Source organism: Barbatula barbatula (genome assembly GCF_947034865.1).
Source record: "Barbatula barbatula genome assembly, chromosome: 13".
Taxonomy (NCBI): Eukaryota; Metazoa; Chordata; class Actinopteri; order Cypriniformes; family Nemacheilidae; genus Barbatula; species Barbatula barbatula.
This window is the reverse complement of record NC_136776.1, coordinates 13,811,460-13,955,638: the sequence shown is the minus strand read 5'-3', so window position 1 is coordinate 13,955,638 and position 144,179 is coordinate 13,811,460. Positions and strand designations below refer to the sequence as shown.

At 39.3% G+C, this 144,179-nt stretch overlaps 4 protein-coding genes and 2 long non-coding RNA genes across 7 annotated transcripts; 5 read left to right on the top strand and 1 right to left on the bottom strand.

The window, feature by feature from the left end:
- Positions 1 to 49,264: 49,264 nt before the first annotated feature.
- Positions 49,265 to 85,411, top strand: LOC306902754. 2 transcript variants are annotated; one of them, XR_013787472.1, is made up of 7 exons: positions 49,265 to 49,317; positions 49,423 to 49,538; positions 82,038 to 82,182; positions 82,300 to 82,635; positions 82,745 to 82,837; positions 83,611 to 83,717; positions 83,889 to 84,680. It is a non-coding gene; the product is annotated as an uncharacterized lncRNA (long non-coding RNA). The 2 variants fall into 2 exon arrangements; XR_013787471.1 differs by lacking the exon at positions 82,038 to 82,182 and having other exon boundaries at positions 82,591 to 82,635; positions 83,889 to 85,411.
- On the bottom strand, positions 51,561 to 59,328 carry LOC306902753 (matrix remodeling-associated protein 8-like). Its single transcript, XM_079471587.1, has 5 exons — positions 59,176 to 59,328; positions 56,730 to 56,779; positions 54,984 to 55,310; positions 54,077 to 54,403; positions 51,561 to 53,085 (listed from the first exon to the last, which is right to left on the bottom strand). Exons 1-5 carry the CDS (start codon positions 59,265 to 59,267, stop codon positions 52,874 to 52,876), a joined length of 1,008 nt encoding a protein of 335 aa, XP_079327713.1. The 5' UTR covers positions 59,268 to 59,328; the 3' UTR covers positions 51,561 to 52,873.
- Positions 85,412 to 94,128: 8,717 nt separating the features above from the next.
- On the top strand, positions 94,129 to 96,620 carry LOC306902400. Its single transcript, XR_013787441.1, has 5 exons — positions 94,129 to 94,221; positions 94,318 to 94,653; positions 94,763 to 94,855; positions 95,637 to 95,767; positions 95,962 to 96,620. It is a non-coding gene; the product is annotated as an uncharacterized lncRNA (long non-coding RNA).
- A 13,402-nt stretch (positions 96,621 to 110,022) lies between these two features.
- LOC306902905 (ladderlectin-like) lies at positions 110,023 to 112,627 on the top strand. The gene is made up of 6 exons (XM_079471812.1): positions 110,023 to 110,107; positions 110,189 to 110,256; positions 110,488 to 110,573; positions 110,668 to 110,790; positions 112,118 to 112,229; positions 112,466 to 112,627. The coding sequence occupies exons 2-6, from the start codon at positions 110,196 to 110,198 to the stop codon at positions 112,531 to 112,533; spliced, it is 450 nt and encodes a 149-aa protein (XP_079327938.1). The 5' UTR covers positions 110,023 to 110,107; positions 110,189 to 110,195; the 3' UTR covers positions 112,534 to 112,627.
- Positions 112,628 to 114,895: 2,268 nt separating this feature from the next.
- LOC306903102 (uncharacterized protein) lies at positions 114,896 to 116,469 on the top strand. Its single transcript, XM_079472051.1, has 5 exons — positions 114,896 to 114,931; positions 115,038 to 115,355; positions 115,453 to 115,599; positions 115,692 to 115,811; positions 115,942 to 116,469. The coding sequence occupies exons 1-5, from the start codon at positions 114,907 to 114,909 to the stop codon at positions 115,971 to 115,973; spliced, it is 642 nt and encodes a 213-aa protein (XP_079328177.1). The 5' UTR covers positions 114,896 to 114,906; the 3' UTR covers positions 115,974 to 116,469.
- A 6,980-nt stretch (positions 116,470 to 123,449) lies between these two features.
- Positions 123,450 to 127,319, top strand: LOC306903214 (chemerin-like receptor 1). Its single transcript, XM_079472218.1, has 5 exons — positions 123,450 to 123,534; positions 124,211 to 126,122; positions 126,244 to 126,375; positions 126,518 to 126,645; positions 126,744 to 127,319. The coding sequence occupies exons 1-2, from the start codon at positions 123,531 to 123,533 to the stop codon at positions 125,140 to 125,142; spliced, it is 936 nt and encodes a 311-aa protein (XP_079328344.1). The 5' UTR covers positions 123,450 to 123,530; the 3' UTR covers positions 125,143 to 126,122; positions 126,244 to 126,375; positions 126,518 to 126,645; positions 126,744 to 127,319.
- The last annotated feature ends 16,860 nt before the right edge of the window (positions 127,320 to 144,179 follow it).

Genomic DNA, 144,179 nt, shown 5'->3' with positions numbered 1-144,179 from the left:
CCAATCCTGCATTACTATTGATTATTATGTTTTCCTATTGATAACAGTCGGTGCTAAAACAAAACAAACTGGTATAGCAAAGGCCACAGATTTTATTATGAATACATTAAGCTAGTAAAAAACACATTTATGCAATATTCACTGTACCATATATTCACACGTTAAACACTTAAAGAACAGGTTTACGAAACAATGATCTTTGGTGTCACTGTTTGGTGCCTGTACAAATCTAAAGGTTTCTTTAAAAAAGCAGGTCTGAACATTAAGGCAGATACAAATATAAACAAATAATTACAAAATAAACCAACCGACTGATTTACTGGTTGTAAACCAACCGACTGAAAAAACAGAAAATACACACGTTCAGATCTGTGATTAAGAGACTATTACATTGAAAATAAGTCATGTAAAAAGTTATGGAACCACTGCAAGTTTCAGCAGTCTTTTTTCAAGCATTTAAGTAGAAAACAAAATACATTAATAACAACAGCAGCGTTATTTCCTGTTGTACCAGTGGGTTAGCTTGGAAGAATGATCCTGCATCAGTTTTATAAAACCTAAACGGCACATTTGCATGAAGCAAATTTAAAAATGTTTAAATAAAATAAAGGAAAAAAATAAAGGAAGTTAAAATATATATATTTTTATGTTGTATGTAACATACTATTAGTATTGAAATGAATCACAAACAAAATGTAATCTCTCATGCGAACATGCCCCTTCCAACATCATTTACAATTACAAGTTTCGTACATGTTGTGACATGATGTTTACATGATGTCAGAAAGACCTGACACATTGTTTAAGGTACATTATAAAATGCATTCTTGCATGTTTCAGTGCAACACATCTGCCTGTAGTTTTAAAGTTACTGCGTTATTGCATGTTTCAGTGCAACACATCTGCCTGTAGTTTTAAAGTTACTTCATTATTGCCCGATCTTATAAGATCAGTAGTAAGTTGGGGCAGAAGAGGGATAACAGAAAAATTGCTGATGTTTGACTTCCACCAGATCAGGTGCAGGAGCAACAACCATCATCAGAACTTAGTGGCATCCCCGTCACTGCTACTATGTTTATAAAGCTGTATAGTTTTAGATCTCATCCATAGTGTGAACAGACTCTAATCGTGATGATTTTGATTAACAGGTTCAAGCTCTACAGCAGAAGTGCTAGATGACTTCTGTGATCTAGATGGTTTACAATATTTTTTGATTAAAAACACAATGAGAGGAATACCTAACAACACAATCACAGCTGGGATAATCACAGTAATTATAACAGGCACTATGTTTGTTTCTTCTGATTTATTTCCTCCTCCTGCATCTTTTGCTTCCGTTGATTCTGCAACAAAAAAAGTGTAGAAAAACATCACTGGTGTGTGATAAAAGCAACTAAAACTACATCAGTGACCTTAAAACATTCAGAGAATCATTTACTGTATTTAGAACTTTTAGATAATTTAGATAAGTATTATTTTGCTTCATCACATTTTAAACTTTATTTAGTGTTGCTGTCTTTAACAGAAAACAGTTACAGTGTGTTACGGTCTGTAGTGATAATAATATTTGTACTGTCGGGTCATTAGAAAAGGGGCCAAATAACAAGTCCTGGCCACAAAATGTCTTTACAGCTCAGAGCAATTGTGCTCTTCTGTTGTTTACAACAGATAAAGAAAAATGTAGCATTCAATTATTTAATTTGTTAAAAATGTGCTATAAAGTTAAGGGCTGGTGCCACCAGTGCCATTCATCTCAAATGTAAATCTAGAGCCCTGTTTAATCCCAAGTGTGGAAATCAAAATTCACAATGAATTGTAATATCGAATTGCAATAGTGAAATAATTGTAATTCTCAATTATCTCAATATATACTGAATCGGGCCCACAAGTATCAAGATAGTATTGAAAAGGGAGATAAGCGTATCATAGTTTGTACTCACCATTAATAAGCAGCTGGACATTCACATGTTCTCCTGAATGTACGATGTAACATTCATATTCTCCGGCATCAGTGTGTTCAAGATTGTTGAGTTGGAGGGAGAAGTTTCCTTTTACAAACTCATCAGGAAAACATTTTGTTTTGTTCCTGAAGTTTGGTTCCTGAAGCTCCACTGAACATTTACCTTTAAGTATATCATAGACATGCATGCTGGCATTGTATCTCCAATGAACATTAATGTCTTGACGTTTGTACTCTTTTATATTTGAAGCACATGGCAAGGAAACAGAACTTCCAATAACACCGTCAACTCTGAACCGTGAATACACTGAAATGAGAGAAAACATTCAATGCAACACAGTCTAGCTTTTCTGCACATGGCATAGATTTATCTTTCAGCATTGGTTTGTGTATAATGCCATGTTTTCAATAGGTTATATTAAAGCATGTGCTATTGTTATGCCTGGCATTTACAATGACCATCAAAAACTGAAACTTTCGGAAACACTGCAGACCCTGTTTGCATACACCAAATGAGGTGAATTATGCAAGTGTTTAAATTCCTCCCGTGTGTCACTGTGCTTCTAATAACTCCAGACAGATTTGTTCCATCATACATCATTACAAAACACACCAAAATTGTTTTGGGGGAAAAACTTAACTCCAAATATCAGGAGTTTTCGACTATGTGGACCACAGAACATTTTATGTCGGTGCCAGATTACACATACTCAGCCTGATTTTGGCAGGATTTGTATGTTGTAATGTATCGTAGAGTAATTTATAAATGTCAAGGACCGTCAGGACGCAAGATTAAATCGTTTTGTCCCATATAGTTTGTCATATTATACAACAACTGAAATTGCGTTTACGATGCTGACCGACGTCCTGACAGAAAGACTGACATGTTGAATTATTTTTCCTTTTTTTGCACGACAAAACAATAATTCAATAAGTATCATTATCTGACACAGTGACTTTGTAACAGACAAAACATTCTGTTACCTGGAGTGGGCCTTACCACCATAGAATTGTCTATTGTCTAACTGTTCTTGTGTTACTTTGTAAACAGATAGGTCTGTGCAACACGCACATGAAGTTAAATACACCTCATAAGCCACAAATGTAACATTACGATAGACAGCACTGTGCGCATTTCTTCCTGCTTTCTTTAATACAGTCGCATCATGATAACATGTAAAAAAGTGCACTCAGGTTACCTACCATTAATAAGCAGCTGGACTTTCATATGTTCTCCTGAATGTCCGATGTAACATTCATAATCTCCGGCATCAGTGTGTTCAAGATTGTTGAGTTGGAGGGAGAAGTTTCCCTTCAAAAACTCATCAGGAAAAATGTCGGCTTTGTTCTTGTACTTTGGTTCCTGATGCTCCACTGAACATTTACCATTAAGTATAGTAAACACGTTCATGTTGGCATTGTATCTCCAAAGCACATTGATGTCTTGAAGGTTGTGCTGATGTCCATTTGAAACACATGGCAAGATAACAGAACCTCCAATATCCCCCTTAACTGTCACCTGTGAATATACTGAAATGAGAGAAACATTAGTTCAAACACATTCTGCCATTGCTGCATATGACATGAATTTATGAGCATTAGTTTGTGTTTAATAACTTTTATAAGTCTGTTTCCCTGTTTCGAAACAAGGATCCTATGGTTTTATTGTCCATTCTCCTGGAAGAGCACACCCATGAATGAACCAGAGAGCGAGCAGAAGAGCACGACCATTAGCGTGTTTCCTTCCTGGAGAAGCTGTGATACCGCGTGTAATAGTGTATTGTAGTTGTTTTAGCTAATAGAGCTAATAATGGCACATCGGAGGTGTGTTTTTGGATGTGAAGAGAAAAAAGCCTTGTTCAGGATTTCTAAAGGCCTCTTTAGAAAGGCATGGAGTTGTTTACACTTTCAAAGGATGATAATGTAAAGCAGTGGTTCCCAAACCTGATCCGAGGGGACCCACTGCTCTAAGCTGAAATGTAGTTGTGGTAATGGACGTTTCGTTTCCCACATGCAGTCTTTATGGAAAGACCAATCACAACAGACTGGGGTGGCAGGCCAATCAAAGCACAGTGGTAAGCGTGTTGGTGGGGACTCCAATACAATATCAACACACTTAGAAATGCCTTTTCACCCGCTCTTTAACTGTTACATTGGACTCGAAATTGTGGCTGAAGAAAGTTATTTACCAGCACACGCTTGTGCCGTCGAACTGTTGTTATCTCAAACTTGTGCCATTGACCAGAATATTTCATTCACACACATTTTAAAGCAATATATTAATGTAACATTGTTCTCGTAGTCGTGTTATATGGCTCTATATCAGCATGGCAGTGATTGTCTCCTGTACTCGGCCTGCGGCCTCGTGCCTCTAGTCCAGCGGTCGGGAACCTATGGCTCGCGAGCCATATATGGCTCTTCCGGTGACGGCATATGGCTCCCAGACAATTTTGACTTGAAAAATAAATCAGTTTGGAACTGATTTTACAATACTTGTGATATTTCTTAATAATGCTGTGTAATTTTAAAGTAAACAGAAATTAGTTTTGAAAATAAATTTCGCGGGTCACGGGTCGGGGAACCAATGGCTCGCGAGCATCTCCGGGCCATTGTAAAGGTTTGCATTTGTGGACAGAGCAGGATCTGCGGTATGTCAAATATGCAATGATAAAATTGCATCGATGAAACGGTCAAATATAAAGCGGCACTTTGATACGCACCATGCTCCAGCGGGGGACAGCAGGAAAAGGGCATGCGAGGAGCTACAGCGGAGAGTGCAGACGAGTCAGCAGCAACTACGCGTGTGGACCAGGCAAGGTGACGGGAATTCCGCTAGCTTTGCGGGTGCGTTGGCAATAGTAAGGAATGGAAAGCCATTCACAGATGGCGAGTATGCCAAAACATTCATGCTTGATGTGGCCAATGAACTGTTTGATGACTTCCCGTCAGCAAGAACTGTGCACGATCGTAGCATCATGATGGCAAATCAAGTCGAGGAAACACAAATTAAGGACATAAACGCCGGGACATACTTTTCTATCGCGTTAGATGAGTCAACAGACGTTAGCCATCTATCTCAGTGCAGTATAATTGCCCGGTATGCTGCAGGTGACACTGCGTGAGGAAAGCTTAGCTGTTTTGCCAATGAAAGGGACAACAAGAGGAGAGGATTTATTCACGACTTTCATGGAGTTTATTAAAGAAAAAAAACTACAGATGGATAAACTTATTTCTGTATGTACTGATGGTGCACCCTGTATGTTGAGGAAGAACAACGGATTTGTAGCGCTTCTCCGTGAACATGAAAAGAGAGCCATCCTAAGTTTTCATTGCATCCTGCACCAGGAGGCGCTTTGCGCTCAGACGTGTGGCCAGGAGCTTGGTGAGGTGATGTCGCTGGTCATTCGAGTGGTCAATTTTATTGTTTCCCGCGCTTTAAATGATCGCCAGTTTAAAGCTCTGCTAGAAGAAGTTGGCAATCATTATCCCGGTCTGCTTTTACACAGCAACGTGCGTTGGTTGTCAAGGGAGAAGGTGCTCAGCCGTTTTGCAGCTTGCCTGAGTGATATCCGGACTTTTCTAGAAATGAAAGGCGTCAAGCATCCTGAGCTAGACAACACTGACTGGCTTCTGCAGTTTCACTATCTCGTGGACATAACTGGCCATCTGAACCAGCTCAATGTGAAAATGCAAGGTATTGGAAATACAATCTCATCCCTTCAACAAGCAGTGTTTGCATTTGAAAGCAAGCTGGAAGTCTTTCTCAGGGACATTGAAACAGGTCGTCTTCTGCACTTTGAAAGACTGCAACAATTTAGAGATGCATGCTTAGCAACTGACTCCACTCAACATCTGGATCTCCAGCAGCTAGCTGGCTTTACATCCAATCTCCTGCAGTCACTCAAAGCACGTTTTGGAGAATTTCGTGCCCGCACTGGTCTCTTCAAGTTCATCACTCATCCACATGAGTGTGCAGTGAACAAAATCGACCTGACATGCATCCCCGGGGTCTCGATCAGAGACTTTGAGCTGGAATTATTGACCATTAAATGTTTTCTCAAGAATTGCTACGGTTTAATTTCAGTCAATAAAAGTAGTATTCAACAAAAACGCACTAGTGTAAACAGTTTCAGCTGATTCTCACCTTTATCAGTGATCCAGATGTTGACCAGCAGCAGTGCATAGATGTAGCGGCAGCTGCAGAAACAGAAAAACAGAGTCAGGGCTCTAGACTAACATTTGAGATGGGTGGCAATGTTGCTACCAAGTTATACAGTTGGTATCACCAGTTAGTCGTGGGGTGAGGCAAGAGAAAGGAAGCACTGAGACTACATCCAAACTTGTTTAATACTTAATAAATTGATCACACATTATTGTTTATACATGAACTGAAATTACTGTATGCTTTGCCGAGCTCTAAACATATTGTCTGGACTTGTATTTTGGTCACTTCAGAGTAGAGCTGCAACTAACGATTATTTTAATAATCGATTAATCGATGAATCGGATAAAAAATAAAAAACCATTCATTTTCAACCCTTTATTGAAACATAGAACTGTGCAAAACATATTTCGAAAGTGCACAAACAGATTGCTCCTTGAACATCCCTAAGTAAAAGAAAAAATGGACTAACACAAAAAACATACACACATCACATGTATACTTTATATCTGCTGAAATTAAATATATAGGCTTTTTTTAAATTGCACAAAATGTTTTTTGGCACCAAAGCTGTCTGAGGAGCAATAAATAATATAAAACAAATAAAGAAAAATACAAATAAAAAAACTTAACAGTTACAGGATTTGTTTGAATCTACTACACTCAGACAAACACACTCACAAATGCTCTCTCTCACTCCCTTTGTTCAGACACTTTGCATTGCAATGCAAAAATGTTAGCATGTCCACATGCTCCTGGCTCAGGCTGGCTCTTTTCTTGGAGGCTATGTTTCCTGCTGAAGAAAACAGCCGATCAGATGGTGTTGAGGTGGCAGGGATGCATAGGTAAGACTTCGCTAGCCTGGCCAACATGGGATATCTGTCATTGTTAGCCTTCCACCACAGTAATGGGTGTTCTTCCTTGGCAAGGCTTTTTTCTCCAAAGTATGTAAGGACTTCTTTCCTCACTTGGGTGTGGACATCATCCTCAGCTTGGCCTGCTCCATCCTCTTCTTCATCAGAACCAAGGAGTGAGTCAAGTAGAGTGGCTAGAGGTTTTGATCCAGTAGCTGTAGTATCGGTGGAGGTAACACTGCAACTGCCATGCTGCTGCACATCCATCTTCCTTCTCTCTTCAAGTACCAATGTTTGCACTTTAGTTTGAACATGTATGACTTCATCAGGTGAAAGAAACTTGTTCAGTTTCCTAAACCTTGGGTCAAGGACCATCGCAAGAATCACTGTGTTTGGTCCTCTATCTGAGAAAGCAGTCTCCCTTTTCCATCTCTCCTGCAACTGCTGCACCGCAGTAAGCTGGAAAGCCCGCAGCGGGGCTGACTTGTAGACAGCACTCTGGGAGGACTTCAACAGCCCCTTCACAAGTGGAGGTATTGTAGATATTGTTGCATATTTCTGTCCACTCATGAACACAGTGACACATTCAAAAGGCTTGAGGACTGTTGAAAGCTCTTCCAGTAGGCTCCACTGGTCTGATTTCAGATCCAGGTACCTTTTGCCCCTCTGTGTGACAGAGCCGTCAGACACTGTTGCTGTTACAGGCCACCTTTGCTCAAGCAGTCGGCTTATCATGTAGAATGTGCTATTCCACCTGGTGCTTACGTCTTGAACAAGGCTGTGCTCAGGTGTGTTCATTTTTAGTTGTTTCTCTCTGAGCTTACTGCTGGCTAGCTCACTTTTCTTAAAATGTTCCACCAGACATCTTGCAGCCCCGACAGCTTTTTTTAATGCTTGGATGCTTCAACGCAGCATTGATCACAAGTTGCAAAGTATGGCCAGTGCAACACACAGAGGACCACCCATGCTTCTCCTCCAGGATATTTGCTGCAGCCACAATGTTAGCACCATTGTCATGGACTATGGCAATGATTTTGCTAGGAGGAATTTCAAATCTGGCCACTACCTGCTCCAACCACTCTGCAATGTTAGATGCAGTATGTCTGTCCTGCAGTGGAATGGTGGTGAGGCAGATTGACTGCATGTCCCAGTCATCTGTGATGTAGTGGCATGTAACGCCAAGGTAGGCTTCAGTTGCTACACTTGTCCAAACATCAGTGGTGAGAGTAAGTTTGCTGTTGTTGGTGTTTATTGCAGTCTTCACTTCCTTGAATGTTTTTTTCATATTTTCTCTCCATGAGCTTTGTGAAGTGGGTCCTGGAGGGCAAAGTGTAACCAGGGTTTAAGTTGTGGATCATTTTAGTGAAGCCATCATCTTCAACCATCGACAGAGGCCTCATGTCAGTGACAAGCATGTTGAGGATACTATCCGTCAAGACAGCAGCTTGCTGTGGTGAACATGATGTATTTCCCATCAAGAAGCCTCTCATGGTTTGCTGTGTTTTTCTGGAATCAAAAAGATAGTATTAGTGTGTGTAATAGCACAAATTACTTTAACTTTAATACATACTTGTTGTTTTAGCTACTAGTTGTGTAAAGGCAAGTAACACCAAGAGCAATTACAGACAAGACACACACACACACATATATATCATCAGAAGAATACATTTTTAAATATAAATAAAAAAATCTACAATTTAAAATATTACAAATTACAATTAATCGTTTTATATTTCGATATATCTCAGTATTGCTGTTTTTACTGTCATTTAGATCAAATAAATGTAGCCTTGCTGAGAATTTATATAGGACAACAGATTAAAATATTAATGGGCAAAAAGAGGCAAGGGAATAAAAACGTGTCTTTTGTCTTGCTAACTATATAACGTTACCACCCCTGCTTTAGCCTACTACTGTTATTAATGAGCTAATGCTAACTTGTCATGCTTATTAAGCTGGATAACGAGTAAACACCAGCACCAGAAGAGCTACTGGAGGGACGTTACATTCATTTTACTGAACAAAAGTAGTAATTTGTAGTGACTTACCCTGCTGTTGAACTCCCTTCCTCATCAAGGACTCCAGCATGTTTTCTTTTAAGGTGCTGTATCATCACCGCGGTGCTCCCGTGCCAGGCCATGTCGCTTTTGCAAAATTTGCAATTAACACACTTTCTGGATTTATTCAGGGTGAACTATTCCCATACCTTGGATGATTTAGGTCTTATTTTTTTATCTGCCTCAGCCATGTTTTAGAACAATGTGCTCTGCTGCGCTGCGCGCTCAACTTTTTTTTTTCTCCGCTCTGCTGCGCCGCGCGATCAACTTTTTTATACTCAAACATTTGGCGTAATAGTCGCGCGACACAACGAATCGATAATTAAATTCGTTGCCAACATTTTCAATAATCGAATTTTATCGATTCGTTGTTGCAGCCCTACTTCAGAGCATTTTAAACATATTTTGATGAAATCGTCCCATGACTTTTGTTTGCTACAAGACCTAAGGAAATTTTCTACTGAACTTGGCACAAATAAATGTAATGAAGCAAAGCGGTTTCGATTATTTGTTTATGAGCAGCTTGTCCGGGAAGCACTGCTCTGTGATCAGTAGAGAGTACTACCCTAACTGAAATCATGTATCATTCTGTGTCATGCATTCTGACTTCTTTACACTGTTAAACGTGCTGGCTTCTCATGCTCAACATGGTCATATTGTTAAAACAATGAGTTGGACGTATCATGTAGTATTTCTGTGCTTGATACACTCCCCCAGCACTCCAACTGGTTTCTGAAAGGTTTTTATAAGTCTGGATGATCCCTGTTTCGTAACATGTTTCTCTGATTCTGACAGTCTGGACAACTTTTTTCTACCTCTTCAATCGCTGCATCTAATTTTCCAGCAGAAATAGCCCTGTGCAATTTCTTTCATTCTCCCGATTCCTGAGTGGCTGGAATGCAGTTCCTTCAGCAAGGGCTTTCTCAGCGGTGGGGGTATAATGACGCGATAACCCCGATTGTACAGTGATGGGTTTACGATGTTCTATGCATTATAAGTTTATATTTACTGTTGTTTTACTGTCAAAATATATTAATATGAGTATGTTTATGCTGTGCTTGCTTTGAATCTTGAAAACTAGTTTGCAGGAGTGTGAAACAAGAGCTGTGAGGAATGCAGGAGCTGAGTTTCAGATAACGAGTGTGTGTGTGTGCGAAAGAATGTTCCTGTCGTAAATCACATTCTCCGGCAAGGCCCGGCTGTTTTCAAATTATGTGTTGCAGAGAGACCAACAGTTTGCAGGGAATGGTGTCAGATTAACATGTCCCGAGGTGATTGGTTCCAGAGGAATGAACGTCCGCCCCAAGGAAGGGGAGAAGCCTGAACAGAGATTCGACATCACATATATTATAAATATCTGTTACCCGGAAGTGTGTTTAGTTGTTAACTCATATGTTGAGAAGCAACCCCAGCTGGAAAGAAGCTTTTATATCTGATAATAAATTTTACTTAAACTTTTTGGGAAAAATTGTCTCTTCAATTCCTAAAATTTTTGAACATGCAGGACTGAAGTGAAAAGTCCGTCAAATGGTGACCGCCGACGTGATTTGAGGAAAAAGATAAGTTTTGGCACTAAATTCCGGCGGACCCTGCGGGGGAGGGGAAAGATCTCGAGACAGATTCAGGTTCAACACAATAGCCGGCTAAAAAATAAGAAAGGTAAGCAGAAACCTGTTAATCCGAATTCTGCTATTGGATATAATAATTTCTGTGTTGAATTTGATGAACATCTCGATGAATAAAAGAGTAAAATTGAAATAGTAAAGTAAGGAAAATCAGATTTAAAAGATTCTTTATAGGTTAAAGTCCTTTGGTTTTAAGAGAAAAAAACATAAATTTAATACAGGTTAAAGTCCTGTTTTATAGGTTAAAGTCCTTTGGTTTTAAGAGAAAAAAACATACATTTTATACAGGTTAAAGTCCTGTTTTATGGGTTAAAGTCCCGTGGAATTTAATACAGATTAAAGTTCTGTTTTAAAGGTTAAAGTCCTTTGGTTTCAGAGAAAAACCATAAATTTGTTGTTTTGGTGTGAATGTGATGCGATTTAATTGAATAGGCTGTGTGTATGAGTATAATTGAAGTTTGGGTAGGGAGACAATCGTAAAGAAACTAGTAGGGAAATTCTATTGAAAGTATATATATATATATATATATATATATATATATATATAAGTAAATAAATATAATAGAATGGCAGAGTTTCAAAAGGAGTGTGATGAATATGAGTGTCCATCCGTATTAGCGCAGTGGCAGAATATTGCTGATATGATGATAGCGCAGGCTGAGCCCAAAGAGAGAAAACAAAGACACAAAGAAGCTCAGGAATGTTGGGTAGCGTTGTGTGATGATTACGCATGGGCTAAGGAGGCCGAAAAACTTAAAGTGCCCTAGGCCCCGAAAGTAAGAAATATGGAGAAAAAGGCTCATTGTAGGTTAGTCAGACATAAAAGTGATGAAAAAACAATTAAATGGTAAAATACAAGCAGACATAAGAATAAAGAGTGTGAGTTGGAAAAACTGTTCAGAAAATGGACTCGCATTGCCCTCGTGGCAACAGCTTTATCACCCATTAGACATGAGAGCAGGAAGGAAGTGAAGGCGGCAGAGGCGGATGAAAGAAAGGAAGTGAAAGACGGAAACAGTGAGCCCAAGTCATCAGCACTGCCCCTGAACAGTACCGCCCATTGTATCCAACCCTCACTCAGCCCCCACCAAACACTTCACCAAAATCGACTCTCAGCAAACAACAGGTTATGGTTGAGTAAATTAACGGCCTTTAGTCATGGTACCGCTCTGGCTTTGGGTGACATAAGGTGTCTGTTGGGTCAGATTTTGACAGCCTCTCAGATGGGGAGTTTTGAACTCAAAGCCCAAACCTTTAGAGCGCCAAATGACACACCTTTATCGAAAGTAAGCACAATGGTGGGCAGGGCACTCGGTTGATTGTACCTATTGCCACCCACCGTATACCAAAACATAAAGTTTTGCATAAAACCAGGTGAGACAGGTGCAGCATATTATTTCAGGTGCGCGGCTGAGTGGGAACAGATGGTGGAAGAAAATAGTTTAAACAACCCAATTACACGAGACATATTCAGAGCAGCAGTCATGGCAGGTGACCCTAATGGTGTTAAACAAATAATGGAAAATAACCCTGACATTCCAATTGCTAGTAACGAAGTATGAGAAAGGCATTTAGTCCACCACACAGATAGGGCTGTAGAGAAAGCAGGAAAAGATGAAGAACAATTAGAAAATATAAAAACAGAGTAACAGAGTTGCTAAAATTTCAGTTAGAACAAGCAAAGAATGAGTGAGGGACCAAAAAAAGAGTAAGCAGATGCCACAACAATCCCATCAGCCAGATGAGAACTGACAAGAAAGTGGGGGTCATCTCGTTCTCTGGGGGGGGTAGAAAACTGGCCTAAGACAAAACCACTTAAAGTGGAAGTGGCTAATCAATGCTTATCACACTCGTTTCTTTTTCTCCAGCAATGCTCCCATTCCTCTTTTGGGGAGAGATTTATTAATAAAATTAGGGGCTAGCATTCTGTGCTCAGCAGAAGGGGTTATAGTTACATTTCCAGATGGTACAACCACTAACTGTTCCCTATCAGGTAATATGACAGACAGCCAGTGGATGCTGACCACGTGTGGTGAGGAGGAGGCAGCTGATCTTTACTGGGTAAAATTAGATGATGACACACAGTGGGGCACAGCAATGGAACTGTATAATAAATACCGTTCATGGATTTCAAATCTAGATATCTATTTACCCCAATAGACCGATTGCATTGTACATTGTTTTATGACAGGAATGACATAACCACTTATGAAGAAATGTTTCAGGAAGTGGAGGGGGACAGATGGGTGTTGGAGGGAGCCGGAATTTTTGTAAGTAAAGAAGGAGTGATGGCTCCAGTGAAGCTGACAGAAGAGCAGTTGAAATGGTATGAGATGGCAGACACAGCAGCACCTCACATATCGTTAGCCTTACACCCAAGCCATGAAGCCAGGGAGCTAGGTAAGATTACAAAAACACTGTTGGCCACCCAGGATTGGGAACCCACAGAGAAGACAGATGTTAAATATTCACCTAAACACAAAGCCTATTGGATAGAAGGTGCCACACGAGACACTGGAGCTCTAGAGCATGTGCAGGTTTCTAGATTCCATGGCAGGGAGCTGTCAGATAGTGTGGGAGCACCAGATGTCATAAAAATTTTACCTGAGGATCTTTGGTCTCAGGGCCCAACAGATGTAGGTTTTTGTAACATGTCTCGAGTTTACTTTCAGTTAAACACACCTGACCCCATCTGGATTCCACAATACTGTAACAAACCTGAGGCGGACGAGGGTGTGGCCGCAACAGTAAAAGGACTCCTAGAGAGGGGTGTTATTACACCATACAAATCTAGGTGGAACACACCTATTTTTCCGGTGCCGAAACCAGGCACGAATAAGTACAAGTTGGTACATGATTTGAGAGCAATCAGTGCTGTTGTGGCTACACCATCGTTAACAGTGCCTAATCCGTATACTGCACTCTCTGTGATAACACCTGAGCACAATTGGTTTACATGTATTGATTTGGCTAACGCATTTTTCTGTATCCCTTTAGCAGAGGAATGCAAGGCGTGTGTGGCTTTCACGTAGAAAGGTTGTCAATATTCTTACAACAGATTACCCCAGGGGTTTGTTTTAACACTAGGACATTTTTAACCCTGTAATAAAGCAACAATTACAGGACTGTAGTTTGCCTGGAGACTGTGTGCTGATCATGTATGTTGATGACCTCATTTTGGCAGCCAAAACAGAGCAAGGATGCCTGGAGGGGAGCGAAGCTGTGTTCAGACAATTACACAAAAGTGGCTTCAAGGTAAGCAAGGAAAAGCTGCAATTTTGCAGACCTTGTGTTACATTTCTAGGTCGCATGATCACCCCAGAGGGCTCCACGCTAACTGTAGCCCATAGACGAGGAATTATGAGTCATCCAAAGCCAACCACGGTTAAGGAAATGTTGTCATTCATAGGCCTAACAGGGTATAGTAGACATTATATTCCAATGTATGTTTCATTAACAGCCCCTTTGAGAGATCTTGTAAAACAACAGGGTATGAAGAATTTGAGAGCAGACATTGAGTGGACACAGGAAGCTGAACGGACGTTCATTGACCTGAAACAACAAATGGCACATGCAGCTAATCTCAGCAGTGCCGATTACAGATCACCATTTCACTTGGACGTCTCTGAGACAGGGTCCAGTGCACATGGGGTACTTTATCAAAAAGACCAGGGGGGCAGAAAAGTGTTGATGTATGTTAGCATGTTGTTGGACAGTGTAGAACAAAGACAGCCACCATGCAACAGATTTGTCACAGGACTGGCAAAGATAGTGAAGAAAACGTCTCACATTGTCATGGGCCACCACCTAATTGATTTAACCACGCATTCAATAGCATCTTTTGTTAATTCTGAATCATTCACAATTTCCCCTTTGCGCCAGCGACGCATTGCAGCAATTTTGCTTGCCGACCATATCATATACACACATGAGGGCATTAACATGGCAGATTTGGTGGAGGAGGGAGAACCACACGACTGTGCACCGATCACATAGAGGGCGTCAGTGGTCAAACCAGGTTTGTTCGCAAAACCACTGACTGGCCCTGAGGCAGTCATGACTTTGTTCACTGACGGGTGCTGTTTCAGGGCTGAAGACGGAAGTTTGAAAGCGGCTTATGCAGTGGTAGAGCAGGTAGGACATGCGATGATTACAAGGGATGCAGCAAGGTTAGATGGGAAGCAGTCAGCACAGAGGGCAGAAATGGTAGCAGTGATCAAAGCCTTGCGATATGCTGGAGGACACCGTGTAAACATCTATAATGACTCTGTTTATGTTGTTACAGCTGTAAATGTTGAAATGCCCTTAAGGCGACGATGTGGCTTTATCACATCCTATGGTCGATCAATTACGCATTCGCATGCAGCCAGAGACCTTTTAGAGGCTCTGATGATCCCTAGGGAGGTGGCAGTAATTAAATGCACTGGCCACTCTAAGACGGAAGGTCATTTGACTGAAGGTAAAAATGCTGAAGATCTGGCAGCGAAAGCAGATGAACCTTAATTTAAAAATTGGCTAAAATCTGTGCACAGACAAAACTTAATTGGCTATCAGCTGTCACTTTCGCACTAATGTCTATCAACTCATCTGTTAATAGAATCACTGGTTTAACTAATTTTGAATTGAATATAGGTCGCCAGTTTCCAGCACCCAAGACAGCGCTGACGGAGGAACCTGGACGCCCATTGTCTCAAACTGTATATTTTGACAAACTAACTGATCTGATTAAAACCTTTTCCCATCAGGTCAATCATGTTAAAGCTGAACCGTTCACCCAAGTCAAAGCAGACTGGGTGAGGATTAGAACATTCCGAAGGAAATGGAATGAACCACGCTGGTCACAGCCCTACCGAGTGACAGCACGTAACTCACATTGTGTTCAACTCAAGGGAAAAGGAGGCATCTGGTTTCACTTAACCTCTTGTGTGACTTTTGCACCCCCTTGTAGGAATCTTGCTGAAACACGGGTGGACCTGAGGAGTCAGGTCCAAGAGAGGGAAAGTGCGGGTGGAGAACCAGAGGCTGAAGAAGCCACAGGTGAAATCACAACACCACCAGTACAACAACAATTGCAAATCGTTCACAAGACAGGTGACGTGTTCACAAGTCCATACACAGATATGGTACGGAAAAGGTGATTGCACAGAACAGGCAACCAGGTGAATGTGCTGTGACCAAAGAGAAGGACGGTAGAATCATTTTCCACCAAATAACTAAAGAATGTTATAACGAGAGGCCAACCTATGACAATTTCACCAAAAGCATAAGATGGATGAGAGATTGGTGTGTGGAAAATAAAGTAAAGGGTATTTCAACACCCCGGCTGGGGTGTGGTCTGGACAAATTGGATTTTGAGAAAGTGCAACGGATTTTGTGTGAAATATTCACGGATGTGGAAATACGTATTACCATTTATTCTTTATCATCAATATATATTGTTCTTATTGTGATTTTTCATTTTTTTTTTTTTTTCATATTTATTACTTTTCATATTTACTATTTTTCATATTTTCATATTCATATTGCTATTGTGATTTTCATATTGTCATATTCATTAACGTATAACCATTTATTCCTTACAATTAGGTACATTTTGTGTGATTTTAACCATATATTTTTCCTTAATCGCATATTCTCATTAAGTATACTGTGTGTTTAACCATTTTAATTTTCAAGAGTGGGTTTATTGTTCCTTTGAAGTACTAGAGAGGGTAACGAGATGAAGCTGTGAGAAAACTGTAAGCTGTTGGGGATCCTATTAATAATTTCAGGAGTTATAGTAGGAATAATTTTTAGCCTAACTGAGGGTCAGGAAAGCAACAACACCATATTGAAACCGAGACACAAAAGAGCCATAGCCGATACGAGGTTACCATGTGAACAACTCGTAATTAACTATGTTTGGGGTAAGACCACATCATTTACTTTCGACCTATGCGCTGTCATAAATTGTGGGGGAAAAAATAGCTCATGGAGGGGGTACAACGTATATGTATGTATGGACGGGAATATGGACAGTGTTTGTAAGGCGTACCAGTCTAGGCGAACCCATAGGGGTGAATGGTGTCCGGCATGGAATAAGGTAATAGCATATACCGGTGGTTGGACACCGGAAAAACCCAGCCTTTGGACCCGTACCTTGGCAAAATTTGATTTCAAAATGCAAAGAGATTACAGTGCAAGCCAAAATCCACTCACCCTTTCAATATCCACCAGAACGGGATCAGCCAATTATACAGGGGAATTTTTCCTTATAATGGGGGTGCACATGCAAGGAACAGGTAGAAAAGCAGTAATAAAATTTGTTGTGGACAGTTACCTGAGAAGGCAAAGGGAGTGTGTGCTTTGGTAAGACTGGGAGCCCCAATAACTCTGATGGGGGACAGAGCAGTCAGAACGGAAACCATGAATTCAGCAACATTGACAAGAAGACGTAGGAGACACATCATTAAAAAGGATTAATTATGTGCATTATAATGTGATGAGATTAGCAAATATGACAAGGGATGCCGTAGATGGTTTAGCGGAGCAACTAGCACCAACTTTACTGATGGCCATCCAGAACCGTATGGCTCTGGACATGCTGTTGGCAGAGAAGGGAGGAGTATGTGTTATGTTTGGTGATCTTTGTTGTACTTACATCCCTAATAATACGGCCCCAGACGGATCAGTGACTAGGGCATTGGAAGGATTGAAAACTTTGTCTATCGAAATGAAGGGACATTCAGGAGTAAATAATCCTATTGGAGATTGGCTAGACAAGACATTGGGAAAATGGAAAGCAATAGTAATGTCTATTGTGATGTCTATAGGGGTATTCATAGCAATTTTGATTACGTGTGGTTGTTGTTGCATTCCTTGCCTTAGATCGCTGTGTAATCGTCTAGTAATTGCAGCTATTGAGAGACCGGAGAGTCCTAAACCATTTAATATGCCATTGTTATCTAGCTATGATAACGACACGGAGGACCAAGAATTGTGACCTCTTTCGAGGTCAAGAGAGGGATTGATGGGTTTACGATGTTCTATTCATTTTATTTTTTACTGGCGATTTATATTTCGTTTACATTTTATAAGTTTATATTTACTGTTGTTTTACTGTCAAAGTATATTAATATGAGTATGTTTATGATGTGCTTGCTTTGAATCTTGAAAACTAGTTTGCAGGAGTGTGAAACAAGAGCTGTGAGGAATGCAGGAGCTGAGTTTCAGATAACGAGTGTGTGTGTGTGTGTGTGTGTGTGTGTGTGTGTGTGTGTGTGTGTGTGTGTGTGTGTGTGTGTGTGTGTGTGTGTGTGTGTGTGTGTGTGTGTGTGTGTGTGTGTGTGTGTGTGTGTGTGTGTGTGTGTGTGTGTGTGTGTGTGTGTGTGTGTGTGTGTGTGTGTGTGTGTGTGTGTGTGTGTGTGTGTGTGTGTGTGTGTGTGTGTGTGTGTGTGTGTGTGTGTGTGTGTGTGTGTGTGTGTGTGTGTGTGTGTGTGTGTGTGTGTGTGTGTGTGTGTGTGTGTGTGTGTGTGTGTGTGTGTGTGTGTGTGTGTGTGTGTGTGTGTGTGTGTGTGTGTGTGTGTGTGTGTGTGTGTGTGTGTGTGTGTGTGTGTGTGTGTGTGTGTGTGTGTGTGTGTGTGTGTGTGTGTGTGTGTGTGTGTGTGTGTGTGTGTGTGTGTGTGTGTGTGTGTGTGTGTGTGTGTGTGTGTGTGTGTGTGTGTGTGTGTGTGTGTGTGTGTGTGTGTGTGTGTGTGTGTGTGTGTGTGTGTGTGCGCGAAAGAATGTTCCTGTCGTAAATCACATTCTCCGGCAAGGCCCGGCTGTTTTCAAATTATGTGTTGCAGAGAGACCAACAGTTTGCGGGGAATGGAGTCAGGTTAACATGTCCCGAGGTGATTGGTTCCAGAGGAATGAACGTCCGCCCCAAGGAAGGGGAGGAGCCTGAACAGAGATTCGACGTCACATATATTATAAATATCTGTTACCCGGAAGTGTGTTTAGTTGTTAACTCATATGTTGAGAAGCAACCCCAGCTGGAAAGAAGCTTTTACATCTGATAATACATTTTACTTAAACTTTTTGGGAAAAATAGTCTCTTTAATTCCTTAAATCTTTGAACATGCAGGACTGAAGTGAAAAGTCTGTCAACAGTCAGCTCATTTTGTAGAATCAGGTTTGTGTTTGTCAAACATCTTTCCTCTCTTAGCCTGAGAAATCAAGACCATCACTTCTGACAGGACTGGGTCAGTTTGTGTTAATCGTTTGACTTGCGCAGCAGTAACAGGTGCACTCGGTACTTCTTTAAACTAAAAGATCTCCCCTTCTGGAGGTGAGTCTGGCAGAGGCAGTCTGGAAAGTCCATCTTCTCCGTTACAGTGCTTCTCAAATCTCTTGCATTTGATGCCGTACTGATGCGCTGACAGTCCATCGCTGTAATGTGGCATTAAGGTTTCTGAGAGGATCTTCATCTTCTTTCCCAATGATCAGCGGGTCATCAAGTTGGCACTGTCCTCCATTTAAAGAGCTACTCAAGATCTGGTCCATGGCCCGCTGAAACAGAGCTGTTGCCGATGTTATGCTGAAAGGAAGCCTCTGATATCTGTAAAGGCCCTTGTGCATCACAATGGTAAGCAGTTCCTGGGAGACAAAATTAACAAGCATTTGGAGGATAGCTTGACATAACTCTATTTTACTGAATCTTTGCCCGCCTGCTAAACCAGCAAAAAGATCGTCAATTAGCCACAAATGGTCCTGTCCCACAGTCAGAACGGGGTTGATGGTGACACTCGCTTTCTTTAACAGTCCTGCTTTTTCCAGACGAAAAAGATCAGTTTCCACCTTTAGCTTGATCGGGAATGGAACAGGGCAGGCCTTTAAGCATTAAGGTTTACTATCTGCCTTCATGGCCAGCGTTACAGTAATGTCTTCTTGCTGTCTGGAGGCAAAGCATACATTTTAATTGCAAGAGTGAGCCCTTCACTCGTACGCAATGTCGGTCCTTCAGCATTAGCATTAAATGCGGCTCTTATGGCGCAGTCTCCTTGGGGTTTGAACATGTAAATATGTGTTGTATGCAGCGCCGAATATGGGCGGGGAACAGGATATGAGGAATTTAGCGCTTCCTTTATTTTTGCCATAAAAAGTGGATGAGGGTCACACCATGAGGATAGAAAGGTCACGCCCTGGCAAATCCATCTAGTCACACATATTCACGCAATACAAATTTGCAGGTCAGAGTTCACCAAACCTGAACTTTGGAATACAGCGGAATGCAAAACTTTGCTGCAGAAGAACTGGGAAAAGATAAAGTTGTCTTTTACAGAGCATCTTTAGGGCGTGTGTGTCTGCAAACAATGAATTAGGAAAGAGGATGGTGATGCTTGACCCATAGAGGGATTTAAAAGCAAACAATAAGACCTTAAAATCAAATCTGTAATTTTACTACAAATAAAACCAATAAAAACACGGTTTCTCAGGGTTCCATTTCCTTTAACATTAGCAACACGGGTAAGCATAGAAATACCCTTACAAATAAGCATGTAGTTCATTTCTTATAAGAAACAATATTTGTTAGCCCAGCAGGCTGATATCGATTACAAAATTAACATTAGTGACTCAACCAAGTAAACAACACAGTAAGTTAACCCTTTATACGCATACTATCACCATATTAGCCCTTGAATGCTACGTTAGTTAGCTAACAAGCATGCTATACATTTCACAAAAAAATTTGCCTTACCTAATGATCATGGTGCGAAATATTATGAATCCAGGAAAAAACACGGCCCAAGGAAGTTTACTTTTATGTTTATTTACAGAAAGCGTTGTTCGGAGATTTGCTATGCGTTTGATGGGAAGTGAAAGGCTACCCCCACTGGGCATGCACACATTAACACCGGATCATTTTTGTCACGTTGCAAACAGCTGATTAATATTTTTGTATTATTGTAAGGTTTGGGGTAGGTGTAGCGTTAGCTAATGCAATTTATTTAATTATATGGCGAGGTTTTGCACCACTTCCGGCTGTAGCTGTATCCCTTCTAGCAACAACTGGTTAGTTTCAGTTTCTACGGAAGTTGTCACGTGAATGATGTTATGACTGCTGCGTCTGAAATCGCATCATGTGACAGTACGTACTGAATTTGAAAAAGTACCTAACTTTCGGCCTTTAAAACCGTACATTCTTAGTATGAATAGGGGAAGTAAGTATGAATACTTTTCGGACATACTGCGTTCGTCTTTATGTTCATGTGACGTATGCTCTTTAATAAGATGTATTAACAACAACGTACACTTTGATAAAAACACAATTTAGTCACAAGAATTACATTTATTAACTAATGTTTCAATAATGTATGACTAAATATTTATTTGATTTACTTTGAAATTGTATCATTGCTCAGCTCCTGTGGCATCATGGGATAGATAAATGTCCATCCCATTCGCACTCATGAATCTCGTGAACTCTACGGGTATTTATCTTCTACCAAATACCCCCACTTCCGGTTTTGGCCACTAGAGAGCGCGTAGACGCGACAGGGAGTAAGTCTGTCCAATATCTTAAAAACGCCAAAGTGCAATGCCCTTAACGCACACTAAACTCACAATAAATTGAAAGGTTGCACGTTTTATTGGTTATGTATTTTGTAAACTGCTTTTTATCACATGCTTAGAAACACCAGATTAATTAACGTTACATGTTTGCACTTGCTTACTGTGTCCCAACGGGTAAGAATTACTACATGTTCACTTGGGATCTTCACACCCAGTAGAACACTTGGGCCAAAAACAGGAAATACGTCATGAAAGTAGTAAAGTGGCCAAGTGCAAAGAACTACTATAGAGGTTATTCATTGACGTCACATTACGACGTGAACATGTCGGTAACACGCCCTGGGACACGTTCCCCTGGGTAGCAAAACACCCAGCAAAATGGCTGAGGAGACTAGGAAAATAAAGAAACTGGGACTTAAACACACAATTATTTGCTGAACTTATGAGCAGCTGGACTCATGGGTGATCCATATGACTTATTTACGGCTTACGAAGAAATCAGGTGTTCCAGGACACTAAAATGTTGCACGGAATTGCATTTCCTGATATTGTACAGTCATTTTGCTAAGTGTTTTACCACCCACGGAGCGCGCTGCGCAGGGGGTTCAATTACAACACTTCCATACCCTCTATATAGCATGGAAGTAGGCGATTTCAGATGCAGTGCTCTCTCTGTTTATTTGGCAACTTCAGAGCTTTATATACTTTCAGGCCATTCTCTCTTTAACTTTATCTCTCTATTTAATAAACACTGGGAACTGGGAATATCCATGGTGGAACAATGCCCTAAACTGTGTTTGTCCAATACTCAACCTTGTTTGGACCGTACTATATGTATTTATTGTCACGGCGAAGAGAACACAAATCCAATAGCAAGTGTAACACAGTTTATTATAATACAGTGAGCAAAGGCAAGACAATGAATGGATGTTGACAAGGTGAGTAGATTCCAGATGCAGAGATCCAATGGTAAACTGAACCAGTCCAACCAACATCCAAACGGCAACTTGGTACTCAAGAATCCCAGACAACTCCTCGATAGATCTGGCAAGAAACTAGAGTGATGATAACCCTGAGTTAAAAACGATCTGACACTGAGCATGGGGATTTGCAGGGCAGAAATAGCCAACAGGTGCCCTAAGCTAATCAGCACCCTGGTTGCTAGGGCAACGCTAACTAGCAACGGACTTGAGACAAACAAGTCAAGTCAAGTCAGCTTTATTTATATAGCGCTTTTTACAATTTTCATTGTTACAAAGCAGCTGTACAAGAAAATATTGACTATAAGTAAAACATAAAAGGTTATGGAAGTCAAAACACAGGTCAAATATCAGACACACAATAATTCCTATATGCAGTGTTAATTAAATAAATAAGACTATCAAATTCTATCAAAAACATAAAAGCTTATGGAAGTCAAAACACAGGTCAAATATCAGACACACAATCAATTCCTATATGCAGTGTTAATTAAATAAGACTATCAAATTCTAGCAGCCCCCCCGGCCAGGCAAACAGTGCAAAACAGTATGCAAACGGTGGCGAGGAACCCAAAACTCCATTGGAGGAGAAAAAAAAACCTCAGATGGAAACCAGGCCTAACCAGGGGATTCCAGTTCCCCTCTGGCAAAAACTGCTGCCTCTGCACAAGCTCGAAAGTGCTTGCACAATAAGGCAAAATAAAAAAAGTTAGATTTAAAATTATCATTACAAAACTTCAGTCGCTATTAGAATATAAAGCCAAGATTCTTAGCTGAAGATGAGGGTTTTATGGAAGATCCATCAATAGTTAAGCAGTATTCTTGGTTGTTACGTAGGCCGGTTTTCGGTCCGATAAGTAACACTTATCCGAGTTCAGTAATAAAACATTGCTACTCATCCACTTTTTTATATCGACTATGCATTCCACTATTCGATGGAATTGCTGTGTTTCATGAGACTTTGAGGAAATATAAAGTTGCGTATCATCATCATAACAGTGAATCTTACTCCGTGTCGCTTTATTATATCTCCTACCTAGAGGTAGCATGTATAATGCGAAGAGCATAGGCCCTTAGACTGAGCCCTGTGGTACACCGCACTGGACTTGCGATTTGCGTGATACCTCATTGTTTATTGCTACATATTGAAAACGGTCGCATAAATAAGATCTAAGCCATTTCAAAGCTATTTCCTTAATACCGACATAATTTTCGAGTCTATGTAGGAGCATGCTGTGGTCAATGGTGTCGAATGCAGCACTAAGATCTAGCAGTACCAATAAGGAGATACAACCTTGGTCGGAGGCCATAAGCAGATCATTTGTAACTCTAATCAGAACAATCCATGAACAGTGACAGTACCCCTTCTCCTAGGAGGGCGCTTCCCGGGGAATTTACCTGTTGATTATAATCACCAATAAGTGAATGATCCAATGTCTCGGGCAGGATCCCAACTTCTGTCCTCAGGACCGTAACCTTCCCAGCCCACCAAGTATTGAAATCCATGTCTTCTCTGCCTAGAGTCCAGAAAATGTTTTACCGAATAATTATTTATGACATTTATTTTCGACCTGTTTAAAATGTGTCCTCCATAAAATTTCTCATCTAACCTTAAATACTTAAAATGTGTTTCATGTTTTGATAATACAAGACACCTCTCGTTTGCTGAACGCAGTGCTCTTGATGGGGTGTAAGAGTGTAGAAGGATGTGAAATTATGCCGGTGCAGATCAAGTGATAGTCCTGTAGGCAAGCATCAGTGACTTGAATCTTATACAGGCTTTAACCGGTATCCAGTGGAGAGAGATGAAAAGGGGTGTCACATGAGCCCTTTAGGGCTGTTGGAAGACGAGGCGTGCTGCTGCATTTTGAACCAGCTGAAGTGGGCTGATAGCTTTTGCAAGAAGACCAGCAAGGAGAGCATTGCAGTAGTCCAACCTTGAGATTACCAGGGCCTGGACAAGGAATGTTGAATAAGGCATATCGGCAGTGACTCGCGTAAATGGAGCGTTAGTAAGGGAAGCCAAACAATCCAAAAGTGGGACGAGACAGCGGGGTATTATAGAGCTCGTGCCGCACTGACATGTCATCTGCGCGATTCAATTTCCTAGCGCCCAACCAATGGGCAGCGCAGCGCCAACCAATCCGCTGCGCCGACCAATTAAAACATATACAATTTCATTTGGCGCCACTCATTCACATTTTACCCATAAACCTCTGCTATTATTAACGTAAATATTTGAGGTAAAATGGCTACGGGCAAAATGTACTATAATAAATTAAATTACCTGAACATGTAAACTGTCCGATATAATTACCAGTAGGTTGGCGTGCTCCTCAAGACTATGATATTGGAAGTCATTGAAGTTTCTGCTTTGTACAGGTCTTTCCGTAGCCTCTATAGTATAGAGTCTATACATATGTGCAGTTCTTCAAAGTATCGATGCACAACACTACCGTTTACTTCTACATGTGATAATAATAAAAAAAGATTATGCATTTCATCCTGATTTCCTTTGTCTTCTGTAGGGAAAAACTGATAGACTTCAGCAACAGAACCAATGTAAATGTTTTTAAGGAATGAGGGGTTTCTTTATTGTACATTTGAGTGGACAGTTTGCGCTGTTTAAATTGGTCGGCGCATCTCGGTGCATTGAATCGCGCAGATGACATGTCAGTGCGGCGCGAGCGCTAATACCCCGCTGTCTCATCCCACTTTTGGATTGTTTGGCTTCCCATAGTTCGAGTGATTCGCGCGAGTTGAACAATCTGAACTTTGGCGAAAATAGGGACTGCTCTAGTAGGGACGTGATTATGACATAGCGAGCGGAGGCTGAAATCTGAAACAACAATGAAGGACTGCGCCTCTAAAGGATCTGATGGACCCAGACACGGCTCCGAACGAGTCTACGTCGTTCTTCAGCCTTCCATAGCACATAATGCGCAGCTACCCTCTCAACAAAATCCATGTCCGCCATTTCGCAATTAGACGGGAGCCTCCTGACAGAAGCCCCTTCCATGACTCGAATTTCACACGCAAATGAAGCGAGTAAACGCAAAATGCTCAAGCGTCCAACTACACTGGAATAGCGCGATTTACTGCGTTTGGTGTGAACACTCTATAAGACACTGACTGCATCTTACACAAGAAACGGAGGGGGAGGGGTGGAGCCTGTTAAGAGATCATTGGGCCAGCACAGTGTCAGTATGGAAAATGAACCATTGGGCCGATATTCCTGCTTTATGGGCCGGTCGTTGGCCGATTAAAAAAAATCATATAATATTATATCGGCCCCCAAGTGCGTCTGCCCACCGTGCATTTGCTTGGTATGCCAGATTACCAGTCCAGCCCTGTCTGGGTGTCGTCAGCATAACAGTGATACGAGAAGCCGTGTGCCCGTATGTTGGGTCCCAAGGATGTCATGTAGATGGAAAAAAGCAGCGGTCAAAGCACCGATCCCTGAGGGACCCCGGTGATCATGTGGTGAGTAGTGGACAGCGAGCCCCTCCATGACACCTTGAAGGATTTGCCGGAGAGGTAGGATTAAAACCAGTGGAGAGTGGAGCTTGAGATTCCTAAAGATGAATCTGTTTATTATTTTGTACTTCTGAGCCTCTCTAGCTTGCCTTTGGACTGGGCATCCTCTATGTACCACTATGATCAAGGTATCTTTAATGACTGTTATACATCCTCCACCATTTTGCGTAGGATTTGCGTCAGAAGTGGCGTACGGATGAAACATAGGACGTGCGTACTTACAGAAATATTCAGATTTATAAAACCGTGTGCACGCACATCCAACGCAGTTTTCCCCTAATAAATCACAATCAATTCTAAATGTAGCGCAGCTTTTGCGGCTTCATGTCACGCCCATAGTTGCCCATAAATAGTCAGTGAAACACCCAGAAGTTAATATTCATCGATTGCGAAATCATGGCAAACACAGAGAGGACATAAATAAACGTAACTTCACTCAAAAGTTATCGTTGCCGATGTGGAAAAGAGGAGAAAAGTGATAAACATTATTGTATGTATTTCAGTTCTATGACAAATACACAAAATATGTGTAATAAAATGCTTTTATTTTCTAAAGTCTGTTTTTGAAAGTGTTTTACTCTGACCCTGAGGGGCCCATGCAGGAACCTGCAGACAATTGTTCTTGATTCCAACAGGTCTCAACAAATAGAGAAAATCTTTTCTCCATCATGTGGTATTCAATTGTTATTCTAAAGCAACTCTAGTGTCATCGCCTGAATTTGGCAAACCCAATTTAAACCGACCCGATAACCACATACAGTGGTATGAATATTTTTTGTGGCATTTCACAGGAAACCTTCCAAAATTGCAAAGTTGCAAAACTTGGTTTTCAGTTTGCTGGTGGTGTACACAAACATGCTACTTGTGTTTTTGACCACCTCCCTTTTGGCGCATTGCCATATCTCAGCCTCTGATTCGCCTATTTGGACGATTAATATTTATCTCATGTGAAGACACAGGGTAATGTTTTAAATTAAGAAGTTTTTCCTCCTTGCCAAAATCCTCCATCAGTCTGCCCAAACGACTCTCAGAGATACTCTTAGGCTCTGTCCCAAATTGCGCAATTCATGTGGACTTGGGGTCTCGTGGACTTAAATTGCGCATGTCCGGCAAGTCTACGAGTCCATAGGGTGTCCCATTTGTCTTTTTAGCACCCAGAGGTGTGCTTGCGAGCGCCGCCCTTGTGCCCACGACTGGTTGTTGCTAGAAGGGATACAGCTACGGCCTGATGTGGTGCAAAATGTTGCCATATAATTACAATAAATTTCATTAGCTAACTCATTCTCTCTTTTTGGCTACAAAATGTTTATTCATCTCTGTCAATAAATATATGCTTCAGATTCTCTGTGTTGTTTTGAAGTCTTTGATTATTTATGTAATTTACTTCAGTATATAAAATATCGGATTGTGATATAAAGTGATTGTGATATACAGTGCTGAATTGTATTAATCGTTATACTGTGATTCATACATATTTGAATAATTGATAATTGCTTAAATTAAATAAAAAAGATTTTAACAACGTGTCTGTTTGTCTACGTGATTCATCACGTCCCAGAAGCGATATTGGTACGTTGCTGTGACGAATATGGTACGTTCCAAGTATGTCTTCAGGAGGAAATCACAACATCCCAGCAACATACAATGTAACATCATCACAACGAATATGGGAATCTTAAAATTACGTTACTGGTTCCACAGTTTCAAATGATTCTCTCTGAGGTAAATAACAGCATAATGTCTGCTAAGAAAATCCCAACCGAGGATACCTGGCAGTGTAGCATTGCTGATCACCTGAACATCATGAGTTAACACTTCCTCACCAAGCCTTATGGTGAGGAAGTGAAAAAAAATAGCAAAATCTGTGACGGGTGATAATCTTCTCTTGATATGTTGTCTAAGAGAAATTATTTCTGAATGGGCTTTTTACTAACAGAGGGAATTTACATTCTTAATGTTTCGCTGATCAACGATATTTCTGAGCCTTTGTCTAGACAAGCTTGTACAGGAATGTTCTCTATAACATGAATGACATGAGTTAGCAGTTCAGCTTGTTTTGGCTCACTCATAGACATAGACTGAAACTGACATGATGATCACCAGAAAAGGCAAGGCGGTCACTAGAAGATCGTTGGCCATATTTCTTGTTGGAGAACCCTCCTGGTGGTGATCCTGATGATCATAGCATGCTCTAAGCGATGACCTCGATGATCAGATGTTGAGCTGTCATATCGATCACGGTAATGTGAAGTCGAACTGACATGTTGAGCACCACACTTTGAAGGCAGGCAATATTAATGGTGTAAAGATGGGCTGCTTTGACGATCTCTCTGATAGGGAGGTGGACTGACGTGATGTTCTCGCTGACGTGAAGATGGGTTGACGTGGTAATCTCAATTATGTGAAGATGGGCTGCTGTGACGATCACCATAACCCCCAATGTCTGTCACTTGTTAGTTGGAGAAATGAGGCTCATCTCTTTGATGTGGGGATGATGGATATCTCCTCGGAGATGAGAGTGGAGAGTAACAATCTTCAGATTGACTCACCACTACACCCTTCGCGGCGCATTGAAAAATGCGCAATTTTAGTTGAATGCCACTGCCGCTAAACTTCCAGAAACTCTTGAACATGAAATCCGCTGCCACCAGTCTGTTACCCTTATTTTCTATAACAAAAATACAACACGGGTTACACCGAGTAGATTTACGTTCTTTAGTTTAATTTTTGGAAGCATCGGCATCAGGCACATACTCGCTGCTTCTCTCTCTCTCTCTCTTTCCCAAGAACACTCGCACAAACTAGCTTTTTAACTAAAACATATTTAAATAGAGTTCAACATACATTTCCTTTTTTAATGAAATAGAAAATAAACTAAGAATCAAATAAAATTGTAATTAACTAAATTCAGGTTACATACATTTTGGTACGATTCACAAGATACAGAATTATACAAATTGGTCACCAGTCACTTGATGTTAAATGTTTATTACTTTACAATCAGAAAAACAGTCACATGACAAACAGTGGATACAAAAGGAAAACAATATTTTTGACATAATCAGTTATTTTAATAATGGTGTATTCTGTGTAAGAAAGGAGAGGATAATGTGGTCAGAGCAAAACAGACTTTGACTTCCTCTTTAAGAGGACAGTGTCTTACTGTGAGAGCTCTGCAGTGCAGTTCGTCTTAACTGCTGTGCGAAGTCAACAACATGAGGATTATTCACATTCAGATTTGTGAGTTTATTACTTATTATGAATATCGCTATAGATATATTTTTATACACTTAAACCCATGTTATTTGTACTTCTAACAGAATTCTATTATAAGGTTTTTATTATATTATCTTACAGATGTGTTCATGTGGTGTCAAGCTGCAGAGACTTTAGATCAACTGACTTGTTTGGGACAAAATGTGACTATAAACTGTGATCTGGATTCCAAAGAGGTTTATTGGATTTTATTGAAACAATCAGATTCTCCTTCAGTGATACTGCAGTCATTCTCAAACCCACCAATGGCTTTTCATTTAAATAAAACAGCGAAAATACTACAATACAAATATTTAATACAATATAAACATCGTCTGGTTATATATAATGTCACTTATGATGACTTAGGAGTTTATTACTGTATGAATTCAGATACACCTCCAAAACTCAGTAACAGCACACGACTGCACATCATGGGTAAGTAATATTTAATTTGTTTGATACAGTTTGATATTGTGCTTAACTTGAGCAGACTGCAGTAACACACTACGCACTTTTAAACAACTCAGGTTGAATAATCTCTCAGATTTTACAGAGATAAAGGAAAACTGGACACATTGGAAGACTTTCATCCTCATATCTGGTCTGTTAAATGCTGTTCTGATCATAACAGTTGTGGGTGAGTAGTGTGATGTTATTTGTTAAATATTAAAGCTGTTCTCTAGATAGATGAGGTTGTTGTAATTACGTAAAAAACACTTTTGTTCAGACTTTCTGCTATTTGACATCATGCAGTGTATCTTTATATAATTGCATTTATTTCAATAAATATTTATTATTAAAGAAATGCCAATCCATAACCTTTATTATATAAATGGCTGTGACAAAATATTCAGTTTTTTAAAGATTTTAAATAAATACATATTCTGTATATCTTTATACCTCAGAAATGACTGTTTTTACTTTTGTCACTACTATCGGTATTAATTCGTATTTTCTGTTAAGCTCCTTGGCAGCAATGTAAAAGAAAAGCACCATTGAAACAAATCTGTACAAAAAATATACTTATTATGCTACTGTTGTCTATAGTCTCATATAAGAGTCTATATAGATGTGTTATACTTTCAAATAATGTTATTAGTCAAGGGAATTATTTATTTGCTAAAAACACCTGAACTAGAGACCAGTTACAGCACTTCAAATAATAATACATATATAAATGCAGTTTTTCTAATACATTCATACATAAAATAAAATAAAGTGTATGAATGTTGTAGCCTGTGGACACGTGGACAGTGCTCCACATGGTAGTGCAACAGGTCTTCAGACGACCCAAGTTTGAGTCCACTGTGTTATTTCTAGGACTAATAAAAGTCTTTGTTATTGAAAATGGATGTTGGACAAAATCTGGAAAAAGCTCAAGACAATATTATAGCGCTGACCTACAGCAGACCCAAGTCACAGTACAGGTAAAACCTTTAATATCGTTATTAAAATTCATAACATAAAATAATGGAGAATTTCTGCTAAAAGTTTTGCTCCAGTGTGAGTAAAGCATTGGTTGGTTATGAAATGTCCATTTGGCTTGAAGGACAACTGCAGTTTAAATATTAATACTGTTTCTACTGTTGATATTTCAGTATGCAGCGGTGGACTTTTCCAAAATGCATAAAAATGTCCGTCCCAGACACGACAACAGCACCTATGCTGCTTTAAAGCTGCTAAGCCCAAAAGCACAGGAATAAAAATGACATCGTATTCATTTACAGTACAAAATTATTAACTGCTACAGAACTGTATAACATTGTCAACTTATCTTTAACTTTTTTTGGAATAAAAACATTGTGATTTTGAATTATTACAAAAGAATTTGACCTTTTTGTTGTTGACAAACTTAACTGATGTATGAAGTAAATGATCAATGATAAATATGTCTTGTTAACTGTACGATGCTTTTATTTGCCATTCTGGATTTTGCAACAACGAACCGTAAACTGCTCATATTTTGCCTTTAATAAACTTTAATAAACTATAAGAAACTATTGTTTAGATCATATTTGTTTGTTTTAAAGCCGTTTGAATATTGTCTTTGCCTGTCAAACTATATACACACGGATGCTGCTTTTGCCTTAACTAAGTTGCACAAGCATGTAAACATTGTTCAAAGACTTTTATCGTTTATTGCTTGGATAAAAGCGTCTGCTAAATGACTAAATGTCAATGTTTCAAATAAAGATATGTAAAGTTAATTTGAAAATGATGGTGGGCAGTAACAAGTAGTTTTATCTGGATACAAAATACAGAATTTTTTGTGGATGATATTGTTTTAGATTTTGTTTTGATATAGTAAGTGCTTTCATTGTTTGATTACTAAGAGGTTGCCCCATAATAAAAACAGTATAAAAGTTAAGCTCACTGGAAAATTTACAGTTAGGAGTCAAGTGAATCTGGAACAGGTGTGTTTTCTTTTGATTCTTGTTATTAAATCTTATTATTATGGCATGAGGCTGATCACTACAGATTGAAACTGGTAGAGAAGTAAAAAAGTGTTTTGGGAGCGCTGGGTTCAAAACATTGTTAAAATATCTCTTCTTCACTGTGTCATAATGAGGTCAAATATTTAACCGTAAGCCTAACCTAAAGAGGACAATTTATTAAAGACATATTTAACATATGGGTCATGGAGGAGTTTGGTCTGAGCCAACTTGTCTTTCTGTGCTTGATGTGGTTTATCGTTTTGAAGAAATGGCGAATTTGTGTGTGACTGGGTCATTTTTTTGCGAGGACAGTCTGGTGTTAACCAAGGCCACAAAAGGAGAGTCACACAGTAGATTGACATTGCAAACTTACTCTCACAATGCTTATACATGTGTCTACTTATTTGCTATTTTATTATGCAGAAATGGACTTCGAAAAGCTGCATAAAGGCTAAAGCATCTGTGCTGCTCTAAAGCTTCTTTTATTATTAGTGTATTTGTGTAATGTATACTGTAAATACAGTTGATCATGGCTGTATAAATTGAAAATGACACTCCAATATGTGTCATCATTGCAAAATTATAATGCAATTTAATTCTGACGGGAGCTTCTCCTGTTGCTGGTAGAGTCGCTTATTCAGTGAACGATCCAGTGCATCGTATTTGAGGAAAGGAAGAAATGACTTCTCTAGTCGTATGGGTTGGTGGACAGGTTGGATGTGCTGCATTGCTATTTTGTCGATGAGGGGGCTAAAGCTGTAAGAAATTGAGCAGTATATATGAATTGTAAGTCATGCTTACTGTAGCTTTCTCTGATGAGACTAAAATATTCTTATGAAACAGTTGAAAGCTTTGCAGTATACAGTTTCATCCCTAATCTTTTTCAGTTTTTGAAAATATACTTTTAATAGCCTTCCAAGTCATACTGAAGGGTAGCTATTGGTTAATATGTATTTGTGTTCCTGGAACATTACATAAGACTTTTGTTTTGCAGAAGTTTTACACTCTTAAATAAAATCAGCTGTACATGTCAACATGATTGGAAAAGCGTTTATGTGAAAGAACGAAACTTTAAAGTATAAGAAATAAATTATGTGGACACTCTGTGCTTTAACTTAAACTTAAACCAGAAAATAATTCCGGTTTGGTCACTTGGCACCCAATTACTTGTAAATCTCACCTTTGACTAGACGGGAGGTTAAACTGTGAATCGAGTGCGATGTGTTTCTCATACATGTAAACCTTAGTTTGTTTATGTGGTCTAAACCTCGGATGGAAATAGGGTGGCATTGCACTTTGCAATGATGCTTATTGTGTCTGTGCACATTTTCCCTTGTGTGTAGATTTAACCATACAGTCTACACACTTAACTAAAGAAACCCTTTAATCTGAACACTGTAAATAAAATCACAAGACCCTCATGGACATACAGTACAGCCGCATAACATGATAAGCCCATTTACATGTGCATGCTCTGTTATTTCCACCATTCAAAGCTTTTTCCACATCCATCAAGGGTTTCCTCGGCAAAGTACATTTTAAGAATTACCTTCACAAAGAAATATTGTTAATCATAATTTATTTCTAGACTGAAGTACAGATGTTTGAAAATGTACTATCCACTTCTTTGCATAAAAAAAATCTGTGCTGTGTTTAGAAGAGATTGTAGATTATACATGTTTAAATCTAGACACAAGGGCACATGTGCACAAACACACAGAGCATCATTACAAAGAGCATCATTGCTAAAAGCAAACTGCAATACTGTACCACTCTGTTTCCATCTGAGGTTTAGACCACTGAAAGTGAAGATGAACAAACACTGCGAGACACTGCGAGGTCACTGAAAAAGCATTTATGTTGCTGAACCTTCTTGTTGACCTTATGGCTTGAATCTGCACCAATTGTGGGGCCCTAAGAAATTTGTTACATTTTTCCTAAATTCTGTTTTATTTTTTTCACAAATTCTTTTTTGTTCTAATTGTGCCGAATTCAGTTTTATTACACAAACGTAATATATTTTAGCCCACATGAACAAATACTCTGTACACTGCAGTATTTACTCATAGACTATTATAAAATACCTAGATACTACAGTGTTTTAAAAATTTACGAAAAAAGAACATAATGTACAATACAACTATGGTAATATAAACCAGTATCTTACATCTTTTATTTTATTTTTGACTGCATTCCATGCCACTTCGTGTTTATATATAAAATGAAATAACCATTTATGTTTTCAAAAATTATATCAAGTTTCATGAAGTTTATTGCGTTGGCATTTTGGTTAAATTACTTAAAAAAATGGTCACGTGATTCCCGGTAAGGGAACATAGATAGAATGGATGCACACTGGTTAATACATGTATTGTGGGAATATTTAGGGAACAAATGTTTCAGTGCCCTGACGGGACAAGGGAATTTATTTGACAGATTCCATGCCATTCCAGGTTACACAGCAAATTCCATTTTGATGCCTGCATTCCACAATTCCATACGCATCACAGAAAACATAGGGCCCTACAATTGACACCTGTCCCATCGGATCTTGACAGTCAGGGCTGCCACAAAAGCTAAGAGTATCTGGCAAACATCCAGCATCTAATAAATACTTCCCAATCTGTGCACCATGAAACAAATAGCTTCCACTTAATGGCATGAGTACGGTGTGTTGAAGGAGCCCTGGCGACAGAGTTTCTTACTCGTGCTGAACCTTGACAGAACTCCCTCTCAACCACAGTCTATATTCACCCAAGCAGGTGTCCTGCAGTAAGAACACTTTTTAGACTCAACAACTTGAAGGCCTGATGTTTCATCACTGAGAGTGCTGAGACTGTCATGACTCCGCTATCATGTCATGTTTATTCTTGGTCTTGCAGCGGAGTCATGGCATAGCCTTAGGTTTTGTGTGAGAAAGGCATGGCTTTGTTATGAAATGTAGACTTGCCATGTTCTTTCTCGTGTCTCGTCAGTGTTTCCCGCCATCTCGTTTCCTCGTTAACCTTCCCTGAGTGTTTCATTACCTACACCTGCCCCTTGTTAATTATCCTGTGTTTGTTGCCCTATAAAACATCCTCGTGTTCATTGTCCTGTGCTCGTTCATTGTTTTCGGTACCTTGTATTTTGTACTTTGTATGCCGTTCTTGTTACATCGTCCTAAATAGTCTTGTCTTGCCTGATACGTTTAAATATATTTAGTCTTTGTGAGTGTCCGTTCTAGTCTTAGTGTTTTACAGTAGAGTTCTTGTTGAGTGTTTAGTTTTCAGTTTATCGTTGTAGTTATTGTGTATTGTCTTGATACCCCCTCGTGGGTTTTTGTTTCCTGTTTTATTATTTATTAAAATCTCTGTTAACCCCGTCATCCCTGTTTTTCGCTGCCTGCAATTGGGTTCTCCTTCAGTTCCATGACAGAGACTGATAGTGCAAGGATGAAGTCTCTTCCAAAGGTGTAATATGGTCCTGCTCCTCTTCAAATAACGAACCTGAGGCCACTAGAAACAACAAATCATATATAATTATATTTCAAACAACTAAGAATTCTTGGATTCTTGGATCAGGATCCAGATTTCTCTACAAATGGCATTGTAACGAGCAAGGTGGGAGGAGAGCCGTGGGGGAACTGCTGAGGCCGGTGACGCAAGTGACAGGTGCACGTTGCACTGGTCTCGCATCTCTCATGGAACAGCTCCCGGGGGCATAAAAGGACGAGCGACAGGAGGGAACAACGAGAGAGGACCAGGCCTGGAGTTTATGTTGTGTTTTTGTATGGCCGGCAGTTGACCGTGAGGGAGCTGCTGGCATTTTACTTTCGTTTTATTGTTTGTTTATGTTATATTAAAAGTCTGTGTTACGTTCGCTGGTTCCCGCCTCCTTCCTTTTATTGAACCTGCTTACAGGCATATCATAACAATGCAGTTAAAATAGTGTGGAGTAGTTTATATTTAAAGGGATACTTCACGCAAAAGTAAAAATTCTGTCATCAATTACTCACCTTCGAGTTGTTCCAATCTGTATACATGTCTTTGTTCTGATAAATACAGAGAAAGACATTTGAAAGAATGCTAATAAACGTCTTGGTTACGTATGTAGACGTTGTGTCGAGACTGACAGAATGGGGTTTGACTTGAGAACCAGTCATCTCCGACGCTTTGAAAAGCCCAATAAACTTGGCGAATGGGGCGGCATGCCAGACTCTGCCCTGTACATACGGGAATAAAAGGGAAGATGGCGTTCCCATTCACCATTTTCTGTTGAGGAATTTGATAGGCACACTTGTTCGCTGGAGCGTGCCGGCGCAGCACTCGTTGCACGATGGACACAACGTCTCGTTCCCTCCATCAGGGAACCGAGGTTACATACGTAACCAAGACGTTCCCTTTCTGTTGGTCTCTCGACGTTGTGTCGAGACTGACAGAATGGGGTTACCCTGGAAAACGCCATGGTGCTGCGCCGCGTCACGATTTACAGCAGAACGAAACTGACCGGCCTGTGCGAGTCACAAAAGAAGGTTCTTGCGAATCATAACCATCCAGTAGTGTAGTAAGACATCAATTCGTATAAGAACACAAGATGTTCTTACTACCGGCCTTACAGGCGGTGGCCTTGCTACTCTGGAGGCGAGTAGGCCACCCGACACCATAAGGAGTACTGGGAACCGTGACGTGCTGGGGAGCCCTGCCACCGTCGGTCTCACTCAAGACCTGTTCCGCCACAGGTTCAGTGCCCTTATGGAAAAAAGCATGGACGCAGCCCAACCCGCAGCTCTGCAGATGTCTGCCAGAGAGGCGCTCTGAGCCCATAACCATAAGGAGGCTGCACCCCAGCGGAGTGAGCGTCACCACAGTGGGCAGGGGCCTGAGATCAGCAAGCCAAGGGATGGCTTCCACGAGCCAGTACGGCAGTCTCTGTTTGGCGACATCCCCCCGCTGTCCCCTGACACAGACAAAGAGCTGCTCAGAGCGAGAGCTCTGTGTTCGGTCCGAGTAGAGGTGCAGGGCACGTACTGGGCATGACAGGGAAAGGGTTGGGACCTCCTCCCAGGGGGAGCGCCTGCAGGCTCCAAACCACCTAGTCCGCGTTGGGGTGGTGCGGACTCTAAGCACGTGGCCAGGTTGGGGTCTAGCCCACGTGGGGCACCCCAACTCTAGGCACCCGCTGGTCACAGACAGTGCGTGATGATCCCCTACCCTCCTGATGGAGTGCAAACAGGAGAAGCGTCTTCATCTTTCGAGAAAGGCCAGGTTCTCCAGGGGCTCCAACGGGGCCTTACGCAGGCCCACCAGGACCATGTTAGGGTCCCAGGACGGTACAGAAAACTACAGGGGGGATTAGCCCCAGGTGTGCCCCTTAGGATTCTGCTGATTGGGTCGTGCTGCCCAGCACGACGCAGATCAAGGCACTCTGTGCTGCAGAAAGCGCAGCAGGGCGAGAAGAGGCGCCACTAATAGTGACAGTCGCCTAGTGGTAGTGCTCTTGCCTGAGGGACCATGCTCACGAGAGCGGGACACTGCCTGCCCGCTGCACACCCCAACCTGCGACTGCCGTACCACGGCACACCTCGACCTGATGCTGAAGTGTTTTATATGCATCAACCTGAACGGCATGATTGCTGGCAAGGGTGCTATATGCCCGAGGAGCCTCTGAGTGTTTCAGGGCGACCACTGACTGCTGCCTCACAAGGGCCAGGCAGCACAGCATGGGCTGGGAACACTCTCATGAGGCATGCAGTATGGTAGCAGAGTCTAGTCCCGTACCGGGAAAAGTGGTGCTTAGGCCACAGATCCCAAGAGTGCCAAGATAGGTCAGTCTTCAAGATAGTTAGCATACGCACGCCCAGCTCCCTGGAGGAGTGAGGGCAGCCTCCGTGATCTTCGTAAAGGCACAGGGAGGGAGGGCCAGACCGAGGGGGAGGAGGCTCTACTTTTAAGCTCGATCCTTAAGAGCAAAAACCGAGGAAACGGTCTGCTGAAGAATCGAGGCACGAAGTACGCGTCCTTTGGGTCGATAACCACAAACCAATCTCCAGGATGCGCCGCCACCTTGCTCAGGGGAAATGAGGTAGAGGTTGACACCCCAAAGACATCACGACCATAGGGATGGGCTCGATTGCCTCCTTCTCGAGAAGGGTGGCGACCTCGAGCCGAAGTATGGGTGCGATCTCACCTCTGAGGATAGAGAATGTCCTATGACGGATCATCCTCACTAGGCACCGTGACGTGCTGGGGAGCTGTGACCAAGCCCCGAGACATCGTGATGGAGGAACTAGCGGGGAGATCTGCTTCATTGCCCCGAGGCGGGAGGTTCTGTGGTGGCAGCACAGCTGTCCCACCAGGGTCAGGGCCCTGGGGGGGGGCAGCGGGTCTGCTGACTTACCCGCCTTAAGTCTTCGATGCCAAACAACCATCGTGTGGAGAGTGCGGAGGGCTGCGGAAGTGGCATGTCACAACGTGGAGAGGCGTATGGCCTCTGTCTGCTATTTCGTCAAAAGACTTGAAAGTCTTGGACGATGCCCAAGCAGCCCACGCTGTGTGATGGGTGCATCAGGAAAGCGGACTCTCTCGACACCTTCCGTCTGCGCAGAATTGAGCCAGGTGTCTCTCTTGGACTACAACCATAGTTGTATGGTTGTCTAACCACTCCAACATCTTAGCCTGGTGGCTTTGCAGGATGGCCATGGCATGAAGGGTGGAAGCAGCTGACCCACCGCAGTGAAAGCCCTCAACATCAGTGATGGTGAGGGGAAACATGCTTTGGAAGGGAGCCTTGGTTGGTGCCGAGGGAAAACTCCGCCCCGTACATACGGTGTACCAGGATTCCGGCCGTGAACTGTGGGGGAAGGCAGTGCAGTGCACTACCGCCCGCTGCTCACGGTGGTCCGGGCAAGCACGCCTGACATTTCCACGTCGGGCTCATCCTGGGTTAGACCGACTGTAGCCGAGAGCTGCAGGGAGTCCTCAGCATCTGATGTCAGGAAATCGCCACCCGATGTTGCAGCCGAAATCCTATCCACTGCACGCCGTAGCGTGGATCTGCTATGAGAATGTCAGGCGATGTCCAAAGGAGACAGGTTCGGTGAGCGTGACAGGGCCTGGGGCGGTCCACGGCAATAATGCGATGGAGTAACACCCACCGGGACTCCCATATCACCACCGCCTATGAACATGGCCAGCCGTGACCGCAAAACCGTTACCACGGCCACAAATTTAGCACGCTGAAGCATGTGAGGTAGTTATCGTGCCTGTCTGTCTCGAGGATGGTGCGGTTGCACCCAAGACTACAGCGACGAAACATGCCTGGCGACATGTGCAGGCTGCAGGAGAAATGCACTTTTATAAATATGCTCTTTTAGACACCTCCGACCAGCTACTGAAACACCCAGGGGAATCGCAAACGCCATGACGAGTTCCGCTGCTCTGAGTCGTAGATCCAGTAGGAAGAATCGAAGATCGCTCAGCATAAGCCTCGCAGGTTCCTAAGAACAAAATGGTGAATGAATGGGCATCTTCCCTTTTATACCCAAATGTACTGATTCTGACTCACTTCACTAGCCAGGCAGATATCTACTGCTCTCTGTAGTGTAAGATCTACAGCCTGCCTCTTATCTGGTCGTTTATAATGCCACAAACAATGCGGACCCTTATTAGTGACTCTGTGAGTTCTCTAAACTCACAATCCGTTGCCTAATTCTTTAAAACTATCACATAAGCATCAATGAACTCTGACTGGCCTTGTGCTCTAGTAAAGAATAGATGTCTCGGGTATGTCAGGTTTTTTCATGGTTTGCAATATCTGGCCAACAGTTCTTTTAACTTTTGTAGTCGTCAACATCATCATCAAATATAAACTTGTTGAATACCTTGATTGCATCTTCTCCTGCTACATGCAGAAATGTGGCACTCTTTATTTTGTTCGACTTTCTCAGAGATTCCGCTTGGTATTAGATACAGTATCCATCCTCTCTAGCTTTTGGCTAGGTTTCCTTCCAAACTCAGAGCTCCTGGATGTTTTAACTGTTCCATTTGGTTTGTTTGCTAATTCTGACACCATGTAATGTATTGATGACAGGAGACCGCATGTGGTTGAACTCAGATCTGTATTTACTTGTGTGTCTCAATATCAACAACATTGGAGTCACAGCGCCGCCTTGTGGTTACTCCAAAACAGTACATACATACATGACACATGGGAATTGTAGTCTAGGGTGATGTGTAACAGTCTGTGTGGTGTGAGAGTCAATATAATGAAAAGGCGACCTCTGGTGGCAATCGGACGGAAGGCGACAAGAATTGGTGAATTGGTGACAAGACCTGTCCCTGATAGCGCACGTACATCTGGTAGATATCTGCAAGACATCTAGCCGATGCTGTTTGCTTATCTGCCCTACATCTCTGAGACATCTGCTGTCAGATGTCATATAGACCTCTAGAATATGTCTGTAAGATGTGTATGATTTAGAATGGATGTTTCTCTTTTTCAAAGATGTCTGGCAGATGTTTTTACACAGGAGATGTTTTCCAGATCTCCAGATCTTTAGCAGACATCTTACAGATATAACTGTTATGAGTCACACAAAGAAAACTATTTTTCTTTGACTGACAGGTAAAGAAACCAATCACAAGAAAACTCTTTTTCTTTGTGTGTAATTGTGTTCCTTGTACCTAACATTTCATTGCTGTGGCTGAAAGGGTAGTCTCGCATATCGAGACCTTCATACTGAAGGTCTGGAACTTATCGCCGCTTTCTTTGGCCAAAGCCCGCCCAATAGGCCATTTGACTGACAGGTAAAGCAACCAATCACATTTCGTCTTGAGTCCCGTTAATATTTAGAGGCTTGAACAATCAACCCTGACTAGCATGAGTCGTGTATCTGATTTGGAGCGTTATGGCAGATGGTGGAACCTAAAACTTCACAGGGTTACAGAAGCGGCAAGGGAGAATGTTCGAGTGGAAGTGATTCGCATCTGCCAAGAAGATTTTTTCCAGGAAAAATAAAAGTTGCCAGATGTTACTGATGTAGCGCATCAGCTGGAGATAAAGCTAATGAACAAGTCAAGACCGCGGCCTGTTATTAATTGATTCGTCTTTCGAAGATACAAGGAATCAGTGTGGAAAGCTGCCAAGAACAACTCGTTCCTCAAAAATCATCACTTGTGTTTCATTGAAGATTTGTCGAAAGAGGACAGAAAATCAAGGAAAAAACTGTGGCCACTGATTAAGAAGTCACGAGAAGAAGGCAAGACGGCTTACTTTTGTTGAAGGCTCAGAAATTACATAATATCTCGGTACATTAAGATTTTGGAAGCACGCTGCGTGATTGACTTTTTTGGTATGCATTTTTTAAAGGGTAAGGTAAAAGAAACGCACTGTCACACATTAAATGTGAAGATATAATTTTGTTACCTTCATCTGATGTTATTAGGATGCTGATCTTGATGTAAATTGACATAGTTCTTTCTTCGTTGAAGGTTTTCTCTATATTTGCTATTATTCACTTGTTAATCTGTTCAATTTATTGTTTGTTTCTTTCAACCTAAGGAGGTTACGTTGTAATAATAAAAGTACTGTTTATTTTGCTAGACAATTGAGGGTTGATTTCTGTTATATAAACGAAGCTCATTCTGTTAAAGAAGATGCTACATTCTGGACCGCCCAATGGAGGATTCCTTTTGGTTCTCCCATGTAACCGATCACTCAGTTGGGGTAGTAACACTCAGGAACAAATTTTAAAGAGGTTTTGAAACTATTATTTTCTTATTTATATATTTGTATTAAATTGCATTTTAAATGTAATATGGCAATGGAATGTACTAAATGGGTTTAGTTTTCACAAATACTAATGTATGCAATTTCAGCAATAACAAATTAGTTGTTAATTTAAGAAACCTTTTTTCATGTCACATGAGGGACGGCACCGGCACGAGCATTAAAAAAATCCTTCTCCATTATCATTTCAGTGCACAGAGGTGGTGTTTTCTTCAGTCTGATGACAGATTCTTTGCTTTATCACCAAATCATAATTATTAAAAATAACAAACGTGCACGCACAAACGACACGGATGTGAATGGCCCCTATATCTGTGAACATTTTAAATGATTGACTTAAAGCTAAAATATATTTCACAAAAGTGTTTAATACAGTGTCCTCAGACAATGTACTGTACCACATATCTTGTTTTGTTAAGATGCCACACAAAATGTACAATACACTGTCTTTGTTAGATATGATGATGTTAAGCCACTCCCTTCTCTGTAGCTAAAAAATGTGATGTGGTTTTCAGAGTCAATTATTCCACTGGTTTTGGTCACCTGATCAACTGTCAATCACACGCCCAGGTAGTTTCATTTTGTTTTCCTAATGCAGTGTCACAATTGACTTTATGTACTGACCGAAAATATAAAAAAGTTGTTTAACGATCTATAATGTGTAATGTAATGTTTAAGAGATAAAAGGTATTTATAGGTTACACTTCTCAAAGAACTGGAATTGATCATATATGGCTTTAAACAATTATTCTTTTGGCCAACACATTCATCCAGAGCATGAAAATGAAATATCAGATTGCCATTATGGACTTGAATGAAACCTTTTATAAGACCACGACATTAGTCGTGAGTTGCCGTGTGCTACACCAGAGGGCACTCCCTTCTTGTCCACTAACATTATACCGTGAACACTTCATGGTTATTTTATACTCAGCCCATTTTAAACCCTGTTCTGTGGCTTTGGCCTCGTGCCTGTTTATTGGATCCTGATGTCCTGGTGCCTATTCTGTGGATTGCTTACCTTTGTTTTGTCTCTGTCTGGCTTATGATTCTGGATTTCCCCAATAAAGTTCTGTATGTGAGTCTTCAACTTGCGTGCTTTAGAGCAGTACTTGATGGCATCACCAAGTGTCTCTTGCAGTAAGGCCTGTTGGTTGTAAATATGAATAAATATTAATCTGCATTGGCCTTAATAGTTTACTCAACAAATGAAAATGTCCTGATATTCCAAACCTGTATATGTTTCTTTCTTCCACAGAACACAAAGAAAGAAATGATAACCAAACAGCAGACCACATTGACTTCTATTGTGGTAATGCCATTGTTTGGTTACCAACAATCTTCAAAATATGTTTTGTTTTCTAAAGCCATACACAGGTTTGCAATGACAATATACAGTAATCCACAATATACAGTAGTCAAAGCAAATCAAAATCTCTCTTAGTAGTGTAAAGTCAAAGTGATGTTTCCTGTCATTTTCCACTGAAGGGCAGAGAAATAAAAAAAACATATAGGAAAACAAATTGGTCAAGGAAACATCTTGGTTACGTATGTATCGAACTCATGGGAGGTATGTGGGTGATGCCGCAAGGTGGATGTCCACCTGGGGAAGGTCATGGGTTCCAGGAGGGGAACCAATTTATGACGGAATCTCAGATGGTATTACCCCAGCCGGAATTACCCCAGCCGAGGACGCCATGTGTCCCAGGAGCCACTGAAAAAGTTTCAGGGGGACCGCTGGTTGCCGCCTGAAGAGGTTCAGGCAGTTCAGCACTGACTGTGCGCGTTCTGAAGTGAGCCGCGCCGTCATGGAGACAGAGTCGAGTTCCATACAGAGAAAAAAGGAGCTCTGTGCGGGGGAGAGCTGGCTCTTTTCTCGGTTGACCCGTAACCCCAAACGGTCTAGGTGCCGGAGCACCATATCCCTGTGCATACACAACAGATCTCGCGAGTGAGCCAAGATAAGCCAGTCGTCGAAATAGTTGAGTACCCGCACACCTCTGAGGAGAGTGAGGGCGGCTTCCACGACCTTCGTAAAGGCCCGTGGGGACACGGACAGACTGAATGGGAGGACCCTGTACTGATATGCCCGTCCCTCGAAAGCGAACCGTAGGTACGGTCGGTGACGAGGGAGAATCTAGACATGAAAGTACGCATCCTTCAGGTCGATAGCCACGAACCAATCCTGACACCTGACGGATGTCAAGATGCGCCTCTGCGTGAGCATCCTCAACGGCAGCTTTGAAGGTGCTTGTTCAGGGTACGCAGATCTAGAATGGGGAGCAACCCTCCGCCTTTCTTGGGGACGATGATGTACGGGCTGTACAACCCGCTAGACATCTCGTCTGAGGGGACGGGCTCAATCGCTCCCTTCGCCAGAAGGGTGGCCACCTCCTCCCGTAGCACGGGAGCATCCCCGCCTCTAACTTAGGTGAAGAGGATGCCCCGAAACCAGGCACTTAAAGACTGCGACAGGGGCACTAGAGGAACGATCTGCTTCACCGACCCCGTGGAGGGTGGTTCGCTGGCTAGCGGTGCCGGCCCCACCTCGGGCGTGGCGGTGGCGCAGCTCAAGGCACCGTCGAGGTGAGAGTGCTGAGGGCTGCGCAATTTTATACTCGGCTTTGCGTGTCACCACGACGCAATGTCGAGTTGCCAAACAACGGTGTCGAGTTGCCAAACAACGGTTGTCCTGTGGAGAGTGAGTGCGGCTGAAAGAAAGACCCAGAGAGAGAGACTGCTCTTTTTATGAGGAAGTGGGCGCTAGGCCCCCGAAAGGGGCCCAGCAGATGTTGGGACGGGGCAGCGATGGAATGGCACAACGTCGAGAGACCGACGGAAAGGGAACCTTGGTGCAAACACAAAACAACATTTGGTGACAAAAATTGTTATGTAGTACAGCAGCACTAGAGTTAGGGCCTATATACAATTTGCAAACATGAATAGACATACAAACCAAACATAACTATAAACATTTAACAATTAACATTGAAATTGAAATTCAGCAAGCATTATAAAAGTGGTATTACAATATTGAAGTGGTATTGCAATAAAGAAGAGGCCATATAGGCGTTTTACTACTACAATAAACTTTTTTACTTGACAGTCATTTCCAAAAAACGTTAAGCAGTTGTTTGAAGGGAATGCAAAATAAATAACAAATGTTTTAAGGGAAAAAATGTATGTTTTTGACCTGCTTACAGAATCAATGATGGTCATGAGAAAGTAGTATGGTAACATAGACTACAATGTGGTCAGAGAAAACTTGACTTCCTCTGTTGGGTGTGAGTAAAGTATAAAAATAAGAAGCAGAGCTCATTTGTGTCTTAATAAAGAGAACACGGGGATCACACAGCTTCAAATCTGTGAGTATATCTTTAGATTTAAATCTATGTTTCCATTTGCTCAAATTATGCTTGTTTTTACCTTTACTGGTTGACATTTAACAATGAAATGTAAATTGAAATTATAACTTTTGGATTTCCATAGATCTCTTCATATGGTGTCAAGCTGCAGAGACTTTAGATCAACTGACAGATTTGGGACAAAATGTGACTATAAACTGTGATCTGGATGAAGGAGACATTTATTGGTTATTACTGAAAGTACCAGATCCTCCTGTGATGATATTACGCACTTTATTATCTGAATTTCTATTCTTCAACACAACATTCAGACGCAAATATTCAGTACAATCTAAAAACCATCTGTTTATAAATAACATCACTGTTAATGAATTAGGAGTTTATTACTGTATGAAGACAGATACGCCTCCTAAATTCAGCAGTGGCATCAGACTACAGATAAATTGTAAGTGCTCATGTTGGAATCAAGTCTATTTATATTCAGTCTTATAGATGATAATAGCTACATGATTGCAAATTGTAAAGTTTCTCATTATTTGCAGAGCCAACAGAAAGTCCAAATGAAGAGATCAGGAATAAACATCAGAATCATACAGAAGTAAAACATATTCAACAGAATCAGACGCTGTGGCAGACTCTTACACTTATATTGGGTCTGCTCAATGGTGTTTTGTTCATTGTGGTCTTGGTGAGTTATTTTTCATTAGTTATTAAACACTGTCTTTGAAATGGTCTTTGGTTTTATTTTTGTTTCTCTGAAGGACTATTAAAGGCTTTTATTTATGGGAATAAAACAATTGAAGGCTTTATAAAACTTCCCAACACTGATCTACAGCAGGTGACCTACAGATGCTTTTCTAATCCCAAACCAGTTAAAGGTATAAATATCTCAAATCACAAGATTTTCCTAAATGTTTCAGTTGTGATACAGTACAGTATCTAGGCATCATTTAGAATAAATCAACTGCCTTCATCATGCTTATACATGTATTCATTTGCTCTTTCAGTGTGCAGAAGTGAAATGTTCAAAGCTGCATAAAGTCCAACAGCAACTGTGCTGTTTCAAAGCTGCAAACATAATCTGAACAACTAACCTGACATACAGTATATTTAACAGCGTACATACATATATATGATGAATTATGTTACCTTCCCTGGGATGTTTTTGATTTAATTATGTTTTTATTTTTTTCAAATTATTTTGATAGCATATGATAGTCTCCGGATGTTGGCAACATAGTTGTTGTTCACAATTTAACATCCACTTTCTGAATTTCTATGAGCATATGTTTGGTATTTACAATATAGATTTGATTGGTCAAACTGTAATGAAGCGAGTATTTCCTCGCTTTACAAGCTATAGCTTGACCCAAAGGAGAGTAATAAACGCTTAGTAATGTCAGTCATACACTAAAAGTGTCTGTTTTAGTCAATAATCATGATAAAATTTTTTATGAATTATGCAAACCACTGTGGTTCTGGAACAAAAATAATAAAAGTGGTTGGTTTTTGTGTTTAAAATGAGTCAATTATCATGTATGTATTTATTTGAGTTAATTTGTTTTAAAAAAGTAGAGTTGTGTCAGTGTTGTTACACTCAACTAAATTGTTTAACCAAAACCAGAAATGTGTTCCAATGTTCACTCTGCAGCCAATGACTAACAGACTCTCACCTTTGACTAGACCTGTGGTTTAATCTTGAAACGCATGCAATGTTTTTCTCAGACCACTTCAATATTTACTTATCACACAAGAGTCTTTTTCCAAGAGTCTTGGACATAAGAAAATAACTCATATTAAACATATCCAATTATTGGCCTCAATAATAAATGTAACCTTTCTGATTATGGTCAAATGCAATTCAATAAATCCTTAACTGCCAGTGTGACATTACCTTTCAACCCAGAATGAACAGACTACAGTTATTTGATGAAGCATAAAACAAACATAATATTTTAATTATCCCCTGAACTGTTAGTTACTGTAAGGTAATTTATGTTGTTAAAAATGTAATGATAATAAAATATTCTCAGTATACATACGTCCAAACAGCTACAAAACTCCACCCACGTTTTATTATGTCAGGCACAATAAAGAGATGAAAAATAATCAGGCAGTTTTTTGCATTTATTTTGCATTTAAATCTTACATATATCATTCAATTTTAAAGGTATTTGTTTAACATTTTGATTCGGTTCTAAATTTTCTGTTGGTTGTTATTTGTTTAGACATCTGTGGAGTTTTAAAAACTGAAACAGGAAGTTCTTCTGAACCTACATTGCATCAGGGACATATGTAAATATTTTCATTGGAGCATTTGGAATTAGACACGCACACACAAGCACACATGTTTGCCTTACTGAGTGGGGACCGTATCACAGTTTGTTTAAGACTACATAGGGGTGGTATAGAGATTCAGTGTTGTGGGTGGACGAGGGACTGAAAGGGAATGAAAGTGCAGATAAATTAGCCAAAGAGGCATTACAAAACGAAATATCAGTTCCAGTACCGCTTGGATAAGGTGCACAGTAGTTAAGAAGAAAGGTATTGAAAGATGGCAGATATTGCGGGAGGAAGACAAGAAAGTAAGGGGATATTATAAAAAGTCTGTGAGCATTCAAAAATATAGAGAAATATGCGGGAAGAAATATTAATAACACAACTGAGAGTGGATCACACATGATACCACTGAAAAGCACCAAGTTTTTAACTTGGAAAAGATATAGTGAGAATTGTGATAAATGTCGGGTTAAAGAAAATGATATTACACTGTATAAGATGTGGAAGGACGGGTGTTTCAAGAAAGGGTTTAGCAGGCAGGGCGTGAGTGGGGTCTGATGGGGATAGAAGGGACAGAAGGAGAGGGAGGGGGGGATAACCAGGAAAGCATTATTGAAACTCTTTAATGATACAGGGCTTATGATGTTACACGTATTTATACTGTAGGTGGCGGTATGCTCCTAAAAGTGGTTTGCAATCCGCCACCAACTAAGAGAAGAAGAAGAAACAACGGAAGTCTCTGAGTCGCAGCAAAACGCATTTAAAACATCTTTTAAAACACTTTTCACAGCCGCCGAGTATTACACAGTGGCCTGATATATCATATGAGGATTTATTCAATTACTTCGTTTTTTCTCTTCGACGCGAAGCCATAAAAGCACAGACGTAGCGGTAACGTTACATGCACAGTGGGAAAGTCAGTCGACATTTGTAAAGGAAAAACCAGGAATTCGTGTTTTTAAAAGCAGATGTGAATCCCAGTTAAAGTGGAGCAAACGTTCCTGGATGCTACAAGTTATAACGGAAGAATTGAGATGGCTGGTTGCTTTTGTATCCATCACAACTTTCTAAAAACAACTCAAAACGTACTAACCAATAACTGTCTGTTTTCATACGTCTATTCAATAAAGACAATATTTCATGTGGTTCATTCTCTCATTGCTTCAGCTTGAATCCTCACAGTAACATGGCCTGGTAAACGTTACTGTTCAGCGTGTTGACAGAATGTTAACGTTTAAAGTGCTTTGGATGAAAGAGTTTGTCAAATGAATGAACTGAATGGCAGGACACGTCCTGTAACTGTTATTCATCTCTGCGATTTCATAACTGCTAAATACATATAAAATGCTAACAGCTACACTTTTACTTCTTCTTTTCCCACAGTTTTAGTTGCGCTAACGCTCACCTGCCTTAAACACAAACAGCTCATGGATGGCGGCTCTCATATTTACGCCCAAAATAAGGTGGACGATACAGATAAGATCACAAGAGACATTTCAGGGTGACCCTAAAAGGTTATTTTGCCGTCCCCATCGCCACCTAGCGGTCAGAACGCTATTGAAACTGTGGGCCCTATTTGTCTAAACTGAAATGAAACTAAACTGAGTCTTTCCCCCAAACAAGGCTTTCAAGACATAAATAACATACAGCTTTTAAGAAGAAATGCTGGTTGGCTATCCTTGTCTTTCGTTTTTTATAAAAAATCCAAATTTGTGTGAAATGCTAGCATTTACCATAAAGTCCTTTCTATTGTTCTATATTGGAACCTAATGTTTTGTATACTCAGTGTAATTTGTATAATGTAAATATGAGAGGAACTAAGTAAATAAATAAAAACCACACGAGGAAGCACTCAAATGGAAGTATTATAGGCCTACTCATCAGTCTGGTTTGATGAAACAATTAGACAAGCAAAATACATGCATGTGACTCAATGGATCACCTGATGACAAACACAGAATCAGCTGACATGTATGACATCACATAAAAATAAATAATGACATTTAATAATAACAACATCTAAGTCTGGGCGACGGGTTAAGTAGCCTGTCTGACCCCATATGAGTGACCTTTCTTTGTTATTAAACTAGCTTGCCTCATTTGTGATCATGTAACAGATCAACACAAACAAACATATAATCATCATGTCATTCATACAGAAAAGGCTTTTTATTTTAAATCTGTAGTGGAAGATCTGCACAGGAAATCTAACAGACCATCATCGTAAGAACGAAAGCAGGCATATTAAAAATACTTGAACTATCTACTGCCGCTGTGTAAAAACAACTCAAACAAAGCTTTGTAAAGCAAACATGTTTCATTAGAAATACCTATACACTGCTGTTTGAATAACACACACCTTCTCTATTCATGTATCGGTGACACTTTTATGCAAGGAGGCTCCTCCTTTTATAGGAAAATATTTATGGTTCCTGAACATATACCTGATCAGAGGCCAGCTGGAGACTGAACAGACTGGAATCTAGATTGTGACGAAGCCAAGGTAACTTTTTCCTTTTTTTATCTGACCAAGGAATATTTCTACACTGAGCTTTTGTCTTTACATTTTCTTTATATTGTCTTTACATTTTCACTTCATTCTTTTTAGGGGAAGGCCGCTACTGAAGGATTTACTTAAATGTTTTGGCAGTCCATTTTTTCTAAAGAATGAAGAGGAAGGCATTTTATTTTTGCGAGAAAAGCAAATTGGTCCTTTATTAAACGGTAAGAACTAAATCAATGTTCGTGTTTAAGTCTCCAGTTTCATATGATCAAATTCATATATATATATATATATATATATATATATATATATATATATATAAAGAACATCGTTTCAATGTTTTATTTTTTAAAAGTAGCTTCATAAGAAAATAAAGAAAATCATAAAAAGGTATAGTAAACCAGACATGTTTTAATTTTACACGCTGACCCTTAAACATAATATAAGTGAAATAATATAATAATATGATGTCACACCCAATTCTTGTCACAGTTGTTGGTGACACGAGCTATGTGACAAATATACCTGTATGTTTTTTAAATAACTAAAATAACTTCTAAATATTTTTTGAACACAATTGAAATGTGGATTTAAGATATTTTAATTCTAATTAAGGCCTTTTTACACAACAGAATCCAAGACTTTGAAGATCTGTTGATACTGATACTTTAACTTATGTTAAAGACGAATCAACCCATAACAAACTGATCAGCTGTTCAGGAAAACAAAAGTAAAACATTCAATGTGACACGAGAAGGCTTAGAACACTATCAAAATGTTGTCAAAACTGAGTATATTTATATAATATTCATAATATATCAACATAAAATGTTTAATTTATTGGATTGTTCTGTTTATTTTATTTTTTAAACAATTTGTGGTATACAGAAAAAGACCATTAACACACCAAATCAGAACACCTGTAGTTAGCTTTGACAAACCTGACATCCTCATTGCGGTTAAGTAATTAAAATAAAAAAATTAAGTAACCAAATGTAAGATATCGGAAAGAGTGCTCCAAAACATGAAAGCAAGATTAGAGGCTACAGATAAGCAAAACAAGGTATGGCAACATTGAGTTAGTCAAAACAAGAGACACGAGATAGCAGGTACAACAAAAAATGCGTCAGATTACATCATGAATGCCACTGCAGCCCATCTGCAAAAATGTTCAACGGTACGTCTGTACACGCATGCATAACTGATTGTCATGCGTATAACGCACTACCACATTTTCTAATCTCTATTCATTCAGACATAAATAGGAAATGGATTCACTTCTCCATACTTTAAAATCCTCGCCTAATTTTCTGGAATAAGTAGAAGAGTAAAGAGAAAACACGACTGCAAAAGAATATTGCAGGATGATATAGCTGACAGCAAGGATCATGAGAACTCCACGGACTTCAGGTCCATTGGTAGTCACTTACAAGCTTCAAGTCAATATGATTTTTCATTGTAGTTTTACTTTATCAACTCACGAGGGCCTAGGTGGCGTGCGGGTGCTATCAGAGACTTCTTATCTGGCTCTGTTGGTTTGAAACTGTTTATATCTGATACGCAACAATCTTCGATATGTGACATGAGGGCCAAACAGATTCATACATTGACACACAACCTATCAGATTATTCCGTGCAGAAAAGCAATGCCAAAGCACAACCACATAAGGCAAATAACTACAGTTGATTACATGTTCACTGCATTAAAAAAAACATCTGCAAACACAAATTGAGATGAAAATAATCTAAATAAAATGTGTCCTGAGATATGCAAGGTGAGTGAAACATGAGGCATAGTGTGAAAATATACAGAGGATGAGCAAACATGACAGGCACAAATATACATTGTGTCACACGGTAGTGAAGTTCCGTGTGCTAAGTAAGCTCATCCTGTGTGTCTTTCCACACTTTGGACACATAAGACACAAAGACAGCAAGTATGTTTGAGGGTAAAGACATGTTCTACTCTTCATTCCTTATATTTGCCAGCAGTGTCTAACACTTCTGTTACAAGGTATGTTGAACATTACACTTATTTAAAATGTACTACGCAAGGTACTGAATTAGTTAGTTTACCTTTTCCTTACTTAGGTTGTGCTTCAGCACTGCTTTTAACCAAAAAAGTTTGTAGATTGCATCTTAAAGAGAATGTGCCCTTGTTAACTTGTGACGTATTTGGCTAAATCCATTTTAAAGAAAAAATTAAAAACAAACCAGTTCATTATCAACGTTATTCTATAATCCCTATACAAATGTAAATGCATATTCAAACAAAAAAAATGTAAAAATGTTTTTGCTGATTTATTTTTATACCAATAATAATGACAATAGTACTTATAATAATAATATTCTGATCAAATGTATTACTTTCAAAAAATATATATTTTCTTTCCTTAACTTGCATTATTAGACTTTTTAATTTCAGAATAGAAAATAGAAAATAAATCAGAAAGACAAATTGCCAGGGTTGTTTGGGCCCCTGAATACAGAATAACATAAGAGGAACCAATCCTGCATTACTATCGATTATTATTTTTTCCTATTGACAACAGTCGGTGCTAAAACAAAACAAACTGCTATAGCAAAGGCAACAGATTTTATTATGAATAAGTTAAGCTAGTAAAAAACACATTTATGCAATATTCACTGTACCATACATTCACACAATAAACACTTAAAGAACAGGTTTACGAAATGATCTTTGGTGTCACTGTTTGGTGCCTGTACAAATCTAAAGGTTTCCTTAAAAAAGCAGGTCTGAACATTAAGGCAGACAAAAATATAAACAAATAATTACAAAATAAACCAACCGACTGATTTACTGGTTGTAAACCAACCGACTGAAAAAACTATTAAGAGACTATTACATTGAAAATAAATTATGTAAAAAGTTATGGAACCGTGGCAAGGTACGGCAGTCTTTTTTCAAGCATTTAAGTACAAAATAAAATACACACATAACAACGGCAGCGTTCTTTCCTGTTGTACCAGTGGGTTAGCTTGGAAGAATGACCCTGCATCAGCTTTACAAAACCTTAACGGTACATTTGCATAGAGCACATTTTGTAAAAGTTTAAACAAAAATAAAGGAAATAAAAAATTCAATTTTTTATGTTGTATGTAACAAACTATTAGTATTGAAATGAATCACCAACAAAATGTAATCTCTCATGCGAACATGCCCCTTCCAACATCATTTACAATTACAAATTTCGTACGTGTTGTGACATGATGTTTACATGATGTCAGAAAGACCTGACACACAGTGTTTAAGGTATATTATAAAAAGCATTCTTGCATATTTCAGTGCAACACATCTGCCTGTAGTTTTCAAGTAACAGAAATCCAGACGAAAAAGCTGCGTAATCGGCCGATCTTATAAGATCAGTAGTAAGTTGGGGCAGAAGAGGGATACCAGAAAAATTGCTAATGTTTGACTTCCACCAGATCAAGTGCTGGAGCAACAACCATCATCAGAACTTAGTGGCATCCCCGTCACTGCTACTATGTTATAAAGCTGTATAGTTTTAGATCTCATCCATAGTGTGAACAGACTCTAATCGTGATGATTTTGATTAACAGGTTCAAGCTCTACCTCAGAAGCAGCATCCGACTTCTGTGATCTAGATGATTTATAACATTTTATACACAAAATGACAACAATAACTAACACAATCCCAGCTAGGATAATCACAGTAATTGATACAGGCACTATGTTTGTTTCTTCTGATTTATTTCCTCCTCCTGCATCTTTTGCTTCCGTTGATTCTGCAACAAAAAAAGTGAATAAAAACATCACTGTTGTGTGATAAAAGCAACTAAAACTACATCAGTGACCTTAAAACATTCAGAGAATCATTTACTGTATTTAGATTTTAAAGAAGTCTTATTTTGCTTCCTCACATTTTAAACTTTATTTAGTGTTGCTGTCTTTAACAGAAAACAGTTACAGTGTGTTACGGTCTGTAGTGATCACCCATATGCCCTAATATTCCTTATATTCAGAGCAACAGCTTTTTTGTGTAATATACAGACATATTGTGTGCCTAAATCTATTTTCAAGTTGTGCCTTTAAAACTCAAAATGGCTCCAAGTTCCAGTGATCATTCCAACAGGCGAGTCAAACACTTTAACATGAGTGAATTTATAAACTACACAGCTTTTACACAGTAGTTGGTGTCTTTTGCTCTTGTAAAGGTGGTTCTGGATGTTTTTCTACATTTGCATTTCCCGATGAGGCAAAACTGATACCAATTTTTAAAGCGTCAATCTGCGATAATTTGGGGTAAAAATGATCTGAAATCAATTACTCAGTAAACCACAGATCAGTGTTCAAAATGATTGTCTTATCTATCCCTGATTTAAAATGGTAAGCTTATAATAATATTTGTACTGTCGGGTCTTTAGAAAAGGGGCCAAATAACAAGTCCTGGCCACAAAATCTCTTTACAGCTCAGAGCAATTGTGCTCTTCTGTTGTTTACAACAGATAAAGAAAAATGTAGCATTCAATTATTTAATTTGTTAAAAATGTGCTTTAAAGTTAAGAGCTGGTGCCACCAGTGCCATCCATCTCAAATGTAAATCTAGAGCCCTGTTTAATCCCAAGTGTGGAAATCAAAAATCATAATGAATTGTAATATCGAATCGCAATAGTTATATAATCGCAATTCTCAATTATCGCAATATATATTGAATCAACACACAACTATCAAGATAGTATTGAATTGGGAGATAAGCGTATCATAGTTTGTACTCACCATTAATAAGCAGCTGGACTTTCACATGTTCTCCTGAATGTATGATGTAACATTCATATTCTCCGGCATCAGTGTGTTCAAGTTTGTTGAGTTGGAGGGAGAAGTTTCCTTTGACAAACTCATCAGGAAAACATTTTGTTTTGTTCCTGAAGTTTGGTTCCTGATGCTCCACTGAACCTTTACCTTTAAGTATATCATAGACGTGCATGCTGGCATTGTATCTCCAATGAACATTAATGTCTTGACATTTGAACTCCTTTATATTTGAAGCACATGGCAAGGAAACAGAACTTCCAATAACACCGTCAACTCTGAACCGTGAATACACTGAAATGAGAGAAAACATTCAATGCAACACAGTCTAGCTTTTCTGCATATGGCAAACCTTTATCTTTCAGCATTAGTTTGTGTATAATGCCATGTTTACAATTGGTTGTATTAAAGCATGTGCTATAGTTATGCCTGGGATTTACAATGACCATCAAAAACAGAAACTTTCGGAAACACTGCAGACCCCATTTGCCTACACCAAATGAAGAGAATTATGCAAGTGTTTAAATTCATACCGCGCCTCTTATAACTCCAGTCTAATTTTTTCCATCATACATCATTTCAAAACAAACCAAAATGATTTTTTAGGAAAAATGTAACTCCAAATATCAGGATTTTTCCACTATGTGCAGCACAGAACATTTTATGCCGGTGCCAGATTACACATACTCAGCGTAAAAGTCTAGAGCCCTGTTTAATCCCAAGTGTTGAAAACAAAAATCATAATAAATTGTAATATCGAATCGCAATAGTTAAATAATCGCAATTCTTAATTATCGAAATATATACTGAATCGGCACACAAGTATCATGATAGTATTGAAATGGGAGATAAGTGTATCTTAGTCTGTACTCACTATTAATAAGCAGCTGGACTTTCACATGTTCTCCTGAATGTATGATGTAACATTCATATTCTCCGGCATCAGTGTGTTCAAGTTTGTTGAGTTGGAGGGAGAAGTTTCCTTTTACAAACTCATCAGGAAAAATGTCTGCTTTGTTCTTGTACTTTGGTTCCTGATGCTCCACTGAACCTTCACCATTAAGTATAGTAAACACGTTCATGCTGGCATTGTGTCTCCAGAGCACATTGATGTCTTGAAGGTTGTTCTGATGTCCATTTGAAGCACATGGCAAGAGAACAGAACCTCCAATATCCCCCTCAACTGTCACCTGTGAATATACTGAAATGAGAGAAACATTTAGTACAAACACATTCTGCCATTGCTGCATGTGACATGAATTTATCAGCATTAGTTTGTGTTTAATGCTACGTTTTGTAACTATGTAACTTTTGCTACCGTTATGCCTGCTATTCACACTACTTCAAAGTTTTCGTGACTCTATGTCATGACAGCAGTGGATGCAGTTTGTTTATCCCGGACAGCAACAGAGTTGCGAAAATGTGTTTGTTTGTGAACGTCATTTCGTAGACGATTGTTTCTTAAACAAGTACCAGTTTTACTCTGGATTTGCAAGTTGTTTGCAACTGAATAATGGAGCAGTGCCAACGAAAAAAGTTGCCTTTCTGGAGCCTGAAACACAGCCAGTAAGTAAAACTTTGTAAAATATCTGTGTTTTGTTTGCAATCCGTGCGTAAGTGCATTTAATGTAAACAGCAGGAACATTTGGGGTTATCCCCAGTTTGCCATTTCAGTGTTTTAAAGAAGAAAATATAAAGAGTCACTTTCTATGATATTTTAATTTATTTGAATTATGGCTTTTTGGAATTTTAGAAATGTATACTGGAACGACAAGGGATTTCATAGAGCTGTAATCTTTTACATGAGCTTTCACAAGCGATACATGACCAATGACAACAACCATCTGAAGTCGTTGTTGCTGTGGTTCTTGTGCTACTACAGGTTTGGGGTCCGATTCAGGATCATATAAGTATGGCTCGATCACGCTTTAAGCCATAGTTAACTACAAAACGTCTTTGTGCAGTATGTTCATCCATGCAACAGCTGGCAGACTGATACGCAAAGGCTGTACGTAATCTACTTTAGCTCCGCCCACAGGAGCTGGGCTTATTTAGGGGAATTTTTTTTTTCTATATTTTATAAAATATATATTTCGGTGTTCAGTGCCGCAAAACCAGGCATGGAGTTGTTTACACTTTCAAAGGATGATAATGGCAGCGTTTATATAAGTGTGTTGGTGGGGACTCCAATACAATATAAACACACTTACAAATGCATTTTCACCCGCTCTTTAACTGTTACGCTGGGCTGGAATTTGTGGCGGAAGAAAGTTGTTCCCCAATAGACACTTGTGCCGTCGAACTGTTTTTATCACAAACTTGTATCATTGACCTGAATATTTCTATTTCATTCACACACAATTTAAAGCAATATATTAATGTAAGATTGTTCTCATAAGCGTGTTTTATGGCTCTATATCAGCATGGCAATGATTGTCTTCTGTACTCGGCCTGCGGCCTCATGCCTCTAGTCTAATCGCAGACATGCTCATATAGAGCTACATTATTACATTATTGACCATTATATGTTTTCTCAAGAATTGCTACGGTTTAATATCAATCAATAAAAGTAGTATTAAACAAAAATGCACTAGTGTAAACAGTCTCAGCGGATTCTCACCTTTATCAGTGATCCAGATGTTTACCAGCAGTGCATAAATGTAGCAGCAGCTGCAGAAACAGAAAAACAGAGTCAGGGCTCTAGACTAACATTTGAGACGGGTGGCAATGGTGCTACCAAGTTATACAGTCGGTGTCACCAGTTAGTCGTGGGGTGAGGCAAGAAAAAGGAGTCACTGAAACTACATCCAAACTTGTTTAATACATAGTAATAATTATTGTTTATACATACACTGAAATATCTGCATGCTTTGTCGAGCTCCAGTCATATTGTCTGGGCTTGTTTTTTGGTCACTTTGGGCCTTTAAAACATATTTTGATTAAATCGTCTCATGACTTTTGTTTGTGACAATACCTAAGGATTTTCTATTGGCCTTGGCACAAATAAATGTAATGAAGGAAACATACAAATGAAATAATACTGGCCATGTGTTTCAGGTAGGTTAGGAACAGAAACGGAATTAAGAAATCAAATGTACTGTAAATGCACTTTATACACTACACTGTACAAATTACGTATAGATTAAAGCTTATTTAAGTTACAAAAGTTAATATGTCAGGAGCTGTGGGTGTTTTTTATCTTTATCCAGGGCAGCACAATTAATCGTGATACTCACATAATACCGTATAAATCTACCCGCCTTGTGCCATTATTATAATATCGGAGCGGTTTTGATTACGTGTTTATGAGCAGCTTGTCCGGGAAGCACGGCTCTGTGATCAGTAGAAAGTGCTACCCCATCTTAAATCACTATGAGTTTGAGTCGCCTAACGCGGAGGTATAGTGCTATGTCATGCTTTCTGACTTCTTTACACTGTACGTGCTGGCTTCTCATGCTCAACATGGTCATCTTATTAAAACAATGAGCTGGACGTATGTTGTAGCATTTCTGTGCTTGATTCACTCCCCCAGCACAACTGGTTTCTGAAAGTTTTTTATAAGTCTGGATCCCTGTTTCGTAACACGTTTATCTGATTCTGACAGTCTGGACAACTTTTTGCTACCTCTTCAATCTCACCAGAGATAGCTCTGTGCAATTTCTTTTATTCTCCCGATTCCAGAGTGGCTGGTATGCAGTTCCTTCAGCAAGGGCTTTCTCAGCGGTGGGGGTATAATGACGCCATAACCCTGATTGTACAGTCAGCTTATATTGTAGAATGAGATAAGGTGTATGTTTGTCAAATATCTTTCCTTTCTTACCCTGAGGAATCAAGACAATCACTTCTGACAGGACTGGGTCAGTTTGCGTTAAGTAACTTTAATCTAAAGGATCTCAGCTTGTGAACATTCTGGAGGTGAGTCTGGCAGAGGCAGCCTGGACAGTCCATCTTCTGCGTTACAGTGCTGCTCAAGTCTCTTGTATTTGACGCTGTACTGATGCGCTGACAGCAACAGAGCCCATCGCTGTAATATTACATTAAGCTTTCCCAGTGATGAGCAGGTCATCAAGATAGCACTGTAGTCCATTTAAAAAAATACTCAAGATCTGGTCCATGGCCCGCTTAAACAGAGCTGTAGCCAATGTATTGCCGAAAGGAAGCCTCTGATATCTGTAAAGGCCCTTATGCATCACAATGGTCAGCAGTTCCTTGGAAACTAAATCAACATGCATTTGGAGGATAGCTTGACGTAACTCTATTTTGCTGAATCTTTGCTCGCTTGCTAATCCAGCAAAAAGATCGTCAATTTGCGGCAAATGGTCCTGTTCCACAGTCAGAACTGGGTTGATGGTGACCTTAAAATCCCCACGAATTCTGACTGATCCATCTTCTTTCATGACAGGAACAATTGGTGTTGCCCATTCGCTAACACACTCACTTTCTTTAACAGTCCTGCTTCTTCCAGACGAAAAAGTTCCATTTCCACCTTTGGCATGATCGGTTAATTCTGCTCATTTAAGTTTAAATATACATGAATAAACAGTCAAGTGGCCTGATATTTTAACTAGTATATTATGGTAACCCACCGAGATCATGGGATAGTTCAGAGAAAGTAATACCAGCATAACATGCAAAAACAATGCACAGTAAACTGTTCTACATTCATTGACTGTGAATGTGCAGTTTTTCAATGCTCGAATGTCCATATATGTAAGCCACAACGGTGAATCTTGAACTGGGAACAGATAGAGGATGGTGATGCTTGTCCCATATAGGGATTTTAAAGCAAACAATAAGACCTTAAAATCAGTTCTGTAATTTTACTACAAATAAAACCAATAAAAACACGGTTTCTCAGAGCTCCAGATGTAGAATGTAGTTCATTTCTTATAAGAAACAATTATTGTTAGCCCAGCAGGCTAATATCGAAATAAACATTAGTGACTCAACCGAGTAAACAACGCTGTACGTGATGACCTTTGTATTGGTATTTAGCACCATATTAGCCCTTGAATGCTAAGTGAGCTAACAAGCACGCTTTACATTTGACAAAAAAATATCTTTACCTGATGATCGTGGTGCGAAATATTATGAATCCAGGAAAAATATTAGCACCGCCATAATGAAGTTTACTTTTATGTTTATTTACAGAAAGCATCGTTCGGGGATTTGGCGTGCTTTTGATGGGAAGGGACACAGTTACCGCCACTGGGCATGCGCACTTCAACACCGCAACATGCCCACATAATTTTTGTCACGCAGCAAACAGTTGATTATTATTTTTGTATTATTGTAAGGTTAGGTTTAGGGTAGGTGAAGGTGTAGCGTTATGTAATGCAATTGATTTGAATTATATAGCGAGGTTTTGCACCACTTCCGGCTGCAGCTGTAGCTCACTTCTAGCAACAACTGGTTACTTTCGGTTTCTACGGAAGTTCAAATGCATGATTGTCACGTGGATGATGTTATGACTGCTGCGTTTGAAATCATGTGACAGTACGTTCTGATTATTTAAAACAGTATGCTCTTAGTATGTCTGGGAGTAGTATGAATACATTACGGACTTACTGCGTTCGTTGTCATAAGAAAAACATTTATTAACTTAAGTTTTAACAATGGACTAAATATTTATTTGATTTACCTAAAAATGTGTTCGTTGCTCAGCTCCTGTGGCATCATGGGATAGATAAATATCCATCTCGTTCGCACTCACAAATCTCGTGAACTCTACCGCGGAATAAGTAGACCATCCGGGTATTTCTCACCTACTGTTTTTTGCATGGTTTCGGACATACTATTTATGACCAAGGCCGCGACAAAATACCCCCACTTGCGGTCTTGGCCACTAGAGAGCGCATGTACGCGACATGAAGTAAGTCTGTCCAATATCTTAAAAACGCCAAAGTCAGAGCCCTAAGAGCACACTAAATATCTTGAAAGGGTGTAGGTTTTATTGGTTATGTATTTGTAAAACTGCTTTTTATCACATGCTTCGAAGCACATTAATTAACCTTACATGTTTGCACTTGCTAATTGTGTCCCAACCAGTTAGAAATACTACATGTTCACTTGGGATCTTCACACCCACTAGAATACTTGGGCCAAAAACAGGAAATAGGTGTAGTGGAGCTACCGTCAAGCTACGGAAAAATGTAGTTAAGTTAGTTAGTGGCATTGCTACTTTAGCTACTCTCCAACACTGCAGGCGTCCGGTCCTGTTCAGCAGTCGGTGAGCCAGCCATCATTCCGGCCGATGATTTAACCGGCATCCCAGCCGGTGACTCAGCCGGTCCCTACCAGGTTTCCTGGGACTTTGCACTCCCGAGCGCCACCCCGGACTAAGACTGTCCCACCCTGTCCCAACCCATTTAAACTCCCCCCCCCCCATGGATTTATGTGTTCACCCACCATGTACTCCTTCTCTTTTTTAATGTTACCATCACTTTCCATTCCATTTCTTCATCCTTCTTCCCCAGGCTTGTCTTTACAGCCTTAGTTTTTTGGTTTGTGCCATTATCCTCCTAACCTAATGTAGAACTTCCAGAACTATTACTCCTGTCTTTCCTCTTCCTTGATACCTCCTGCAAGTACATACTATCACTATCATCATAAGCACTTTCTGTCAATTTCATCCACGGTACAGTTATTACTAATCCCGCCAACGTCAAAGACTTCCGCAGTACTTTCCCCCCCAAAATCCTCCATCAGTCTGCCCAAACAACTCTCAGAGATACTCTTAGGCCCTGTCCCAAATTGCGCTATTGAGGTGAACTTAATTTGCGCATGCCTGGCAAGTCAATGAGTCCATTGGGGGTCCCATTTGTCTTTTAGTGCTCGGAGGTGTGCTGGCGAGCGCCGCCCTTGTGCCCTTGACTGAAAGCAGGCATATGAAACATACTTGACTGTGTAAAAACAACTCAAACAATGCTTTGAAAAGCAAACATTTTCCATTAGAAATACATCTACGCTGCTGTTTGAATAACACACACCTTCTCTATTCAGGTATCGGTGACACTTTTGATACACTTTTATGCAAGAAGGCTCCTCCTTCTATGGGACACACCTGATCAGAAGCCAGTTAGAGACTAAATCTGGATTGTGACAAAACTTTTATTTTTATTTTTATCTGACCGAGGAATGTTTTTACACTAAGTTTCTGATTGTCTTTACATTTTCACATCATTCTTTTTTAGGGGAAGGCCACTACGGAAGTATTTACTAAAATGTTTTTGGCTGTCAAATTTTGTCTAAAGAATGAAGAGGAAGGTACACAGAACATTGTTTCAGTGTAAAATCTTTCAGACATGTTTTAATTGTACATGCTGTCCCTTAAAAATAATATAAGTTAAATAATAAAGTAAAACAAATAAAATTATATGATATCACACTTGATTCTTGTCACAGTTGTTGGTGACACAGTGAGCTGTGACAAATGTTTTTTCAAATAACTAAAATCACTTAAAAAATGTTTTTTGAAGACATTTGAAAAGTGGAGTTAAGATATTTTAATTCAAATTGAGGTCTTTTTACACAAAATAATTCAAGACTTTAAAGATCTGTTGATACTCTGTTTTATGTTAAAGATGAATCAACCCATAACAAACTGAACAGCTGTTCAGGTAAACAAAAGTAAAACATTCAACGTGACAGGAGAAGGTTTAGAACACTATCAAAAAGTTATAACTGAGTATATTTATATAATATTCATGTTATATAAACATAAAATGTTGAAATTTATTGGATTGTTTTGTTTATTTAATTTTTTAAACAATTTGTGTTATACAGAAAACGTCTCGGCTACATATGTTACCTCTGTTCCCTGATAGAGGGAACGAGACGTTGTGTCGAGCCGACAGATGGGGTTTGACTTGAGAACCTATCATCTTCTGACTATTTTGAAAAGGCCAATGAAATTGGCAGGGCGTCCCAGAGCTTTGGCAAAGATGAGAGGACCCTGCCCTCGGCCACCACAGAGGCCTTGTTTCTCTAATGGTGAGAAGCCGTCCAGTACCGTAGGGCAGCTGGGGAAGCGCTTTCGCAGGCATATGCCCTACCGGCCTCACGTGTTGGTACCATACATGACTCAGGCTGACACCGGATCTCTGCGAAGGTTATAGAACCTTGCAAAGATGTTGGACGTAGCCCTCTACAATTATCTGCCTGAGAGGCGCCCTGAGACAGTGCCCACGAGGAGGCCACACCCCAAGTGGAGTGTGCCATCACTGCCAGTGGGCACGGGCGGTCCCGTGACCGGTACGCTGTCGCAAAGGCGTCCACGATCCAGTGCGCCAATCTCGGTTTGGAGACGGCCCTCCCATTCTGTTGACCTCTGAAACAGACAAAGAGCTGCTCAGAGCTCCTGAAGCTCTGAGTGCCATCTAGGTAGAGGCGCAACGCACGTACCGGACACACACGGACGGGGTTGGGTCTTCCTCCCCAGTGGGGAGCACCTGTAAGTTCACCACCTGGTCCCGAAGAGGAGCATTTTCAGTATCCCCGGATTGCCTTAATTTCTGGCACAGTGACTCTCACTTGATCCTGAGACCCCGGCCTGGCAACGTGCCCAAAATTTAGGCGATCGGGGATACGGAAAATGCTTGCAGGTCCCCTGCCCTATGGATTCAACAGATGAGGAAGAGCAGCCTCTGCTAGGGGCTCGAAAGGGGCCTCTGAAGGCCACCAGGATCACATGAAGGTCCCAAGATGGAACGGGGCGCGGACGGTCGTATTCAGCCTTCTCGCGCCCCTCAGGAACCTAATGACCAGGTCATGCTGCCCTGGGGCTTGCCAGCAACTGGTTTGTGATGAGCGGCGATTGAAGCTACATAGACTTTCAGTGTGGACGGGGAGAGATTACTTACCTGTAGGAAGGACAGCACGTACCTGATCGAACATTTGCGTGTGTATTCTCCCCGAGAAGAACACCAGGACAAGAAGAGACTATTGGAGACTATGGCCAAACATCACAGATTTTATTATGAATAAATTAAGCTAGGAAAAAATAAATGTATGCAATATTCACTGTACCATACATTTACATGTTAAACACTTAAAGAACACGTTTGCCCAATGATCTTTGGTCTCACTGTTTGGTGCCTGTAAAAATCTAACTGTTTCCTTATAAAAGCAGGTCTGAACATTAAGGCAGACAAAAATATAAACAAATAATTACAAAATAAATCAACTGACTGATTTACTGGTTTAAAACCAACCTGTAGTGCCACACATCTGCCTGTGGTTTTCAAGTAACAGAAATTCTGATGAAATGTGATTAAAATGTGTGTTATTGGCCAGTCTTATTAGATCAGTAGTAAGTTGGCGTATCAGGGATACCAGAATAATTTATAATGTTTGACTTCCACCAAATCAAGTGCAGGAGCTACAACCATCATTAGAACTTAGTGGCATCCCCGTCACTGCTGTTATGTTTTTAAAGTTGTATCGTTTTAGATCTCATCCATAGTGTGAACAGACTCCTTATCTTGACGATTTTGATTAACAGGTTCAAGCTCTATAGCAGAAGCGGTATATGACTTCTGTGATCTAGATGATTTATAACATTTTATGAGAGAGATAGCTATTTTATACACAATGAGAGAGATAGCTAACACAATCACAGCTAGGATAAACACAGTAATTGATACAGGCACTATGTTTGTTTCTTCTAATTTATTTCCTCCTCCTGCATCTTTTGCTTCAGTTGATTCTGCAACAAAAAAGTGAATAAAAACATCACTGTAGTGTGATAAAAGCAACTAAAACTACATCAGTGACCTTAAAACATTCAGAGAATCATTTGTATTTAGATTTTAAAGAAGTCTTATTTTGCTTCATCACATTTTAAGCTTTATTTAGTGTTGCTGTCTTTAACAGAAAACAGTTACAGTGTGTTACGGTCTCATCGGGATCATCCCTATGCCCTAAAATTCCTTTCCAGGACTTTATTATCCAGTGCAACACCTATTTTGTGTAATATACAGACATATTGTGTGCCTAAATCTATTTTCAAGTTGTGCCTTTGAAAACTAAAATATCTCCAAGTTGAAGGAGTGAATTCATACACTACACAGCTAGTTACACACTATACACAATAGTTGGTGTCTTTTGCTCTTGTAAATGTGATTCTGGATAATCTGCTTATTTTTCTAAATTAGCATATCCCGATGAGGCAAAACTGAAATTATTTTTTAAAGCGGCAATCTGCAATTATTTAGGGTAAAATAATCCGAAATCAATTACTGAATAAACCACAGATCAGTGTTCAAAACTATTGTGTTATCCTACCTTGATTTATAACGGTAAGCTTATAATTATATTTGTACTGTCGGGTCATTAGAATAGGGGCCATTCAAACTCTTGGCCACAAAAGGTTTTAACAGCTCAGAGCAATTGTGCTCTTCTGTGGTTTACAACAGATAAAGACAAAAGCAGCATTCAATTATTTAATTTGTTAAAAATGTGCTATAAAGTTAAGGTCTGGTGCCACCAGAGTCTAGAGCCCTGTTAAATCCCAAGTGTGGAAAACAAAAATCATAATAAATTGTAATATCGAATCGCAATAGTTATATAATCGCAATTCTCAATTATCGCAATATATATTGAATCTGCACACAAGCATCCGGATAGTATTGAAATGGGAGATAAGTGTATCCTAGTTTTTACTCACCATTAATAAGCAGCTGGACTTTCATATGTTCTCCTGAATGTCCGATGTAACATTCATATTCTCCGGCATCAGTGTGTTCAAGTTTGTTGAGTTGGAGGGAGAAGTTTCCCTTCAAAAACTCATCAGGAAAAATGTCTGCTTTGTTCTTGTACTTTGGTTCCTGATACTCCACTGAACCCTTACCATTAAGTATAGTAAACACGTTCATGCTGGCATTGTGTCTCCAAAGCACATTGATGTCTTGAAGGTTGTTCTGATGTCCATTTGAAGCACATGGCAAGAGAACAGAGCCTCCAATATCCCCCTTAACTGTCACCTGTGAATATACTGAAATGAGAGAAACATTTAGTACAAACACATTCTGCCATTGCTGCATGTGACATGAATTTATCAGCATTAGTTTGTGTTCAATGCTAAGTTTACACGATGCATTTTCATTTTGAAATGCATAACTTTTGCTACTGTTATGCTTGCTATTCAGACTACTTCACATTCTAACATGCTATTAAATCCATTGTGGCTTCTTTATACTGTTAAACGTGCTGGGTGCTCAAGCTGTGCTCGATACAGTCCACCAGCACTACAACCTGTTTCAGAAAGGTTTTTAAAAGTCTGGATCCCTGTTTCCCTATGGTTTTATTGTGCATTCTCCTGGAAGAGCACACCCACAATTGAACCAGAGAGCGAGCAGAAGAGTATGAGCATTAGTGTGTTTCCTTCCTGAAGACGCCGTGAGCACCGTGTGTAAAAGTGTATTGTAAACAGACAGCAACAGAGATTCGAAAAATGTGTTTGATTGTGAACATCATTTCGAAGATGATTGTTTCTCAAACAAGTACCAGTTTTAAATTTGCATCTGAATGTTGGATTAGATTAGATTAGATTCAATTTTATTGTCATTACACATATACAGTGTAACGAAATGTAGTTTAGGTCTAACCAGAAGTGCAATTAGCAAGTTCAGGATATACAGTTAGAATAAACACAGAATACAATATGAGAGAATATAATATAGTGGGCATGGACTATAAAAATATTTTGCAGTAGGTATGTTCTATGAAAATGTGACAGTAGGTATGTACTATGAACAATATATACAGATGGCTATATACTATGAACATTAATGTACAGGTGGATATGAACAGATAATAATTTGGACTAAACAGTAGTGCAAGTGACTTCAGTGTACATAAATTATTGACATTAAAGTTGCAATGGAATAGGTGAGTTAATGCAGTTGTTGAAGTTACAGTGCAGTGGATGAGATAATGCAGTTATTAAAGTTACGGTGCAGTATATGAGTTAATAGGTTGCAGTCCAGAAGATGAGTTAATGTAGTTAATAAGATTACAGTGCAGTAGATTAGTTAATGCAGTTATTGAAGTTACAGTGCAATAGATGAGTAGATGCAGTTAATAGAGTTACAGTGCAGTAGATCAGTTAATGCAGTTATTGAGGTTACAGTGCAAAAGAAGAGTAGATGCAGTTTATAGAATTATAGTGCAGTAGATAAGTTAGTGCAGTTATGGAAGTGGTCCATTAATGCAAATGAGCATTCAAGTGAGCAGTATAGAGTGCAAATGATGCTGTGTGTGTGTAAACAGTCCGTTAGAGCAGATAACATGAAGTACTGGTGTGTACAGTTCAGTCATGCATGGCAGCCCTGTAGTGTAATGTAAACTATGTTATAGCAGCATTAAAGTTAAAGGTAAGAGAAGTAGTGGAATCAGTGGGAGGCAGAGTTCAATAATGAAACAGCTCTGGGAAAAAAGCTGTTTCTTAGTCAGATGGTTCTTGTCCGGAGGCACCGGAAGCGCCTACCAGAAGGCAGGAGAGTAAACAGTCTATGAGCGGGGTGAGAGGAGTCCTTGAGAATGCTGCGAGCTCGACGCAGACAGCGTTTCTTCTGGATGTCCTCAATGGGAGAAAGTGTAGTCCCTGTGATGCGCTGTGCTGTTGTCACCACCCGTTGCAGTGCCTTGTACCAGACTTTGACACAGTTGGTCAGGATGCTCATTATCGTGCAGCGATAGAAGTTCACCAGGATAGTTGAAGACAGTTGGTTCTTCTTCAGTGTCCTCAGAAAGAAGAGACGCTGATGAGCCTTCTTGACCAGGCATGAGGTGTTGGTGGTCCAGGACAGGTCCTCCGAAATATGAGTCCCCAGGAACTTAAAACTGGAAACACGTTCAACAGCCATCCCATTAATGTGGATGGGGTCATGTGTGCCTCCTTTCACCTTCCTGAAGTCCACGATGATCTCCTTTGTCTTGGAGGTGTTAAGGAAAAGGTTGTTGTCTGAGCACCATGTGGCCAGGTGCCGGACCTCCTCCCTGTATGCAGTCTCATCGTTGTTGCTGATGAGACCAATCACCGTTGTATCGTCTGCAAACTTGATGAAGGAGTTAGATCCGTTCACAGGCCTGCAGTCGAGTGTGAAAAGGGAGTAGAGAAAGGGGCTCAGTACGCAGCCCTGTGGTACGCCAGTGTTGAGGGTGTTGGTGGTGGAGCAGATGTGGCCTAACCTAACAAGCTGAGGCCTGTTCGTCAGGAAGTCCATAATCCAGTTGCAGGGAGGGTTGTTAATGCCTAGGTTTCCAAGTTTGACGATTAGCTTGGAAGGGATGACGGTATTGAAAGTGGAGCTGAAGTCTTAAATGTAGTTGTGGTAATGGATGTTTCGTTTCCCACATGATGCAGTCTATACGGAAAGACCAATCATAACAGGCTGGGATGGCAGGCCAATCGAACCACAGTGGTGCTTCAATCAAAACGTTTAGGGTATTTGATATTAAATGCATATTGTGAGAAAATGGCATATAAGAGTGTTGGTGGGGACTCCAATACAATATAAACACACTTAGAAATGCCTTTTCACCCGCTCTTTAACTGTTACGCTGGGCTGGAATTTGTGGCGGAAGAAAGTTGTTCCCCAATAGACACTTGTGCAGTCAAACTGTTTTTATCTCAAACTTTTGCCATTGACCTGAGTATTTCATACACAATTTAAAGCAATATATTAATGCAACATTGTTCTCGTAGTCGTGCTATATGGCTGAATATATCAACACGGCAGTGATTGTCTGCTGTACCCGGCCTGCGGCCTCGTGCCTCTAGTCTAATCACAGACATGCTCATATAGAGCTACATTACTACATTATTGACCATTATATGTTTTCTCAAGTATTGCTACTGTTTAATTTCAACCAATAAAAGTAGTATTAAACAAAAATCCACTAGTGTAAACAGCCTCAGCTGATTTTCACCTGTTTCAGTGATCCAGATGTTTACCAGCAATGCATAGATGTAGCAGCAGCTGCAGAAACAGAAAAACAGAGTCAGGGCTCTAGTTTAATCACAAATTAAAACAAATCATTATTGTTTGTACATTAACTGAAATAACTGTATGCTTTGTCGAGCTTTAAACAAATTGTCTGGGCTTGTTTTTTGGTCACTTCTGGGCCTTTTAAACATATTTTGATAAAATCGTCCCATGACTTTCGTTTGAGACAAGACCTAAGGATTTTTTCTACTGGCCTTGGCACAAATAAATGTAATAAAGCAAACATACAAATGAAATAATCAGGGCCATGTGTTGCAGGTAGGTTAGGAACAGAAACTGAATTAAGAAATCAAATGTACTGTAAATGCACTTTATACACTTCACTGTGCAAATTAAGTATAGATTACAGCTTATTTAAATTACAAAAGTTAATATGTCAGGAACTGTGGGTGTTTTTAGTCTTCATCCTAGGGCAGCACACTTAATCGTGATACTCACTTAAAACCGTATAAATCTACCCGTCTTGTGCCATTATTATAATATCGGAGCGGTTTCGATTATGTGTTTATGAGCAGCTTGTCCGGGAAGCACGGCTCTGTGATCAGTAGAAAGTGCTGAAAATCTGAAATCACTATGATTTTGAGTCGCCTAACGCGGAGGTATCGTGCTATGTCATGCATTGACTTCTTTACACTGTACGTGCTGGCTTCTCGTGCTCAACATGGTCATCTTGTTAAAACAATGAGCTGGACGTATGTTGTAGCATTTCTGTGCTTGATTCACTCCCCCAGCACAACTGGTTTCTGAAAGTTTTTTATAAGTCTAGATCCCTGTTTCGTAACACGTTTATCTGATTCTGACAGTCTGGACAACTTTTTGCTACCTCTTCAATCTCACCAGAGATAGCTCTGTGCAATTTCTTTCATTCTCCCAATTCCAGAGTGGCTGGTATGCAGTTCCTTCAGCAAGGGCTTTCTCAGCGGTGGGGGTATAATGACGCCATAACCCTGATTGTACAGTCAGCTTATATTGTAGAATCAGATAAGGTGTATGTTTGTCAAACAGCTTTCCTTTCTTACCCTGAGGTATCAAGACAATCACTTCTGACAGGACTGGGTCAGTTTGCGTTAAGTAACTTTAATCTAAAGGATCTCAGCTTGTGAACATTCTGGAGGTGAGTCTGGCAGAGGCAGCCTGGACAGTCCATCTTCCGCGTTACAGTGCTGCTCAAGTCTCTTGTATTTGATGCTGTACTGATGCGCTGACAGCAACAGAGCCCATCGCTGTAATATTACATTAAGCTTTCCCAGTGATCAGCAGGTCATCAAGATAGCACTGTAGTCCATTTAAAAAGCTTCTCAAGATCTGGTCCATGGCCCGCTTAAACAGAGCTGTAGCCAATGTATTGCCGAAAGGAAGCCTCTGATATCTGTAAAGGCCCTTATGCATCTCAATGGTCAGCAGTTCCTGGGAAACTAAATCAACATGCATTTGGAGGAAAGCTTGACGTAACTATTTTGCTGAATTTTTGCCCACCTGCTAATCCAGCAAAAAGATCGTCAATTTGCGGCAAATGGTCCTGTTCCACAGTCAGAACTGGGTTGACAAAAACACGTGATGCAATACAAACACGACAACCATATCGTGTGGACATTTATATAGACAGGCTGCATAATTTGTGGTTTTTACTTTTGCTTTGCGTGAGGTAAAATTCACTTGTTCTGTAACCTACTTTGGAAACGATCACGATCTATAAGATTCGCTTGAGAAGTAGACTGTGGATGTCTTAGGAATCCATCACGCCATAAAATCGTCAGATTGCAACACTAAACAGTAGAGAACTTGATGCATACTCAATCAAATACACGGTACTATTTCGCGGAAATCCGCGGACGCGGATTCAGTCTGGCCCTGCTGATGACCTTTTTATTGGAATATACAAGCTGTTCCACAGTCAGAACTAGGTTGATGGTGACCTTAAAACCACCACGAATTCTGACTGATCCATCTTCTTTCATGACAGGAACAATTGGTGTTGCCATTTGCTAACACTCACTTTCTTTAACAGTCCTGCTTCTTCCAGACGAACAAGTTCCATTTCCACCTTTGGCATAATCGGGTAATTCTGCTCATTTAAGTTTAAATATACATAAATAAACAGTCAAGTGGCCTGATATTTTAACTAGTAGATTATGGTAACCCACCGAGGATAGTTCAGAGAAAGTAATACCAGAATAACATGCAAAAACAATGCACAGTTGGCTAAACTGTTCTACATTCATTGACTGTGAATGTGCAGTTTTTCAATGCTCGAATGTCCATATATGTAAGCCACAACGGTGCAGCTTGAACTGGGAACAGATAGAGGATGGTGATGCTTGTCCCATATAGGGATTTTAAAGCAAACAATAAGACCTTAAAATCAGTTCTGTAATTTTACTACAAATAAAACCAATAAAAACACGGTTTCTCAGAGCTCCAGATGTAGAATGTAGTTCATTTCTTATAAGAAACAATTATTGTTAGCCCAGCAGGCTAATGTCGATAACAAAATTAACATTATTGACGCTGTACGTTAACTGATGACCTTTTTATTGGAATATTAGTACCGTATTAGCCCTCGAATGCTAAGTGAGCTAACAAGCACGCTTTACATTTCACAAAAAAATTATCTTTACCTGATGATCGTGGTGCGAAATATTATGAATCCAGGAAAAATATTAGCACCGCCATAATGAAGTTTACTTTTATGTTTATTTACAGAAAGCATCGTTCGGGGATTTGCTTTGCTTTTGATAGGAAGGGACACAGTTACCGCCACTGGGCATGCGCACTTCAAAACCGGAACATGCGCACATCATTTCTGTCACACTGAAAACAGTTGATTATTATTTTTGTATTATTGTAAGGTTAGGTTTAGGGTAGGTGAAGATGTAGCGTTATCTAATGCAATTGATTTGAATTATATAGTGAGCTTTTGCACCACTTCCGGCTGCAGCTGTATCTCACTTCTAGCAACAACTGGTTACTTTCGGTTTCTACGGAAGTTCAAATGCACGATTGTCACGTGAATGATGTTATAACTGCTGCGTTTGAAATCATGTGACAGTACGTACTGAATTTGAAAAAGTACCTAACTTTCGACCTTTAAAACAGTATGCTCTTAGTATGACTGGGAGTAGTATGAATACATTACGGACTTGCGTTCGTTGTCATAAGAAAAACATTTATTAACTAAAGTTTTAACAATGACTAAATATTTATTTGATTTACTTAGAAATTTGTTCGTTGCTCAGCTCCTGTGGCATCATGGGATAGATAAATGTCCATCTCGTTCACACTCACAAATCTCGTGAACTCTACCGCGGAATAAGTAGACCATCCGGGTATTTCTCACCTACTGTTTTTTGCATGGTTTCGGACATACTATTTATGACCAAGGCCGCGACAAAATACCCCCACTTGCGGTCTTGGCCACTAGAGAGCGCATGTACGCGACATGAAGTAAGTCTGTCCAATATCTTAAAAACGCCAAAGTCAGTGCCCTAAGAGCACACTAAATATCTTGAAAGAGTGTAGGTTTTATTGGTTATGCTTCGTTTTTTATCACATGCTTCGAAGCACATTAATTAACGTTACATGTTTGCACTTGCTAATTGTGTCCCAACCGGTTAGAAATACTACATGTTCACTTGGGATCTTCACACCCACTAGAATACTTGGGCCAAAAACAGGAAATACGTCATGAATGTAGTAAAGTGGCCAAATGCAAAGACCGCAAGCGGGGGTATTTGGAAGCAGCTTCATACTCATTTTCACCCCACTTTATAGGGTATTCATTGACGTCACATTACCACTTGAACATGTCAGTTACACACCCTGGGACACGTTCACCCAGCAAAATGGTTGAGGAGAAAAGGAGAAACAAAGAAACCGGGACTAAAACACAATTATTTGCTGAACCTATAAGCAGTTGGACTCGACAGTGAGCCATACAACTACTTACGACTTTCGAAGGAATCAGTGATGCCCACAACCCCGATCTGCGGAGGACCACTCTCTGGTATCGCAACCAGCGGAGTTGAGTTAAAGGAGTTTGATGAGGTCGTGGACCACGAACGACCTGTGGCAGCAAATCACACAGCGTCGAACTCCAACAGCGAGAGAGTGGCTCTCTGAGGGCGGTGTTGAACAGCACCGCCAGCTCCTCCTCCCCGAAGACACCCTGTCCTGTGTAGTAGGGTTAATTGAGCATGCCATAGGTAGCCAGCTGAATCCATTTAGGGATGTGGGTGTGTGTGTATATATATGGGCGAATACAGACAAACTGGATGTGCGTCGTCTTTGACACCGCCGGTTTCTGGGTGACGTCATCTTTTCTTGTCGCAGGTAGGAAAGGCGGTCTGTAGCGGGTGGGTTTGTTTTGTATGGGGAATAATTGTTGTTTATTATTATTATTCTTAGGAGTTGTTGTGTGGTTGTTCCCTTTGGCTGGCTGGCTGCTGATGCTGGTATGTCATTTATATTTGTCTATTTTATTTTAATAAGAGTTGTATTAGTGTCTCATGATCCAAAGTTTTTAGGCTTATGTGCTTTACTGCTGGCCGAGTGCCCGCTATTAATGACGTTAAGCTGCAGCACCTTAAGTAAATACGAAATTGTTTGTTTCTGTTTTGCTTTTTAGGACAATGTTTACTATTTTTTGGTTTCATACTTTATAGGTTTTTGACCATTTTAGGCGTTACGGTTCTTCGGAGCTAAGGGTTAGCTACCTGACTGCTTTGCTGTTTTGTCCTGGAGTGCATTGATGCAGTGACTTTCGGCGCACGCTGTCGCCTGGTGACTGTTCTGTTCGCGAACACAGTTCGTTGAAGTAATTTTGGTGCATTGTCTCACTAGCGACTGTCACTAGCGACCTCAACACTATTCTGGCGCGTTGCTTCGCCGTGTTGCAGACTGTGTGCATCTACCGCTTGCATCAAATTCATTGTGACGTTGTGTGTAGAGCTTTGTGTTAATCACTTTGATTCCTGCTCGTTTTATTGCAACCGTCTAGGTTTGTTATTTGTTTCTTTTTTTGTTTACGGTATCCTTTGTGTGGATGCTGTTCATGTTCGTTTCTTTTTCTTATAAATATTATTTGTTTCTTTCTTTTTTTGCCTTGCCGGTAGGCATTAGGCATTATCCCTCTACATATCCCCTTTAGCATTAAGGTCTGACATATATATTCTCGTATTGTGAATAATTGTTTCGATGGTTCATTTTGTTGATTTTGTGATTTGTCCTCATCCCTGTCATTTATTGGGTAGCCTATATGTGGAGAGAGGGGTTGCTTACTCTGTTATAATTTATGTTTACACGAAGTGCTGTGTTTATTATTGATTGGTTTTGTGTGTGGTTTGGGTTTCTTTTTATAATTTTGTAACTACCCAACTGTTCCACTCTCCCAATTCTGTTTGTTTTCCTTGTTTACTTACGTGATAAACCAACGTTGCTATTAGACCTCTTAAATATTTAAACAAACTTAAAAGATAATAAAATAATTTATATTTATACCCACGTCTGTTGCCTGAATTGTTCACTCTAGGTATTTGAACCTGTGTGCCCTAACTAGGGTTATTTCCCCAAATTGTGGGGTGGCGTAGTCGATTTAAACTAGAGTATTGGGCTTTTCAACCCCCCCCCCTCCCTTCACTTTGCTACACCTGCAATGTCCAGGAACCTCTCCACATACTCATCCACAGTCTCATTTCCCTGGCGAAGGCTGCAGAGGCAGCGGGCCAGGCTAGACCGGCCAGTGTCCATGCTGCCGCTGGGTTCTGTTGTGGCTTGTTCGTTCTGTCACGAAACGTATGGTGAGGGAACCCAATCGCAGGCAGCAGTGAAGGGATTAACCCCTTACCCGCTGTCTGCACCACTCGAGAACCATGAGAGAAACAGCTTTTATTGAACGCAGTGAAAGCAGACAAGAGGCTCAAGCACTCGGCCAGTACACAGCAAAAATAGGCAAGGGAAAACAATAGAGGCAGAAGCACTCTGGGTAAGATATTCACACGCTGAGTTGGGTAAACAGTTCTGGGGGGTCTCACGCCGGGTGGGGTAATCCAATAATAGAGGTGCCAGAAGTCAGAGCGATTCCTCCGGTAGCTTTACAGAAGAACAGAGAGAGTAACGTGAGGCTTGGTAACACTCGATCCGAAGAGTTCCTTCAGATTTGACGCACCTACAAAACATCCAGGGTATACACATCTCCAAGAGGACCCAGCAGCATGAGGCAGATCTGGCCGAGATAGAAAGCAGCGGTCGCTGGGGACTGTGGTGAGAGAGATGCCCAAAACCCGGAAGTGCGCTAAACACTTGAGTCAAGACTGGACAAAAGTGAGCTAAAGGGTAGCACGTCTCGAACAAGTTAAGCCCGAACGCTAACTAAACTAGGTAATTATTCTAGCGGCAAGGCAAGGAAACAAATGAGGGAAAGAGAAACAATCCGTGTACAACAGAGAGGGAGAGGAGAGACCAGGTGAGAGGGGTTAACCTAATTAATAGCTAATGAAGGGAAACGAGCAGGAGAGGGAAACGAGCAGGAGAGGGAAAAAACATGCGTACTCTGGACTCGTGAGAGCCGTCAGAAACAGCGTCACGTGCCCAACATAACAAAAGGCAGAGGAAAACACAGACAACACAGGGAGTGCTAGACCCGAGACCTGACAAATCCCCCGTATACAGTCCATCATAGATTAGATTAGATTCAACTTTATTGTCATTACACATATACAAGTACAGTGTAACGAAATGTAGTTTAGGTCTAACCAGAAGTGCAATTAGCAAGTTAAGGATATACAGTTAGAATAAACACAGAATACAATATGAGAGAATATAATACAGTGGGCATGGACTATAAAAATATTTTGCAGTAGGTATGTTCTATGAGAATATGACAGTAGGTATGTACTATGAACAATATATACAGATGGCTATATACTATGAACATTAATGTACAGGTGAATATGATCAGATAATAATTTAGACTAAACCGTAGTGCAAGTGACTTAAGTGTGCAAAAATTATTGACATTAGCTATTAAAGTTGCAATGCAATAGGTGAGTTAATGCAGTTGTTGAAGTTACAGTGCAGTGGATGAGTTAATGCAGTTATTAAAGTTATGGTGCAGTAAACGAGTTAATGCAGTTAATAGGTTGCAGTCCAGAAGATTAGTTAATGCAGTTATTGAAGTTACAGTGCAATAGATGAGTAGATGCAGTTAATACAATTACAATGTAGTAGATGAGTTAGTGCAGTTATGGAAGTGGTCCATTAATGCAAATGAGCATTCAGTTAAATATTCCTGGTGTGCAAGTGAGCAGTATAGAGTGCAAATGATGCTGTGTGTGTGTAAACAGTCCAGTAGAGCAGATAACATGAAGTACTGGTGTGTAGAGTTCAGTCATGCATGGCAGCCCTGTATTGCAATGTAAACAATGTTATAGCAGCATTAAAGTTAAAGTTAAGAGAGGTAGTGGAATCAGTGGGGGTGCAGAGTTCAATAATGAAACAGCTCTGGGAAAAAAGCTCTTTCTTAGTCTGCTGGTTCTTGTCCGGAGGCACCGGAAGCAGCCAACCGGAAGGCAGGAGAGAAACAGTCTATGAGCGGGGTGAGAGAAGTCCTTGAGAATGCTGCAAGCTCGACCCAGACAGCGTTTCTTCTGGATGTCCTCAATGGGAGAAAGTGTAGTCCCTGTGATGTGCTGGGCTGTTGTCACCACCCGCTGCAGTGCCTTGCGCTCAGCAACATTACAGATGCCGTACCAGACTGTGACACAGTTGGTCAGGATGCTCTCTATCGTGAAGCGATAGAAGTTCACCAGGATAGTTGAAGACAGTTGGTTCTTCTTCAGTGTCCTCAGAAAGAAGAGACGCTGGTGAGCCTTCTTGACCAGGCATGAGGTGTTGGAACTTAAAACTGGAAACACGTTCAACAGCCATCCCATTAATGTGGATGGGGTCGTGTGTGCCTCCTTTCGCCTTCCTGAAGTCCACAATGATCTCCTTTGTCTTGGAGGTGTTAAGGAGCAGGTTGTTGTCTGAGCACCATGTGGCCAGTTGCCGGACCTCCTCCCTGTATGCAGTCTCATCGTTGTTGCTGATGAGACCAATCACCGTTGTATCGTCTGCAAACTTGATGAAGGAGTTAGATCCGTTCACAGGCCTGCAGTCGAGTGTGAAAAGGGAGTAGAGAAAGGGGCTCAGTACGCAGCCCTGTGGTACACCAGTGTTAAGGGTGGTGGTGGTGGAGCAGATGTGGCCTAACCTAACAAGCTGAGGCCTGTTCGTCAGGAAGTCCATAATCCAATTGCAGGTAGGGTTGTTAATGCCTAGGTTTCCAAGTTTGACGATTAGCTTGGAAGGGATGACGGTATTGAAAGTGGAGCTGAAGTCTACGAACAGCATACGTGCATAAGTGTCCTTATTGTCCAGATTTGTGAGCACGGCGTGCAGCGTCATGGACACTGCATCATCTGTTGTTGCGATAGGCAAATTGGTATGGGTCCAGTGTGGGTGGTAGAGAGTCCTTTAGGTGTGCCAGGACCAGCCGCTCAAAGCACTTCATAACAATGGGTGTGAGTGCTACAGGGCGGTAGTCGTTCAGGCCCGTCGGGTTAGAATTTTTTGGAATGGGCACAATGGAGGTGGATTTTAAACATGCTGGAACCACTGCTTGGGCGAAGGACAGGTTGAAGATGTCCTTAAAGACCCCAGCGAGCTGCTCTGCACATGCCCGGAGTACGCGACCAGGGATGCCATCTGGGCCAGCAGCCTTGCGCGCGTTGATCCGACTTAGTGCATTGTGAACATCAGTGGAGTTAAGTGTGATGATTGTGTGGTCAGCAGAGGGTGTGAGTTTGGAAGCTGTTTCCTTATTGTCTCTCTCAAAGTGAGCATAAAAGTAATTAAGCTCGTTAAGGAAGACGGCATCTGTGGCTATCGGGGTGGAGTGGTTGGGTTTGTAATCACTGATGGCCTGGATGCCCTGCCACATGCGTCGAGGGTCAGAATTGAAAAAATGCTCCTCTAGCTTCAGCTTGTAGCAGTGCTTGGCCTTTTTGATGCCCCTCTATAGATTTGCCCTAGAAGTACTATAGGCCTGTGCATCATCCGATCGGAAGGCAGTGTTGCATGCTTTCAACAGAAGGCGCACTTCCTTGTTCATCCATGGCTTCTGATTGGGGTACATGGTGATCTGCTTAGGAGTTGTGACACTATCAATGGTGGAATTTATGTAGTCCAATACAGAGGAGGTGTAACTGTCGATGTCCGCGTGAGAGCCACTGGTGGCCTGAGAAGCAAACAGACTCCAGTCTGTGTGTAGAAACCTTTCCTGGAGTGAAAAGTCTGCCCCCACAGGCCACACCTTGATGGTCTTCACTGATGGCTTCACACGATTAATGAGAGGTGAGTATTAAGGGGTGAGGAACAAAGAAAGGTGATCAGATTGACCCAGGTGGGGGAGGGGGGTCACGGTGTAAGCTTCAGCCATGTTTGTGTAGACATGATACAAAGTTTTATTTCCTCTTGTGTGGCAGGAAACATGCTGGTGAAATTTAGGGAGCACTGTCTTTAAGTTAGAGTGATTAAAATCTCCCGCAACAATAAATGCAGCCTCCGGGTGAGCAGTCTGTTGTTTACTGATGGCTGCATGAAGTTCTTTCATAGCATGCTTGGCATCAGCATCCGAAGGAATATAAGCTGCCGTTATAATGGTGGAAGTGAATTCCCGTGGCAGATAAAACAGTCTAGATTTAACCATGAGAAACTCAAGGTTAGCCGAGCAGTGTCTCCCGACAATAACAGAGTTCGTGCAGCAAGCTTTGTTGATGTAAATGCACACTCCACCTCCTCTTGTCTATCCGCCCGGTGTGTGTTGTAGCCCGCTAACTCAATAGCGTTGCCCGGTATGCCGCTGTGTAGCCATGTTTCAGTGAAAAAGTTATTGGGATTAAGTTTTTCATGAACCATTTTTGCTTTAATATCTTTCATCCCCAATTCCTCTGTGGCAGACTCTACAATTGTCTTAATTCTATCACTGTTCGTCTGTTGCTGCATTACTACATTCATAATTTTTCTTAGGAAGACCACAGGACTGATTTTACACACAATCAATCCTATCCTCATTAATCGTTTAACAGCATGTGCCATTTCTGTTTGCTTCTGATTTTCAATAGAAGGTGAGCTCTAGGTTGGACTTCTTCCAGCTGACTGATTTATGTCATTTGTAGCTTGAACATCATTTGATTTGGTTGGTTCGATTTCCGTTACTTTTTTAACCGTATATGACACTTGATAAAAAAATTTTGTACTTTTGTACTTTTTGGTGTAATATTCCAGGAAATACCTCCAGGAAATACGAATTCCATAAAACACTGCTGAAAGTGATAAACATTATTGTATGCATTTCAGCCCTATAACGAATACACAAAATAAAGGCTCTTTTTTTCTAAAGTCTGTTTTTGAAAGTGTATTACTCTGAGGGGCCCAGGAATCTGCAGACAATTGTTCTTGATTCCAACAGGTCTCAACAAATAGAGGAAAAAACCTTTTCTCTATCATGTGGTATTCAATTATTATTCTAAAGCAACCTCAAGTGTCCTTTTTCATAATTTCCACCTGCATTTGGCATACCCACTTTTAAACCAACCCCATAACCACATACAGTGGTATAAATTGAATATTTTTTGTGCCATTTCACAGTCAAAATTGCATGTAATACAGCTGAAAGTGCATGTAACAAGCCAAACTTGGTGTTGAGTTCGCTTGTGGTGAACACAAACATGCTACTTGTGCTTTGGTCCGCCTCCCCTGTTGCGCATTGCCATATCTCAGCCTCTGATTGCCTTTTTGGACGATTAATATTTATCTCATGCGAATAAACACAGGGTAATGTTTTAAATTAGGAAGTTTAAAACAATGTAATACAAAACCAGTATACTTGTATTGTGTATTTACTGTTTTCATTACATATTTAATACTTAATAGGATGGGGGTGTCGAACTGCAGAACAGAATGTAGCTTTTGGTCGCACTACATCAATACTTTCTTTAAAAAATAGTATATAACTCCTGGAAAAGCTACACTGTTTTAAAAGTAGTGGAGCTACAGTCCAGCTACGAAAGAATTTAGTTAAGTTAGTTAGTTGCATTGCTACCTTAGCTACTCTCCAACACCGCAGGCATCTGGTTCTGTTCAGCAGTCGGTGAGCCATACGGCCTTCCAGTATACGCTATAACAGAAATATAAGGCATGGGAATGACATGAGTTACCAGTTCAGTTTGTTTTGGCCCACTCATAGACATAGACTGAAACTGACACGATGATCATCAGACGAGGGTTGGCGGTCACTAGAAGATCGTTGGCCATATTTCACGTTGGAGAACCCTCCTGATATATGGCCATCCTGATGATAGGAAGCATGCTCTAAGCGATGACCTCGATGATTAGATGTTGAGCTGTCATATCGATTATGGTAATGTCATGAACAGGGTCAAGACCAGCTACAAACCGTCAAAATCTTTCCATGGCAATGGCAGAATCACCATTATTTGGAAAAGCTTCAAAAACAAGCCTTGTCGTCTCAGCTCCAAATACTTCCAAAGGCTCTTAGGCAGTAGCGGCTCCAGACAATTTTGATTGGGGGGGTCAATGGGGGGTCCTGGTCATTTAAAGGGGGGTCTCATGAAAACCAACAGAAAATACAGTGGACACGGGTAATAACTGCATATTAATGCTACTAAACAAATAAAACAACACAGCATATCAACTACTTTGTTTTTAATTAATTAATCAATTGTAGTTTGCAAACAATATGCTCGAACTTTAATTGCCATATCCACACCCAGTGCCGCTGCTAGTCATATTGGTGCCCTAAGCATAATTCCATTATGATGCCACCCCCCCCCCCACCCTGAAATTTGCCAGTTTAACTTTTTATTACCAAACATATAATTCAATACCAATAACACAATAGCAGCATCGCAGTATAAAACCTAGGAACACTAAATAGAGAAAGTAAAATCTTCACAGCTTTGCTGACTTTGTCAAACATATGTAGAATAGCCAACACACACTACACATTTGAAAGTGCAAACTTTTCTTCAGTAATAAGAATTAGTAGCAGCACATCAACATTTCCCGAATTTAAGTTAATTAAACATGGACATACCTGCATGTGATGCACGGTCATCATCTCGCAGTTTCTTCATCTTTCTTTTCTCTGATCCTGACTCCTAATGTCTTTTCGGGGCCATTTCCAAATAAGTTGCCTAGACTACCGTCTGGCGCACGCGCCATCAACCGGCGCTGCCGCGCGGACCGTACATGGGCGGGTGGTGGTGATATGGGATTGTTCGGCCGTGTTTTTTTTACATATACATGGCTAAAATGTGCCTGCCTAATCATTTTTCTATAGCCTAATGAAATAATATTAGATTTGAAAAAAATGTTTTTCATTATGCTATTTTGGTGTCGCCTCAGCACTTGGTGCCTTACGCACAGCGCGTGGTAGCGGCGGCGCTGGCCACACCCATGACAGAAAACATATTTACAATCCAAACGAACTACGCGTGTATGATTTAAATTGAGGCTGTCTTGGTTTCTCGGCTGGGCCATGGATTAAATCCCCAGTTAAATCCTCTCCGCCGTCAGGATTCCCACCATCTGTGCCCGCTGTAGCGCTCGATGAGGCGCCATTTCTTTCCATCTGCTCACCTGTCTCTTCCGCCCTTTTTTAGGTATGACAAAACGATCCATTTTTAGCTTCAAGAAAAGTTCGTAGCAGCTCTTGCGGTCGCGCGACAGCGCCTTGAACGCAATGACGCAAGACGCAGCGGCAGCAACGTTCATGGGGCGTGGCATTGATTCTGATGTTTATATTTTTTTATATGTCGATTAAATTATTAATTATTATTGTTCTGCGTAGTTTGAAGAGAACGATTTTTAAATCTTTATCCCGGATATATATTTTAATATATATCAAATATTTTTTAATCAGGAAGGGGTGGGGGGTCTAATGGGGGGTCAAGGCGTTTTTTGGAAGGGTCTTGAGACCCCCCAAGACCCCCCCTGGCGCCGCCACTGCTCTTAGGGCATGCACGGTCTGGCGTTCACAAACGTCTGAAAATGTAACAAAAACTTTTTTTCCTTCCGAAACAACCATTTCATGCAGCAACAAACAGTTAATAATTTTGTTGTTTCTCAAGAGACAGGGAGAAGCAGTGAGCTAAAGCATCTCCACTCAACCTCGTAGGCAAAATGGCAGCCAGATCTTGTTTCTGTGCATCCGCACAAGCCTTAACATCGAGCTCTAATCGGGTATTCCATAATGACAAACTGTCTAAATCCCTACAGTCCCCATGAAAAGTGTGATTAGAAGAAGCCTCATTTACTGCATTGCTAGCTGTAGTGTCCATTTCATCATCTTAATTTCGCCAGGAGACGAAACACTTGCAGGACACATGTGACACATGTGAGACACTTTTTCCTGTGGGTGTAGGCACTGTTTAACGTTGAATGTAGCGAGCGATGAAGCAGTCTTTTGGGTAGATTAACATTCTTTAGTTTAATTTTTGGAAGCATCAGCATCAGGCACATGCTCACTGCTTCTCTCTCTTTCCCAAGAGCACTCGCACAAAATAGCTTTTTAACTAAAACATATTAAACTAGAGTTCAACAAACATTTCCTTGTTTTATTAAATAGAAAATAAACAAAGAATCAAATTAAACTGTGAATTAACTAAATTAAAGTGAAGTACATTTTGGTACGATTCACAGAATTATAAAAATTAGTCACCAGTCACTGGCGGTAAAATGTTTATTACTTTCTAATTAACAAAATCAGAAAAACAGTCACATGACAAACAGTGGATACAAAAGGAAAACTATATTTTTGACATAATCAGTGATTTTAATAATGGTGTATTCTGTGTAAGAAAGGAGAGGACAATGTGGTCAGAGCAAAACAGACTTTGACTTCCTCTTTAAGAGGACAGTTTCTTACTGTGAGAGCTCTGCAGTGCAGTTCGTCTTTAATGCTGTGAGAAGTCAACAACATGAGGATTATTCACATTCAGATTTGTGAGTTTATTACTTATTATGAATATCGCTATAGATATATATTTATACACTTATACCCATGTTATTTGTACTTCTAACAGAATTCTATTATAAGGTTTTTATTATATTATCTTACAGATGTGTTCATGTGGTGTCAAGCTGCAGAGACTTTAAAACAACTGACTTGTTTGGGACTAAATGTGACTATAAACTGTGATCTTGATTCCAAAGAGGTTTATTGGATTTTATTGAAACAATCAGATTCTCCTTCAGTGATACTGCAGTCATTCTCAAACCCACCAATGGCTTTTCATTTAAAAAAAACAGCGAAAATACTTCAATACAAATATTCAATACAATCTAATCATAGTCTGGTTATATATAATGTCACTTATGATGACTTAGGAGTTTATTACTGTATGAATTCAGATAGACCTCCAAAAACCAGTAACAGCACAAGACTGCACATCATGGGTAAGCAATCTTTAATTTGTTTGATATAGTTTGATATTGTGCTTAAGTCGAGCAGACTGCAGTAACACACTACGCACTTTTAAACAACTCGGGTTGAATAATCTCTCAGATTCTACAGAGATAAAGGAAAACTGGACACATTGGAAGACTTTCATCCTCATATCTGGTCTGTTAAATGCTGTTCTGATCATAACAGTTGTGGGTGAGTAGTTTGATGCTATTTGTAAAAATATTAAAGCTGTTCTCTAGATAGATGAGGTTGAAATTACGTAAAAAACACTTTTGTTCAGGCTTTCTACTATTTCACATCATGCAGTGTATCTTTATATAATTGCATTTATTTCAATAAATATTTATTATTAAAGAAATGCCAACCCATAACCTTTAGTATATAAATGGCTGTGACATAATATTCTGTTTTATAAAGATTTTAAATAAACACAATAGTTATATGATTATATAACAGTCTAATAAACATAAAGTAAATTTGTTTTGTAAATAGTTTTGAACAAATGCAATAACACCATGTTTTCTAATATCACATATTCTATGTATCTTTATATCTCAGAAATGACTGTTTTTACTTTTGTCACTACTATCGGTAATAATTTGTATTTTCTGTTAAGCTCCTTGGCAGCAATGCAAAAGAAAAGCACCCTTGAAACAAATCTGTACAAAAAATATACTTATTATGCTACTGTTGTCTATAGTCTCATATAAGAGCCTATATAGATGTGTTATACTTTCAAATACTGTTATTAGTCAAGGGAATTATTTATTTGCTAAAAACACCTGAACTAGAGACCAGTTACAAATAATAATACATATATAAATGCAGGTTTTCTAATACATTCATACATAAAATAAAATAAAGTTTATGAATGTTGTAGCCTGTGGACACGTGGACAGTGCTCCACATGTTAGTGCAACAGGTCTTCAGACGATCCAAGTTTGAGTCTACTGTGTTATTTCTAGGACTACTAAAAGTCTATTTTATTGAAAATGGATCTTGGACAAAATCTGGAAAAAGCTCAAGACAATATTATAGCGCTGACCTACAGCAGACGCAAGTCACAGTACAGGTAAAACCTTTAATATTATTATTAAAATTCATAAGATAAAATGATTGAGTATTTTTGCTAAACGTTTTGCTCCAGTGTGAGTAAAGCATTGGTTGGTTATGAAATGTCCATTTGGCTTGAGGGACAACTGCAGTTTAAATATTAATACTGTTTCTACTGTTGATATTTCAGTATGCAGCGGTGGACTTTTCCAAACTGCATAACATTTTCCATCCCAGACAAGACAAAAGCACAGGAATATAAATGACATCGTATTCATTTACAGTACAAAATTATTAACCACCTTTTTTGGTATAAAAATATTGAGTTTGTTTGAATTATTGCAAAAGTTTTGAACAAAAATTTGACCTTTTTGTTGTTGACTTAATTTAGACAAACTTAAATGATCAATGATCAATATGTCTTGTTAACTGTACAATGTTTTTATTTGCCATTCTGGATTTTGCAACAACGAACCTTAAACTGCTCAGATTTTGTCTTTAATAAACTTGTTTAGATCATGTATGTTTGTTTTAAAGCTGTTTGAATATTGTCCTTGCTTGTCAAACTATGTACACACTGATGCTGCTTTTGCATTTACTAAGGTGCATGTTCAGTACATGAATCGTTTGTTTTGCATTGCACAAGCATGTAAAACATTGTTCAAAGACTTTCCAATAAAGATTTGTGAAGTTTATTTGAATATGATCAAATTACGAATGGTGGGCAACATGTTGTATTTTTTGTGGATGATGTTGTTTTTGATTTTGTTTTGATATAGTAAGTGCTTTCATTGTTTGATTACTGAGAGGTTGCCCCATAATTCATGAAAAGCTTAATGTGGCGCATGGAAAGTTTGATGAAAACATTATAAAAGTTAAACTCATTGGAAACTTTACATTTAGGGGATAGTCAAGTGAAACTGGAACAGATGTGTTTTCAGTTGTTTCTTGTATTACACAGAATAAAACAGTCTTGGAAAGGATTATTATGGCTGATCGCTACAGATTGAAACTGGTAGAGAACCACATAATTAAAAAAGTGTTTTGGGATCGATGTACAAAGCAGTGGCGGATTCAGAACGTGACAGATGGGTGGACCTGGATTATGTCGAGGGGGGCCTGAATTTATTTATTTATTTAAGCATTTGGCAGACGCTTTTATCCAAAGCGATTTACATGCGATTATCCTATACATGTTACACAGCTATCTGCAATCCCCTGGGATCCAACCCACATCCTTGCGTTGTTAGCGCAATGCTCTTACCACTGATCTACAGGAAAGCTAGGGAAAGCTGAATGGGTGTTCCGAAATCAAAGCAGTTGTCCCGAATCCAGCAGGGCTGGGTTTTTCACGAAACTTTCTTAACGCGACGTCGTTCTTATGTTACACTGTATCTTATCATATATGTGCACGTCACGTGTACATCACTTTTGAATAAGAAATGATAACAAGTCTATAAAAACATCCTAATACATGCAATTTCAACTATTTCCATTAAAGAAGGTTCATATACATGTTCAATATTATAATATAGTTTTTTTATTTATTTAATCTATTTTGGTTATGAAAAGTGAACACTGAACAGCATTATAAGAGGCAAAATATGACATGCCAGACATGATTATGACCACTTCATAGGTTTGTTTAGAAAGACTTTCTTTAAAAATTTAGTTTTGCATAAATTGTATCTTAATTTTAATAAATGTTTAATCAAACGTCGGGTGTGGATTGAAGTCCGTTAAAAAAAAAACCTCTATAGGATGTTTCCGCGGCCTATGTCTTTCTGCCTTCTGTCTCAAGTATACAGTAGGCTTATAGAAAGTTATGAAAGGCTATTTGACAGTTTTTTCGTGCTTATAAGCAATATGCTATATTGTTTAAAAACAATAAACGTGACATGACTTATAGTGCTGAATTACAGAGCTGGTATAAACATATCAAACAACATCATTGTGATCAGACCGCTTTCTTTCTTTTTTTCCTTTTCTTTACCCCGCTGTCATTATTGTTGTGTGTTATTGTTATCGAGAGGAAAGCGCTCAACACATATTTAGGTTATAACGTGGTGTTATTCAAAAAACTTTTCCACTTGTCTAGTTCAGGGTGCTTGCAGGAAAAGTTCTCAAAGTGATCATAGCTGAAAGCTGCTCGCCGCTCCATTCTCAGAGCCAGCGGTTGTTTCATTACGATCAGGGCGGTTTCTAGCTTTTTGGGCTAGTTTATTTTTTTTAAACTCTGAGGTAGAGATTCCTTACTTTTTATAATATTTCATAGCAAAGTGATCATTTAAAATTCATAGTGCTATTTGAATAATCTATCTGAATAATATAGCAGCTATACTGCTACTACTACCACTAAAAGTAGTTTCTCTGCACCAGGCGCATACGTACGTTTAGATGACATTGTAATTAGCGTCTACCGTTATTCTCATCATCTCAGTGGAAGGTGGGTGGCTGTCAGTCATCCCGTGACCGTCAGACCTGTCGGCAGACATCACAAAGGTGATGATTTTCACCTGATTACTCCATGCACACTTACATGCTTTGCAAATTAATATATGCAATAAATGCAAATAAAGACAGGTACTTTTAATTCTCCAAAATAAAATTAAATATGAGGCTAAACTTGCCGTTTGGGGGGCCCCTGGTGGCTGCGGGGCCCCATGCAGCCGCATAGTCCGCATATAGCAAGAAACGGCACTGATTACGATCCACAGATTGGTCCTCCACATAATTATTAATCTCAAAACAAGATTTTTTTTAAATAAGTGAGAGTAACTTGTTTGGCCATACTTAAGAAAAATCAAGATACCATGTACACTACTAGCGAACGTTAGCCGTTGGTTGTTCGCGTCAGCTTGCAATTGTGCGTGCTACGTATTGACCAATGAAAACACATTACCAACACAATTACATTTTAAATAGTTATCAGGCTTACTTATAATTTTACTGTTTTTAACATAACATGTTATAGATAAAGAACACCACATAAAGTAGTATCCATGTTTAACTATACAGTATAGTATTTCATTTTTTATTTCTGATTGGGCGGGCCAGCTGTCAATGTGCGTCTCCTGTTGCTGGTAGAGGCGCTTATTCAGTGAACGATCTAGTGCATCGTATTTGAGGAATGGCAGAAATGACTTCTCTAGTCGTATGGGTTGGTGGACAGGTTGGATGTGCTGCATTGCTATTTTGTCGATGAGGGGGCTAAAGCTGTAAGAAATCGGGCCGTATATATGAATTGTAAGTCATGCTTACTGTAGCTTCCTCTGAGACTAAAAATATTCTGATGAAACAGTTGAAAGCTTTGAAGTACAGTTTTTTTCTCATCTTTCTTCTTCAGTTTTTGAAAATATAGTTTTAATAGCCTTCCTCATTGGAATACCTTCAGTATTGAAACGTAGCTATTGGTTTATAGAAATGTTTCCATTGGACAATAATGTTCCTGGAACATCACAAATGATTTTTGTTTTACAAGTCTTTCTCTTGTCATATTAGTTAAATAAATAAAATCAGATGTACATGTAATAATGATTTGAATTTTTTTTAAGTATAAGAAAAAAAAAGGTAAGAATGAAAGGGCTTTGTGCACACTCTGTGCTTTAACTTTAACTAAAACCAGAAAATAAGTCCGGTTTGGTCACTTGTCACCCAATTACTTGTAAATCTCACCTTTGACTAGACGGGAGGTTAAACTGTGAATCTAGTGCAATGTATTTCTCATACATCTAAACCTTAGTTTGTTTATGTGGTCTAAACCTCGGATGGAAATAGGGTGGCATTGCACTTTGCAATGATGCTTATTGTGTTTGTGCACATGTGCCCTTGTGTGTAGATTAACCATACAGTCTACACACTGAACTAAAGAAACCCTTTAATCTGAACACTGTAAACAAGAGCACAAGACCCTCGTGGACATAAAGTACAGCCCCATTACATTAGGATGCATGAGCTGTTATTTCCACCTTCGCAAAGACATTTTCTAATTATATGTCTAACCGTGGGGGTCAGAACTGTTTTTAAAGAGAAACCACAGAGACAGGGCAGTGAATGGGTGTTTTTTAAGATTTATTAAGTAGAATTTACATTATCAGAAAATGATAGTAGTGACACATTTTTACTTTTATTTACTTTAAAGTAACAAATTTTAAGAATCTGTACTTCATGAGTGTTTTTCATAAATATATATATTTACATTTAACAAACCAAAAGTAAACATTTTGTAAAAAAAAAAGCATATTTTTTATGTATTTAAGTATTTAAAGATATAAACGATATTTATATATGAAATGTAGTGGAGTTAAAAGCATGATTTATGCTTTATAACGTAGTGAAGTACATTTTTTCTTGACTAATAACACTGAAGTACAGATGTTTGAAAATTTACTTTAAAGTTAAAACATTTAAGTACTATCCACTTCTTTGCATAAAAACCTCCTCATAATTAAAAAAGTTTCCTCTCCTTCTGCACTTTCACTTTACTTTTAAAGAGAACTTTTAAGTAGATTGTGCTACAGACATTGTATAGTAGAGGGTTTTCAAGTTTTTGCAAATAAAAAATGTTTGAGGGTATGGTGCTTGTATTTTTTAGCCTCCAGGTTAAAGTCTGTGCTGTTTTAGAAGAGATTGTAGATTATTCATGTTTAAATCTAGACACAAGGGCACAAGGGCACAAGGACACAAACACACAGAGCATCATTGCTAAAAGCAAACTGCAATACTGTACCACTCTGTTTCCATCTGAGGTTTAGACCACTGAAAGTGAAGATGAACAAACACTGCGAGACACTGCGAAGTCACTGAAAAAGCATTTAAAGTATTTTGCTGAACCTTCTTGTTGACGTTATGGCTAACATTTGCACCAATTGTGGGGCCCTATGAAATTCATTTAAAATTTTCCTAAATTCAGCTGTTGCTTTAATTCAGACAAGATTAGGTGCAAGAATCACAGGTGACAGCATTCAGACAGGTAGGCAGTAGAGATGCGCGGATGAGCTAAAATGTCACCCGCATCCGCTGCTTCAAATCAATTATCTACCCGCCATCCGCCCGCACGTATAATTTTCTATGATATAGATATCCGCACCCGACCCGCACCCGATCGTCACTTTAATTCATCTAATTAATTTCTTTAAGCATGATGTTATCAGATTCAGTGACGTTAGAACTAGTCTGTCAATATCCGATATTAAAATGAAACGCTAATCGTAAAATGCTTTTAAATGAACATTTATTAGTATAACAAAAAGTTTATAACACAGCTCAAATGATTTGAAATATTATAGCCTACTGAAACATTCCAAAAACAGATATTCAAAGTGACAATTAAGAACTTTTTTTTCTTTCTAGAAAACAGAACATACGTTAACAAAACGGAGCCAATTCAGCTTAAATGCAATATCAGAGTAGCTACTTGGCCTTTTCTTTTCCACTGTGCAAAAACAGAATAGCATCTACTGTGCCAGGATTCAGACGATTGCGCCTCGCCTCTAAAACCCGTCCTGCTGCACTAAATGAGCGTTCGCTTGCAGAGCTTGTTGCAGGAATGCACAATATTCTTCTAGCAAGGCGCCGCAGTCGTGGTAATAGGCGATATTGTTTGTCCCAGAATAAAAGCAAATTTTCCTCTGAGGACTCATCTAACTGAAAGTTTGAAAAACAGTATTGGTCCACTTCATCCATCATTCTGGGTAGCTCTTCATCCCATTCTGCGAAGTCCACTTTCTGTTTTTTCGCTCGTCCGCTGCCATGTTCCGCTGCAATGGGGGATATTAAACTTGTTAGTGCACACCGACCAACAGTTTCAGTGGTCTACGTGCGCAGGTAATGCGGGACAAAATTTTATTATTAATGCATTGTATAATTAATTTATTGTATTAATTTAAAAAAGTAGTATTTTTTTCTTTTAAAAATAATAACATTTTGCCTACCTTGTTCTGCCGCTGGTGAGGAGAGAAAGTTGCCTTCTGCGTTCTGGCTGACACTGGGTTCCTCACTTATAAGCTCCCGCACTTGTCTCTGCACCTCCTGTCTGTCATCTGGAGTCAACATTTTTAATGATTTAAATCTGGGACAGAGAAAAGTGGCGATCTTGTGTGTGGAAGTTAGGAGCATCTTCTCATCAAGCAGGCTGGATGCGCGATCACGGAGAAGGACTATGTATGATGGATCTCCAAACTTGGGCTCACAGTGTCTCTTGAGTTTGAAAAACCAAAGTAACACCATGTGAATTGTTGGGTATTTTTCTCCTTCAAGCTCATTAATGGCTAATTTGAAGAGAGTGAGGAATTCGATCAAGTGAGTGAGCTGGTCTTGAAAGATGCCCTCCATCCGATGCAGCTGGCCTTTGTCTTCCAGGAGCTGTCTGATGTCACTATACTGTTTTAGTATAGATTCTAGGGGTGGGCGATATGGACAAAAAATTATATCTAGATATTTTTAACGATTTTAACGATAACGATAATTAGACGATATCCATTAAAAACGTGTTTTTAAAAGTCTGAGTTACTTAATCACTGATGATAATAATGGGCACATTGTAGAATTAAAAGAGTGCTTATTTATTTTCTTTAACATGTAGTATTCAAGAAAAAACAATTCAAAGACATACAAAATACTAATTGAACTAGTGTAAGAACATCGAACTCTGAGTAAACATTCAGTTGTACACCTCTGCTGTAGTGTAAATTGTGCAGCATACAAGCAAGATGAAATTATAATATATGATATAATTGGGGAGGGCAGTTGAGCTGAAATAATTTCGACATGGCACTGTATATCTGGGGTCTAGGGTATTCATGAGTTCTATAAAGCCCTTCTCCACCAACTGAATCGGCAGCATTTCTTTTGCTATAAACTTGGTGATAGCATTTGTAATGTCTTGCCACTGTTGCTTTTCTTATCCCAAGGCACATTTCCGCCAAACGACTCCGCTAAAGTTTGCTGCGTGTGTTGTGCAGCAGGTACCTTAGCCTATGTCGGCTTTTCTCGGGCAGCGGAGTCTCGGAACTTTTCATACTCTTGGTATTCCTTACTATGGTTGGTCGTCAAGCTGCTTTTAACAGCAACATGTTTCCTACACGCTTTGCAGAGTGACGTCTTTTGCGCAACATCAGTTTTCTCAAAACCGAATCACTTCGATGCAAGTGAGGTTGAGCCACGTTTAGCAACTAAGTCATCTGAAGTAGATTGCGCTGCTCTGGGTGTCTGCAAGTTGTTTCTTTCTGTCAAATGTTTAGCATAACCACATTCGTTAACCGGTGTTGAACTTGCGTGCGGCCATGCGCTAACCTGTGAGAGATATGACGACGCGTGTATGCGCACAACAGCAATCACGTGACGCCCTGCTGCAGCCTCTGAATGTTTTCGTGTTTTGAACGTGTTTTGGAGTGTTTTTTCGGAGTAATTTAAATACTCGATAATGAGAATTTGCACATCGTTAAAACAACAATCCCGATATTATCGCAGACGATATATATCGCCCACCCCTAATAGATTCCATCATGTCAACTTTGCTGTTCCATCGAACTTCACATTCTTGAATGACAGTGTGCGTTAAACTTGCAACAGCACCGGTTCTCTTCAGAAACGTCACCAGGCTTTTGCACGTATCTATCATTTCCAGCACGTCTTTGATGCCTTCTGGTGCATTCCTCTCACTGAACGTGTGTCTTAACACAGTGTTCAGCGTGTGTGCGGAGCACGGAACCCAGTGGTAGGTCCGAAGTGCAGCCTTAATGTTCGGGCCCTGGTCACTGACAAAAACAATTTTGTCTGCTGTAATTCCATAACTCATTAAGACAGTGGTTATTTGATCATGGATATTTTCGGCGTTTTTTTTTAGATGACTGTCAAATTCCACTGTTGCCAGAATGCGACTTTCCAGATGCCACTTCTCGTCGATATAGTGACATGTAAGAACAGTATATGCCCTCTTATTAAATTCGTCTGTCCACATATCTGTGGTAACAGCAATCCCACTGTATTCCAAAACTTTTTGGATGGCCTCTGAAAGTTTTTCTTTACCAGCGGCAGCTTTTTGCTTTGTCCTGTCACAAACAGTTTGGCGATGGGGAATGATAGCATCAGCGTCAACTGCACCGTACTTGGCGCCAATATTAATAAGTGTTTGGGCCACTTTGGTCGAAAGGCCGTATATCTAGACAGCACAGGTCCACGCATGCGTCCACGAGACTAGACTTAACGTCCGGCGGTAATTTTTTGCTGTCCCTACGGATATACGAATGTAAAGTGTTTGTCTGACGCGACTCGCCTTTCGAATTAGCACACACATGATGGACCATATTCGAGGTACCAGTTTTGTGGCTTTCATACACATACAGTGCATCACAGCTGTTGCATTTCACATATCCAGCACTTGAATCATCTTCGTTGACCACTTCGCTAAAGCGCTCCCACACGGCACTTTTCTTTCCTACCTTTTGTTTGGTTTTTAATTCTCCCTTTTTAAGTTTCTCCCGGATCTGTTTCGCCTCCATTTCTGCATTAAGAAAAGGACCCCCCTCCACTGTCGACACCCGCGTATTTATTTTACATGAGTGAAAATTGCCGTTTGCCTGATCGAAACTGCTATTGAAACACATTCGTATTTTAAATAAATGTTGTTATAAATAATTGTATTTTTAACGAATGATCTCATCAACCCGCGACCCACCCGCAATTAATCAGAATATATTTTTTATTACCCGACCCACCCGACCCGCGGATTTAACCGCCATCCGCGCATCACTACTGTGTAGAAAATAGCAGCGCTGGAGTCTGGATAGAGAGGTGAAACCCGGAGAATAAGGCGGTCCCACCACACAGACAGGACAAGCGGTCTCCACTAGCAAGGGCTAATTATTGGATAACGGTTCATGAAAAATTAGCGAGTAATCTCATAGACAAGAGTGATGTTTCTCAAGGAAGTGCTGTAACTAAAGCGTCAACAGCCACGATGTCAACAACGCTAGAAAAACAAAAGATCTCACAGTGAGTGAGAATCTTGGCGGGGACTAAATAGTGGGTGAATTAATTTGGAGAGTGGAAGCAGGTGTGCGAGGTGAGTGGAAAAGAGTGCCAGGTGCGTTAGGGAGACAGAGGAAAACACGGGGGCGGGGCAGACACGGACTCTCCCATGCGATCGACAAAAACAAAGACAAACGAAGACCACCAGTGAGGATCAGACCCGAGACCTGACAATTAGTTGGAAATGCTTCAAAAACAAGCCTTGTCATCTCAGGTCTTGCGTTCCCAAATGTCTGAAAATGTAACAAAAACAGTTTCCTTCCAAAAAAAAACAATTTCATGCAGAAACACACAGTTAATAATTTAGTTGATTCTCAGGAGACAGGGAGCACCCGCTTCGAATGTTATCACTCGATTGAATGGGCGTTATCAGTGGTTATCAGCTGATACATATGGGCCAGATGGGGGCTGCTGCGCCTACTGGTAGGCTCAGAAGGCTGTTATCACCCATCCAAATGCCTAATCATTGCAGGGAGAGCCAGTGAGCTAAAGCATCTCAACCTCGTAGGCAAAATGGCAGCCAGATCTTGTGTCTGTGCATCCGCACAAGCCTTAACATCGAGCTCTAATCGGGTATTCCATAATGACAAACTTTCTATATCCCTACAGTCCCCATGAAAACACGTTGGAAGATCGACTTTAAAGTGCAGCACTGTGTAGTGTGATTAGAAGAAGCCTCATTTACTGCATTACTAGCTGTAGTGTCCATTTCACCATCTTAACTTCGCCAGGAGACGAAACGCTTGCAGGACACATGTGAGACTCGCTAGACATTTTTTTCCTGTGGGTTAGGCACCGTTTAACGTCGAATGTAGCGAGCGATGAAGCAGTCTTTTGATAAACAGTCTGTTATAAAAGTCAGAATCTTCAGATTGACTCACCACTACACCCTTCGATTGAAAAATGCGCCATCTTAGTTGAATGCCACTGCCGCCAAACTTCCAGAAACTCTTGAACTTGAAATCCGCTGCCACTAGTCTGTAACCCTTATTTTCTATGAAAAAAATAAAACACGGGTTACACCGGGTAGATTAAAGTTCTTTTAGTTAAATTTTTGGAAGCATCGGCATCAGGCACAATACTCAAACTCACTGCTTCTCTAACTCTCTCTCTTCCCAAAGAGCACTCGCACAAAATAACTTAACTAAAACATATTAAACTAGAGTTCAACATACATTTCTTTTCTTTTATGAAATAAAAAATAAACAAAGAATCAAATAAAATTGTGAATTAACTAAATTTTGGTTACATAATCAGAAAAACAGTCACATGACAAACAGTGGATACAAAAGGAAAACTATATTTTTGACATAATCAGTGATTTTAATAATGGTGTATTCTGTGTAAGAAAGGAGAGGACAATGTGGTCAGAGCAAAACAGACTTTGACTTCCTCTTTAAGAGGACAGTTTCTTACTGTGAGAGCTCTGTAGTGCAGTTCGTCTTTAATGCTGTGAGAAGTCAACAACATGAGGATTATTCACATTCAGATTTGTGAGTTTATTATGAATACCGCTATAGATATATGTTTATACACTTATACCCATGTTATTTGTACTCATATAAGGTTTTTATAATATTATCTTACAGATTTGTTCATGTGGTGTCAAGCTGCAGAGACTTTAAAACAACTGACTTGTTTGGGACAAAATGTGACTATAAACTGTGATTTGGATTCCAAAGAGGTTTATTGGATTTTATTGAAACAATCAGATTCTCCTTCAGTGATACTGAAGTCATTCTCAAACTCACCATTGGATTTTCATTTTAAAAAAACTGTGAAAATATTTCAATACAAATATTCAACACAATCTAATCATAGTCTGGTTATATATAATGTCACTCATGATGAATTAGGAGTTTATTACTGTATGAATTCAGATACACCTCCAAAACTCAGTAACAGCACACGACTGCACATCACGGGTAAGCAATCTATAATTTGTTTGATACAGTTTGATATTGTGCTTAAGTCGAGCAGACTGCAGTAACACACTACGCACGTTTAAACAACTCGGGTTGAATAATCTCTCAGATTCTACAGAGATAAAGGAAAACTGGACACATTGGAAGACTTTGATCCTCATATCTGGTCTGTTAAATGCTGTTCTGATCATAACAGTTGTGGGTGAGTAGTGTGATGCTATTTGTAAAACTATTAATGCTGTTCTCTAGAAACATGAGGTTGTTGAAATTATGTAAAAACACTTTTGTTCAGGCTTTCTGCTATTTGACATCATGCAGTGTATCTTTATATAATTGCATTTATTTCAATAAATATTTATTATTAAAGAAATACCAATCCATAACCTTTAGTATATAAATGCCTGTGACATAATATTCTGTTCTTTAAAGATTTTAAATAAACATTTGTTCAATAGTTTTATGATTATATAACAGTCTAATAAACATAAAGAAAATTTGTTTTGTAAATAGTTTTGAACAAATGCAATAACACCATGTATTCTAATATCACATATTTTACGTATCTATGTATTTTAGAAATTTCTGTTTTTACTTTTGTCACTACTATCTATACTAATTTGTATTTTCCGTTAAGCTCCTTGGCAGCAATGCAAAAGAAAAGCACCATTGAAACAAATCTGTACAAAAAATATACTTATTATGCTACTGTTGTCTATAGCCTCATATAAGAGCCTATATAGATGTGTTATACTTTCAAATACTGTTATTAGTCAAGGGAATTATTTATTTGCTAAAAACACCTGAACTAGAGACCAGTTACAAGTAATAATACATATATAAATGCAGTTTTTCTAATACATTCATACATAAAATAAAAGAAAGTTTATGAATGTTGTAGCCTGTGGACACGTGGACAGTGCTCCACATGTTAGTGCAACAGGTCTTCAGACGATCCAAGTTTGAGTCCACTGTGTTATTTCTAGGACTAATAAAAGTCTATGTTATTGAAAATGGATGTTGGACAAAATCTGGAAAAAGCTCAAGACAGTATTATAGCGCTGACCTACAGCAGACACAAGTCACAGAACAGCATCAAGATCCAAATCAAGTACAGGTAAAACCATTATATATTATATATTAAATACAATTAATATCGTTCTTAAAATTCATAACATAAAATCATTGAGAATTTCTGCTAAACGTTTGCTCCAGTTTGAGTAAAGCATTGGTTGGTTATGAAATGTCCATTTGGCTTGAAGGACAACTGCAGTTTAAATATTAATACTGTTTCTACTGTTGATATTTCAGTATGCAGCGGTGGACTTTTCCAAACTGCATAAAAATGTCCGTCCCAGACACGACAACAGCACCTATGCTGCTTTAAAGCTGCTAAGCCCAAAAGCACAGGAATAAAAATGACATCGTATTCATTTACATTACAAAATGTTTAACTGCTACAGAACTGTATAACATTATCAACTTATTTTGAAATCTTTCAATTTATTTGGAATAAAAACATATTGATTTTGAATTATTACAAAAGTTTTGAACAAGAATTTGACCTTTTTGTTGTTGACTTAATTTAGACAAACTTAACTGATCAATGATAAATCTGTCTTGTTAACTGTACAATGCTTTTATTTGCCATTCTGGATTTCGCAACAACGAACCTTAAACTGCTCAGATTTAGCCTTTAATAAACTTTAATAAACTTATTTAGATAATTTTTGTTTGTTTTAAAGCCGTTTGAATATTGTCTTTGCCTGTCAAACTATATACACACGGATGCTGCTTTTGCATTTACTAAGTTGCACAAGCATGTAAACATTGTTCAAAGACTTTTATCGTTTATTGCTCCCTGAACTCTTTGTAAGTCGCTTTGGATAGAAGCGTCTGCTAAATGACTAAATGTCAATGTTTCAAATAAAGATATGTAAAGTTAATTTGAATTTTATAAAATTATCTTTAAAACGAATGGTGGGCAGTGACAAGTAGTTTTATCTGGATACAAAATGTAGAATTTTTGGTGGATGATATTGTTATAGATTTTGTTTTGGAAAATCTACAGTCAAGTGAATCTGGAACAGGTGTGTTTTCGGTTGATTCTTGTTATTAAATCTTATTATTATGGCATGAGGCTGATCACTACAGATTGAAACTGGTAGAGAAGTAAAAAAGTGTTTTGGGATCGCTGGATTCAAAACATTGTTAAAAATATCTCTTCTTCACTGTGTCATAATGAGGTCAAATATTTAACCGTAAGCCTAACCTAAAGAGGACAATTTATTAAAGACATATTTAACATATGGGTCATGGAGGAGTTTGGTCTGAGCCAACTTGTCTTTCTGTGCTTGATGTGGTTTATCGTTTTGAAGAAATGGCGAATTTGTGTGTGACTGGGTCATTTGTTTGCGAGGACAGTCTGGTGTTAACCAAGGCCACAAAAGGAGAGTCACACAGTAGATTGACATTGCAAACTTACTCTCACAATGCTTATACATGTGTCTACTTATTTGCTATTTTATTATGCAGAAATTGACTTCGAAAAGCTGCATAAAGGCTAAAGCATCTGTGCTGCTCTAAAGCTTATTTTATTATTGGTGTATTTGTGTAATGTATACTGTAAATACAGTTGATCATGGCTGTATAAATTGAAAATGACACTCCAATATGTGTCATCATTGCAAAATAATTCTGACGGGAGCTTCTCCTGTTGCTGGTAGAGGCGCTTATTCAGTGAACGATCCCGTGCATCGTATTTGAGGAAAGGAAGAAATGACTTCTCTAGTCGTATGGGTTGGTGGACAGGTTGGATGTGCTGCATTGCTATTTTGTCGATGAGGGGCCTAAAGCTGTAAGAAATTGAGCAGTATATATGAATTGTAAGTCATGCTTACTGTAGCTTCCTCTGATTAGACTAAAATATTCTTATGTAACAGTTGAAAGCTTTGCAGTATACAGTTTCATCCCTCATCTTTTTCAGTTTTTGAAAATATACTTCTAATAGCCTTCCAAGTCATACTGAAGGGTAGCTATTGGTTAATAGGTATTTGTGTTCCTGGAACGTTACATAAGACTTTTATTTTGCAGAAGTTTTACACTCTTAAATACAATCAGCTGTACATGTCAGCATGATTGGTAAAACGTTTATGTGAAAGAACGAAACTTTCAAGTATAAGAAAAAAATGAACAAACAGTATGTGCACACTGTTTAACTTAAACTAAAACCAGAAAATAATTCCGGTTTGGTCAATTGTCACCCAATTACTTGTAAATCTCACCTTTGACTAGACGGGAGGTTAAACTGTGAATCGAGTGCGATGTGTTTCTCATACATGTAAACCTTAGTTTGTTTCTGTGGTCTAAACCTCGGATGGAAATATGGGGGCATTGCACTTTGCAATGATGCTTATTGTGTCTGTGCACAGGTGCCCTTGTGTGTATATTGAACCATACAGTCTACACACTGAACTAAATAAACCCTTTAATCTGAACACTGTAAACAAAAGCACAAGACCCTCATGGACATACAGTACAGCCCCATAACATGATAGGTCCATTTACATTAGGGTACATGCTCTGTTATTTTCCACCATTCAAAGCTTTTTCCAAATCCATCGAGCATTTCCTCGGCAAAGTACATTTTAAGAATTACCTTCACAAAGACGTCTAACCGTGGGGGTCAGAAACTGCAAACAGTTTTTTTTAAAGAAACCACAGAGACAGGGCAGTGAATGCGTGTTTTTTACCCTTTAATAAGTAGAATGTACATAAACAGAAAATTATAGTAGTGAAGTATTTTTACTTTTATTCAAGTAAATTTTTTTAAGAATCTGTTCTTGATTAGAGCGTTTTCATGAACATATTTTTACATTTTTATTTACATTTAACACAGCAAAAATAAACATTTTGTAAAAGAAAGTACGTAATTTGTATGTATTTATGTATTTAAATGTAGAAATGATATTTATTTATTACATGTAGCGGAGTAAAAAGCATGATATATTTTTTCAGAATTTATATCTAGACTAATAACACTGAAGAACAGGTGTTTGAAACTTTAAAAACATTTAAGAACTATCCACTTCTTTACATAAAAAGTTCCCTCTCCCTCTGCACTTTCTCTCTATGCTACAGACATTGTATAGTAGAGAGTTTCCAAGTTTTTGCAAATAAAAAATGTTTGAGGGTGTGGTGCTTGTATTTTTAGCCTCCAGGTTAAAGTCTGTGCTGTGTTTAGAAGAGATTGTAGATTATTCATGTTTAAATCTAGACACAATGACACATGTGCACAGACACACAGAGCATCATTGCAAAAAGCAAACTACAATACTGTACCACTCTGTTTCCATCTGAGGTTTAGACCACTGAAAGTGAAGATGAACAAACACTGCGAGACACTGCGTAGTCACTGCAAAAGCATTTATGTTGCTGAACCTTCTTGTTGACGTTTTGGCTAAAAGTTAGATTTTTTTCACAAATTCCTTTTTCTCATTTTGCAAATTCCATTTTGATGCCTGTATTCCATAATTCTGTCCGCATCATAGAAAACATATGGCCCTACGATTGACACCTGGGTATATGTTTGATTATTGCACTCTGCAAGTGATCCCCCCCACTCGTATGCCGCATTTTCAGACCATGGGCGCACAAATGGGTGCAAATGCATATGCTATTCAAACAACGTGCATGACGTGAAAATGAACAATTGCCTCGCACCTGGGGTGTAAGATAGAGCCCATTATGTCTATTTAGAGAAATAACCACTGTGTACCTCAATACTGAGATAATCAAAACCTGATGCCACTACATTAAATATACACTGTAAACAATAACCTTTCTTTATGTTCTTTAATTCTGGTCAGAGAATATAGCAGTGCCTCACATTATGGTAATCACAGAAGGAAAGTAATAAAAGCTGCTCCAGTGATGTAAAATGTACCACAGAATCAGAAATATTATTCAAAACAACAGTGCAGAATTAAAACTTCACAAACCTCTGCTTAACCCAGATGTCCCATCTGTCATCCAGTGACTACGTAGAGTGCCTCCTGCCATGCGTGACAAGGTCACCACCGAAATGCAGGGCTAACTGCAGACCTCATTGAGCCCATTGATGCCTCCTTTTCAGTCTCAAATCTTATAATCGTGCAAAAACTGTCAGTTTGGGGGGCTAACAAGGGTGTGGAAACAGGTAGATACCCATTACAATTGAGGAACTCTCCACAAGTTTCCATGGCTTCGCTGTTTTCTCAAAGCTGGATCTTAAGTAGGTTTAAAGACACCCCTGCACAAAGAAAGCAGAAACCAGATCGCATCCATGACTTGAGGGTTTTTAATTTCAAGAGCATCTTAGTTGTCCTTAGTTCAGTGACCAGCTGCTTTCATAATATCATGACTGTCCTAGCAAGACTCCCGGGTACAGCTGTGTACTGTGATGATAATATTGTAGTGCATGGAAAGGATGTTTCCACTCTGGACGGGACTAGGAAGGGCCAGACAGGACCGGCAGGGACAGTCTCTGGGGCCTCGTAAGCAGAGTTCACCCACAGTGAATGTTGAACCAACAATCAAAAAAGCAAAGTCCATAAACTTAACTGAGAGATGAGCGGGGACCTTCACGTTTTAGCCTAGACCTTAGTGGTTGGTTAATGCCATCGCAAAAAAAGTATCAGCATACAACCATAGCCTACAGGTAAATCTAAAAACAATTAGCTAAGGCTACATATTCCTCAATGTAATTCCTCCATGTAATCCTCAATGTGCCCTGCTTTAGAGCTAGGTAGCAGAATCGTTGTGTTCATACCTGGCCAAGGTTCTTCGGTAAAGCCACTGGATCCTCCTGTGGCAGAGTATTCTGTAAGGGAATGGCAGAGGCGTGAGACCTTCGGATCCATATGCATAGCATTATTCAGAGACATGGTCAAAACACAGGCAAGGTCAAAGTCCAGCAAACAGGTATGTTTCAGACGAGCCACAAGAGTAATGCAAAAACAGGCAGGGATTGAGCAATGGCGGACATAATCCAAAGGGCTTGACAAGAGTGGTAATCCAATACACAGGCAGACAATCAGAACACGAGAAACCAGGCAATACTTTGACTAGTCAAGTCAAGTCTCAATTTTCATTGTTACAAAGCAGCTGTACAAGAAAACATTGACTATAAGCAAAACATATAAGGTTATGCAAGTCAAAATACAGGTCAGATATCAGACGGACTAGACTATGGAAACTAGTTCTAAATACTTTGATAAACCCTGGGAATACCCAAGCAACAATTGGCGCCCCAGCAAGCTGAAAAGATAAAGGTATGCAACTATAATGTTCTCTCTGTGTTATGATTACTGTATCCATGTTGTAATCTGAAGGGCAAATGTTAATTGTGGGTTTAATAACTCTTACTTATGTTAGCCATTTTGCTATGATGCTTGCAATGCTTATGTAGCGAAGGCAAGCTAGTATAGAGCTGTGCAGTGTGTAAATCTCAGTCCCCGACCATTAGAGACGCTGCAGTGTTTAGCTTCCTCGCTAGAGCGCCCAACTCTCATTCGGACAGACGTCAGTTCGTGGCCCGCGCAGAGCGGGCGGGTAGAACCGGCGGCGACACTTATACGACAAATTTGGTTTTATATCAACAAACATGAGATCTAATTTCACCATAATATTGTGCTTTGCAACAAAACTGTTACAAGTTGAGTTATTATTATTTATTTCCATCAGTTGGGTTAACGTTAGGTCCTGTAATTAGCAAAAATAATTTTCAAATCTGTAGCTAGTTTCAAAGACGAACATAACCAATGTAGAACCACCACTGCCTGTGTGATGGCTCTTCGAGCTGCTGTATGACAACGATGTGGTTGGATTCTACTTTGAGGAACTCAGTTTGGATTCTACTAGGAGGGACTCGGTTTCTGTGGTTTGGCTGTTTAACATTGTGAGATTGCTGACTGGGAATGCGGTGGCCTGAGTGATGGCTATTTGCGCTGCAGTATGACAATGACGTGGCTGGATTCAACTTGTACTCTTCAGCAGCCTTTTGTTAAAAATACTTCTTTTTAAAATAGCTTATGCCGACTTTTAAGATAGTATTTTATTGTATTTTTGTCATGATTATCTTATGATTTAAATTTTGTTTTTTTCATCTTAAGTTTATTGTTTGTTTATTTTCTTTTTTATACTTTTTATATTTAATTGTCTGTAGCGGGTTGGGTTTTAGAAAAGTGCATTATGAATAATATGTATTTTTATTACTATATTCATAATAACAACAGGTAGCTGGCTCCGTAAAGCAGCTCTGCTAAATGGCATAAACACTTAAACAATACTCATCCATGAATGGTTGTGTTAGACTGATTCCTATAGTGGGTTTGATTGTTTGATTGGTAGCAGCAGTGTCTCATTGGTTTCAGGTCTGTTTGTGCATAGGAAATGTAGTTCAGGGTGGTGCGTAACAGTCTGTGTGGTGTGAGAATCAATATAATGAAAAGGTGACCTCTGGTGGCAATCGGACGGAAGGCCACGGACTGATTTTGTGAAAAGGCCTGTCCCTGGTAACACACGTACATCTGGCAGACATCTATTTGATGTCTGCATTTTCATCTGCAAGACATCTAGCCGATGCTGTTTGCTCATCTGGCCTACATCTCCGAGACATCTGCTGTCAGATGTTACATAGGCCTCTAGAAGACGTCTGTAAGATGTGTATGATTTAGAATGGATGAACAACAGCAAAGATGTTTGGCAGATGTTTTTACACAGGAGATGTTTTCCTGATCTCCAGATCTTTAGCAGACATCTTACAGATGTACCTGTGCTATCTGTGGTGATTATATCTTAACCCGCATGCAAAGCAGAACTTGTATTTGTGTTCTGATGAGGATGGAGCTTCCCGTTCACAAGTGCAGGCTATCAAGCTAATCATGTGTCATTGTCTCGCTGAGACTTTTTATGAGTCACACAAAGAAAACTCGTAATTGTGTTCCTTCCAATATACGTTTCATTTCTCGTGTAGCCAGACCTTATCGGTCAAGGCCTGCCCAATAGGCCATTTGACTGACAGGTAAAGCAACTAATCACATTTTGTCTTGAGTCCCGTTAATATTTAGATTTTATTTTTTTCAAATGTTTTTTTTTCACTTTTGATGAATTTTTAAGTTGAAAAAACCAAAGGAGTTTTTAATGCAATATTTTCACAAAATTGCACTTTATTTAGACACCAGCAAAGAATTAACATTTAACAATGATGTGATGTTTTACCTGATGTTTTAAAAACCTATGTAGGTGGGAACTGTCTGTCTTCTAACTCTAATATCATTAAAACTTATACATAAAATGTACCCTGCAAAATAATTCTTTACGAAATTAAAAAAGATATAGATACGAATTCCACTTGTTATTACTGTAATAATTGCTTAGAAACTATGGTTCATTTATATTGGAATTGCCCATTTGTAAAATCTTTTTGGGAAAATGATTATGAGTTTATTATTAAGTTGATGATAGAGACTTTGGTTAATTTTGGAAACATATACTTTTTGGTGTTTTGGAGAATCAAATAATTAACCATAATAGCCATTGTATTTATAAGATTAATTTGGTTAGCAAAATGTAATATAAACCTGTAATGGAAATTTTCTAGTCTAGCTTCTTGATGTGTCTATCTATATGTTTAGGAAGTTTTTATCTATGTTTTCTTCTCTATGTTATCATGTTTTTCTCTATACGCGTCATACCACTCTGCCTTTGCCCTCGAGCAGATGCCAAGATGTTCTGTTTGGAATAACGGGCATCACTTCTCGGAAACCAGCTCGGGATTCTGGCTAGGGGGCAAAGGGAGGGGGTTTCACGTAATCATATATATACTCTGGGTGCAGAAGGAAAGAGCGCCTTTGCTCTGCACCATGCTCATTGCTTATGATGCAGATTAAACGACAATAAAATACTTTGCAAAGTACCTGATGTCTCTGTGTGTTGCGTTTGTCAAAATTGACTCACCTTGATTAAGGAATAAGAAAATTCCACAACAATTTGGCGACGAGGTATGGGATCACAAGGCTGACGGAGAACGGACTAGAGTTGACTGATCATCCTGGACATAGCAAATCCAGCTCTAACCCCATACAGGGACGAGAGAACTCTACTCCGGACCCCAAGCTGACGTGATCCCAAAAGAACTCAGTGCAAGGCACAAAAAGGAAAAGTGGTGAGTCAGATACATTTCTAAAAAATCTGTAGAGCAGGGACTACTCTGAATTAATAGATTTCTAAACAGTCTGTAGAGCAGGGATTACTCTGAAATAAAATAGAATTCTAAAAAGTCTGTAGAGCAGGGACTACTCTGAAATAGAAAGAACATTTCTAAACAGTCTGTAGAGGGGGACTACTCTGAATCGTGAAAAATGGGACAAGGAAGATCCCATATGGATATGGATAAACCAACATACAGAGAAATGAGGAAAAGGTGGGGAACGGGAAGTTTACAAGGTGTACCCTATTTAATAGAAAAAGCTAACTTTCCAGAAAACGGTACATTTAGTACCACAAAATTAGGGAAAATAAGAGAACACATGGGGAAAAAAGACATATTTAAAATGTCTACAAAAGAAAGGGAAAAATATGACGAAGCGTGTAAATGTTTAGAATTATGGGAAAAGGAAGCAAATAGACGTGACCATGTTTTTAAAAAAAAGGCTTTGGAAGAACTTCCACCGCCGTGTCATACACCCCCACCGCCGCATGCTCCATTGTACCCTGTTTTGCCTGAGTATATTGATTTAACCCCTCTGTCTCCTTTACCCCCATCTATGACTTGTTACAAAAACCAACCGGAGGATGATTGTGTCCCTCCTCACCGACATCTGAACCCGATCGAGGCAGCTCCAGTGCCCCCACCAGCACCAGTGCCGCACATGCCACAGCCCGTGGTAACCCCAAAGCAGGATAAAGACCATCCAGCCCCTCCGCCAGAGTTCCCGTGACGAGAGGAGCGGTAAAAAGACAGACACAGACGGATACTTCACCCGCATGGCAGAATACGTCTAACGACCTTTATCGCAAAGAATCTTTCGATGAAGATGGACAGCAGTTCCCTATGGTCGAGGTGGCAGGTCCAGGGGGACCCGAACTAGTTTTTAGACCCTGGACCAAAGCCGAAATGAAAGAGGCAGCTGAACATCTCAGTTCACCAGAGAAAGGGGGAGTATTGATGGCTGAAGAACTTTTGACATTTTGCAAGGAATTCTCACCCTCAACGAGAGAATTAGAGAGACTGCTGAAAGTCAAACTAAAACCATCTGACTTAAGAAAGCTACAGGGTAAATGGCCTGTGGAGGATAAGAGAAGGGAACATGTCGATTGGTCGCACGCAAGCAATGCTGAGTACAGGAGGATTCTGGAAGAATTCTTAGAAGGACTAAAATCTACTTTTCCCAAAGCTCTGAATCTGGATAAGATCGCTGCTTGTGTGCAAAAGACTGATGAAAGAGTGGAGGATTTCTTGGCCAGACTGGAGGAAGTATTTAAAGAACATTCTGGACTTCAACCTGATTCAGACGGACCGGACATTGGTCCGTTCGAAGGACATCTCAGATCCACTTTTCTGCGAAACCTAAGGGGAGAGCTGAGACGAGAAGTGGAAAAATCATGCATCGAGCCAGATCGCGCGAGAATGAGCGAGATCGTCCGTCATGCTGTACACGCCGAAAGACAAACAGGCAAGAAAGAGCTTCAGAAGAAAAACACACAAGATAAAGAACTCCACATGGCTCTAATGAATATCGGAGGAGAACACGGAAGAAAAGGAAGATGGCGAGGGAGTGGAGGTTTTAAACCCTCTGGCATGTATGGAGAGAAGTGTTTCAATTGTGGAAGAACGGGGCACTGGCACAAAGATTGTCCTGAGCCTCGGAGATCGCGGAGGTCAAGAGAAAAGGTAGATGGAAGTGAGGAGGTGAGGCATCATTCCGAGGGTGGTGAGTATGATTTCCCTTAGCATATGCAATGAAGAAATGCTTTTTCCTACTGTATGCAACGAAGATCTGCTTAGCTCACATTCCATGATGAATGAAACTGCTTTCTGAACTTTGCTAAAATGCACAATGCTCGTGTGCAACAAACCGCTTGAATTCTTGATAGATTCAGGGGCAACAAATAGCCTACTGTGATTCACAAGAAGTGTTTAAATTTGCCAGAGTCTAAACTAGCTGTGTTTTCCCTAAATGCTAGTGGCTCTAATGTAAAATAATTTATGTCAAAAGGGTGCAATGTGAGTTGGGGAGTGTCAAATTTCAACACAGGTTTCTTATGTCTGACTGCTGCCCGATTCATTTGCTGGGCAGAGTCATAATGTGTATGATGACAGATTGAGCATGATACCAACACGACCCGTGTGCAGCGCTCGTACAGCTGTACGATGTAATATTGAATTACGTAAATATGATGTAGAAAGTTCTGCCTCACAGAGCCTCATGACGTTGATTACAATGGTGTGGGGAGCTGTGGGTGTTTTGCTGACAAATATGCGCACTCCATAGAATGGGTTAAAAGGGACGACGTGCAATATTCAAATTTGTTGCACGCCCATCGTGAAAATCATGCCTGTCTGTCAGCAACAAGGGGACTTGAAGTGTTTTCACACACAAAAAAGATTAATGATTAGTATTGACATACCAGAAATTTTGGGAAAGGTGCCCGTACAACCCTCAAAACAGAAGCCTCAAACCAGAAGCCCTCAATGAGATAAGACCAATATTTAATGAGTTTAAAAAGATTAAAAAATAAAGGCATAGTTGTGCCATGCCCAAATTTACCGGTGCGCAGGCCTTTGTTTCCAGTTTAAAAGATAAGAGAAAAGAACACAAAGTAAATGTTTCCGAAGTCCAGCTGGCAAAATGATTTGTTCATTTTTGGGTCACAAAATTACTGACCGCGGCAGACAGCTGTCCGCAAAGCGTGTCTGCAATTACAGACATCGCAAGTCCAAAAGTAAAGAAGCAATTGATATCATTTTTAGGGACCATTTCTCTGCTCAGACAGCAGAGCTCATTGCACTCACACACGCATGCAAATTATCAAAGAATAAAAATGTAGACATTCAAACAGATAGTAGAAATGCATTTGGTGTAACTCATGATTTTGGCACACTGTGTAAACACTGAAACTTTGTAAAAGCTGATGGTAAAAACATTCTTAATCACACACAGGTTGCTGATATACTATCTGCCATTCTTCTACCATCAGCCATTGTTGTGTGTGACTATGCCACACACACTTTTTTATCAGAAACAATTTTTGCAGGAAGCCGACGAGCTGACCTTGCAGCAAAGCAAGCAACATCAGAGACAGACAGATTGTCTCCAGAAATCACTAACAAAACTCTTTCTCTTGCAGAGATGCAAACATTTTGCAGAACCAGCTGAGCGTGCACTCTGGAAGGAGTGCTCATGTAAATACACAGACAATGTTTGGGGGGGCCCAAATGGCCTCACCTGTTTGCCAAAACATTTTTTCCCTGCTTTTGCAATTTTGACACATGGTCTAGACCACGTGTCAAAAGGGGGGATGTTACAAGCAATGTGTTTTTGTGTTTTTTGCTCTCAAAATTTTTGTGCAGGTCAAAAGAGCAGTAGCAAATGGAGCTGACAAATCATTACACAGCTTCCAGGAAGTCGTGGGAAAGACACACCTCCCACTGCAAAAAGGTCCAAGGAGGGGCAACTCCATCCACAATGGCTCTTCGCAATGGTCGTGCTGACAAAGGGAATCAACTGTTCCAGTCGGGGACGCATCGAACCCCGAGAAATTAGAGATTATAGAATTTTGTTTTTGTGCAATACTATATTCCAAGTTTAATAAAATGCTATGGGGAGGGAAAGTGTTACCCAAATTCTGCTAGGTACTGGGGAACAAATATGTATTTGTGTAGAGGTACGTGTACCTCAGTTGATGTTGTGGATAAGGCAACAAAATTGTGGGCCATTATGTCCCCTGGGACGGCCAAATAAAAAGGAAAAAGAGAAAGTTTTAGACTAGCTCTAACTCAGAAAATTTTAGTTATGAGGGAACGGGAGCAACTTCACAAATGAGAGTGGAAATATGGAAAGTGACGAAGGCTGAAGCAGGTGGTGTTACCAATTCTAGTGGGATTTTAAGAACTGTTTAGATAGAAGAATGAAACCTATAAGAGAAAGGGCGTTGCTCATCTTACATGGTCAAAGTATAAAGATTTTGGTTATCATATATGATAAAAGGGGGGATTGTAATGGAAATTTTCTAGTCTAGCTTCTTGATGTGTCTATCTATATGTTTAGGAAGTTTTTATCTATGTTTTCTTCTCTATGTTATCATGTTTTTCTCTATACGCGTCATACCACTCTGCCTTTGCCCTCGAGCAGATGCCAAGATGTTCTGTTTGGAATAACGGGCATCACTTCTCGGAAACCAGCTCGGGATTCTGGCTAGGGGGCAAAGGGAGGGGGTTTCACGTAATCATATATATACTCTGGGTGCAGAAGGAAAGAGCGCCTTTGCTCTGCACCATGCTCATTGCTTATGATGCAGATTAAACGACAATAAAATACTTTGCAAAGTACCTGATGTCTCTGTGTGTTGCGTTTGTCAAAATTGACTCACCTTGATTAAGGAATAAATTCCACAACAAACCGATGTTTTATCTCTTTTAAAAATAATTGGAACTTTACGTTGATTCAATTAGATTTTCTTTGAAGCAAAAGGCACTGAAAACTCTGTAATTTCTTTCCTATCTTTTTGTAAACTCCCCCTAGTGTTTGTTTATGTATATGTTTAGTACAAGGAGACGAGAGGTCAGGGAACATAGACTAGACTGGAGAGAGCGTATGGCAAGCCAAATCAACAATAATTGCTTCTCTCTACATTAAACATGAGGTTCTGTCATGATCCTGCCACTAAACCAAGAGAAACATGACATGATGCGGCAGAATCATGACACTTCCATTTTACAGTTAATATCAACTAGTATAATCTTACATCCCATATAGTATGGTAAATTTGAGGTTATAAATAGAATGTATGCTATATGTACACACACATGTACTGTATTCTGAAAGTCATGCTGATTCACAAAACAAGTCTATTTCTATCCATCAACATAAATCAACAGATTCTACAATCCGTGACTATACCACACACGCATGTGAGACAACTTGTGTTCAATAGATAGATATATCTATCTATAGATATAATAATTTCTCATTAAGGTTATTATTACACAATAAGTAGTGTGTTATGTACGTTGTAGCTGAAAACTGCCCCAAAACAACAAAAAATGGTTTAAAAGACCTTGCATTGATATTTAAACAACTCAATATTGACATGAGCTGTCTGTATAGTAAAATCCTTCGGTAAGCCATTTTTCTATGGCAAGGTCGCATGGACATTTGCATGGTTTCTGGTCAGCACCTTTCCACGTACAAACTGTACACAGAAACTAACCATGTTTTGCATTGTATTATATGTATAGTATCATGCAATGTAAGTCGCTTTGTATTAAAATGTATCCATATATATATATATTAACCTATAAATCTAAATATATATAAATCTGTAAATTCATAAACTTCATTCTAGATAATAAGTTAAAATGCCAGAGTAAACCGACAAAATGATACACTTGTAGTGTAAATGGTAACATCCAATCTAGTCAAACATTCCAGTCAATGTGCTTAGAGGATGTACAGGCCAGCTGGCAGATGTCCTCACTGACATTACTAACACCTGTTTGAGCAGTGCCATCTTTCCCAAACGTTCACCATCATTCTTGTGCCCAAGAGGTCCCTGTGGAAAATAAAGGCTCTTAAAAGTTTCTTGACAGTGATGCACAGAAGAACTGTTTTTGGTTCAACAAAGATCAATTCAGTCAGTTCCTTTAAAGAATCACTTTCTAATCTTTTTATAATCTGGAGAACCATTTTTACCGGAAAGGAAAAAACATTTTATGAAACCATTTAGACAAAAAAAAGTTATTCTATGGCAACGTGAAGCACCTTTATTTTTAAGCGTGTATTCTATAGGCTTGTTTGAAGGGTAGTTTTTCAGTATTTCATTTATATCAGTCTTTCACTAAAGATAAAAGGATCAGTTATTTGGTTTTATTAGCTCCTTTCCACATAAGTGTTATAAAATAATTGTACAAACAGTAGGCTACAGGAGAACAAAGTTAATCTGTGTGTTATCACACTTTATTTGCTTCATTCGAAAATTAAAACGTCAGAGAAAGCAAACAGGCAGCTTAGCATATGTGTAAAGTCCAGTATTTTATATAACACCACCCAAAATTCCAAGTTATTTGTACAACATACAGGCCTATAAAACACTTCATTTTACACGTTTACACGTCATGAAGAAAAGGTATAAAAGTGGCATTCTGCAGCCTCACACAAACCTCATTAAAGTTCTGCAAGCAAGAATCCAAAAAGCGGTGAGTTTAAACCACTGACCTAGAATATGAACTACTAAATAGTCTGAATTTGTTCACTGTTTTGTATTTTATTTTTTTCAGATTTATCATGGCAGTGATGAAAGGTCTTGTGCTTCTTTTCTTGATCTTTTCGGGGGAGAATGCAGCAGGTAACCAACACATTTATTTATTCATTCAATTACAAAGTGTCAAAAACTGACAGACTGTTCTGCACTCTTAATGTGATAAAAGGAAACTTGTGACATGAATCAATATTGTCACGATAAGAAGAGATTTTACAGTCTAAAGCATCAATTACTGAAAGATAAAAAAGATAATAAAACCTTACTTTACTGTCAGTGTTACAGCGAGAAATTTCTTATATTTCATGTACTGTATAGCTGAAGACTGTTCATTTGGATGGACACCTTTTGGAGTGGAATGCTTCAAGTTCTTTCCCCAGACAGCTGACTGGGTCAAAGCAGAGGTACTTTTATCTCGACATTTTTCAAGAAAAATCATTTTCTGTATCAAAGATAAAACGGTTTGATTTTGGAATGACTCAAAAAATCTCTCTTTAGAAAACTTGTCAAAGCTTTGATGCAAATCTCGCGTCCGTGCGCAGTAAAGCACTAAATGAGTTTCTCCTAAGTCTGGTACCTGTTAACACACGTGTTTGGATTGGAGGTCATGATGGTGAAATGGTAAATATTTCTGCTTTAAAAACATTTACATACAAACAGTTTTCAATTACAACACATACATTTGTCAATTTAAACCAGGGGTTCCCAAAGTGGGGTCGCAAGGCCGCGAGGGTGGGGTCAGAAGATGATTTTCAGAAATATGTTTTATTATAAGTAGCGTATGTAATCAATTAGGGAAAAACAATATATATACACAGGTGCTGGTATTTTAATTAGAATATCATCAAAAAGTTGTTTATTTCACAAATTCCTTTCAAAAAGTGAACTTGTATATTATATTCATTCATTTCACACAGACTGATATATTTCAAATGTTTATTTCTTTAAATTTTTATGATTATAAATGAACACTAAGGAATAGATTTTCTATGGGGTTAAGGTCAGGCGAGTTTGCTGGCCAATTCAGAACATGGTCCTTAAACCAGCTACTGGTTGATTTGGAACTGTGTGCAGGTGCCAAGCCCTGTTGGAAAATGAATGTTTCTCAATCCTCTCCAGGGTGCGGTTATCCCTATCCACAATTTTTTCAACCACATCTTTTCCTTCCCTTCGCCTCTCTATTAATGTGCTTGGACACAGAACTCTGTGAACAGCCAGCTTCTTTTGCAATGACCTTTTGTGTTTTGCCCTCCTTGTGAACGGTGTCAATGGTCGTCTTTTGGACAACTGTCAAGTCAGCAGTCTTCCCCATGATTGTGTAGCCTACAGAACTAGACTGAGAGACCATTTAAAGGCGTTGCAGGTGTTTTGAGTTCATTAGCTGATAAGAGTGAGGCACCAGGTGTCTTCAATATTTAACCTTTTCACAATATTAAAATTTTCTGAGATACTGAATTTGGGATTTTCCTTAGTTGTCAGTTATAATCATCAAAATTAAAAGAAATAAACATATAAAATATGTCAGTATGTCAGTAATGAATGAATATAATAGCCAAGTTTCACTTTTTGAATGGAATTAGTGAAATAAATCAACTTTTTGATGATATTCTAATTATATGACCAGCATCTGTATTAGTTAATTTAAAAATAAAACCAGGCAAATAAAAAGCCATCAGCCTTAGGAACGTCCTCCCTCTCGATTAACATTAATGACATTAGCAACCGCGTTAGACGCACAAAACGTTTCTATACTTTAACCACCATCTGAGGATAGTGGGGTTCTTGAGTCACTGGCACTGTTATTTTGGGGGTCGTGGCCTGAAAAGTTTGGGAGGCCCTGGTTTAGACTGTAAAGTAATGATTTACATGTTTTATTTATTTCTCTGGGTTCATTCATTTCTTAATATGTTATTAAGTTTTAATGTTATTGGCTCTTCTCATTCTTTAGGAAAACAAGTGGCTGTGGACTGACGGATCTCCATTTGACTACACCAACTGGTGCAATACAGAACCTAACAATGAGAATGGTCCTGAGAACTGTCTGGAGATAAACCATTCAGGTAAGAATTCTATTTTTGTTTCGTGAAACCTGTTAATCTAGACAATTTACAGTGCTTTAATAATAAAGTAGCTAGTATTGTTGACACATCTTTTGAATAATACATATCGTTTATATGTAATATAAATATTATAATGTTGTTGATTAAATTATGGGTTTACCTTTCATTATTCAAATAACGATATTTATTTAATTTATATGTTATTCACATATTATGTAATTCATATTATCCTACAGATAAGCATTGCTGGAATGATGCATCCTGTACTACCACATTCGGTTTCATTTGTGCTAAAAACCTCTGATGAGATATTCTGCATACAGCACTAAAATTGTACCATCACATCATCTCTAAACTTCCATAACTTGAAATATGTCTCAAAGCAATAAAAGCATTTCAAAAGCAAATTGTGGAATCAAACTTTTTGTCATGTAAAAAAATGAAGTAATCGATCAATCTTAACATTCAAAATTATGGGTTACTCATTTGATCACTGTGTATTAACTCATTCTAAAAGCCTGACCTTTCATTCCTGTTAATCCAGTCATTTAAAGCCTTACTTACACTGATCCAACACATTTGCTTGTTGTTTATCTATTTTATTATCATTTATTATCATTATCTTATTCATTTATCATTTTGCTTCCGGCTTTGCTACAGTCCGCATGCTCTTGCTTACTGCTTTGCGCTTTGCTCCCTGTTTTTGTACTTTTCTCTGATTTGTACTGATTTGTACTGATCAGAACAGCGCTCAAACAACACATTTTGGGCACAAACACTAAAACTAAGAACTCTTCAGGACAAGCATTAGCCGTTATGCACCATTTCAACAGATTGATCAATCAAACAAGGTTTACAGAATTCCAGCCAATCAAACTACAGCGGCCAAGAAGCAGTTAAGCCAATAAAACTAAAGAAGACAGAACATTTAGCCAATGAAATTGAGAGTCTGTCAGCAGGCACTAAAGACTGTGACAGTATAGTGAGATGTAAGAAGGCAAACATAACAAAGCCGACGGTTTTACAATAAATAAATGTTAAAATTTCAGAGATGCAACTAGTTGTCTTTTGGGAATTCTGCTGTTTTAAATGAAAACTTAGGTGATTTGTCACAAAATGTAATGTGTGTTCAACTTGACATGCCTAAAAACATAACATATATGTCTATAGCAAATACAGCCAAAGATATGACTGCGTGTATGATGGATTTAATTACCAGAAGAATACAATAGATGGCAGAACTATCACAGGTAATACATGGACTTTTTTGGTCAAATTTGTAATGAACATTATAAAATTGGTTGTTTGGGAAATGGTTCCTTACGAAGATAAATACAGTATGTTGTTCCAGCAATGTCCAAAAAACTGTATTTTTTTGTTTTCTAGAAATGTCAAATCTGGTCATTTGCATAGGCACCGTGCACAAGTAGTACTGGAAACTTTTTTCCACTTCAAGCACTGCTCAGACTGTCACTCACAACCGGTCATCAAAAATGCAGCATATGTTTTTTCTTGTCATCATCTGTTTATCACTACAGCTGGCTTTCACCATCAATTCATTGCTAAAGAACATGTGTCAAAGACTCATTTTGTCTCCTTGAATCTCTTCACGGGCACACTATTATTGCTGGTGGCGGTTTCTATTGCATTGTATGTGTTTCTATTGCAAGCTGAGTTCATCACAGCATTCAATGATGGAACTGTTATTTTCTCAAACACACCCTCAACTTCATCCTCATCTTCATTGTCTTCATAACAATAATAGAATTCTAACTGACCAATACGTTTTTGACAGCTGACTATAAAGTGCACTGAGACCATTTTCAAGGTGTGAGACACGCATTAGGCTTATGCTATGCTCTGGCTGCTTTCATCCTATATAGTCAAAAGAGAAAGTCTTTCTGTCAGAGAAGTAGTGTTTTTAAAAGAAACACTACTTGTTTACATGGAGTCTTTCTTATGGATCATGTGATCAGTTGAGGACGAAGGGTTAGAAATCAGACAAAGAAATGTTATGTTAGATGGTTAGTTTGATGTTTTATTGTTTGTACGAAATTACTTTAACAGGGGAAAATGTTCTATTCTTAAGAGGCGTTCACACAATAACTAACTATAAAAACTATGCATATAGCGCTAGGTCACGCGAGTCAAGTTTGCATCAGCTGATACACATCTAGCATACCTATAGAATTATGATGCTATCACAGCTTCCATTTGAATTTCCATCAGCTGGTGCAAACATAAAAATAAAATTGGTGACAAATATTTAATGTTACAGCAGCACTATGTATATATGTAGTAGGATTACTGAACTGTGCAACAATAAATTTAAATTCAATAAATAAACTATAAACAATTTGCATACATAAATAGACATACATATAAACAAACAAACATAATTATAAACAAAAGAACCATAGCCTCTAAAAGAAATACAAAAATTAACATAGAAATGCAGTATGCATTTTAATAAATCATATATTAAATGTATTAATAGCATAAAATGAATGTTTTTGACTTGCTAACATAAGTAATGATGGTCATGAGAAACTGAGAGTTTAAAATAGCATGTAGTACAGGCTACAGTGTGGTCAGAGCAAACTTGACTTCCTCTGTTGGGTGTGAGTAAAGTATAAAAATAAGAAGCAGAGCTCATTTGTGTCTTAGTAAAGAGAACATGAGGATCACACAGCTTCAAATCTGTGAGTATAGTGATTTAAAACAGCTGAAAGTATGCCATCTTGTACTTTTCTTTGTTATTTGTTAACAGTAGATTTAATGGTGAAATGATGATTATGATTTCCATAGATCTGCTCATATGGTGTCAAGCTGCAGAGACTTTAGATCAACTGACAGATTTGGGACAAAATGTGACTATAAACTGTGATCTGGATGGAGACATTTATTGGTTATTACTGAAAGTACCAGATCCTCCTGTGATGATATTAGGCACTTTATCAACAACATCTTTATTCTTCAACACAACATTCAGACACAAATATTCAGTACAATCTAAAAATCATCTGTTTATAAATAACATCACTGTTAATGAATTAGGAGTTTATTACTGTATGAAGAAAGATACACCTCCTAAATTCAGCAGTGGCATCAGACTGAAGATAAATGGTAAGTGCTCATGTCAGAATTAAGTGTATTTATATTCAGTCTTATAGATGATAATATATACACTATTGCAGATTCTAAAGTTACTTATTATATGCAGAGCCAACAGAAAGTCCACATGAAGAGATCAGATATATAAATCAGAATCATACAGAAGTGAAACATATACAGCAGAATCAGACGCTGTGGCAGACTCTTACACTTATATTGGGTTTGCTCAATGGTGTTTTGTTCATTGTGGTCATAGGTGAGTTATTTTTCTTCAACTCTGGCTCTAAATATTAACATTTTGTTTAAGGTCATTGTTTTAGAATCTGATTGTATTGTGTTGCTCTGAAGGACTATTAAAGGCTTTTATTGATGGTAATAAAACATTTGAAGAATGTCCTTTAGAACTTCACAACACTGATCTACAGCAGGTGACCTACAGATGCTTTTCTAATCCCAAACCAGTTAAAGGTAAAATATCTCAAATCACAAGATATGTTTCAGTTGTAATACAGTACAGTATTTTTGGATTATTTAGGTACATTTAGAATAAATCAACTGCCTTCATCATGCTTATACATGTATTCATTTGCTCTTTCAGTGTGCAGAAGTGAAATGTTCAAAGCTGCATAAAGTCCAACAGGAACTGTGCTGTTACAAAGCTGCAAACATAATCTGAACAACTAACCCAAAATACAGTATATCTCACAGTGTACAGACATCTATATGATGAATTATATTACATTACCAATTTAGAGATATTAACTTTGATGTTTTTATATTATGTTTTTATTCTTGTAAATTATTTTGATAGCATGATAGTCTTGTGATGTTGGCAGTTTATTTAAACATCCACTTTATATTTCTATTAATAGAAAGCTATCAATTGTGAATTTCTATGATTACATACTTTTGACAATAACCACATAGATTTAATTGGTCAAACTGTCATTTTGGTCGAACTGTTTACCAAACTGTGTCTAGCTTGAGCAAAAGGAAAGATAAATGCTTATAGCTCAGTAATGTCAGTCATACACTGAAAAGAGTTTTAGTCAATAACCATGACAACGAAAATGAGTGACTAATGCTTATCCACTGTGGTTTTCGAAATAAAAAGAGATAAAGTGTGAAGTTTTGCATTTCTGTATTTTATAAGTTATAAATAAAAAATAATTGTTAGGTAAAATTTTTTTATAAACTAAACTGGTTTGCCGTTAAGTGATGAAAAATGAGTTTTCCCAAACCAAATAAAATTTTCAGTATATATTTTATTATAAGAAGGGTTGTGTCAGTGTTGTTACACTCAACTTAAGTGTTTAATCAAACCCAGAAATGTGTTCCAATGATCACACTGCATCCAATGACTAACAGACTCTCAACCTTCACTAGACCTGTGGTTTAATCTTGAACCGCATGCAACCACTTCAATATTTATAACACAATGGAAAATGGAAACTGTAGCACTTTGCTGCATTAAAATATATACTAAATCAGATCATGTTTAGTGCTAGATAATAATTCAATTCAGATCAATAATTAAACTTACCATATTTTACTTTAAATGTAGTTTTGTTTGCTTGCTTTTTGAAAATGACTAGAAAACAACTGGACTGCGATTGTTCCTAAAAAGTTAACTTTAAGGAGTAAGTAACATTAGATCACGGGAACTACATTTCATGCAGTGTGTTATGTTGCCATGTTTAAAAGTGTCTGCCAAGTTGTAAGTCCGAAGGTAAATTAATAACAAAGTTATTGGCTTGTAAAATGGTAGTCGACTCCAAATCATGCAAACGAGACGTGACCTAGTCCGAGTCTCTAACCGCCGCGTATCTTTGTCATTAGAAATAGTCCCCACCTACGCTTTGCTGGGACTGCCGTGAAACTTCACTCTCCTCCCCCAAACACTGTTGTTCGTTCGTGATGCGTGTGCATCATGTCTAGAACCTGTGTTCTACGTATAACCCCAGGATTTTACTGTGCGCGCGTCATTCCACAAAGATTACTTCTATAATCTTGGCACGTTCACTGCAGGATATGTAAAGCAACTATCCTTGAAAGAGGGGAAAATACCAACTTTATTTGGAGCTGTCACAAATCACAACCTGAAAGTGTGTCTACTTTCTTTGTCTTACCTTAAATAAATATTTGTGTACCTTATGTCTGTGTTTAGCTAACTAAGCCTTAAAAATCCAATGTTACGTACTCTTTAATGCAAGAAACCTGGCCAAACTGTACACGTTCACTCAATGGATGGATGAACTGACAGGATTTCCTCCAGTTAAGTGGCTTGACATCTACACTTGCCAAACAGAGAAACCAAGCATCTATAGTAAAGATAAACTAAGAGCGTATACTAGATGCCTACATGTACAAACTGTCAGAAATGCGAAAGGACTCTTTTTGTTTTGTCCCCAGCGAATGCTCTGATGGATGTGTGCCGTTGGCGCCAAAGGGGTCTATAGAGGTTTCATCATCATTGAGCTGTGTGCCTCTATAGATGACATGTTATGATCTGTCAGGCCCCACAGGAGCTGATCCTTCACAAACACAAGAAATGTGAATAGTATCGTCCAGGAAGATTTTTATGTGTTCCTGTAACTTTACTGGAAACATATGGTGGTAGCACCACTAAGGTCAAGGGTTCATCAAATGTGACCCTGACAGTGCAAGTGGTTTAGGCTGTATAACCCTTTTAATTTATTTAGTTAGACCTGTTTGTTTCTATATTTATTAGTAAGGAGAACTTGAGCCACATGCAAAACTTTATTTTTGCATTCTTTTCCATTAGGGCATACAGTATGTGTTTTGTTTTTACTTTCACTCTCTTCAAATATCTAGGTACTGTAGCCCAATGTCTTTCCACTTTTTAACCAATCCCTGACAAGTACTCTGACACCATCCAATCACATGTGGATTATATTGTTGTACCTGCTCTTGCACTCAGTTGAAGTTTTGTATAGGAATGGAAATATATGAGAGGCTCATTCTGGTAGAAAGTTACTAAGGACACTGGAGATAAAATGTCAGTGAGTATAAATAATATATTTGAGAGTAACAAGATGTTCTGCTCCTTCATCCCTGATATTTGTGACCAGCAGTGTGAAACACTTTTGTTAAAGGTATGTTGAATTTATGGTATTATGAGCGATTCTTTTAAAAAACATGATTTTCTTTTAAACTTACTGCAAGGTCATTCACTTGGTTACAGTTAAAACATACTTAGCCGGGAAGTTATACAGTGTTTACATTAAAGACATAATGAAAATGATTAATTTGTCTTTATCATAATCAATCAGTCTGTAAAACCATATTAGCCAGTCGTGTCATATGTTCTTGAAGTCTGTTTTGGGAATGTCTTCAAACCAGACAAACTGGCCACATTCTAAACATTAAAGACATTCAGTGTACAAACCAGCGTTGCCTGAGTTACCATTGTTTATCATAATCTGCGACGCGTCATACATTTGACAGGGAAATGAACTAGATTTTAAAGTGAGATTTTTTGTCTTTTCACTGTGTAAGGAATATTGACATGTCATATTGAACATAATATTTTAGATGAGATTATTTATGGCATTATTTTGGTGAAATTGCTTACTTTCTAGAAATCACAAATGTCACGCAATAATATAAAGACACTTTATTTCAATGATTTATAGAAATAGTTCATAATGTTTGGGGAAAAGACTTTAACTTGTTTTTTTTGTACTCCACAATTTACAATACCGTTTATACTTCAAAAACCTAGTCACCTGACCAACCTAACGTACAACGGAACTACGTAAAACGTGACGTTTAACACGGACGTGAAAGCATTGTGATCCGACATTTCACAAAGCAGTTCTTTAGAGTAAAAATTTGTTTGTTTTGATTTTAGTTTTCATTTATTAATTTAAAACATATTTCATTGAGAAACCATGATCATCAGGTATGTTTAATTCAATCGGACTGAAATGCTTTGTAGGCCTACACGTGTCTTGTTTGCGACACGTGTATTAGCATTGAAAGCTAATTTAGTTGTTTGTCAATCTTCATTTTATCAACTTTTAAGAAACTGGAAATAGGTAAACTTGAATTAACATGAAGTTGATAATAAGGCTGGTCACTCTGTTGTTGTTGTTGCGCTGTTATTTATTTGTTTTTGATTGACGTTAGCTGGTTAGCAGGCCTGTGCTTCTATAACAATTGTAGGATGGATGTATGCTACATTTGGTCCAGTGTGTTTTGGTCCTATTTAACAGTTTGATATTATTTTAAGTAGTATCATGGCAGTGCTGTGTTTTTATCTTAATGTAAACTGTGCGCTTAAAACAAATGTATTATTAGCTACACTTATAATTACAAAACTTATCAAACTTTATCCTTCAAATGTTTAATGTACTGTATTTTCCACAAAATTACACTTTCCATAAAGGAAGATTTGAAACCAACATATTAGTGTCTGGGTGCATGTGCAGTTAGTGAGGGAACCGAAGCCATGACATTGGTGTTGAGAGCATCATGCTATTCTATATGAACTTACAATAACTAGTTTTTTCAGTTTCAGAAGTTGCTGCGTCATTTGGGCATGGCTCACATACCTCTGTGCTGCTTCTACGCGTGAGCACATACTTAAATTAAAATGAAATGTAAAAAGTGAATTATAACTGTGTGCAAACAGATTGTGAACTTGTGAAGTCTCTCTCATTTCAGGGTATCCAACAATCCAAGTTGAGGCTGTTATTGGAGGTTCGGTTGTCCTGCCATGTGCTTTAAGTAAAAATGAGCACAACCTTCAAGACATTAATGTAGTTTGGAGACACAACGGCAATCTGAAAGTGTATGACATCATCGGGGGAAAATGGTCAGAACAGCATCAGGACCCCTTCTACAAAAACAGAATTGAAGCCTTCTCTGAGGAGTTTGTGAAAAGAAACTTCTCCATCAAACTCCACAATCTCACACACAGTGATGCTGGAAAGTACCAGTGCTACAAAATACATTCAAATGAACTTGTGACCATACAGCTGGTCATCAACGGTGTGTAAAACTGACTAACATGACATTTATATGAAGTTTTCTTGTTGTTTATAGAACTATTTCCAGTCTACATGTATATACATTACAGAAAGGTTTTGCATTTAAAAAGTGCCAGTAATCATTTGTATTAACTATTTTGTTGCAGAACCAACAGGAGCAAAAGAAAATCCACAAGCACCCGAAGTCGGAAACCATGCAAGAGAAACAAAGGGGATGATGATATTAGTTCCAGTGCTTTGTGTTTCTGTGCTTTTATATAACTCTGTATTACATTGATACTGTAGAGTCGGTCTGAACAAAAGGTTAACCCCCTATGATCATAAAACCCCAACTGTCCTATGTTATCTCCCTTTCAACTCTGACCAGGGCACATTCCAATACTCGCCCCTGGACTTCAAAGGGATTCTTGGGGGCAGGACTGGGCTTGTGTCCTAAGATGAGAAAAGGCCAGGTGGCGCCAGAAACAGATAGCCTGGTTGCTTGAGTGATAATTGGACAATAAGTGCGCGCACCGGTCCCACATATCTCATGGAGGAAATCGGGAGCTTGAGAGGACGAGTGGCAGGACTGTTGGTGAGAGAGGACCGGGCCCGGACATTTGTTAAGTTTGTATTGATGTTTTTGTGGCCGGCAGTCTACCATGAGGTGGCTGCCGGTCTTTTACTCTGGTGTTATTGTTTGTTTATTTTGATTAAAGTTTGTTGTACGTTCGCCGGTTCCTGCCTCCTTCCTTCCCTTTTATTGAATCTCATTACATTTATCTATTTCTAAATAGCTGCGTTTTAGCTTTGCCCCTTTAAAATAATGAGATTGTCCTTGATGGTTTATGCAGATGTGAATAGCTGATGTAATACTGCCACTCTTTACTTTGTCTATTTCTTTCTTTCTTTACTGCCTTTACGTTTCATGTGTGTTTGCTCAGTGTTACCTAAGCTTTGTTTCCCCCATTATTTGTTGTGATCACGTGAAATCATACAAGAAAAGTGGAAGCTGGACATGTCATACATGGCTGGTATCACCACCACTGATAATGCCTCAGCAAACAAGAACTTTTTTTAGCAGGACTTTACATGGGTTCCCTGCTGTTGGCATAGACCATGAGTCTGGAGCATTGTCAAGATTGAGAAAGACAGAATCTGCCTTCAGAAGAAGAAGAAACAAAAAGATTTGCAACTGCCCGAACAGAGATTGATATATGAAGAGCCCACACGCTGGGATGACAAGAACAGCAGCAGCCGCTCTGTTCTGTTTTAGCTGATGATTGAAAGAAATGGCATCTAATGCTTAAGGATTCAGACATTGCAGTTCTTGAGGCTGTTGAGGAAAATGACATCACCCTAAAATGTAAACTTAAAGATTGTGTCCGAGAATATCTCAGACAGAGGTATGAGGACACACATCTTCAGCTGATGCTGAACACAGCCATGTTTCTTGACCCATGGTTCAAAAACTTGGAGGATAGATCATCCAGACGAGAAAATGGTGGTGCAGAATCAGAACTCAAAAATGAGTTCTCATTGCAGTATATGAGTTTATCTGTTAATGAGTTCATGTGACTATAAACTGTGCTCTGGATGATGAGGCTGTTTATTGGGTTTTACAGAAACAATCAGATTCTCCTACAGTGATACTGCGCTCGTTCTCAAACCCAACATCAGACTGTCACTTCAATAAAACATTTAAATGTATATTCTAATAAGCAAGTTTATATGACTATATTGAATTTGTTTATATTTTCTTTCCCATGTGGTTCCTGCCTTGTGATCGTTGACGATAGCCTCCACACAGTATATGGCCAAACACCAAAGATTGAAATTAAGCCAAAACATGTTTTTCTTTAGCCGTCAGCAATGGTGCAATATATGGCCACACGTTCCCTTTTATGTCCAGGAAGAAGTGAACAACTGGTTTGGGGCTTACACAGAGAGGGTTCCTGTAAAAGCAGGATTGTATGTTACATCTGAGCTCTTCAGTCTCAAAAATGACAAGCAATAGCTTAGCGCATAATAATTAAATAGAACAAACTAAACATTGCTTTAGGTTTCGGATAAAGAAACTAAATAATCAAATGCAAAATAACATTGTATATTCTTCACTGTATTATTGAAGTATCACTACAGAACTATTTGAGAATACTCGTCAAGTCGGGTGTTTTGACAGACTTCTGTCTAGTATTTGTCCCTTCAAGCACAAGAAGACACAGTAAGAAAGAGAGAGGCCTATGATATCTATGTCCTTGGCCCGTTCGGACAAATCCATCCGACCGCCCCGAGCTTTCAGGCACTAGCCGAGCCCTGAGCTGAGTAGCTTTCTAACGTTAGACAAAAATAATTTAAGTTACAGCGAGTGCTTTAGTAGATACTGTATTCTTGAGGGGACGAAGACAGTAAAAACATAAGCACCATTAAACAGCTGTAGACAGAAACAGGTGTGGTTAAACAACAGTTAAACAGAAGCTCTTCACGTGAATATCAAGTTCGAGCTGTAATTTTTCAACTTGTGCGAGAAAGATGAATATTGCTCGTTCGCGCCAAACGCATCATTTGCGCCACCCGGCTCGAATTCGCATCTATTCACATTATTGCATTGACTACAAATATTGTATATGGGGTGCACAGACGATGACCAGCAATTTGCTGGGGTGGCACGGAAAAAAAATGCTTTCATGGAAACCCTAGCTGCGTCACATCCCCAAACCAGTTGTTCACCGTTTCCTGGACATAAAGGGGAACGTGTGGCCAAATATTGCACCACTGTCTACTGTTTGTTGCTAAAATATATATATTTTTTGTACAATATATGGATCATTCACTGGTCTATGAATTAATAACCCTACTTCTTGTATTTTATATGCTTTTAGTTTGGCCATATACTGTGTGAGGGCTGTCTTCAATTATAACAAAGCACGAATGACATAGGAAAACAAATACAAATAAATTCTATATTGTCATGATAATAGTGGCCCTGGTTTACAAAAATACATCACAGTGGTCTCTTGCTTCACATCTTCACTGAGGGAAGCAAAACCGTAAAACCACCTCGTCTTCCTACATCATCACCCCACCCATTATCTGTCCTTTATACAGAAACAAACTGCCACTAATTGTTCATGCAGAGACTTGGGTTTGGACAACATCACAAAGACAAAAAGAGGGAAATAAAAACAATAGAATGGGTAAGAGTGTACAGTAGGCTACATATATATCATATTTCTATGTTTGTATATGTGTATATTGTATATGTATAATGTAGCAAATAATTTCTGTTTTTAAAAGACTCGTTGCATACGTGTTGTGTATGTGTTGGGGTGGAATTTTATTACATCTTTTTTAAAGGGAAGCTTTTTTTTTCTTCCAGTTCCTTCCTTTTGTAAAGCAGAAAGGTTCTTAAGATGTTCAAGGTTCTTTATGGAACCAAAAGGTTCTTCTATGCAATTGAATGTCCTTTGGAAGCACCTTTTTTAAGAGTGTAGAGGTTGATGAAGCAAGATGTCCAATGCATCATTTTTAAATCACCAGACTCTGATTTTAAGCCTATACTCTTATAAAATGCTTTACGATGCGATTGAAAAATCTTGTTTGTCCAAATGGTTCCATAAAGAACATTTAACATCCTAAGAACCTTTCTGTCTCTTTGTGTTCTTTGTGGCGAAAAGGGTTTTTCAGTTTTATAAAGATAAGAATGAGATTCTATAAAGAACCTTTGACTGAATGGTTCTTTGTGGAACCAAACAGGACATCGCTGTGAAGAACCCTGTAAGCACCTTTATTTTTGAGTGTATTTGCTTTGGTTTGCTTTTCATTGCACATGAGTTTGAAATCATGTGGCATCTCTCTCTTTTCTTTGTGCAGTGGACATCACTTTGGGACTTCAAAATCTGACAGAAGTCAACAGTCACCCCAGAGAGTGGATGGGTTTAGAAAACAGAGAAATCTTCATCATATTCTTATATGTTGTCATCTTAGTAATTGGTGTCATTGGAAATGGTCTTGTCATCTTTGTGACCAGCTACAAAATGAAGATGACAGTCAACTCCAACTGGTTTCTTAGTTTGGCGATTGCGGACTTCATTTTCCTCTTGTCCATGATTTTCTGCATTGTTGCCATCTATCAAAAAAACCTTTGGCCCTTCAGTGACTTCCTGTGTAAATACTCACACTTTCTGAAAATACAAAATATGTTTGCAAGCATTTTTTTCCTTACCGTTATCAGTCTGGATCGATGCCTGTGCACATGGATGGTTGTGTGGGCTCAAAATAAACGGACTCTAGTCAAAGCCAGAATTATCTGTATGTTTGTGTGGCTTTCATCCATCTGCTTCAGCATCCCCTTTGCCATTGCTTATTCTGTAGAGGAACTTAATGGATTTAAACACTGTGCCATAAAATCCTTTGCTTTCCGATTGCCTCTGACCACATTCAGGTTTATGGTAGGCTTTCTAATTCCCTTCTTCATCATTCTGTCTTCATACATAGCTATTGGTGTGCGGGTGAAACGTCTAAAAAGGGGAAATCCTCTTCGTCCTTTCCGGGTCATATCTGTGATTCTGGTCTTTTTCATATGCTGGTTTCCTTGTCATGTTGTACAGTTAAGAAACTGGAGTTTGAAAAATGTTCCTATTGAAACTGCAACATCGTTCGTAACCGCCATGATTTATCTGAACAGCTGTCTGAACCCCTTTCTCTATGTGTTCATGTGTGAAGAGTTTAAGAAGAAAATTAAAACATCTCTGCTGCTGGTGCTTGAGACGGCTTTTACTGAGGATCATCTGATTTCACATTAAACTCGTCTTGCTCACACCTTTTGCTCAAACATTGTGCTTAAAAAAAACTGCTAATTTTAAACACTTGCTTCACTGAATAACTTGTGTTTTTTTTCATTCAAAGTCACAATCTATGTCAACACATACATACAATCTTTATTACATATATTTACAATTAATGTCTGGCTGTTTGGTATGACCAAATACTATATAGGGTTTTAAGTGTCACACACTATTATCCTTCCCTGAACTAACTATTACGTAAATAAACAAATGCAAAATAACATATTCTTCACTTTTTTAATTCAATATAAATGACTTAACTTAACCTGTTGATTTCGAGGATACTTGTCTAGCTGAAGTACGGAAGTTTCCCTCTAGTGTTAAAATGACAAACACTTGACTTCCTATGTGATGAGTGTGAGCTTTTATAGAGCTTTGTAGAAGAGTTCAGTTTATGCAGTGTGTGGTGTGAAGCAGTTTTTATTATATAGACGTGTTCAGATCAAAGCAACAACATGAGGATTATTCAGCTTCAGCTCTGTAAGTATATTGTGTGTTATGTTGCTTTTTATTAGAAATAGTTTTCTGCTTCCAAAAGGGGGTTTATAGTCCCTGCCACTTTTAATGATGCATTTTTATTAATCCTTATTTTCCTTATTTTCATCTTAAAGGTGTATTAATGTGGTGTCAAGCTGCAGAGACTTTTGATCAACTGACTGAATTGGGACAGAATGTGACTATAAACTGTGATCTGGATGATGAGGACGTTTATTGGGTTTTACAGAAACAATCAGATTCTCCTACAGTGATTCTGCGCTCATTCTCAAACCCAGCATTTGTATTTCACTTCAACAAAACATTAAAAAGCAAATATTCAGTACAATCTAAACATCGTCTGGTTATATATAATATCACTGTAGATGAGTTAGGAGTTTATTACTGTATGAACAAAGATACACCTCCAAAACTCAGTCACAGCACAAGACTGAACATCATTGGTAAGAACATCAGAATGTTTAACTCAGTATTACAAACACATCAGTTCTCTCTGAGTTATTGTGCTTGAGAAGACTGACAGTCATCACTGTAACAGAATTCAATGCATATCTTTATTTTCAGAAGAAACTCAACTGAGCGAGTTCAATACAACCGAGTTCAAGAATCACACAAATGTAAAAGAGCAAAACTCAACACAACTGAAGATTTTCACTCTCATATTGGTTCTGCTGAATGCTGTTCTGATCATTACAGGTGAGATCTTTCAGCTTTACAGTAAGTTTGAAGATAAAGCTGCTCACAATGTGGCTCTACAACAGAAAGGTGAGGCCGTAATAAAGCTTTGGGAAAAACTATTAATGACCACAAATATTGACTCTGAATTCACTGTCATCAGGATTCTTAAATGCTGCTTCTGTTGAAAATGGATGTTGGAACAGATCTGGAAAAGGTTCACAACTTTATAACACTGAACTGCAGCAGATTCAACATTTAAAAGAGTCTCAAGACCCAAATCAATCACAGGTAAGACTATTAATATCATTCATGATATTCACTGGAAACAACCAAGATCTGGATTACTGTCGTTTATTTGTTAATATTGATTTCTGTTCATCTTTCAGTATGTGACAGTGGTTTTCCAGACTGTTTAAAATATTAAGACCAGCCAGATCAACAGCACCAGCAACCAGAGTAAATCTCTATTTATTTTGTACAATACAGGATCATTCACTGGTTTATGAATTAATAACTTGTTTTTTATTTAAACAACTAGAAAAATTACATACAATTTTATAAAAACATGCATATCTGTAAATAATGAAAATGCCTTGAAAAACCATCTTATCAATGTTTTCTGATGTCAGAGTTTTGATATCCAAACTGTTTAAATTATTTGGAATATCTGAAATATTTTGTTGAAAGCAGTAGGCTAATGTTTGTATAAATCAGTATCTATTTGTATAAAGATGCAAATTCTGAAGAAGAAAACAGCCTAAGTTTAAATATCACTGGATGATAATGCTCGCTATTTCCAGTTAACAACTTTCTGTTTTGCTTTGATGTATAAACAAAAGTGTTCCCAAAGCAAAAATATCCAATAGTTTATACTGGCATTTATATTTTAACATCACACGATCATGTCAAATTATGTGTATTTTCATTTTCAGCAAATACTTGAATAAAAATATTATAAAGTCAAGAAAAAGTTTCCAATGGTTTGGTCACCTGCAGCCAATGACTAATATAGTCTCACCTTTGACTAGACCGGCGGTTTAACCTTGAACCAAGTGCAGTGTTTTTCTCAGAACAATTAACATGAATGTATCAGCTCATGGTTTTCTTAACCACAAATGGAAACAGAGTAGCATTGTAGTATGGTTACTAGTGTTTATAATTTTGCTATAATTCACAAGTTATGCACATTTAATATAACACTTTTGTAACATGGAATAACCTCAAATACTTTTACATAGACATGCTAGTTGTGACCTGAATGAAAATACTGCCAAGGAAGTCAAAGTCTCAAGCGTTGGATGTTGACAAGCAACACATGAGAAAACTACAAAGACAAGTGAGCATCCCTGTGCCATATTGTACAGGGAAGAACTCTTAAAGTGGGAACTATGGAGCAAGAAATGTTAAATAGGTGTTTGGAAAAGTAATAAACAATACTCATGGCTGGTACAACTCTTTGTATGGTATCATTTTCCCAGAGCGCACAAAAGCAAATAGATTTCAATCAGAGACTGAAACAGATAAAGTAGTGATGCTCAAACACATCCTAAGACCCAAATAATAATGATCATTCAAATAAACTAATATATAACATAGAAATATATCAATGGTATCCTGTTAAATATCCACTATGACTTTTATTTAGACTTTGTACAAACCGACAACGCTGGTTAGTCTTGAGTCTAGCCTTCATGTTCCTGCTGTTAAAAATCAAAGTTTTGCCACAGGAAGTCCCGGTACACTTTATAAATGACAAAGTTTATTCATGATAAAATATTTGTAAACATGACAAATGACTCTGTATTAAACTATTTCAGTGAATAAGGTAGAAAAGCAGCAGTGAAGTTGACTTTGGCTGACACAAGTTCACTTCAGTGTACTGGACGACCAACTGAAGAAACAATATAAGCATAAGTGCACATTACATTCAAATTATGATCCAAAGCAGGTTAAACACTCCTTAATACATCAATGACTGTTTAACCTATGAACGTGTGCTTGGTTTAACTCTTCGTGGTGTTTGTGATATAAATATTTAGTCTGCAGTAGATGAATTTCATGAAGTTATAATATTTCTCCTGAATAACAACTACCGTCAACTACAGGAGAATATGATCAATATGTATACTTTAGTTATGTTTATACATATCTCAACAATAAACACAATGATCAGAAGAACAGAATTCATCAGAGCATATAAAGATGATAATGTGCCATTGTGTCTCATTCTGAAGAATACAGTTCACTGATGTAATATAACACATGGATTGATAAAATTGTACAAATGCAGTGTAAATCACTTCGTATAAAAGCCAATCGCAAACATGTAAATAATAAAGTGTGCACCCTTAAAATGATTTCTTATGAAAAGACACAATTAAGTAATACATCAAATGAAAAATCCCCAAATACATGTAATAAACTCACACAGTTATCGGATTATCATCATGTTGTTAGTTTGATCAAAACACTATAATATATAAATCATTTAAAATGAACTTTACTGCAGATCTCACAAACACAAGTTAACAGAGGAAGTCAAATACACTCTTAACACTGTAGTCAACACCCATAGAGTGTCAATCTAAGGAGGGCTCTCATTGGTTAGTGTCATTATTATTTTTAGTTTTTTAAGGCTTTCCATTATCAATGCAGCATTTTAAATCGCTTTAGTTATTCATACATTTACATCATATTTCATCAGATCTGACATGCACAAAGTAATGAGAGACCAGTTATTGTGTAGAAAAACTGCATATTGTCAAATATCAACATAGTTTCCACTTTTATGACTAAATCAGTATCGAAGTATTCAAATACAACAACCTGTGAGTACATGTGACTTAGATCAAACGATATCAAATTGTGTTTATCAGTGTATATCAGTAAGTGGTTTGGTTGTAGGCCCAATGCATCATGGGTAATCACAGCGTGCTCAAATTCAGCAAGTGAAGAGGCCACAGAACATATATGAAGATTTTCGTAAGTGTCACATAAGTGACTCTCTTGTGATGTGTTTATTATTCAAGATAAACGTTTGTGTTCTGGTGGATTTACTGAAATAAATATTTAATCTTTATCTTTGGAGTAAACAAGCATCAGACACAACTGAACTGACTTAAATAGCTTGTTGGGACACCACGTGCATATGTTCACATAAATTAATATTAAGTTGTCAAATTAATCAAATAAAGTGTTTTAATAAACTTAAACATGTTGTTCTCAATCGCAGGTGATCGTGTCACTTCCGGAATCAGAAACGCGCGTGATCGTGTGTCGATGAAACTGTGACAGAAACACGCACACACTTGTGATTGGTTCACTTGTGCTTTGATTGACAGTAACGAATAAAACACGTCATCAGTACTGAAGGGACTTGATCCGGTCTGAAGGGGGCGCTGTGCTCGTGCTGTGACTTTCTGTTTATAAAGCTTACACACGGCACGTGGAGGACATCTGCTGTGTAACACGTGTAAATGCACCAAACGCAGAGTCACCGTGACACGATCCTGTTTTTGGTCAATAACATTATTTGTAAGAACAAAGGCATCAGATATTGTTCTATTGTTCAGGTAACATAGTTTGTAGGATTTCTGTGAATAAAACCAGAAACGCTAATACCCAACAAATTACAAAAAATAAAGCTCTTCATAGAAAATACAATACAAATGACTAAATCATGTTTTAAACTAACAAAACACTGAGAGACCTTACATGGGCAAATATTGACATCTGTGCTATCAGTATGCTGAATACCTTTAAAGGATGATACATGATCTCCTAATCCCTCCGTCTGGATTTATTTTATTGTGATGTTCATTTGCAGATATTTTCTGTGTGGAATGTTTGTGGAATGAGTAAACTTTCATCTCTGTGGGCTATAAAAACATAATGACTCTAAATGACTAAAGCTTTGAGAGACATATAAAACAAGAAAATCAAATATGTCCTAAATTACCCTTACAATAGTGATAAAAGGAAACTGTTAAAAGTTAAAAATTAAACAAATGCTTTCACCTCGTAAGTTCACATTCTCATGTTTGTTCTCATTCACTTTCCAGTTTGGTTGACGCCTATTACACTATTAACGCCTATTAAGTTGTTCACATAAAGTCACATGAATATTTGTTTATCACCGACCGATATTATCACACATGTGAATAAACATTTCAGTGTAAAGTTTTAACTTATTCAGGCATTAAGAACCGCCAACTTAGACAAAAAACAGATGCCTATAAAAATCTAATATGATTTCATCTTGATTCATCTCATTTGCATATCACAGTGTACTTGGACATTACATCTATCTGATATATATTTATACCATGACACTAGCAGTGGCCCAAATCCAGAAGATTCATATTCAGTAAAGTATGAAAAGCAGATACACAACTCTTCATTGCTTATGGCAACAACATATGCTACACAGCTAAATTGTTATTTTGTCCCTTTAGAAATCATAAATCATTTAAAGATATTTGAAAGCTTTCAGAATGTAACCGTGCTTACAAGTTCTTGACAAGGACAGATGTTAATCTGTTTTAGCCTCACACTGAAATCATTGGTTTAATGATGTGTGATCAGTCCCGGAACAAAAAAACAAGACTCTCTGCAAATATAGAAAAAGGGCATGTGATATATTTGTCTTTGAGAGGCGCCTGCTACTGTTAAAACCTAATATGGTAGGACAGAAACATAACTGTAGCGCAGGTTCAATAGTCTTACACACTGTTACTATCCACATATACTGTATATTTTAACAGTATTAAGAAGTATTCATGGAAACTAGAATAATTATGTATTAGTGATATGATCTGAGTCATCTGAAACCATATTTAACCAAAGATGATTATGTATGATATAATCTGATCATATATTTACACTTATTAAGTATGTCTTTATTCAATAATGATTCACTTACACTTATGTTTTAAGAGCACAGCAATGTAATACCCTCAGATAAAGATTGGATACGAGACTCTAATTTTACTTCCGTGTTTATTGTATATTTGGTTTAATTAAAGTTTGTTAAATGTTCGTTAGGTTAAGGAAAACGTTTTTGCAGGTGCTGGTCCTAAGCAACCAGCTCCTGCTGAGGACCAGTTTAAACCAGTTACCATGCTTCAAAACATTCCTAACCCACAATTGGTGTTTTTTTTAACAGGATTTGTTCAGTGCTGGTTCTCTATCAAATGCTTTTGAAGTCTATTTTGAGAATGACCAGTTTGTCTTGTATAAAAGCTTTTTGAAAGGTTCAATCTCTGCTCAAATGTGAAATGATAATGGTGATTCTGCCTTTGTTTGTCTGGAACTAAAATTGTCTTCTGCTTGCATTGAAAGTTTCTTTGTTATTTTTATCTATAGGTCTACTGCTTTATGAATTCTGCTTATTGAGACCAAAACTTAACAGTTTAAACTTGTATTATCATGTTCAAAGCTACACTAGTTAATAATTTACTGTGACCAGTTTTTAAGCCTTCCCAATTAATCTTGTTTGTTCAACACACATGTAAATATTAACCCTTAATTCAGATTTCTGTCTGATTTTAGTTTTCTTTTGGCGATTTCTTCATGCCTCATGTTTTAACAGCATATTAGAGTGTTTTTGAATCACAGCGCTCATGTAAGTTTCACTCATCTCAACTCATCTCAACTACAGAGCATAAGAATGCATGCAGGACATCCAGTGGGAAAGTGAAAGAGGAAACACAGTGAAGGTATTTTTTATTTGCATTGTGACTTTGCTTTGCAAATTTGCAAAGCCACCCTTATCTGGCTTTAAAGCGTCTTTAACATAAAAAAGTGTTGCATGTTTTGTAGGATAATGTTTGTCCAAAATATATGTTTTTATTTATAATTTGCCCTGTGACAGAATACATGCATGGGTGGCAGGCCTTATAAAGACACAGTGACTCTAAATGTACTTTAAGCGTGTCGAATATACTTTGCCACACGACCTGGTTGACCACTTTCTCAAAAGAAGAGTCGTAGGATACGTACAGTCACCATGTGAACAAATGCAAAAACAGATAATGTGGTCTCTATGGACACCAGTTAACATGTCAGCTGTTTTCAACAACATGTTCATGGTCTAACAAGTCTATCTGAAGGGTAGGCATTGACACTTTTTCGCAATTTATACAAGAATATACGAAGCATTTTTTGAAAAATATATATATTTGTACAAAACAGTAACCAAAACTATAGCTGTTATACAGTAAAACCTATAACCAGTTAAATATTAACAATCCTAGTTAACCTAGTTAAGTTTGTAAGTTATTTTTAAAGTTAAATATTGTTATTAATACATGCCTTTTTCACATATAGGGGCTACAACATTTTTTTGACATTTTGCACAACATGACATGATATGTTGTCAATGGAACCTACAAGTACGGTGCATGCACAATTTTCAATATTGTGTGCATTTGTAATAAACTATTTAATAGTCACAATGGTTACCAAATCTCTCTCCCAGCCTCAGTTCTTGTCATTTTGTTGATAGTCATAACCTTGTACTGACAATCTGACAGCCCTAAACTGTATATTTACACACATTTATTTTGCAATGAGCATAGTTCAGAGGACAGAACCGTACAAATGTAAATGTAATGTTAACCTGCAGCTGTAACAATTGGGCAGATTAACCAGGCAGAGAAGTGGAGCCACATGCAGATAAAGATTTAATAAAATAAAACAAGAATAATCCATAATCTGACAACAGAGACAAGATGCAACATGCAAAATGAGACAACCAACAATTGAAACACAAGGGATTAAATACACTAGGAAAACTAGATAAGAAACACTTCGGGCCATCACAGAATCACAAAGAACTACAAGGGACTACAAAATCAAGCAGGAAATAGGAAGAAATAAAAGTCCCTAAACGGGGGAAACACAGAACAGACAATAACAACTGCTCTGTTAATAAAACAAGGGTACATAGATAAATACAGTATACACTAAATAAAGATATAGGCCTAAACATATATTGACCAATATTAACAAAGTAAGTATATATTCAGCAGAATAAACAAATGTTTAAAATATAGGCTCACAGTCTGAGTTTAATTTAAGGTAAGTCTATAAACACCTGGGAACGTTGAATTATTGCAGATTTACATTACGTTCACTGTTTGCATCTCATGTGTACTCAAATTCTTCTTGTGTGAGAAAAATATTTTTGGAGCCTGTTGCATCTTTCTGTTGTGTTATTTGCACATAAAAACACTCACCAGCTACTTTAGCTACACCATGATAGTACCTGAATGGACCCCTTTTGCATTCATAACTGACTTCAGGAAGGTTATGTTCACTTTCCTCTGAGATTTGTATCATATTGCCATGAAATATGTAAATGTGTCAGCTGCACATGCATGATGCAAATCTATTGGTCCACCACATCCCAAAAGTTCTCTATTAGACCGAGATCTGTTCACTGAGACCGTCTGAGAATGTTGAAGCACATGCTGAAGAAACCATCCTCGAGAGATGATCTGAGCTTTGTGTCATGACACATTATTCTGCTGTGTGATGCTATTAAAAGTCTAATGGATGGTCATCTGAATACATTTCATTTACTCTTGCCTTTATTCAGCTTGAGCTTCCTTTGACATCAACAAGCCATTTTCACTGAAACAACAGTTTCTTACGGCATATTACATTTTCTCTGTGAACCAAAAAAAGGATTCTGTGTGAAAATCCTCAAGTCAACGGTTTCCTAACTACTCTGGCACCAACAATCCTCATGTTCAAATTCACCTTTTAAACCATTTAGATACTATTGACCGTGTCTGCAGGCCAGAAAGCATTGAATTGCAGCTCTTTGATTGACTAATTAAATATATGAACATGTACCTTATAAAGTGGCCATCAGTTGTTTACATTAAAATAGACCAAAATGATGTGGTCCAAAAGAACAGCAACTGCGAGTAAAAATTGACAAAATAGAGATTTTAGGGTTCTTAGCGCGATATCAACTCCACCTGCCATCTAGTGGTCACTAAATGTAAATTAAGTGCAGGAGGGAGTTTCCTCAGATTCCCATTGAGAACAATAGAATGTCAACAGGCTTAGTAGTCAAGGCACAGATTTTGAGAAGGTGAGCAGGCTTCATGAAAATAAACTTATAACAATAATAATAAAGTAGATAAATTGTAAACAGACTTTGCATGCAGATAATATCAGGACATCTGTCAGGATTGGAAGGACACCGTTTAGAACCCAGTGTATAGAGACCAATTAACTGTTCAACTTTCTGTTTTGTTTTGGATCATTGTCCTGCTGCAGAACACAAGTTCGCTTCAGCTTGAGGCAGGGGCGGACTGGCCATCTGGCTTACCGGGCGTTTTTCCCGGTGGGCCGCTGTTGTTTTGGGGCCAGTAACGGACGCTTTGGCCGTTCAGAAGAACGTTTTATGAATGCGAATGCACTTAACGCGAATTACGCACCCAAATCTTTGTGTTCTTTTTGCTCAGCAGCGGTGTTCCTCTTGGAACCAATGGCCATGCAGTCCATTTTGTTCCAGTCCCTTTCTTATACAAGTGAGGCCTGCAGTTCTTTGGATGTTGTTGTGGGGTCTTTTGTGACCTCTTGGATGAGTCGTCTCAGTGCACTTTGGGTAATTTTGGTCGGCCGGCCACTCCTGGGAAGGTTCTCCACTGTTCCATGTTTTTCCCATTTGTGGATAATGGCTCTCACTGTGGTTCTCTGGAGTCCCAAAGCTTTAGAAATAGCTTCTTAACCTCTCCAGACTGATAGATCTCAATAACTTTCATTCTCATTTGTTTCTGAATTTCTTTGGATCTTGGCATGATGTCTAGCTTTTGATTATCTTTTGGTCTACTTCACTTCTTCTTCATCCAATTTTATGGCCGAACCCTCCTTTGAGTATTACCGCCACCTACTGTATATCTTGGGTGATGAATCTGTATTGTTCTGTTATTGTTATTTTATTTGGAGACGTGATGCCCCCCTCACCCAACAGGATCATAGCCTGTGTTTCAGATGGAGCTGCGTCTCCAGCTCCTCCATATTCCACACTAGGCTCCTCAACCTCCAGGATGAAAAGAAGCATCCCATTCTCCAAGCACTATATCCTATCCTCTAATCCTGTACTAAGTTTAATAACTCTTGCAAGTGTAGAATTTAAACCTGTATGTCCTAATCTAAGCCTGGAAATCGTTACTTCTTTCATCCTACATCTCCCATTACGTTGCCTTTTTCCTACAATTATAGCTATGATTCATTCTGAGGAGTATACTGACAGTTTATCTCTAATTCTTAAGCTTATTCCTATTTTAAGATCCTGAGTAAATACCCCTATACCAAGTTTTTGACTATGTGGATCTTTAGATCCATCAGTGTATACCTGTGTGAAAGTGTTTCCTAAAAAAACACTCATTTCTGTTACTGTAACCTTCTCCTCTGTCCCTGCCTCTAATGTCATTTCAACAAGAGGTCTGACAGCAAATTGGGGCAGATGTTTTCGTTCTCTAAACCACAATCCTTGACCCGTTTTATATATCTCTAATTTATATCTATTATTTTCTCCATTACTTTACACAATGTAGATGTAAGAGCAATTGGTCTATAATTACTAGCTTTGGTTGCATCCTTTAACATCCTGCATTTAACATGCTATAACTAATCATGTCCCTTCCTGGAGTTGCATTCTTGCAGTTATCAATCAAAGTTATAATGTTTTCCTTCTTGCTCTATTACCGGAATTTGTTTGCTAACCCCATTCAATTTCTTTATCATTCTCCAGACCACATTCATATCGGTCTCTCTTCCAATTCTATTACAAAACTCTTGCCATGCCTTTCTTTTTGCATTCTTAATTACTCTTCTTGCAAATTGCCTTTTTCCTTTGATATTCCACAACTGTGTCTTAACGCTCGGAATGCTTTATTCCTTTATTTCAGTGCCACTGTACACACTTCTGACCACCACAGTACACTTTCATGTTCTTTCCATTACTGCTTAGTAAAGGTATATTCTGCTTTGCTGCAACTCGAATTCCTTCTACTGTTCTATTATAGTTTTCCTCTCTACTTCCTTCCAGTTTCATATCATTTCAGTCTACTTCACTTATCAGGCAGGTCCTATTTAAATGATTTCTTAAATGAGAACAGGTGTGGCAGTAATCAGTTCTGGGTGTGGCTAGAGAAATTGAACTCAGGTGTGATAAAGCACAGTTAAGTTAACAGGGACAAACACATTTTCACACAGGTCCATGTAGTTTTGGATTTAGTTTTCCCTCTTTTAATAATAAAAACCTTCATTTAAAAACTGCATGTTGTGTTTACTTGTATTATCTTTGACTATTTAAATTTGTTTGATGTTCTGAAACACTTAACGAATAAAACACGTCATCAGTACTGAAGGGACTTGATCCGGTCTGAAAGGGGCGCTGTGCTCGTGATGTGACTTTCTGTTCATAAAGATGACGCACGGCACGTGGAGGACATCTGCTGGATAACAAGTGTAAATGCACCAAACGCACAGAGTCACCGTGACACGATCCTGTTTTTGGTCAATAACATTATTTGTAAGAACAAAGGCATCAGGTATTTTATTAACAATATATTGAACATATCTGTATATTTTCCTAAACCCCATGTTGCCAGATATCAGAAAAATATTAAATTATACACATTGTCTATTAAAAATGAGACATAGTTTGTAGGATTTCTGTGAATAAAACCAGAAACGATAATACGCAACAAATCGAAAAAGGATAGATCTTTATAGAACATACAATAGTTATCATATTTTATTTTTATGAAGAAAATTGACCATTATGGATGTGACAGTTCTGAAATGGGCCTGACTAAATCATGTTTTAAACAAACAAAACACTGAGAGACCTTTCATGGGCAAAAACTGACATCTGTGCTATCAGTCTGCTGAATACCTTTGGTAAGAACTTTATTTTACAGTCATGTTGAGCTTTGCATGGAATCGCCCCACAGCAAAATAAAACTTTTAAGGATGATACAAGATTTGATACAAGGTCTCCTAATCCCTCCGTCTGGATTTATTTTATTGTGATGTACATTTGCAGATCTTTTCTGTGTTGAATGTTGTTCATATTATTTGCTTTGAGTAAACTTTCATCTCTGTAGGCTATAAAAACACAATGACTCTAAATGACTAAAGCTTTGAGAGACATATAAAACAAGAAAATCGAATATGTCCTAAATTACCCTTACAATAGTGATAAAAGAAAAATGTTAAAGCAGATTAAAAAACAAATACATGATAAATAAATAAAAATGCTTTCACTTTGTAAGTTCACTTTCTCATGTTTGTTCTCTTTCACTTTCCAGTTTGGTTGACGCTTATTACACATTAAGTTGTTCACATAAAGTCACATGAATATTTGTTTATCACCGACCGATATTATCACACATGTGAATTAACATTTCAGTGTAAAGTTTCAACTTATTCAGGCATTAAGAACCAACTTAGACAAAAAACAGATGCCTATAAAAATCAAATATGATTTAATCTTGATTCATCTCATTTGTATATTACAGTGTACTTGGACATTAAATCTATCTGATATATATTTATACCAAGACACTAGCAGTGGCCCAAATCCAGAAGATTCATATCCAGTAAAGTAAAAACGTAGATACACAACTCATTATCATTGCTTATTTCCAATACTGGTCCATAACATAAAGCAAATAACTAGAGGTAACAACATTGTTATTTTGTCTCTTTAGAAATCATGAATAATTTAAAGATATTTGAAAGTTTCCAGTATTTGTTGTGTAACCGTGCTTTCTTTGCAGTTCTCGACATGTACAGATGTTAATCTGTTTTACCTTGACACTGAAATAATTTGATGATGTGTTATCAGTCCAGGAACAAGAAACAAGACTCTCTGCAAATATGAACAGAGCATATAAATTAATATTCACATTTTATATCCTTAATGAAACAGGACCAGGGTTTTTGTTATTCAAATGTATGATATCAAATGTGCACATACAGTATGCTAGTCAAATATTTGGGGTACTGTATGAAAAGTAACTAATTTGAACACTTTGAATTATGGGTAACTGAACTAAAGGTTGACCCTTTATTGCTATCATCCAGTTATTTATAGAGTAATTTTGCCCCAATTGTGAATCATTATAATCATTTGTGCACTTTATGTGTAATGAATCATCATGCTGGCAGGGATCCATTTGCATGCTTTATTAATAATAATTGCAGTAGTACAGGCAGGGTCAGACAGGAGCAAACAGATGTAACAGGGGCAGGCAGAATCGTAAACAGTAGACAGGCTGAAGGTCAGGATAGGCAGATATAACTCACAGAAGAGTGTAACAGGCAAGGGTCAGACAGCATAGGGTCGATAACGGATAGCGACCAGGACCAGAGACAGACAGACAGACAGACAGGGATTTGACTGGGATTTGTTTAGTGACTGTTCTCTATCAAATGCTCTTGAAGTCTGTTTTGAGAATAACCAGTTTGTCTTGTTTAAAAGCATCCCTAAAATTCATTCAGTGAACAAAACAGTATCGCTTGAGTGAGTTATCATTGTTTGGTGAACAGGTGAGGTTCAATCTCTGCTCAACTGTGAAATGAATGTGCCAGTGATTCTGTATCTGTTTGTCTGGTGTAAGAAAAGGTGATGTAAAATACTTTACCGCAGCCATTTCACGAGTTCGCCCTCGCCAATAAACAGCTCCTTGTTGGGATAGATGTTAAAGCATGGGAATGCAGGTTATGCGTATTTGGCGTGTTGTACCAGGAGTGGGCTCCGAGCTCGCCGGATCTATCCGAACCCGGACCACTCTACCCTGCTCAGAGCAAGTGCTCCGGGCTCGGAACCGGCTCAAGCCCAGAACACACCCCCCAAATGCAAAATAGAGCTGGTAAACCGCCGAAGTACGCATACACCCCCCAAAAATGCCATGCTGTGCGTTACGGAGGTGCAACCTGAAATTTAGTAAAAACGAAAGGATGAGGGCCCGTTAGGGCTATCGCTGCTGCGATACTGACCTCATGGCTAGTAGTGTCTGCTGCTACAGAGCACTTGTTGGAAGCTTGGGCCCCTGCGGGGGCGGTCGCTGCTGCGATACTGGCTTCATTGCTGGTGGTGCCTGCTGCTACAGAGCTCTTGTTGGAAGATCGGGGCCCTGCGGGGGCGGTTGCTGCTGCGATACTGGCTTCATTGCTGGTGGTGCCTGCTGCTACAGAGCACTTGTTGGAAGCTCGGGCCCCTGCGGGGGCGGTCGCTGCTGCGATACTGGCTTCATTGCTGGTAGTGCCTGCTGCTACAGAGCACTTTTTGGAAGCTCGGGCCCCTGCGGGGGCGGTCGCTGCTGCGATACTGGCTTCATCGCTGGTGGTTCCTGCTGCTACAGACCACTTGCTGGAGGCTCGGACCCCTGCGGGGCCGGTTGCTGCTGCGATACTGGCTTCATTGCTGGTGGTGCCTGCTGCTACAGAGCACTTGTTGGAAGCTCGGGCCCCTGCGGGGGCGGTCGCTGCTGCGATACTGGCTTCATTACTGGTGGTGCCTGCTGCTACAGAGCACTTGTTGGAAGCTCAGGCCCCTGCGGGGGCGGTCGCTGCTGCGATACTGGCTTCATTGCTGGTGGTGCCTGCTGCTACAGAGCACTTGTTGGAAGCTCGGGCCCCTGCGGGGGCGGTCACTGCTGCGATACTGGCTACATCGCTGGTGGTTCCTGCTGCTACAGACCACTTGTTGGAGGCTCGGACCCCTACGGGGCCGGTTGCTGCTGCGATACTGTCTCCATGGCGAGTGGTGCAGTCTTCGAGACTTTGAGAACAACGTCGTGAGATGGAAGCGCTGGCTGCCTTGTTAACAAACTGTATTGTTGTGCCGCCTTCAGCAAAGAAGACTGGCTCAGCCGAGCCCCAGATGTGAGAACCATCTCCTCCGAAGGCGTTCCCGGGTGACAAAGCTGGACAACTGGTAACTTGTGAATGCGACACCTTCTTGAGTCGATTGGTCCGAAGGTGATGCGATCTTCAGGGAGTCAAAGTGGCTGAGGTTTGAACTAACATCCGAGACTATCAGATGATACGGGAAAGGAGTGTTTGCTGGGCTTCCCTGAGGAGCGACAGGTCTGTCCCGATGTAGCTTCTAAAAGCCTCAGATGACCATCGGCCTAGGGCTTGGATCTGCGGCTGGGATAGGCCCTTTTGGGCGGCTGTGGTAGCTGCGCCTATGCGGAAGGAGTGACCGGAAAAGTTGTCTGCTGGGATGCCAGATTGGAGCAGGACAGATTTGAGGTGCTTCTGAAACCAGAAGCGTGAGGCCGGGCGATTAGAGTCGTCGACAAAGAGGGGATCCGATAAGGCTGCTGACCGGGGTTGTCTGTAGCGAAGGTAGGCTAGGAGGGTTCGATACGGCTGAATCGGTGAATTGATGTTGAAAACGTAGACGAAATGGCCTCTCCTGGTCTGGTCAGTCTTACTTTGCTTAATCGAGTAAGAAATCGTCTCTGAATCCAGCACCTGGAGGTCATTCATGGTGGGGTGAACTGAAGGGTCGAATTTGGATGTGGTGGTGATCTCTGAGCATCGTAGAAAGCCGAAGAACGCCAATGTGAACATGGCGTCAAGTGTGCGGGCAACATGTGTGGAGTGATATCCCTTGCGGAGGGTGGAGATGCATTTGGTGAGAATCTCCAAGGTAATGGGCCTCCTAGCGTCCTGACGGGCGGGTTGGGATCTTCGTATGCCTTGGATAACCATTGATGTTTGGGAGCTTGCTATGGCCGGTGACGGGGAGTTGAAAATCAATTTATGGAAGAACTGGAGTCCGCAGAGGTAACCTCTGATGGAGCTGGCCTGAAGGTTTTTTGTAGTGTTGAGAAATGAGATGTATGAGGTAATTGTGAGGAGAGAAAATTCTGGGAAGGGAATGCTGAAAGCCTGGTGAAATGATCTGAAGCTTTTCCACGCCGTGAGGTATGATTGCAGGGTCCTGGGGGAAACTGCCTTAGTTATGGAATTGAGAGAGGCATCGAGAAGCGTTTGCAGTGGGTGATTCACTGGAAGATCAACTCCGGATAAGGTTGTACAGGAATAGGCATGGGGTCCGCTTCGAGCGCCAGCAGCCTCGACTTCTGCCAAAATCTGCGCTCTGATGCTGCTGGAGACTGGTGGAGGTTCCATCACATGCGCGTGTGGAGGCGCTGGCATCGCAGCGGCTGTGGCCAATGAAAACGTGGGGCGTGCCTGTTGAAGAGAGAGAATGGCAGCCGTTTGCGCGTTGTGTGGCGACAAGCTCGTGCTAGCGTTGGCAGCGGCGCCGAAGATATGAGACCCAGGGACCAAGGCCTGTGACTCTAACGGAGGCAGCCTCACGCTAGAAATCAATTCCGGCGCCGCAGGTCAAGATCCAGGGGCGGGAAAAGCGAATCTAATGGCGGCCGCTTGTGCGTCTAACGGAGATAGGCTCGTGGTAGCGGTGGCTGCAGTGTCAAGGAATTGTGGTACGGAGACCAGCGCTTGTGTCCCCAGCGGAGGCAGCCTCGCACTGGGGAGCCAAGAGCCCGGGGCGGGCAAGGCAAATCTAATGGCGGCCGCTTGTGCATCTAACGGAGACATGCTCGCGCTAGCGGCGGCATCGAAGAACTGCGGTCCGGAGACCAGGGCTTGTGTCCCCAGCAGAGGCAGCCTCGCACTGGGGAGCCAAGAGCCCTGTGCGGGCAAGGTGAATCTAATGTCGGGCGCTTGTGCGTGTAACGGAGACATGCTTGCGCTAGCGGCGGCGCCAAAGAATTGTGGTCAAGAGACCAGCGGTTGTATCCCCACCGGAGGGGATATCCGTGGCTTCTAGCATGACCTGAGCGCTTCCAAGACTTGCCGAAGGCTTGCTGCGTCGGCTCGAGTGAGGGAGGCCATGCCGAGCTGCGGAGGTAGATTGCCCGAGCCTGGAATGGACGGGACCCCGAGCCGAGCCTGGCTTGTTATTGGCAGTCGATCGTGCCAACCTCATCGAGGGGACGTCGACCTGGGACGACACGTAGAGGGTGTAGAGCTCTAGTTTCAACATCCGCCTGCTGAATGCGACGTCCGCGTTGGCAAGGACCAGACGAAGGCTCTGGATCGTCCACTTGCTGCATGCAGATATCTTGGGGAGCGCAGAGGCGTATGATGACTCCGGTGAATGAGGTGGCGATCGTGCCGGTGGGAGCGATGACGAACCCTTCCTTTTAGATGCATGCCGCTCAGAGCGGCGGGGATGGCGGCCCGCGGCGAAGCTTGGGAATAGTCCGTATAATCCGACCCTGAGCTGGAAAGCTGGGGTGCGCATGATGGCACCGAAGGATCTGGAACGTTTGCTACTTTGGAGACCACGGGAGACTCTGACATAGTGGCGAAACTTGACGATGCTTATCTGGCAAGATGCAACAGGTAAGATTGTTTTTCTATTTATGATAGAGCTTGCTGGAGCTGATAGGGTAGATATGGTGATTGCTGATGGTGAACCAGCCTAGATAATTAAGTAGAGATTGTGTGCTCGGCTGATAGGTGATTGCTGCTGATGGAACATCGGGCTGATTTATATGCTTAGGTTCCTCCCGAACTTTGTTAATTAAACATCATGTTGAAATCGAGGCAGCGGTGGGAAGTAAACCAGTCGGAATCAGATACAGGCTAGAATTGTTTGGACTACCAAGCTGGATTTAGTCAAACAGGCTTCGGACAGACGAGAGAATATTTATAGCGGGCAGGACATTCTATGAAGTTGTACAGGTAAATGTAGATAAACTGTCTGGATTGCGTTTACATTAAACTGAAAATCAATGGAGAAACTGACATCGATCTGGATCAGGACTCGCTGATCGGATAACATTCCAATCAGAACCGCGTTTACACTTGTCTTTTCATCGCCTGCAGTACATTAATCTCAACTTCGACAACTGACCGTGTCATCTAAAATTATACATCTGACGCTTGTATACTATAGACAATGTGGCGCTGACATTTTGCAGTGCATGCAGTGTAAAATGCTGTTTGTCGCCGGCAGCAATAGGTGGTAGCCTATTTTTTACTTGTGAGTTCAGATCAATGTTGTTCTTATTGACTTGATTTAATCTTATTTTCCACCGCGTCTAATTCTGTTCACACCCCTGTTCGCAAAAGCAGTTCGAGAACCATAGTAGCTCTATAGGATTTCAGTATACAAAAATAGTGTGTACACGCCAGTTCTCCTCTCAGTTAGCTAAGCTATAACCCAAAAGTTTGCTGTTATCACACCCCACATTCACTCGCTTCAGCGATGTGACAATACAGACCGCTACTCTTCTCCATTTACATGACATCCCTTGGCTCGGTCATTCAGAAGCATTGCTTCTCCTATCACTGCTATGCGGATGACACAAAACTCCAGAAACTTGGGGGTGTTAATTGATGATCAGCTTAACCTCACAAGTCATGTTGCCAGCACTACCCGGTCCTGTAGATTCATCCTCTACAACATTAGGAAAATTAGACCTTTCCTATAAGAGCACTCTAGGCAACTCGTAGTCCAGGCTCTTGTCTTGTCCAAACTGGATTTCCTGCTTGCACAATCAAACCTCTCCAGATGATGCAGAATGCGGCGGCAAGAGTGGTCTTCAATGAACCGAAGAGAGCGCATGTAACTCCGCTCTTCATTAGGTTACACTGGCTCCCTGTTGCTGCCCGCATAAAGTTCAAAGCTATGCTCCTGGCATACAAGACCACCGCCGGGTCTGCACCATCATATATTCACTCCCTAATGCAGACTTATGTTTCTGCCAGATCACTGCGGTCTGCAAATGAACAACGAC

What these genes read in the sequence shown, in the direction of transcription:
- LOC306902753 (XM_079471587.1), bottom strand. Translation starts at nt 59,267, where the DNA reads ATGCTTTCTGTAAATAAACATAAAAGTAAACTTCATTATGGCGGTGCT. An exon ending in CATCTGGATCACTGATAAAG is followed by an intron (nt 55,311 to 56,729) that starts GTGAGAATCCGC and finishes CTCTCATTTCAG; the next exon opens with TATATTCACAGGTGACAGTT. An exon ending in AGTCCAGCTGCTTATTAATG is followed by an intron (nt 53,086 to 54,076) that starts GTGAGTACAAAC and finishes TTTTTGTTGCAG; the next exon opens with AATCAACGGAAGCAAAAGAT.
- LOC306902905 (XM_079471812.1), top strand. Translation starts at nt 110,196, where the DNA reads ATGGCAGTGATGAAAGGTCTTGTGCTTCTTTTCTTGATCTTTTCGGGG. An exon ending in TTCGGGGGAGAATGCAGCAG is followed by an intron (nt 110,257 to 110,487) that starts GTAACCAACACA and finishes TGTACTGTATAG; the next exon opens with CTGAAGACTGTTCATTTGGA. An exon ending in TCTGGAGATAAACCATTCAG is followed by an intron (nt 112,230 to 112,465) that starts GTAAGAATTCTA and finishes ATTATCCTACAG; the next exon opens with ATAAGCATTGCTGGAATGAT.
- LOC306903102 (XM_079472051.1), top strand. Translation starts at nt 114,907, where the DNA reads ATGAGGATCACACAGCTTCAAATCT. An exon ending in GATCACACAGCTTCAAATCT is followed by an intron (nt 114,932 to 115,037) that starts GTGAGTATAGTG and finishes TGATTTCCATAG; the next exon opens with ATCTGCTCATATGGTGTCAA. An exon ending in TTTGTTCATTGTGGTCATAG is followed by an intron (nt 115,600 to 115,691) that starts GTGAGTTATTTT and finishes GTTGCTCTGAAG; the next exon opens with GACTATTAAAGGCTTTTATT.